Raw genomic sequence first — 144,179 nt, forward strand, 5'->3', positions numbered from 1 at the left:
GAGTGAAACAAACCAACATTCCCTGCCCTATTCAGGGACGTTAAAGATCCTATGGCAAGTTTCAAATAAAACAGGGAGTTTCCCCTATGTCCAGGCCAACAATCCCCCCCTCCCATTCTGAATTCTGTTTTCTTTCTGCTGCGTGATGTTGAACGTATTCACGTGTGATCAAATAACATCGAAACAAACGCAACAGAATCTCGTGTCAATTCATTTAATGGTAAGATATTTTGTAGAGAAATCATATCAGAATTTATTCTTGTGAAGAGTAGTAATTTCAATCTCTTCCTCCCACCAAATAATTTTAGGCAATCTCCCTGAGGATGCCATGCTTGTATATCTAAGGATGTTGCAGTCACTTTTGCCACAGTTGCCTGTTTCACTGATTGGCTCAAATGGCAGAGAGTTGGGCAGCGACACAGAGGATGATGAAGAGGAGGAGCACAAAATGTTTACTAGCAAGGTATCAAATCAAATGTCTCTAATTTAATTGTTGATGCCTTAAGTTTCCTAACCCGTACTTCATTAAGGCTAAAATGGAGTTGTATTTAGTTTGGGATTAAGTTTAACTTGTGATTAATCCTGATGCATTCGGAACTGTGCAAACTTTCAGCACATTATAAAACCATGGGACCCTTGCATTTCAAACTATTCCATGCTTTTTTTTAATACATAAAATATATTTGAACTATTCTTCCACTGAAAAATAGATTCATCAATTGATTGTTCATATAAGAACAAATGGCTGTTGTGTAACTTCAGTAACTTTAAAAACGCATGGAGGAAACATTTTATTCAAAGTTCTTGCCTGAGATAGAGAAGGGGAGGAAAAGTTAAAAGGTACTGTGGCACGGAAAGCAGTTGCCACTGATAATTGATTCTGTAAAAGCAATACTTAAAAATGATTCCTATCATTTTTACATCATTTTTTTCAGCAGTTAGATGGCTTTTCATAATTGCTGGCAGTTTCCCTCAAATTTTAGCTTCTGAATGATTGCCATTACCACTCATAACAACAAGCTTCTTGCAAAAGTTGTGATTTTGTCAGTGTTAATCCCTTTGATAGTTATTATCATCTGTTATTAACAGATGATTAATATTTTATTCTACACTGAAATGGTTAAATATTTAGTTGTGTTTTATATGAAGGCATTTTGTGAAAATGTTTGCATGCATGTTTACATATGTTTAATTCTGTTTTAAGGATGATGGTAGAATTTCAGTGAATTTAATTATTGAGGAGTGTCTGAAGAAGCTGGACACAAAACAACAAACCAATGCCTTGCTGAATCTAGTATGGAAGGACTCAGTGAGTGAAGACGTCTTCACGATGATGGCATCCATCTGTCACACTCTGATGGTACAGCATAGGATGATGGTTCCAAAAATCAGGCAAGTGGTTTGCTGTTGGGTCGACGTATTAAAATATTGAGCTGCAAAATTTTACTTGTGGAGTCCTGTAGCTCAGTGGTTAGACCACTCACCTCACAAGCGAGAGGACCTGGGTTTGATTCCCGGGCAGGTCAGGGCGAAACGTTGGGCAAGTTTCCTTACTCCACACACACGCCTCTGTTTACCAGCAGTCAGTAGAACCCGGTTGTTAGTCGATTGGCGGATCACATTTCTGGGTGAAATAATCCCTTCAAAAAATGTATATATATTTAATAATAGTTTGGTCACTCAATCCACGACTGTTTGTGGGACACTGCTGTGCGCAATTGACTGCTGCCTGACCAAAGCCATTATCTACTTCAATGTAGAACAATCCTGTAACAATCAGCTAGTTGTTCTCCCATAAGAAAATCTGAATAAAATACCGGGTCGTTGCTGTTAATTAGTCAGCCCTGGAACATCTGAATAAGAAAACGACAATATTTTGCTGACCAGGGAAGCACACTTACATTTTTACAAAGAACTGTTTTTATCTGTCCTTTACGTCAAATAATAACAATAAAGCACAAGCTTTAAATGCTTCAGCCTCTATGAGCTGTACTTAAAGCTGTTTAGTGCAAAACAGCAATGTAAATAATGCACTGAAAACCTATTAACTGCTGTCTTAGTTTAGGAGTGTTTATAGCTGTTGGAGGAAGTAAGATGTCAGTGAAACTGTCATTGCTCGATTAAGGTAATTAGCTTCTTGTGGACTAATTGCACAGGGGCAGGATGTGAGGTTTCAAGAACATAGCTGCTGCTGAATTGGGGAGTCTGCATTTATTGCTGCAAATAGCCTACCTTCTTGGTAATGAGTGCTGATTTTAAATGCATCATCACACTGGTTTCGTTTACTGATCAACTGTTTGTAAAGGTGCTCGCTGAAGTGAAGAAAGCAATTCCATGCCTTTAATTGTATGAGCACAGCTGCCATTTCCTGTGTGAAATGCCTGGCTCTAGTGATTTTACTACACATCAGCCCAGGAGAAAGGTCCAAATACATGCTTACTGCGGCTGTTGTAGGCTTTTAGGCATTTGGTGGCTGTTCACTATCATTTTCCGAGTTGGGACTTTTTTTTCCCCTCTCCTTTGTTTCTTTGCCTACATGCATCAAATTAAAGCCTGCAATTTAAAATCTGTGCAATTGTTAGTGTTTGTGGTAGCTTAAAGGTTATGATGGCCTTCGCAAAATAAACCGAGCTAACTCACCATGTGAAGGCTTACAGATCCAGGTTGCGTTGAATAATGGATTTGTGGCTTGGGGTTCAGTGCGTGTGTTTTAGTGTCTGGATTCTAATGACATCATGAACCACAGGATTGAAGTTCAGTAAGGTTCGTAAATTTCAAGAAATCCCCAAATTAATTTGAATTAGATCGTTTGCATCCTTTTGCACCATTTTTTATTGAACACCGTGTGTTTGACAATTTTTACCCTTTTTTGAAGAATTGCAATAAGTTTCGCAATTGTACAGTAACCTATAGTGCAAAAACCGGGGACACAAGATTGTGAACTGTGATTGTCAAACTATATGAAAGGCGCCATACAGATGTAATTTTGTTGTTGGTGTTGTTGCCAACCTGCGCCTAATACTCTCCGGAATTGAATTAGCAGGACGCGTCCCTCCAGGGAGAGAGCACATTCCATTCCAACAATCTATCCGTGCGATTTCCATGTGTAGGTGGGATACATGGAATTCCCAGTTTGGTTTGGAGCAATGTGCTGGGTTTCTGCATGTGTCACACACCCGGCTGACTAAAATATATATGTATTATACAATCTCGTTTTCCTAAAGTAGGCTACTGAGGAATTTGGCACTTGGCATATGTTATAAGCAAATTCTGTATTCATCTGTTAATTGGAGGTTGTTTGATGTATTACACACAGCTCCGTGAAAGTAAAACTGTCTGCTCATTTATTTCCACTTAAGTCCTGATCGCTTATTTGTGTTCTAAGACGAAAGTCATACCAGTGTATTCTGACACTAATGTGTGATGGAGTCAAAGTGCTGATAATGACCATCTCCAATTAACTGCCAATTAAATGTGTGATATTGCTTAGCCATCTGGGAACTGCTTCGTAGATTCAAATCACTTGTAACCTGCTAAATAGTGTACATCATCATCTTGGGTTTTCTTGAAATTTATGAAACCTTACTGAACTTCAATCTTGGGGCTTCTCTTGTCATTAGAATCTAGACACTAAAACCAACTCATTCCATGAATCCATTATTCTACATAATCTGTTATTTGTAAAACTTCACATCTTATATACTGTTTATATCTGAAGTTGCTTAAAAGGGGGAAGCTTTCAGAAGACAGTAAGCAAGAAAGGGAAGGAATTTGGAGGTAAGGCAAGGTAGATTCGAGGCAAAGATTACTTTACATTTTGAAAGTGGAGAGAGTAGAAGCTTAATAGCTTGGGAAGTGAGTAAAGGAGAGCGGTGAGTGCCATGAAGCCTTGGCCTCCAACAGCATTACTTTTGGGGTGTCCCTCGTACATTCTGTCACAAGGCCTTTCTTTATTTCTTTTCTCTCCCTCACCCAAATAAACTCGTACCACTTCTTCTCTTGATTCAACATCAACAACAACAACTTGCATTTGACCAGGTACTCTTCACGCGAGTTAGTGTCGCTGAGTGCTGAATTGGGGATGTGAACATTTTGGTGTATTTCTGTTTTGGGGCGGGGTGGGTGGTTGTAGGTTCAAATTGGGCACACTACAATTCTGTGTTGATTTGATTTCTGTGCATGACTTATTTTTAAAACTTATGAAGTGAATTAACAAAAAAGGCAGTTTTCAGACACTTCTTTATGAGCTTGTGGTTTCTTCCAGACTCCTGTACAGCTTGGCTTTCAACGCAAGATTTCTACGGCACCTTTGGCATTTGATCACATCTGTAACCACGAAAATGATTACAGGGTAAGAAAGTGGATGTCTAATACTTTGCTTCCCTAATACTGTGAATAAATAGGTTAATTTGTGGTCATTTAGTTCTGATGTTCACTTAGATGGGTACCTGCCTGTTTCGGATAACTGAGCACATTTGTTTTATATATAGGGACATAGGAACAGGAGTAGGCCATTCGGCCCCTCGAGCCTGTTCTGCCATTCCATTAGATCATGGCTGATCTGTATCTCAACTCCAATTATTTATTTATCCATTTTTGTTTTTTTTAATGTTGGTTCAGTTAGTGGTTGCTGGCAGAGATGAGTTCAACAAAAAAATCATTTTAGCACCTTTAAGGGGGCCATTTATTGTACATAGTAACAACAGTTGTGTCCCGTACTGTAATTCATTTCAATTTGAATTTAGCTTTTGTGCCATAAATGTTTGTATTCTATGTAACCTGAGCTATTAGCTTTAAACCTCTTACGGGCTTGCAGGATCAATTCTGCACATCCCAAAAAAATAATTAAGGGTTGCAATTTTCCATTTTCCTTAGAGCCTACCACGAAAAGAGCCTGTGTGTTCTATTCTTAGTCCTGGAGCCCGGACCTGTATTTTTTCAACTGGTTGCACCCCCTGTACAGAAAGCTACACCCATGTTTATTTGAAAGAACAACTCGTAAGGATCAGTTTTAGGTATGGTGTGGTCAGTCTCCTTATGGCTTAGGTTGTGAGGGTATCAAAAACAGCAATTTCACTGATATGAAACCATTTAGATGCTGAGAGCAAAACATTTGTCACAAGTGCAATTTAATTAAATTTATACTAGTGTCATTCTTTTAAAGTTGACTCTTCGTTATTGTTCTTTAGTGTATGTTGTTGCTGCTGGAACTCAAAGGCCAAGTTAAAACGCTTTTTGATTTATTTAAACTAGTCTTCACGCAGTCAATCATGACATCTATATTGTGTTTTTAAATAAAAAAGCTGGAAATCTGACGTACAAACTGAAAATGCTGGAAATCCACAGCAGGGCAGTCAGCATATGATAGCAGTCATGGGAATCCCCCTAGAGAATAAAAATAAATTTCAATGAATAATTACATCAAGAAGTAGTATTTATTGAGCCTTTTTTTTAAGGCCATAAAGATGCTTTTAATGGAAAGTGGAGAGAAAAGCAGATGAAATTCCAGTATGACTCAGATTAAATATTTGGAGGAAACGGGAATCGTGGCAAATCTCTTAGAGGATAGAGTGGAAAGTGGAGGAGACACCTGAGATTTTGAAAGATGTTACAAACAACAAGAACAAAATGACATTTGTATAGCGCCTTTCACGTCAGGAGGACGTCTTTACAATATTAAAGACAATATTCAGCTGGAAGGCTGAGAAGTTTGTGCTACTGGTGTTTGCTAGGCTGGTTGGAGCAATAAGAGGTGAGCATTGAGTTGAGGTAATGTTTATGGGATAAACCGTGATGTTGTGAGAGAGCAGTCTTTCCCTTCTTGATTTCACCAATTGAGCGTTGAGTGGCTTCAGCTATCACAGAAGATACGTGAGATTGAAGAATGTCCCGTGTGAATTAGTTGTGTGTGTGGGAGGGGTGTGTGAGGGGGTGTGGGACAGTAGTGAGAAGTAGTGGTGGACTTGAAGCAGAAAATGCTATATTTGCAGGAGAAATTGGCTGGTGAGAAGCAGTTGGTGAGAGGTGGAGGAGTGAATAAGAGAATCATGTAGGGATATCGCCCATCGAATGCTCCCCGATTTCATAACTTTAAAATTTTCTTCCTGTGATTGTTTTTTCTCTCCCTCTCTCTCTCTCTCTCTCTCTCGCTGCTCAATTCCCTGTAACCCTGTATGTGGGTGTCTTCCTGTGCATTGTTTCAATTCTGTTGAAGGGTTATGTTCGCTCTGAGGAATACACTCCTTGTGTGTCCACCGTAACTTGTGTGTCCGTCATAAACTATATCTTAAGCCTGGATCTTGTGAATCTCAACCGACAACTGTTTGCGGGTCGCTTCTGTGCGCAATTGGCTGCCACTTCGCCCACAAGTACGTAGTCAATCCACTTCACTACATATTTCTGTGAAGCACTTTGAGACGTCTCGAAGACTTGATAATGCGCTATATCAAATCCAAGGATTATTATTGTAAATTGACATGCAGGGAAGCCTCGGGAATCTGAAGGATTTTCTCTTAAAAGTGAAATAATGATTTGGAGAGCAAGTTGAAGAAATCTTTGCAAACGTTTCCTGAAAGCACCGACTTCCAAGCGCTCTGAGAAGCTACCCCACGTAAAGGCCCCTATACAAATGCAAGTCTTACGTTGTGTTGTTGTTGACTCTTGCCCTCTGATACTTTCCCACGTACATTCTTCATGAGTGCATATTTCTGCGGGGACATCAGAACCTGGGCTGCTTTTTGTCCTCCTCTGACGTCCACCCGATCATCACTTTGTAGCTAGTGTTGTTGAAGAGCAACCAGAAGAGGGCAGCCTCACTTATTATTTAAATTAGTTATTTCCTCCCTCAGCTGATATAGCAGCATATATTGCGAATCACACCGAGATCTGTCTCTTTCGTTCATTTTCACAGGAACATCATAACCGAGGAACAGGAGAAAGCCATTCAGCCCCTTGAGTCTGTTCTGCCATTCTGGCTGATCTATCTGTACCTCAACTCCTTTGCTCTATTCGTATCCTGATCGAACAAACGTGTACCATTCTCTGTGTATTTCAAAACTGAGCTACTGTGGGGTGGTGGGTGTGGTTAGAAATGTTTCTGAAACCTGAAGCAACCTTCCATATTAAGCCGGTTTGGCAATTTATGGCAAACAGGAAGCACTCTCTAGAGTGAGATCTTGAGGTAAAAACAAGGGTCTATGATGGGCAATGTGCTGTGGGGAGAAGATTGCTATATTTCTTCGCGCTATCCTCAACTCTCAATTTGAGGTCCTTCAGTCTTATTGTCCACTAAGGAATTCTACCTTCATGCAGACTGTGTGTTGGCTTTCTTCCTGGGTCCTTTTTGCATCAACCCATAAAAGTGGGGGCCTAATACTCCACACTTTCCATCTTCTTGACTCCTGTGCGTTCTGTCCATTCGGGCTTTGCTGAATCTTGGTCTCTGATTGCAGCACGCACAAATGTTTGGTGTTCGCAGCGATTGCCACATGTCAGACAAGTGTACAGTTACTCAATGTACAGTTACTCGTGTGACAATGTAACACGGGGTTTAATTACCGCAACTGCTTGTCGCTATCACAAGCTCCAGAGTATAAAGGAAATTTGCTGTGAATCTTGAAAAACAATCTATTTCCCCTCCAGTTATCACTGTCATACCATTCGACACAAATTGTTTCAATAGGATAACTAGCAATATTGCTTGGATGTCCTCTCTTTCCTCTGCCTGAACCTATATATTAAGATTATCAGTGTTATTGTTGAACGTCACCTGCAGGTTCTCTCAAGAGCATAAACTTTTCTACTTCACGACTTCCACATTTGTGAATATTAATAGTTCTGGGTGATGAGAGGCCGCAGTGGGTTAGAACCAAGTCCTTTCACATTTGAAACTTGGTTTTAGATCCAACATTTTTTTAAAAAAAAGTTTGCAGTTTATTCTGCTAATGATTGTGGCGCTTACATGTGCTTTCAACTTTCCTTTAAGTGAAGTGAATGGAGTAACAGTGATGGATGAGTTATTTCAAAGGAACCTTGCAAATGGTCTTTCTAAATAAACCTGTTGCTTTTTGAAGGAGGTGCAATGAGATCTAAAAGTAACGGCTTTGTTTCAGTCGAATCCAGGACTTTGTCTTTTATTTGGTGTAACAGAGATAAGAGTTAATGAGCGCTTTGTATTGTGATTAAAGAGAACCCGTGCTCAACCACTGATTCCAATGCACATTCTATAGCACATTTTTAATAGCACAATTGGATAAAGTAGTCAACGGAATCCGCAAATGCTGGAAAGTTGCAATGCTGAAGCAAGAGTTCAATCAAATCAACATATAAAATCTTTGGGTATATATGTCTGGTCATCCAATCTCCTAATGGTCATAAGTAAAATATTCACCTTTTTTGCATTTCCAGCATTTTCTATAATATGATGAGTGTTCCTTTTAAGGGGCATTGACTGTATTCCTCATTATCACCGAGCATAATTGTGGGGGAAAATAATTGTAACTCTTCTCGTTCACCACAGTACTCTGACAAGGCAGTGTCTCTCTGTGGATTTTTCATGATTATTTGCATGTGATTTATTCCTCTTGTCAATTGTATTTCATATTCAAATAGATAATTCTGTCATATGTGGGATTCTGCAAAGTTGTTTGCAAAGTTTACTGATATTCAACAATTAAGTGTTTCACTTGTGTGCTTCAAGGTCTATGGTACCATTGCTGCAGGTGATTTCACGAGGATCTCCGATGTCCCTTGAAGACTCCAACCGGGTCATTCCTCTCTTTTACCTGTTCAGCTCTCTGTTCAGCCACTCCCTTATTTCAGTCCACGACAAAGAATTTTTTGGGGAACAAGTTGAAGGAGGTAACGTGCAGCTGGACCAATTTTGCTGGAATTTCCATTTCTGAATATGTTATTGTGTTGTGAGTTTCAAAAGTGTGATATAATGTGATTGATCACATTCATTTAGACTGTTTGTATTTGATCAGATTATTAGTGATCTTTGTCCTCTCTTGCATTCTGAAAGGCACTTGTGTGTCCATGTCAGAACAATAGCTCATTATCAAGGTGAACTTCCTGCCTTTCATTTTGAGAACAGGTGTGAAGAAAGGCCAGGTTATCACCAGTGATTCTACACATTGTCATGTTCTCCGTAATTAGAACAATTTCCAGGTGGAGGCGGAAAACAAACACTTGGAAGAGATAAAATGCAATGAATGAGCCCTTTTGAAGAATTGCAACTCCCAAATTGCTTTCCGAGGCCAATTAGTTGTAATCAGTCAGCAAGTTCTTGCTCAGTGATGCAGTTCACACCCAAAACTAATTCTGTTAAGAACAAATAAGCAAGTTAGAATGAACTAAATATTTATCACATTCAATACGGTAGCTCTCAATAGTTCAAAACGTTTCACATGGTTTGTGTTGAAGTGTTGAGATGTGACGGCTAATCTGTGCCAATGACAGACACCCCTCAAACAGAAATGAGATGACAACACTAATTAATCTTGTTTTGGGGTGAGTTTGGATGAGGAAGAAATATTGAGCATTAACTAACCCCGGGAAAATTGCAACTCGCAGCTTACATTCCTACATCACCCTTCACGTGGGGCAGCGTCTCTGAGAGCTCAGCGCCAACCGAAAGTTTGCCTCGCCATTGCATGTTGGCAGTGAGGTGTTGTGTGCTAAATGCTGATGTTGCTTTGATGCTCACTTTAGGTGTGGGCCAGCAGTTGTCAACAATGATGCCGTTCACTTTAAGAGAGCTGGTGACGTTATCCCGTTGCCTGCGGGATGCTTGTCTTGGAATCATTCATTTGGCGTATCCAGAGACAAAGCCAGAAGTGCGGGAGGAGTACATTGTGGCATTTAAGAGCATTGGAGTTCGCACCAATGCAGAAATGCAGCAAAGAATTGAAGCAGAACGCAAAAGATGGATTCAGCTCTTTAAGGTAGGGGGTTGGAGCCTGTGAATAAATACAACTGTAAAATTTGCTTACGTGTACCCGTTCACAATTGTATGGTTTACTTAGCCCCAAGTTCCTCATTCTTAAAAACAAATGTTAAATTGAAAACGCGTAAGGTTTTTAACATTCTCTCATGATTTGATGTCTTTACTGAATCACTACAGTGATGATGCTTGAAGGTCACTAGGTTTAGAGAAGAGCTGCTTCTGTGATGGTTGAAGATGGGAGCCTGAGGGATCGTGGGATAAAAATGGCAAAGTTTCTTACAAGATTCAATGTCCTATTATGTAAAAACTGCAGCAAATTTACATTTATAATGTGTCTTTCATATCGGAAGGATGTCCCGAGGTGCATGGCAGTCCTGGCTTGATAACTGAGCTGGGGGTGGGAGCCAAGGGAGGTGGCAGTTTTTGGGACACTGCTGTTCGCAATTGGCTGCCACATTTCACCCACAAAATAGAGTAAATTCCTGGTGATCAACATCCTTTATAAACAGTGAAATCTTGCTATTCAGTTAGTTTTGCCTTTTATAAGGTTTCCTCGTTGGTGTTTGGGAATTTGGTCATCGGTTTCAAATGACAAGAAACTAGATTGAAAAGTGTCCTGAATTACCCTGATTACTGAGGTTTCCACAAGGTGAGGCTGCAATGTATTTTAATATGTGAAAGTGCCAGAAGTGTCGCAAATGAAGTATGTGAATTTTCATTAGGGAAAACATTGTAAATGGCAAGGGACAAGAACACCAGCAGTCACCTGAAGCCGCTCACTTCAAGTTAGCATAAAATAAACGCATTTTCAAAATTGAATGTTAGATTTATAGGTTTTTTTTATTGACCCATAACTCAGTAATGTTCACTGCAAGTCATCAGCCATCTCTATTTTTTATTGCTTCTTTTGTTAAAGCAGAACAAAGCTATCTATTTAATTGAAAGAAGTTAATTGAATGAAAATGATCAACTAAGCTTGTATTAATATTGCTAATGGAAGATCCTGCATGGCTGTGTTTGGAAAGCAATGTCATGCTGGAGTTTTTGCAGGCACCCATTAATGCCTGCACTTAACCTGATGGGCTAATTAAGGAATGCTTATTCATTCTACAAGTCAGGGATAGCTGCTAGTCAAACCAATCTGCTTATTCTTTATAATGTATGGCACTTAAAGAAAGCTGTTAGTCCTGGCAGGCTTAGTAACTGATGATGATTTGATTGAGATAAATACAGTGTTAATATATTAGTAAAATTAATATAATAATTTGGAAGAATGATGAAGCACTGGCAAAATAAATTTGTGTTTTTGACCGATTTTAGTCAATTTATATGTAGCAATTAAGTCGGAGTTCGATTTGATTTACAAGTGCTTCCTGCCTTGATGTCGCTCTGTGCTCAGAAATGGGTTGTTTTTAAACTTGATAGTTCTCCAAATTAGACTAAAGATAATTTAGACGGTCTCCTGGTGCTTGCTGCAGATGCAGAATTGTGTATGTGTGTTCTTGCAAGAGATGCTGAAGTAAGCAGCCACTTGCTAATTGATATGGTCAGCCATTTACAGACAATTTGAGCCATTTGTCTTTTAAACTATTCAAATGACAGAGTGATAAAGTAATATCCAAATCAGAATTAATTGAAGTATTGATGGATAATGGATAATTATACCTTTCCCTCCAGATTTTAAGCTCTGGTAGCTTGCACAATAGATAGCTGGACTATAACTTGGTATTAGTGATGTGTCAGCATGAAATGCGTTTAAATAATGTCTTATAATTCAAAATAAACAACGAGAAATTTCTGTACATTTCTGAAGGTGATAAAATGTTTACCTTATTCTGGAAAGTACTGGATCCCCAGAGTGTGGTCATTGGGGTAAAGCTGTGGCTTAATCGGCTAAAATAATAACAATCCTTGCATTTGATATAGTGCTTGATCACACCTTAGAGACGTCTCAAAGCGCTTCACAGAATATGCTGTAAACTGAATTGATTGTACATTTTGTTGGTGAAGCTAGTTTAATCAGCTAAAACCATGTAATCTGCCCACGTGAGCACTGCCTGGCAAATATCCTGCTTCTTGTCCCGCTCGCCCAGCCTACCCGTCAGTGCTTTAGGTTGCATGTTAATAGTGGACGAGTGGGAATCATTAGCCCCCAGCGACCAGTAGGTCTTGCTGACGAGCCGGGCTGGCTACTTTGATGATGGAGGTACGCTGGAATCTTGTTGACTTGCCTGGCTCAGGAACCGGATCACCAAAACACTGCTACAGAGGGTTAACATGTGCCATGTTTTAAATAATTGACTAAAGTCAGTCTGCTTATGGTCCTGTCAACAAGCATTTGATGGCATCATCAAACTCTGTACTTTGCAAGATTGTTGACCTTATGACAAGAATAGAACATGCATTGACATTTTATATTTAGCTCATTAGATAGATGGTTCATGTATGTATTGACTGGTGGATGTGTAGCCTGAGCAACTGAGGCTCCTTCAACCTAAGGTCATTGCTTTACTCATTGCGTGTGATCTTCAATGCTTATTTAAGCAAAATATGGAGATCTATATGAATTTATATTCTGTAATCCAGTCATAATAATCCAGTACAAAAAACTCCACAACCTTTAGAATACCGTTTGTCAATCAAAACGTGGATTAGTTTGAGCACAAGAGTGCGTAAATACTCTTTATAAATTGCAAAATCCTAAAAGAATAATCAGAATTGCCACAAACCCAGTATCTTGGTTGAAGTGTCTAATAGTAATAGATACCAATGAGGAACTGTGAGACATTTGGCAACATTCAAGGTTTAGATAATTGTGACTCTTTCAGTTGTCATTATTGCGATGTTGTATTCCACATATAAGGTATTTTTCCCTGAAGGATAGTTTGAAAATTTTGACTTGCCATATATTTGAGGATTATCCAAAACAGTAGAAAGCTTCAGTGCTGCAAGATATCACCTATTTCAGAAATAATACAGAATATAAAAACAATTCTGAAACCCTTTGCTAAGAGGCTTTTGTAACTTGGGCACATCTAAACTGACACTCCAGAGCAATGCTAAGGGTGTTTCTAACATGAAAGGTTCTTTGTCAAATGCAAGGATTATTGAAAAAAAATCTTGCGTTTGATATAGCACCTTTTACGTCTTGAGGGTGTCTTGAAATTGCTCCACAGGAATTAAGTGTAGTGACTGTGTATTCTGTAGGTGAACAGGGCAGCTAATTTGCACGCAGGAATGCCCCACAAACGGCTATGACCAGTTTTATTTGGGGGATTGTTGGCTCGTAATTGAGGAGAAACTTCCTTCTCTTTGCTAATTGTACCATGGAATCTCTAACATCCATTTGAATAGACGGACTAGTCACTCCACTGTGTCAGAAGGTTGGGGGTTTAAGTCCCTTGTTTGGACTTTGAGCTGATAGTCAAGGCTGACTCTCTAATGCATTGTTGGGGTAGCTCTGCATTGTTGGAGGTGCTGTCCTTTGGATCAGACGTTAAACCAGGGTTCTGCCTGCCTGGTCATGTGAATGTTAAAGATCCCTTTGGCACTATTTGAAAAGATAGGGAGCTTTTCCTGACATCCTGGCCAGGAAACGTCCAAATAAAATTGTGGGACATAGCTGTGCGCAAATTGGCTGATATGTTCGCCTACTAATACAGACCCTACACTACAAAGTCAATTCCTCTGAAGTGCTTTGAGATGTTTCAATGCTGTGATAATTTACCAGATGCAACTATTGTTGTTATGATAAAGTATTGTTGCTCATGCCATTTGTTTATGTTATTTTGATGCAGGTAATTCAAATTTAGTGAAAATGCTCAAGTGCAGAGACACAAGAAGACAATTCTGTCCTAATGATCACTGGCTTTCAGATCAAGTTAACATCCGAGCAGATAAGGTTGGTCATTTTTTAGCTAAAGCATTGTTTATTGTATTATAAATTGTAATTTCTCCAGGATAAATTATTTGCTGAATTTTCTTTCCCACTTTGCAGAGTATAATAAGCATTGGTGATATATATTGAACTGCAATAGTGTTTAGTGCAGCAATATAATAACAAAATACCTGGAAATTAATGCTTTACTTACTTTAATTACTTCTATTTTGAAGCTGCTTTGCTTTTCAATACTGAATTGATTATTTGACATCTGTCACTATTTGTCAAAGTAATACTGACCTGTTGATAACCTGACGTTTAAAATAAGACGTAAACCACAGATTTCAACCTTAAATTTTAAAATCCTCAAAGGTTGTTGGACTAATAATCACTGCTTTATTTAACACTAGGTCACACAGCTGTACGTGCCTTCAGCAAGACATGTCTGGAGAATGCGCCGAATGGGAAGAATAGGACCATTGCAGTCAACACTGGATGGTAATTGCATTTTTTAAGATGACATATGTTCATTCCCTATCTTTTGAAGCTAAGTGGTTTATTTCAGAACTCACTGCTCAATCCGTTAATGGTCTGGAAATTTTTTGGAGAAAGTTATGTCTGTTTCACAGACAGGAATGATGGATATTATTAAATACCAGTGACAGGAATACATAGCTTTTATTTTTACACCTTAAAACTCGTCAAAGATGACGAGATTGAATGATGGTGAAAGAAAAAAATGCATATAAGCGCCTTTTTGTCTTTCCTTATAGTTCTGTACACTGAACAATTTAAATTGGGTTAGTTGTGGGTCATAAACAGTATAATAAATAGAACCACTGTTTGTTCTGCTCCATTAATAACCTCTTTGGAAGAGACCATATGTGCATTTGCTTCAAAATTTTATTAGGTTTATTGTGCATTTTATATAGTGACTTAACACGTCATTTTAGTAGTAAGTCTTCAACAAAATGCTTAGTCTATGTATTTGCCTATTAATGCTAACTACCTCTGAGCAGTTTAATTCTTAAAAACATGGAACATTTAATTTAAAGGTGCTGACTTAATAAGCACAGATCGCAGATCAGAATTGTTTTAGAATTTTGCTAAATTCTTCCTTTATTGTGATTAAAATCCGACTAATATAAAGGTGCAATCAGCTTGTAACCTGAAAATAAATCACTGAAATAAAGGGACAATATTATCTTTACGTGGAAATACATTTCACTTTATCAGCACGTTGGTTAGACTTTGGGCAAGGCTTTGAGTGATCCCAGGTTCTAGAATATTTCCATGCTTTCCCAACTTTGCCTTCAGTGTTGAAACAACTTCTTTGAATGTAGTGCAGAGCTAGCAGTGTGGTGTGAAGCAAGCTGATAACAATGTGTGTATGATTTGTTTAATGCCACTTGACTCCATATGGAATAAACCCAATTAGTGTGAAAGTACTATTAAAGCACATATGGCTGTGTTTGTTTGGCCTTTTCATTTACTTAAATGGCAGGCACTAGAATGATAAATAGACAGTGCATTGACCAGTTGAGCACATATTTCTCTTAAAAGATGGAGAAATGCAGATAAACTTGACTAATTGACCAGAATAATTGAGCTTCAGTAGTAGGTTAGTGGTTTAGCTTTGCTGTCCAGGCAGTTTTTTTGCTTTAATTGCCTTTAACCCTTTGTTAACTAAGAACAAACAAACCCTGACTTAATAAAGGATCCACGTGATGACTACATACAGTTTTTGCATTTTTTTTTCAGGCTCCATAGTTGTATTTACTCAGGCATGTACAAGATGCATTTATACAGTGTCTTTCACGTAAGGAGGAAGTCTTAAAGTTCTTGACACTGCTTGGCTGGCAAGTAGGCTAGGCTGGGGTGGATTTGATTAAGGTGAAGCTATATTTTTGTGTGGGCAGTATAATTCCCATTGTCAATGACATGCAGATATTTCCATGATCACTTGTCAACTGATCACATTTTCTGGTGGTGGGAGGAGATAGGACTGGTTTAAGTGTTGGCCTCTCAAGTTCCAGATGTGAATTGCAAAATTGACTTACTTTTGCATTGTCAAAGGAACCTTTATTTTCGTCTCTGCTATCTGGTTTGTACTGCTAAGCTGATTCCATATCGAGGGGTTTGTACTTGAGTTTTGATTTTTTTTCAAGTTTGATTTGTTTTGATAGGTGATGACTATCTTTTGGATGTCTGTGTCGTCAATTGTACTCTTTCTATTAGATTATTATGTTTAGTATTGTTGTTGAAGTGTGTGATTGATGTTTCATTTTCTCAAGTTGTGAATGAAATTTAAATCAAAGTGTGATGTGGGATGTCCTCGTGACGTAAAAGGTGCTACACAAATGCAAGTTGTTGTAATCGTTGTGGGGCCTGACTGCAAGTTCTGGCCCAGGATGTTCTTTTTCATGATTTTAAAATAAGAAATTCTTTAACATGGTATTTAATTATACACAACTCTGTATATTATGTGAATAGTATCGTATCTTCGGTCGTGTCAGTCAGGTTTACCTTCTACATCTGAAACTATAACTTAAAAACAAAGCTAATGTTCCCCCCACCCCTGTTGTGCTTCTTCCAGTTGGTCAAGAACCTGCTCAGTTATCAGTGTCTGAAGAACGTCACCTGGCTATCTTAACTGAATTACCTTTTGTGGTTCCGTTTGAAGAAAGAGTGAAGGTAAGGACAATTCTGCTGCAACCTCTAGATGGTTCGATGAGGAACCCGCTCAACTCCCTCCAGTGACTAGACTGGTACAATTGCTGCCGAAAGCAAAATCGAGCGAAAAGGACTTTGAGAGTGTTGAGTTGATTTGCAGCCTGTAAGAAGATAGATAGCTGATCTCAACTGTTGCAGACTCGGTCTATAATTGCCCCGCTGCCTAGTACATAAGGACCCCTTGACTAAAAATGGGATTAGACTAAACTGTGGTGTACCGGCTTCCGGCAAAAGCGGAATTAGACTTGGAACAATCAATTTTAATGGGCTGAAAAAATAAGAGTAAATATAAGCAATCTGTACATTGCCTAACTTTTGGAGCCTATTGCCTTGTGGATAATGAATGAAACTGGTTGTGTTAGTAAGTCTCAATTTTATAATAAAGGCACTAGAATAGGAAAACTAAGTGACTGACAAAATGGTTGCGTTATTTACTCGCTAGTATGTGAACTAAAATGATGACAGATTCAGAAAGGTATATGCAGAAAATCAGTCTGAGTTTGGCACGGTGTGTGTTTGTCAAAATGTAGCTTCATTTCATTTCATGATTTATTTTTCAGATTTTTCAGAGACTTATCTTCGCTGACAAACAGGAAATTCAAGGGGAGGGGCCATTTTTAGACGGGATAAATGTCACCATTCGGCGAAACTATATCTACGAAGATGCCTATGACAAATTGTCACCAGAAAACGGTAGGTGATTTAACAAGCAAACATTTTCTTTGATTCCTTTTATAATATTTTTCTACATTTAATTGGAGTGCTTTGAGCATAAACAACAAATTTACATTTATATAGCACCTTGCTCATCGGGAGGACATCCAAGGGGCTACACAGCCCAGGGTTTGCATTGGAGCTGGCAGTGGGAGCTGGGAGGTTGGTGGTTGGTGGGGGGGGGGGTTGGAGGAATATGACCAAAGGCGTGGTCAAAAAGGAGGGTTGGAGGATGGAGTTACAGAGAGGGAGGACCAGTTGGCTGAATGTTTCACCACTGATGGTAGGGTGGTTGACGTGAAGTGGATGGAGCGAGCTTGGTATTAAGGTTTGAGAAGATCACAGAGATAAGGTGGTGCAATCCTTTCCAGGGATTTATAATAATAATAATAATCCTTGCTTTTGATATAGTGCTTTTCACGTCTTCTAGACGTCTCAAAGCACTTCACAGAATATGCTGTAAAGTGAATTAAAGGTGAGGCTGAAGATCTTGGCAAAGTATTCCTTCTAAACATTTTCTTCTTCAAGGGCAAAATTGTCCTTTTCTGCCTGTAGGAATAAGCAATTTTAGGCTTGGATCTCAGATTGCAATATGTGGCAACAAAGGCTTGAGGTGTTTTGCTTCCAAGGGGAATTGTTCTACTTCGATGCTGTTCTACCATTGGTGCCTGTATGATGAGCAGCAATGCTGTGGTGTGAGGGGATAATAGTTTTATTGCCTGCTGAGCTCTGGGCAGGGGACTAAAACAACAGCACAGTGCTCTTCTTCATGCTCCACTCAAAATATAATACAAAATTGAATTTGTACAGCGTCGGGAGGACTTCCCAAAGCGCTGGAAATAGAAATGAATGGCAAGGCAAACTGTTACTATTAAGAGAAGCACATTAACTGTTATATAAAATGATAGGTAAGATTACTTTTAAGATTTCTCCTTTACAGAGACTGACCTGAGGAAAAGAATACGTGTCCATTTATTAAATGCTCACGGTTTGGATGAAGCTGGAATTGATGGTGGAGGAATATTCAGAGAGTTCCTTAATGAACTGCTGAAGACGGGGTTTAACCCAAACCAGGGATTTTTCAAAACCACAAATGAGGGTCTTCTATACCCGAACCCAGCAGCAAAGATGTTGGTTGGTGATCACTTCACTAGACACTACTACTTTCTGGGGAGAATGCTGGGAAAGGTGAGTGTCATTTTGTGACTTTCCTGGGGATCTAAGCGTCTCAGTGAAATAAGCGGACCTTTCCATTTGTTTTGGGGTTCACCTCCTTCAAGACCCATCTCAAGACCCTCCTCTTCGAACGTGCCTTTGGTTACCCTCCTAACCCTACCCTCCTCGCTCTCCACCCCTCCTGATCCCAACCACCAGCTCGGATGCATATCCCTGTTTGTCCAGCATCTTGGGATGTCCTCCTGATGTTAATATAATAGTAATAATATTCCTTGCATTTGAAATAGTGTCTTATCACGTCTCGGAAAGCGCTTCACAGAATATACTGTAAGGCACCTATACGAATGTAAGCTGTTTTATAGGGAAGCGATCAAACTGTTCTTTGTTCAAGCCCATTTCAAGAAACCATGTGCAGGCGTAACAGGCAAACCCTTTTTTTCCCCTTTTGGAAAGACTGCTCTCTGTTTGAATATTATCATGTTAAATAGGCTTTTGCACACTATATTTTGTGCGCACAGAATAATTCTATTCTGATTGCAATTGAAGAGGATGTAGATGGTACATGCTATGTGTATGGACTTCATTGCCTGCAGTATTTTAATATTAAACCTATGAGCAAAAATTGCCTTTTAGGAGGAAATTCATTAGCACCCATATTTATTAAATTATCATGAACTCAAATATTCTATAACGCACGTACCACGATTGTTCAGTGTGCTGCAGTCCACTAAGGTCTTTATAGCTTTCAGCCAAAGGGATTACCTCATGTCACTGGCCACTTCTGGATTAAGCTTTCCATTAGGAGATGATTCTTGATTCTGTTTGTATAGTAATTGCATTTTGTTGGCTTTAAATCAGCCAACCAGGAGGAACATAAATAAGCAGTGAAAATATGTGGTAATAGCATGTTTCACAGTTTGGGAAACCTTCAGGTTATCGCCCTTGATTTATCATGTAATAAGGTAAATTCCATTTTGCATGCGACTCGCTTAGTAATGTCTAGTCAGCTCGTTTGAATATAACATAGCTGTCTTGTTTGTTTTCTAAGTGCATTTGTGTTCGATTGACCCATGGCCATTCAGAATTGTTGGCAATTAAGAGAATATTGCTATGATAGGCTGTAAAGTGGAGTGACTAAATTTGTGGGCGAGTGAGAGTAATGGGTATCAGATGTCTCGTGTGAATCAGATTATTGAAGATGGAGGTAGGGAGTTTTGACAAGAGAGCTTTGGAAAACTTTATCCTCACGGTGACCTGATTACTTAAAACAAAAAGCCAAATTTAAAAGCGCTCCCATTTTTAATGGTTCTGATGTAGCTGAATAATTAAATATAGGAATATGTTGAAAGGTTCCACAATGACAACACTTCAGAAGCAGGTTTATCTTATTCTCTTCGACCATGCCTTCGGTCACCCCCCTTCTCCCCTCCCTTCTCCTTCCCTGACTCCAGCTCGGGTCTGAAATGCTGTACACTGTCCAGCACCTTGGGACGTCCTCCCAACGTGAACGGCGCTATACGAATGTAATCTTGTTGTTGTTGGACTGGTTTAAGGTACAATTTGATTTGACCAAACAGTCACAATGGAAGTAAAACGATCCAATTAAAATGTTGACAGTAATCAGCGGTGCCAAGTAATGTACCCACACAAAATGTTAGTTCACTCAAGGGAGAAGAATAACAGATTAATAATAATAATCCTTGCATTTGATACAGCACCTTATCACATCTTTGAGACGTCTTGAAGCGCTTCACAGAACATATTGTAAAGTGAATTGACTGTATTTTGTGGGGGAAAATAGAGAGAAGCTACTTCCATGGGTAGGAGCGTTCCTGATGAGAAGACGTAGATAGAAGAACAAAATGAGAAACTTTTTGCACACAGTTGTTGGTACGTGCAATGTCCGACCAAGTAAGGTGGTAGAAACAGAGTCCATTCCGCATTTCAAGAGGGAAAATCTGAAGCCAGTTGTGTATTACTGCCACTGTCTCACATGTGTATGAAATGCTAAAATTTAGACTTCACTGTCACTAACGTTAACAGTGAGGTCAGTTAGTCATTGGTAAATTATCAATTTAAGTGAAAACGCTTTTAAGCTTCAGTTGGCTTTTTTTCTATTTCATCTGTGCCTGACTCGTCCAGGCCAAAATTAAATATACTGAACCACTAGATTTCTTGCAGATAAGACAAAAGTATTTTATTTGGTAAAAATCAGCGATTATTAGGATGAGTTTCATGAAATTCTATGCAAAATGTGCTCCGACTGATGGCCATTCAAGTTGCTCCAACAAAAAATAGATTTTTTTCTTTATTGATTCTTGATGCTATAAATTACTTAATTGATTTGGCAGCTAACAGATCTTGCTTTTGATATTGTTCACATTTATTTTCCAAATAGCACCACAATTTGCATTAATTGCACAAATGCAGCACTTACTATTATTAAAAAGGTTTCCAGCTAAATGAATCCTTTATTCTCAATCATCTTGGCACAATTTTGGGCAGTAAATACTCATAAAATAGACAGTTGAAATGTACCTTATAGCATTTCTTTATTCTGTTGTTGATGTAGCTTCACAACAGGAACATTAACAGCAAGAGGGCAAAAGAATATAGATGTTCAAAAATAAGGTTGGTTTGCATATTACAGCATGGAAAGGGTCACATTAGAAATTAATCAACAAAACAACCGACATGCAGGGTTACACAGTTAACCTAAAATAGACTTTAATTTATGCATAAGTGTGTATTTAAAACACCATCCATTTTATTGCATACTGAATAGAAATTGCAGGTTGTGTATGGCTTGATCGAAAGTGCAGATATTTACAGTGTGTGTAAAAAAAATGTTAATCCATTTAAAATTGAACTTTGCCTTCTAGGAAATTTGTATATATTTATCACTTACTTTGAATGTCATCATTGTTTTAGGCCAACTTTAAAATCAAAATGTATATGTATTTCACCGATAAAATACAGTCATTTCACTTTATAGTATATTCCGTGAAGCGTTTTGAGACGTCTCAAAGACATGATGAGGCGCTATATCAAATGTAAGGATTATTCTGATTATGTACTCTGATTTAAAGAGCTGCAGGGAATATTCGGTGAGACATGATACGAAAAATGGGTGAATTAGATTTTTAAAATGTTTATGAGAAAAATGAAACCATAGGAAAATCAAGTCCATGGTGGAGTAACCAAATAAGTCTAATTGAATTGTTACAAAAGTAAGAATTATTATCTTAAAAGTGCAAGGATCGAGTAGTGGGGAATGGTGGTTAATAGCAGTATTTATGCGAATAGTCCCTCCAGTTGACAAGTTACCTGAGATTCTGAGGTATACAGATGCTCTTATCAAATACAAGTATTACTATAAATCTATGAAGTCCTAAAGATCAGATAATGACAACTCCAACTTGCCTTTATGGAACCACTCCCTCACATAGGGTAACGTCCCTTTTAAGGAGAGCTAGAAATGTTATGGTGGAACAGGATATAAGGGTGTCAAATTCATCATATCACTTAGAAATCTGCAACGTGTCGAGATCAGTGACTCGATGCCTGTAAGGCACCTGGACTGGATGAGGTGCATCCTGGAATCCATAAGGAAATGAATCCGAAAACAGATGAGGATCTGGTTAATTATCTTCGGAGCTCCATAAATGCTATTGAGGGCGAGAATAGCAAATACCTTTCTGATATTCAAGAGATAGAGTGTGGGGGAGAAGTATACACCAAGTTAGGCAAACTTGATTAGTAGGGAAAATCCTTGAATGTAATAATATTCATCTGTATGGGAAAGTAACTGTGGGAGGAGTGATCATAGATTTGCAAACAGTAGGTCCTGAGCTGTGAAATTCCTGAATTGGTTTTGAAGTTAAACAAAATTAAGGATTGAAGGCTATTGAAGCGCGTACAATTTCAGAAGGAATTTCATAAAAATCTACACAAGACTTGTGATCGTGTTTAAGGTTAATAGCAAATCTGCTGGCTGGCTGGGAAAGCAGGTGACACGGAAATGACTGCCTGGGAATCATGACGAGTGGAGGGCTCTTTTCTAGGTTCCTGCTTTTAGACCACCTGAAGAACACACAGGGTTCTTCACTGTAACTTACAGATGACACCAAGTGAGCCAGACGATTAACATAACAGTTGTTATTTCTTTGGTATTATTATGGTATTCAGCGATCTGTAGTTGTTTAAGTGAATGAAGCAAGGAGTAGTGGCTGAACATTGGGTTATATAATTGTAAATTATACAGTATATTAGAACAGGACATGTGCAGGAAAATCAGAATGAAAGTGGAAGATTTGACCACCATGCTCCATTATTTTATTAGTTTGTGTATTGATTGAATATTGTCTCTAAACAAAAGCGGGAAAGGGTTTGCCAATTTATTTCCATCCCACGTCTGATAAAATAAATCCCATTCATTGTGTTTGTGCTTTTCTGTTTACTGCAGGCGCTGTATGAAAACATGTTGGTAGAGCTGCCGTTCGCGAGCTTCTTTCTCTCCAAGCTACTGGGCACAAGCGCCGATGTTGACATTCATCACCTTGCCTCATTAGATCCTGAAATGTACAAGAACCTGCTTTTCTTAAAGAGCTATGAAGGTGATGTTGAGGAACTTGGACTGAATTTCACAGTGGTCAACAACGAGCTTGGAGAGGCGCAGGTCAGTCTACATCCCCCCATGTTGATAATTAACTCAATTATCTGCTTGTTCAACAGATTAAACAGATAGAGCATGCTTGTGGCAGTGATCTTTGTGCAATTCTTTGACAGAGATAGCATTTTATTGACCATTTCAACAGCATTAGGTGTGAATGAAAGCTTGTAGGGCTGTTCTGGAGCAACTGTGTAGAAAACAGCTGACAAACGATTTCTCAATTATTTTTCTAGTTTTTATTGAATGTTTATGTCCTTTTTCATGATCATAAAAGCCTGATAATTTGAACTGCAGGCATTTTATTTAAGTTCGGGATTAAGTTTCTCATCTTAGTTGTAGCCATTTTATTGCCATGCTGTTCTGTTTGCATAGCTTCTCGTTGTGTTATTAACTTCTCTTTAAATATGTTTTATGAAGTCATTTTATCATATTTGACTTAAATTTTGAATCCTGGGATAATAGTTGTGTGCTAGGTTTCATTGATCTGAAGTCTGTGAATGTGAACTGAGATAAAGCAGATTTCACTAAATGAGAGATTCACAAATGAAGAACAGACAGAAGTATTCAACCTCAGTGTTTAGTATATTATATCGACTGCTTGTATTATAGATAAACATAAAGCTGACTTCTTGCCTCAAGGAGATTTCAAATGTAACCAATTGTCTTTCAGTAAACTTTATTGAACTTTATATTGTATACTTAAATATTTACAAGCTCCCACCTTTAAATAACATTTTTTTAGTGATACACTAAAATTGGTAGTAAAAATGCCTCGATTAACTCCCACAAGTAGTGTGTGGTGTTTACAATACAACTTACATGTGTATTGTGCCTTTCACGTTGAGAGGTTGTCTCAAGGCACTTTACACTGCTGGCTGGGTACCCCAGGTGGGGGGAGTGCGAGGAGATGGGAGGGGAAAGGTGAGGGTCAAAGACTTGTGTCTGGAGACAAACCTTGAACAAGCGGAGGGAGGGCGGGAGGGAGGGAGACAATTAAAACAACAGATTAAGACTTCAGTGTTTGGATAGGTGTGACAGTGACTTTAGTCATTCAGAATTTATAATAATAATAATCCTTGCATTTGATATAGCGCTTTTCATGTCTTCTTGACGTCCCAAAGCGCTTCACTGCATAGACTGTAAAGTGAATTGACTGTATATTTGTGGGCGAAACGCGGCAGCCAATTGCGCACAGCAGCGTCCGCACAAACAGTCGTGGATTGAAGTGACCAATTTATTACTGTTTATTTGAGGGATTATCAGGTGTGTGGAGTAAGGAAACTTGCCCAAGGTTTCGACCTACCGCGAATCGAACTCATGCAAAATGTATTCTTTGACTTGATATTTGTTCATGTTCTGATCATTTATTGACAAAAATAATCATAAGTGACCCTCTTAAAACTATTATCAAGATTTTCAAAAGCCTTTTAAAATTTTCTTCAATTTCAATCACTCTGGGATTGTGTTTTGAATTTGCGTATTTTTGGAAACTTTTTTTGCCTTGGCCAAATCCTGCTTTTACTCATTAATTGTAAGTTGCAAAGGATGATTTTTCCCAAAAAAATCCAATAAAAATATTTTATCAAAAAACACATCTGTCCGGCTCAGGATCTACCTGTTTGACCACGCCTTCGGTCATCTTCTCACCCCCCATGCACAGACTTAACTCCCATCCCCAGCTTGGGGGCCAAGCCAGGATTGTTCAGGGCTTTGGGACATCCTCCCGATGTGAAAGACGCCGTATAAGTATAATTTTTTATTGGATTTTTATTATTATACTCCCAACAATAACATTTATGTAGCCCCCTTCACACGGCACCTAACAGCAGTGTAATTTAATGGTGTGACAGTAGTATAACTGTTTGTGTGTGTGGGGGTATATATATATTATATAGATACACACACACACATTTTGCCCTGCCTGGGAATCGAACCCCTGTCACTCTCTTGCGAGGCGAGTGCTCTAACCACTGAGCTAAAGGACTCTAGGAGTTGAGTTTGCAGGTGACACGAAAAATAGGGAGTGTGGCTAAGATCATTTTATTCTGACTAAAAGCATTTGTGTATGTGTGTGTTTCAGGTGGTGGAATTGAAGGCAGGTGGGAAGGATATTCCTGTCACGAGTGCTAACAGGATAGCATACATTCACCTTGTAGCAGACTACAGGCTCAATAAACAGATCCGACCACATTGCCTCGCCTTCAGGCAGGGGGTGGCAAATGTTGTCAATCTGGAATGGCTGAGGATGTTTGACCAACAGGAATTGCAGGTAAAACAATTTGGGTGAGATTTCTGTGCTGTGTAACTCTTGTTGCCCCTGTGGTTCTCAAATGCCACAATGGAAGATGTTTATCCATCAAAGGAGAAGAGCTTTTCCTTCTCTTCTCACACTCTCCTCCTCCTCCTCCTCCATCTCTCCAACCAAACCGCCCCTCTTCTCCACTGCCTCCCCCTTCTCCTCCCCAGAATGTTGCACTTGTGTTTTTTTTAAACAAAAAAATTCTTAAGGACTCTAAAACTCCACTGTTTCAAATGGCATTTCTTAAAGGACTGACTCCATGTTGAAAATTGGAATCTCTCCCATTAGCCAGAGGTCAGTCACATCAATTTGCTGGAACTCCATTTCAAGAGTAAGTGGTGTCAGAGGAGAATTCCCGACTTGGTTCCAAATGTGTTGCTATTTGATGCTGTCGACAGATGGCAGGTCACAGTCACCACTCCTAGTAACCTGACGAATTTCGAAGCGATATTTATTATAGAGCTGTTAGAAACACCAGTATGTTTTTTTTTAAAACTTGTCTTTAATTCCTTTTCCCTCCTGTCAGGTTTTAATTTCTGGAGCACAGATTCCGATCAATCTCGATGATCTCAAAAACTTCACAAACTACTCAGGTAAGTAAATTAACATGTTAACCTAAGGATGTGAATTTGTTTTAATTGTCATACTGGGTTCATTTCATTTTGTTGTTGTGTTTAAGCAAATCTGTACAGTAAGCACCATCTGAAACATCAATGGTCTTTTATTGAGTGGGATTATTTTTGCCGACTCGGAAAAATGAGCATTGAAAGAAATTCAAATAAATCAACTAGTTTTATTCCCTTTCCTCTCCTGGAGGAGGTGATTTGTGAATCTAACACTGGCAACCCTCTGAGAGCTGATTTTGTATGACCGTCAATGGGGTTTCGCCAGGCAATTTAATAGAGCAGGGAATTAATTGTCTTTACTAAAATCCACGTTACTACTGGGACAGTTTCTGAATAGTACAATCAGGAGCAGAAACCCTGATTGATCTTGGAGTCCAAGGACAGTGATTTTGAATTGGTTTATGCAAGTTTGTGATCTAAATTTTCTCACAAATAAACTCCAGAGTGTGGAAAAAGAATATTTTTATTAGCAATATTATTTGATATAGTCCAATGCCCGAGATCTCAGCAAAGCTTCATCCGCAGATTGTTACCAAGTAAATTAGCCACTCTTTATTTCAGCAGATTGAGGTGTAATAAACACACATGGTTGAGGTACTGTTTAATTAATGTGTATAATATAAGCTTGTGGTTACAGATCAGTTGTCAGGAAGTTACCATAATTCCTGATTAATAAGTAGATCCATTGAGCCAGTGCTGTATCTAGGGTGAGGACTTAATTTGATAGTTGATCTGATTTATTTTTATTTATTTTGGCTTCATAATTGCCTTTGTGTTTGTTCAAGTCATTGTTAAGGAATAAGGGACCTTCAAAGTGATTTATGTTCATGGATTAAGTGTCAGGGTTAAAATAACTATCCTGACCATTTTGAAATGCTTTTTTATGGCACTTTTAAGGAGGTTTTATTCATTGGCTAGCCATGAAGTCTTGATCTTATGTTTGTAGGAGTCTTTTCAGTCTTAAATCTTCATTACGTTACTCTTCTAGAAAGAGGAGAAAACATATTTAAGTGGTAAATTTTGCTGGTTATATTCATATTTAAATTGCAGAAATGATAATCTGAGTGCAGTAACTCGAACAGTATATCCAAGAACTACAAGAACAACACATTACATTTGTATAGTACCTTTTCTTAATAAAGTGTTAATAATAATCCTTGATTTAATATAGCACCTTATAGCATCGTTGAGACATCTCAAAACGATTCGCAGAATATACTGTAAACCGTAGTGACTATATTTTGTGTGAGAAACAAGGCAACCAACTCCGCACAGCAGTGTCCCACAAACAGTCGTGTGACTGGATTGCTCTCGAGGATTGGGGCAGAGATATATACTTAATATATTTAAACTAAAACATTTAACGTTATGTTCCAGCATTTCAGTATTCAAAAATGCTTATTGAAACGTGAAGTTTACTGCATATCAGCCAGTAACAGGCCAATTACCTTCAGTACTTTGTTTTATTATATACGATTCTGAAAAAGATACCGTTACATTTTTTTTGTCCCTGTACTTTAGGAGGCTATTCAGCAGACCATGTCGTCATTAAAATATTCTGGGACGTCGTGGAAAGTTTCACCAGTGATGAAAAGCGCAAGTTACTGAAGTTTGTCACTAGTTGCTCTCGACCTCCACTGCTGGGATTTAAGGTAAAGCTAAATTGAGGGTTGTGTGTTACAGTTTATAATGGACTGTAGGAATCTTCCGCTGTTTTAATATGTGAATGTACAATTTACGTTAGCAGATCCTAGTATTCTTTGGATCTATATATAATATACACACAAACACGCACACACGTAGAAATTTACTCTAATTAGAAAAACAGGAATGCAGCGAATATGTATATGAATAGCAGAGTCCGAGAACTCCCAGCGTGAGCTACGGAGCACATGGTAAGTCTTGAAGGTGATGGTCAGATTACCTTTTCCTCATTCAATGCAGTTGATACCGATCTCATAATTAATTCAGGTTTAGCCATGGTGATCTCGACTGCTTTACACCAGAAGACGTGTATCTGGTTCCCTCTGGTGGCTCAAGAGTATTGCACTGTTTTTGTACTGAGAATTGCAGATCAGAAAGGTCTGTGCTCAATTTGCTGACGTCTTTAGTCACAGCTGTTGGGAGGGACGAGGAGAGAAGGGAAATGCACTAAGTTTACGCACTGCTGTTGGCTTCAGTGTCAAAACATCTCAAAGTGCTTCAGAGTCTCTGAGATGTGTTAGTGACTGTGTATTTGTACTCTTGATGCAGTACGGTGTGGTAGTTATATTTTTCACAGATTTAGAGTATAATTATGAATTATGACCCAAACGACACACATTGGGTTTCGGTGTAATCCGATGATCACACATTTGTACCTTTTTATTAATGTGAAGTGAGAACTTTTGTTTGAGTAGATTTAGCTTCAGGAAATTGTGTGTGATTCAGGAGTCAACAAAATCCTTCCGTTTACCTCAGGGAAATTTGGAGAATGTTGTCTGACTTGTTATCTGAATTTTAATTTTTTTTTGCAATTTGATATTTTGGACACCATTTTAATTTTAATTTCAGTTATCATAAAATTATCACTTCCATAATACAACTTCAAACTGATTCTGTAAATAAAAAAATCTTCCCTGCTGTGACACTGTTAGTATAAGCCTTGCTGTTAATACCTACCGATCAATAAAACTGCCTAGGTTTACGAGTTGGTAATTACTTAATACAAGAATAAATATCACGCATTAGGAATTATTTAACAAATAACACCAGATAAAAGGTGGCAAATTATCCTTATCTAATGTATGTATTCTTCTGGCTGAGTTAGTCTTCCCAAGCCTTTGTAATTCTTCACTATTCACATTATATTGTGATTGAAGGCTTAGGTCATCTTGTCAAGTGTGTTTGCTTGTAATTTAGGTATTTTACATGTTTGACTGTTAGGAATTGATTTTGTGTATCACACATTACACACTAAACACATTGAATGAGTTTGCTCCAGCTGTTGGAATTCAGAAACTTAACTTTGAACGTAGCTTCCAATTTAGACTCCACCATCAGCCTTGGCCTTTGTTTGATGAGGGACTTGTTGATGTAAATGAGTGGCCATATTGTTGACTGCAGAGGGGCCTTATTTCATCCACCTCAGAGCAAAGTGGCTGTTGGATTTGAGTCAATCCTCTGTGACAGTCTTGATAGTCCGGTTGCTGAGATGGGTCTGCAGTACTGCAGGGCATTGATGACAGCACGGCCAGACTGGCTCATCGGCAGAACATGGGAATGACAGACCAGTCACTGGGGGCAGTGATTCTTTCCACTCAGGTCCTTTTAACCCTACAAACCAAAGCTCTAATAGCTAGGGTGTTTTTACCTGGACAAGCAACGGGAAGCTTGTCAGACAATGTTTTTGATGGCAAGTTATGTGGTTTTAGCTGGTTAAACTCCAGAAGTTACCCACTCCGGGTCCTCAAGCTTTGGCTCTGTTCAACCTGCAACTAATACTGGCCAGAACTGGGGAAGCAGGTGTGTCCCTCCAAGGAGAGGGTGCGTGTTCTGCTCCAGAAATGGAAATTTCCATGTGTAGGAGGCATACATGTATTACGCAGTCAGTTTGGATCCTCTTACTCATAGTGATGGTTTCCTGCGTGTTTTTAACCCCCAGCTGAGCATTTCTGAAGGAGACTTAATATCTCCAACGTTCTGAACTTTTATCTAATTTCTCTTTCCCATCTTTGCTTCTGTCATGTTCTTCTTATTGAACCAATTCTCTCTTCCCTTTCTGCTCTTCAAGCCTTCCTCCAACTCTCTTAATAATAATAGTAATAATCCTTGCATTTGATATAGTGCTTTTCATGGCGGGAGGACGTCCCAAAGCGCTTCACAGAACACACTCTTCATTGCTGCACTCACTTTGTATCTTTACTCCAATCTCCTTTACCTTTCTATTCCCCCCCCACAACCCGCCCATCTGCCAGTTCAGGTAGATACTAAGATCTATTGCACTATTAGAAAATAAATGTTTCCGGGTTCTTAGCCAAGAATCCTCCAGTTAAATTGCTCATTCATTTCCTGGCTGTTGGTGGGAACCTTGCTGTTGGTAATGGCTGCCATATTTGCCTAAAACTTAGTCCTTGACAGCAATTCCCTGCTCTTTGAGACATTTTCACATATTAAGTGCTATATCAAATGCAAGACTTGCCTAATCAATGAGACATGACTCGTTGGCAGTAATAATCAGTTGAGTGGGATGGTCCAGAGAATTTGCTTTGCCTTGGTCTATATGCTGCTTCTCTTCTTTTGATCTTTCAGTCTAAGCCAGTGAAATACCGATATATCCAACCATCACAAGAAAATACATCTTTGTTCAAACCTAGCTACTGTTCTGCTGCGTAATACAACCTCTGTCTATCATAATCCTGCTGAAGGAACACAAGCCAACTTTATCTTATCAAAATTCTACTTTTTGAGCTGTTTTTTTTAACCACCTTTTAAGAGATCGTTTAGTTGCTAGCTCTTCAAAAGAGAAAAGGGAACGTTTTGGCTCATTTTTCTCCTCAAACGCTGATCTTAATTATCCTGGCAAAGAGCCTCCCTCGATTGATCCATCCTGTTCTTCCTTGTTTAATTGCTCAAAGGCACTATTTCATCACGTCGCTCGCAAGTCTAACCTTCAATGCTTCCACTTTTAATCCTCCCTCGTTATTGATCTCCTGGTCCCTGCTGTTCCTGTAAATTCAAGTGTGATTCTTAAATCTCCTCGATCGCTGTAGCAGCTTCCAAAATAAATTTTGGCTTGCTCTTGGTGCCAATTGTTTCTCTTTCCTGGCCTTTCTATAAGCCAAAGCCATGGATACTGTTCCCATATCTAGAAAGTTCTTGTTCCAATCTCGGACAAGAGAAAATAAACATCTTGTTGTACGTTTACCTCTGATTTCCATCATTTCTCAATCAGTCACAACCTTTTCTTAAATCAATATTGTCCAGTGCTTTGGGATATCCTCCAGTCTTAAAAGGCACTATACAAAGGTAATTTGTTGTTATGGTCATTGGACTTGTAAACTTTCCTCTCGTTTTTGCAAATCTGCATATTTGTTGATCCACATGTTCTTCCTCCTCACTGGGCTTTTATTTACAATAAAATGTTGGTCATCAGCACTTTGGATAATCTTTGGAGCCTGCACTCAGGTTACCATTTTTTGATCTTAAACCAAGTCGTGTTCATGACTGACTGAGTAATAATAATCCTTATAGTAATCCTTGCATTTGGTGCTTTCCCCTCAAATTGTTCAGTTTGTGCTGGAGCTGATGGCTAATTCTCTGACCATTCTCCATGGTGTGAGGCGAATGGTGTCCACACAATCTAAACAAAGTTGCATCATACGTTGTCCTCGTCACTGGTCGTTGGGGTTCTGTGTGATAGTGGGTAAGAATTAGTCTAAATACCTCTGCACTTTCAATTGCCATTTTCTGGTACATCACTATTTTGGTCATGGCCTTACAATGATATGTGGCCTCTTTCCGTTTAATGCATCATTGATACCAGACTCAATGGGCTCCACATGAACAGCCCGCCCTGTGCTCCCCGTAAAGAGGAACTGCACGGCTAAATTGTAATGTAAATCAAGATGGATCCTGAGGAATGCAATCTGAAGTGAATTAACCCAAGCGTCTTCAAGACGGGTTAAATCGTATAAAGAATAATACTGTACGGGGAAGGCAGAGCTGGATAGACATGTGTAATATAAGTGGACAGATTTATACCTGCACTAAAGAGACTGAAGTGCCCAGAGTAATGTAATGTGAATCCGAACACAATCTGCCAAGCGCATAAAGCTTCTAAGCCCATCCATTTTTAGCTGTTACGACTTTGCATTTATTTTTACCAGCAGTTTCATTGCTTGATAAGCATTCTGCTCAAAGGCTGCTCTTTGACTTTGCCCTGTACTAATGCTGCCTTATCTTTAATTAAGTGCAATAAATGTCCAAAAATTCATTAGAAAAGAAATAGCTCTGTCAACGCTAATCCATTTTAGAAGATGATTGAAATCTTTTCCAGAAAATCATTTGTTCCTGAATACCGCATCCTGCAGGCAATGACGGTTTAATAAGTTAATAGGCAGAAAAATGGGTTGTTGGAGAGAAGGTTCAAGGAGTCACTTCACCAGTCTTAAATTGCTGAATCTCTGTTGTACTTTAAGATTACTGAATGAATTGCTATTACCCTTGCCAACCACAGTTAATGCAAATTTCTGCAAAGTATCATTTAATTTTACGTAAGAATTTTACAAGAATTATTAAGACACCATCAGGGAAAGCAGCTTACCTTGGATTTGAAGGATGGAGAAATTGCAGAATATTGCGGGAATGCCAGTCTCAAATTGATCATCTTTTTAGGGTAACTGTCTTGCACAGTTTCAGATATTTGGGAAAACCTAATAACTTGCATTCAGTACAAAAGCAATGGCAACGGCAACGCTAAGCAGTTTTATGATTGAAATCTTTTCCACAAAATCTTCCCTCGCCTCATTCAAGGTCTGTCTGAAGACCTATCCCCTTGCCCGTACCGTCAGTTATCTTTCTCCAACGTCTTTGAGACGTCTCAAAGCGCTTCATAGAATATACTGTAAAGTGGATTGACTTTATATTTTGTGGGTGAATCCGATGTGAAAGGTGCTATATAAATGTAAACTATAGCTGGTGTTAAACATTCTCACCATCACCTAGCAGCAAGTATTAATTGTTTTTAAGGAACGCTCTCTCTTGAAGAGTTGGTCCCTTGCTGTTTGATCAGCTTTACCACTGTATGAGTGTGCAGCTGCTTCTATGGGTGATTCTGTAAAACCTGATCGCAAAGGCAGGTTAATTGTCTGAATGACATCCATCATTCCATGATATAAAACTGGCAAATCTGTGATAATTTTCAGCGTAAAAAGATTCTGTAAAGACATTCTGTGATCTGTAAAAGGCCTTTGAGGTAATTCAGTCTCCTTTAGTTTCAATTGTCAGATAACGTGTTATTTGACCGTTGAAGGTAAAGATTAGAAAAAAGTAACTTTGATGGGTGATATTTTTTTCCTTTAGACTTTGACTCGCAATGTTCTGATGCTGTTACAAACTGGTACACAATACATTTGCAGATTTCAGTGATTGTCTGCACTGATACTTTTTGGGTCTTTCCAAAGATTAAAAATGCTTTAAGAGTTTTAAGAGACTGGTTTATGAATTAGTATTGACTGGTATTCATTCTCCGAATTCCCCTCGAGAGGTCTCAGATAATCTTTCAGGACTATGAAAGAAAACTGATGGGGGGGCTAAAATATATAATTTTTAAATAGCTTAAACAAGCTAATGTTTGCGAAATGATATGTTAATTAAGGTTAACCATCTGACCGCCTTTTTGATTTGTCTTTAGGAGCTATATCCTGCATTTTGCATACAAAATGGAGGGACTGACTTGGAGCGATTGCCGACAGCTAGTACTTGTATGAACCTACTGAAGCTTCCAGAGTTTTATGATGAAAATCTGATGAGGAGCAAACTACTTTATGCAATTGAGTCAGCAGCAGGCTTTGAGCTAAGCTGAAGTAAAACAGGTTGTTGAACTTGTGAAAATATTGGTGTCCTATACACACACCATCAATCAGAATTCTCAGAATGGCGGTAAATCAAACTGTTGATCTGAAACGTGTCTTGTAATGAAGTGCACTGCAAAGATGAGGCTTTTAATCAACTGTCTGTAGCTCAGAAGAATATAGGATCATATGGATTACAGAGTGGGGGTGTTTTTACTGTGTAGAAATGAATTGGAGACAACACACTGAGCACAAGTCTCAACTGTGACGAACAGACCGATCTGTAATGTTAACAGAAAAATAAGCCCATGCTCTGTGACATTAACCAAAGATGCAGAAAATGTTGAAATGCCGTGTATAAGTTAAAAAAAAAACAAAGGGCAAAAAAGGAAGCCATAATAATGGAAGATATTTGCATTTGAAGTAGGTCCCTTCTCATCTGAAGCCTATTTTAGAAAGGAAATACGTGGCTTATATGGAGTTTTTTTAAAACTTCACGCTGACTTCTTGCATTTGACATGGTTAGGTGGGAGCACATAGACGGTGTATTGCTGTGTTTTTCATTTTTAAAAGTTGCACATTTCTTACCGTCTTGGTTTCTAATCACAATTATGTCACAGTCTGAAACCCACCAAAAACAATTCCAATTTGAAACCCAGCTTGTAAGGTGTGTGACTACATCTTTATCCGGTTAGATGATCCTTCTGCAAAACTAGTGTGAATTTTTGAGGGGGGTGGGTGGGTGGGGGGAGTGAGATGTATGGATGGGAAATAGTCTTCTAATTCTTTCCAGTGGTCCATTGAAAACTGTTCAGCTTGCTCCTAAAATCGTGCTATTTAGGGTAAACATTTTAAGACCAGGATTCGTTTGCGATTTCTGTAAACAGAGATGTGAATACGTATATGTTTTTTTTCCCTGCATCTGTGAATACTATGTTTTTGCTCTGTATCTGTACAGTTTTTTTTCTTGTGTATTAAATTTCTGTGGTACCAGAATGGTCCTTGCTGTTAAATGAGCATTGTAACTTAACAGCTATTAAAACAAAATTTGAATAATGTCACTGTATATCCTGTGTTTGCACAGATCGCCTTGGAGATGTAATGTGAATTGATGCAAAGTGATTAGGGTTTAGGAAAGCAAATGAGCAGCAGTTTAAGTCTTGGATTTATTTTAATATAAAGTAAGAACAAACGGTTGCCTTCAGGGCTTGATGTCAAGACATGGTTGAAGAGGAGGGTCTTGAGGTGAGCCATGAAGGGAGCCAGGTGAAGGGAATGTGGGATGGAGTTCCAGAGGGTGGGGGCAGAGAGGCTGAAGGCGCGATATAGTTTGCGACATGATGTGTGTGTGCGACTGCCAGGATGATGGAAGGCAAACTGGATGGACCTTAGTCGTCTTTCTCCAGTAAATCCTTACATTGCGTCAGCAGTCCATAGGAAGATTTTTCAGGAAAGTAATTAAGTAGCAGAGGGAAGTTTTTATTTCCGGTCAGAATTAGTTTGAGTACATACCTCAATATTTTAGAGTAATATTTGCAGGGTTTCCTTATTTAATGCTGGTGTAACCTACTGTCCACGGATGGCAGGACTCTCTCTTCCAGGTAAGTGATTTCTTCCAGTTCAGCCACTGTTGTTTGCTTTGTTAAATTATTGATGAGTTTTTGTCAGCGGGAGCAGCACCGAAGTTTGGCCCCAGAAGTTGGAGAGTTCCCTGAATGAGGAACAAAATGGGTAAAGTTCATTAGGGTTCCAGTCAGCCCAGTACCAACAGCAGCGGAGTGGTTAAAGTACACTGCCTGCCAGGGTCAGCACTTTGCTGGTATGGATCCTGGTCTGTTCGCTGTTAGTTCGTCTCTGTCAGGGTAACGAGTGCTTTGACTGTCCTCGTCACCAGTTGGGGAAGGTTAAAATCGACTACGATTCCCGTTTCCAACAGCTAATCCAGTTTCCTTTCAACTCCATGATTAATTAATTGGAGTCAAATGTCTGATTTGTGTGTTAAATCCTTTATTGATTTACTGCAAATATATTTTGAATTCCTGTCGTAAGAACAACTAATATCCGACTTCGCTGCTAATCATCTGAATTTGGACGGTTCCCATATTCGAACATAATCTACTTGGCCGCAATAGGACTTTCCAACATCCTTTGACACACTAGTGGAAAAGAAGCCATCTTCAGTAACTTGGCTTTATGGTAATATCTCTTTCCTGCACAAACAGTGGAAGGAAGATAAGCTATGGTTTATATCCTGCTCCAATCAATGGGCCATTGATGAGATGTTTCTTCCTGGCTTACATTCTTAATGCAACTCAGCTACCCTGCCATCCATAAATCCTCAAGGATTACTTCCTCTCTTTGAGTGAGGAGTTGGCGGTTTTCAGGATGCCAGCTTGATGTCAAGTCGCTTGTATTCATTTACTGCTCTAATATAATATATATTAAATATATACATGTATAATAACCCATTAGAAACGGGAGTAGTGCCAGAGGAACAGAGACAGATCAAGCCCAGGGAACTACAGACCTGTCGGCTTAACATCGAAGGTAGGAAAGGTAATGGAATCCTTACTGAATGAGGTAATAGAAAAACATCTAGAAACGGAAAACATAATAAAGAATAGTCAGCACGGGTTTCAAACAGGAAGGTCAGACTTGAATTCTTTGAAGGGGAAACAGAGAGTAGACGAGGGGAATGTGGTAAATGTAATATATTTAGATTTCCAAAAGGCGTTTGATAAGGTACCGCATAATAGATTAATTAATAAGGTGTGGAGTCGGGGGAAATAGAATGGATAGCAAGTTGGGTACAAAACAGCAAACAGAGTAGGGGTAAAGGGCAGCTTCTCAGACTGGCGCGGGGGGGGGGGGGGGGGGCAGTGGTGTTCCACAAGGATCGTTATTGGGACCCACTGTTGTTCACAATATACATTAATGATTTGGACTCGGGAATCAGCGGGACAATTTCAAAATTTGTGGATGACACCAAATTGGGGGGAGTAGTTATTACAGAGGAGGACGGCAACACATTACAGCAAGACATTAATAAACTTGCTGAGTGGGCATTCAAATGGCAAATGTATTCCAATGTAGAAAAGTGTGAGGTGGTACATTTTGGTAGAAGGAATAAGGAGGTCACATACATCCTGGAAAATAAAACCTAAATGGGGTAAAGGGATATCAGGGTACACATACACAATTCACTAACAGTAACAACGCAGGTTAATAAGGCCATAAAAAATGGCAAACCAGGCATTGGGGTTCATTTCTAGAGGGATAGAAATGAAAAGCAGGAAGTTATGGTAAACTGTTATACAGCCTTGGTTAGACCACACTTACACTGCAGTTCTGGTCCCCACATTATAAAAGGGATGTAGATACACCGGAGAAAGTGCAAAAGAGATTCACAAGGATGGCCCCAGAACTGAGAGGTTATACCTATCAGGAAAGGCTGAACATACTTGGACTCTTCTCTTGAAAAGAGGAGGGTAAGGGGGTGACCTGATAAAGGTCTTTAAAATGTTGAAAGGTTTAGATAGGTTCGACATAGGGAAGATGTTTCCACTTGTGGGGGAGACCAAAACCAGGGGCCATCAATATAAAATAGTCACAAATAGATCAAATAGGGAAGTTAGAAGACATTTCTTCACACAGAGAGTAGTGGGAATGTGAAACAGGCTCTCGCTCTCTCTATTCACACACTCCCTCCCTCCATCTCTCTATATCTGGGAATATGGAACATCCTCCCACAAGGGAGTTGTGGAGGCAAATAACACAGATGTATTTAATAATAATAATCCTTGCATTTGATATAGCGCTTTTCACGTCGGGAGGACGTCCCAAAGCGCTTCACAGAACACACTGTAAAGTGAATTGACTGTATATTTGTGGGCGAACGCGGCAGCCAATTGCGCACAGCAATGTCCCACAAACAGTCATAGATTGAAAATGACCAATTTATTATTATTTTTGGTTTTGGAGGGATTATTATTAGGCTCTGTGTGGAGTAAGGAAACTTGCCCGAGGTTTCGCCCTCTGCCGGGAATTGAACTCAGGTCTCTCACTTGCAAAGCGAGTGCTCTAACCACTGAGCTACAGGACTCCACTATTTAAGGGGAAGCTGGAGAGATAATTGAGGGAGAAAGGAATAGGCTTTGCTTGAAGGCTTAGTTGAGGAAGGGCAGGAGGGGCTCATGTGGAGCATAAACAGCAGCACAGACCAGTTGGGCCGAATGGACGGTTTCTGTGCTGTATATTCTAATGGATTCTAATGTATTCCTCTAATTCCGTTCCATTTTAAATAAAACTTAAGACCATGAGTTGTGCTTTTTTTTTGCTTTATGATACATCAGGAACCCAATTGTTAGTCGATTGGCAAATCGCTTTTCTGGGGGTAATAATTCCTTCAAAATAAATATTAAAATATAAATTATTTGATCACTCAATCCACGACTGTTTGCCCAATTGGCTGCTGTGTTTCACCCACAAAATATACAGTCAATTCACTTTACAGTGCATCCTGTGAAGCACTTTGAGACGTCTCGAAGACGTGCTGTATGAAATGTAAGGATTATTATATTATTATATGATATTATGATTAAATATTATTATATATTATTTTGCCTGCAGTTTCCACGGATCCTATTGAGAAAGTCCTCTGGGTGCTTTGGGAGCGCAAACTGAGCTCTGTCTGCCCTCTATTGGACTCGACTTGTACAACAATATAAATAGGAGAAGTCTCTATTCTGGATTATATTCACAATATGATTTTAAGATTAAACTCAATATAAATGTGTAAAAATATCCCACAATAAAATCCCTTTTCACTTGACAATTATTTAGCATTTGTACCCTATTGGCAGCTTAACCTCGAATACAATGTGCACAACAACTTAATTACACTGTGTAACGCCTTCATGTCAGCAGGACATCCCAAAGAAAATATAGGAACTACAGAATTTGGGATTAGCAATTTTACAAAGCAAGTTTGGAAGAGGCCGGTCAGCCCATTTGATCTCATCCTAAAAGATTAGAGGGGTTAAGCAGAAGAATAAGAATATTTAATTTGGAGCAAAATAAATGAACAGCTTGTTTCTGTGCTACAATATTCTATGGTTCTAGCAGGGCTGTGATTTATATTGTATTGTAAAGTGAATTGACTGTATATTTGTGGGTAAAAATTAATAATTAATAAGAAATAACAAATCATCCAAATCCTTCATTCAGTTTACTACCTAGTAATGCCCGGGATTTATTCAGTTAACCTTACATTTAAGCCAAAATAACTACACAACTAGGACTGGTTGATTAATGAAAGATAACAGGTGTTTGTTCCAAACTAAATGCCAACAATAAATACAGTATACAGGATGTTCTATTAAATATAAGTTATCTTATGAAAAAACACTCTGGGGATTTCTGTTAATCGCTGTACAAACAATTGTTATTGAAACACATTTATTAAACAGCCAGAAAGTTTGGCAAAAAAAATTAATTAGTGCAGCAACATATCGACATCGTGAAAAGTAATTAGAGGGAAATAAATCCCCTGAGTAAGACAGAGATAGCAAGCTAAGCTGTGGAACTTCCTGCCTCTCTCCCTCCACCTCCCTGTTTCAATCTTGCTCTTAAATCCCACCATAAATCTTCTCTCATCAACTGTGCCTTTGGTCAACCCCCCCAACCCCCTCTCCCTTACTCAGCATCCAATAGCATCACTGTACAGCGCTCTGAGACACTGCTCAAACACAGTGTACGTCACACTGCCATGATCAGCTCAGTGCTTATCCAACAGTGAGATACCTTTAAGCAAGACTTTCATCTGTACGTTAGCTTGGCTTAGATGGTAGCACTCTCACATTCTGGCTTCTGAGGCAGAAGGTTGTGGGTTCGAACCCCGCGTCAAACGTCCACACTGACACTGTGATACAGAGCTGGGAGCACACTGTATTGTTGGAGGTCCAATCAAATGTTAAACCAAGATAAACCCCCTCCACTCCTCCATCAGTGGCTGTGCCTTCAGCCACTAAACCCCAAACCTCTGAAACTTCCTGCCTTAGTCCTTGCTCTCTCTTTGCCCATCTTCGGATCGTACCCGAAGACTTTCCTTTTCGACCGTGCTTCGTGTTAGTCCCCTCTCCCGGCTCAGCGTCAAACTAAACCATCGTTCAGTTGCTTGTTTGGGTGGAGATAAAGATCCCAAGGAACTATGTGAAGAGAAGGGAGTTTCTCCTGGTGTCTGGGAGCAGGGTTTGAGGCCTGGTTGGTGCAGCTCAGTATCTGCAGATAATGCACCTAACTTTGAGACATCTGGAAGACGTGATAAGGCGCTATATCAAATACAAGGATTATTATTGTATCCACAGTGTTTCTGAAGGCGATCCAGGAAACGTGCTCTTCTGGTAAATCTACTGGTGATAATAGTGGAATTATTGGCAATTAGTAGCTATATTAATGACAACCTGTCATATTTTATTACCCAAGTTATTATTTTCCAATTAATTAAGTCAATATTGAACTAATTTGCCGGTGCTTTTGAGTGCCCAGTACATTTCAATTAACGAAAGAACTTGCTATTTATAGTGCCTTGTAACTTGCAATGTCTCCAAAGTGCTTTTCAACAATACAATACAAATTTAACATTAATATGTCGCCTTTCGTGTCGAGAGGACATTTTCAGTACCTTTTGTGAGTTTTTTTTTAATTAGACAAACGCAGCTGGGTTTTGTGCACAAGCAGCGAAAACCAATTTAATCCGGAAGATTTTTTTAGCCAGAATCTTGAAAAAAACTTTCTTAGCTTGCCATTGAGAGAGCTGTCTGGTACGTTTCCTGCTGCTTGTCCAGCTGGGACCACCTGCCCAATAGGGCTTTGCTTACAGGGAGCTGAGGGGGAAGGCTCCTTGCCCACTGTGATCTGCCCCTCCATGTCCTGCCACTCAGCCAGAGCCAGGCTGGCTTTTCTGTTAATCACTGGTTATTTTAAGACCAATTTGAAGCCGAGACCCTCAACATATTAACAATGTAAATCGTTTCCTCGACAATTGTTCTGTGAGCAGGGTCGATACTGCCCTGGCTGGCAGGAGCATGACACAGAATTTATTGGGCGAGAAATAATTATTGACGTGTCCGACACAAATTTAACTCAGCAGCAAGTTTTCTGATTTGTCAATGCCAGGAAACACCGGATGAGAACTATCTCAGTCTCTAATGACCAACGTGTCATCAGCAGTAGCCGCGATGGTCACAGCTGAGATTAATTCTATGCCCCAATTTCTCCCAAACACCTTCAAGGATTAATCTACAATCAGGTTATCTGTGTCACGTTGCTTACCTTAATTTGAGGAGATGCATCCGTTCCACAAACCTAACCAGGAATAAAAGGATATAGTCCTGTAACTCAGTGGTTAGAGCACTCGCCTTGCAAGCGAGACACTTGGGTTCAATCCCCGGCAGGTCAGGGCGAAACCTCGGGCAAGTTTCCTTACTCCACACAGAGCCTAATAATAATCCCTCCAAAACAAAACAATAATAAATTGGTCATTTTCAATCCACGGCTGTTTGTGGGACGCTGCTGTGCGCAATTGGCTGCCGCGTTTCACCGACAAATATACAGTCAATTCACTTTACAGTGTGTTCTGTGAAGTGCTTTGAGACATCTCGAAGACGTGAAAAGCGTTATATCAAATGCAAGGATTATTATTATTATTATTTATTAGAGAACATGATTAGGCTCCTTCACACAGTACAGTGTAAAGGAACCTAAATATATTCTATAATAATAACAATCTTTGCATTTGATACAGTGCCTTATCACATCATTGAGACTTTTCAAAGCATTTCACAGAATATACTGTTAAGTGAATTGACTGTGTACTTTGTGGGCGAAACAGGGAAGCCAATTGGGCACAGCAATGTATCACAAACAGTCGTGGATTGAGTGACCTTTGTTTTAGGGTTTATTACTCGCTTAAAGCAACCAGGTTCCTGCTCACTTGCTAAGTAAACAGAGAAGTGTGGAGTAAGGAAACTTGCCCTGCCCGAGAATCTATTCTAAGTGTTCCCGAGGTGGTGAGCTTCAGCCATACAGCGCATCACACTGACTGGGGCCATGGAACAAATGTACTATATTCAAGTATTCTACACTAACAATTGGACTATCATTTGTTAAATACATCTGAGAAATTAGACTCCTAATTTATCATTAAGTATTTGTACTGTGTGCATGGTTGCAGACAGACTTTATTTGGCTTTGTCCTGCAATTATTTGAATTAAAAATCTTTAATTTAATTCATCAGCCTCGCAAGAGAATTAGCAGCACAGATGGAATGTGCGAGTGTCAGTCCGGCTCATCCGGTCGCATTCTCGTCTCTAAGTTCAGACGGTTGTGGGTTTAAGCCCCTCCCACTCCCCACCCAGGACTTTATATAATAATAATTCTTGCATTTGATGTAGTGCCTTATCACGTCTTCGAGACGTCTCAAAGAGCTTCACAGAATTAAAGTGGGTTGACTGTATTTTCTGGGCGAAACTCAGCAGCCCGGTGTGCACAGCAGCGTCCCACAAACAATCGACTGACAACCGGGTTCCTATTTACCGCGAGGTGAACAGATGTGTGTGGAGTCGAGGAAATTTGCCGAAGGTTTTACCCCACCTTTGACTTTGAATTTACAGCCTAAGATGACAGTCCAATGCAGTATTGGGGGAGTTGCCGTCCTTCAGGTGGGAAGTTAAACACTTTGGGATGTCCTCCCAACGTGAAAGGCGCTTTATAAATGTAATTTTGTTGTTGTTGTTGAGGTCTGCCTGTTCAGGTGTCAATTCGAAAAGAAAAGGGAGCAAATTGTCAGCAGAATACAAAATACACAGTCACTACGCTTTATGTTAAAATCCCATGAGATGCTTAGAGACATGATGTGAATGCCCCTATATCAAATGGAAGGATTTTTTTAAAGATAATATTCCAAGGACATGGTAAACGTGAGTTTAATTGGTCCATGATTTTCTATTGCTCTGTAAAAAGTTATTGTGTGAAATTGCACTGACACCCAGTGGTTAAAGGTCTGTATTTTTGTTGCTTTGAGCACGTTTTCTGGTTGTGGTCAAATGATGGCAAATGTCAAATTATATCAACAGTTAAGACAGTTTACAATAAAACCACTAAAGATTTGGCAATTTCTTACAAGAGATTCACATGATAGTCAATCAGATGATTGAGAGACAGACAGTAGATCACAGTAACCATTTAAGGGGTGAATTGTTGGGCAAGTTTCCTTACTCCACACGTCTCTGTTTACCAGCAGTCAGCAGAAACCCAATTGTTAGTCGAATGGCGGATCACTTTTCCGGAGGGTAATAATCCCTCAAAAAAAAATTGGTCACTGAATCCACGACTGTTTGTGGGGACGCTGCTGTGTGCAATTGGCTGCCGCGTTTCCCCCACAAAATATACAGTCAATTCACTTTATAATATATTCTTTGAAGCACTTTGAGATGTCTCAACGACATGATAAGGCACTGCATCATATACAAGGATTATTATTATTATTATTATCTCCACCAATGTTCCAAGGCAACCCAAAGACACGCAAAGATTAATCAGGCAAATGCACAAAGTTGAATGTCACTGAACAGCAATGTGAAGCTTAAAATTTCTCATGGTTTTAGCCCTGACGCCATTGTCTTTAAGACTTACAAAGCAGTAAATGTACAAAATAATTCTCAAATTGCGCCTGATGTATTCCTGGTGTCAGGAATGGGAACATTTTGCTTTTTGACGCCTTCCCTTTCTAGCCTAGAGACACCGAGTCTATTGTCGCTGAGATTAGCTGCTGGGGTACAGAGTGGAGACTGCTGAATGCAGAGTTGCACCATCAGCAAAAGAGTGAACAGTGCATCAACAAAAGGGTGGAAAAGAGAACTGGTTTAGTTCGGAGAAAGAAAGAACAAAATGAGAGAGAAAACGCAGGATAAACCCGATTTGGTACAAAAGAAAGTCGAGAGAGTTTGGTGATTTTCTGTTGGTTGTGTTGGATTGTCAATACCTGTCAGAGGAGGCCTTGGGGATGTCTGAGACAACTGTGTCTCATCATGATTCATAACAGGAGTCGCACATAACTTCCGTCAGTGAGCAAAGTGCCCCAGGGACTCGCTTCCAGTTACTGGAGTTCTCATTCTTCCCAATCGTTTCAAAGAGAATACTTTTTTAGTGACAAAGTGAACCCAAACGCATTTCAAAGAAGCAAATGAGCAGTGGGGTGAGCAGAGGCTTGAGCCATGGAAAAGCATGTTTAGTGTTAACAACAACAACAAGATTCCATTTATAAAGCGCCTTTCACGTCAGGAGGACGTCCCAAGGCGCTGCACAGTTGGGTCAGAACCCGAGCAGGGGGAAATGGTCAGGGTGAGGGGAGGGAAGGGAGGGAGCGAGGAGGGGGGAAATGGTCAGGGTGAGGGGAGGGAAGGGAGGGAGCGAGGAGGGGGGAAATGGTCAGGGTGAGGGGAGGGAGGGAGCGAGGAGGGGGGAAATGGTCAGGGTGAGGGGAGGGAAGGGAGGGAGCGAGGAGGTGGAAGAGAGTCGAGAGGGGAGCTGAAGGCTCGGTCAAAGAGAAAGGTTTTGAGACCGGCCTTGAAGGAGGAAAGGGAGGAAGCGGCGAAGGCACTGGGGATGGAGTTCCAGAGCCAATTAAAGAAACAATAGGAGGGAATACGAGATTCAGAGCCTTAGAGGATGGAGGAACAAAGGAGGGGATAAAATGTCAGGCTAGTCACAGTGGTACAATACAATAGAAAATTATATTTGTGTAACGCCTTTCACATCAGGAGGACGTCCCAAGGCGCTGTAGTAGAATTACAATTGAGGTCCTATTGGTAGTATTTTTACTCACAAAGCGAATTTAAGCTGTTTAATAATCACTTAAGAAGTGATTGATCCACACCAATAAAATACATTTTATAAAATATAAAATAAAGATTGCGGTGAGATTTTTGTTTCAACAAAGCAATAATATTTTAAACTATCACCAGAGGGCAGAGGGAAAAACAGCACTGATAATAACGCAGTTGCATAACTTCCAGGAAATCATTCGTGAGTCACAAATATTTAGAGCACTTGCCTCGCAAGTGAAAGACCTGGGTTCCATTCCCGGCAGGTTAGGGTGAAACCTTGGGCAAGTTTCCTTACTCCACACGCCTGATAATAATCCCTCAAGAAAAAAAAGCAATAATAATTTGGTCACTTCAATCCCCGGCTGTTTGTGGGGACGCTGCTGTGCGCAATTGGTTGTCGCTTTTCCCCCACAAAATGTACGGTCAATTCACTTTAACGTCTACCCTGTGAAGTGCTTTGAGACGTCTAAAAGACGTGATGAGGTGCTGTAGCAGATGCAAGGATTATTATTTATTATTATTATATTTGAGTAATCGTTTAAATACATGTTTGTTAAATTAGATTCTTGTTCCTTTTAAATTGTAAATTTTCAGATAATGCAGCAAATTCTTCTCTGGCTTTAATGTCTCATTTAAAGGATGGAATCTCGGATTAAAATCCACACAAGTACCTATTCCTAGATCCCAACCTGAAGCCATCAGCGCTCTGGAGAGTCAGCCTAGGTTTGAAGCTCAAAATCCTGATGTGAGGCTTGAACCTACAACCTCTGACTCAAAGGTAAGAGTATTACCATCTCCGGCTTCCACACCCACATCTGAGTCAGGGCTTATGGGTTAAGCAATGGTTCCACCAGTAGGGAGTGTGTCAGCTGCAGGTAATTCCCAGTCTCTTGGTCATTCCTTTCAGCAGCTTTCATCCCAAGCCTCAGTCTCATCATCACCAATGTTTCGCCCACAAAATACACAGTCAATTCACTTTACAGTGTATCTTATGAAACGCTTTGAGACGTCTCGAAGACGTGATGAGGCACTGTATCAAACGCCAGGATTATTATTGTGATATGAAGGATGTTGAGGGAACCTGTACAGGGCAATCACAATGTCAGTCACCTTGATGTTCTGGACTGCTGCAAATAAACATGTCCTCCATTAAGCCAATTCTGCCTCAATTTGAGCTGCTAAATTAATGCTGTATTTATCCTGAATGAGGTATCTGGTGTTGTCTCAGTAAGGTTACCATGGTGTCGTAATTGCAGTAAATTACTTCCCAAAGCGAAAGGTCTTAATAATACTAATAATCCTTGCATTTGATATAGCGCTTTTCACATCTTCTCGACGTCCCAAAGCGCTTCACGGAATAATAATAATCCTTGCATTTGATATAGCGCTTTTCACGTCGGGAGGACGTCCCAAAGCGCTTCACAGAACACACTGTAAAGTGAATTGACTGTATATTTGTGGGCGAACGCGGCAGCCAATTGCGCACAGCAATGTCCCACAAGCAGTCGTAGATTGAAAATGGCCAAATTATTATTGTTTTTGGTTTTGGAGGGATTATTATTAAGCGTGTGGAATCCTGTATCTCAGTGGTTAGAGCACTCGCTTTGCAAGCGAGAGACCTGGGTTCAATCCCAGGCAGAGGGCGAAACCTTGGGCAAGTTTCCTTACTCCACACACCAATAATCCTCCAAAACCCAAAACAATAATAAATTGGTCATTTTCAATCTACGACTGTTTGTGGGACATTGCTGTGCGCAATTGGCTGCCGCGTTCGCCCACAAATATACAGTCAATTCACGTTAGTGTGTTCTGTGAAGCACTTTGGGACATCCTCCCGATGTGAAAAGCGCTATATCAAATGCAAGGATTATTATTATTATTAAGGAAACTTGCCCAAGGTTTCGCCCTCCCTGGAATTGAACTCAGGTCTCTCACTTGCAAAGAGAGTGCTCTAACCTTCAGCAGAGACCTGAAACTGAGAAGGGAGGGAGCGAGACGAAGAGAGTGAGGAAGGCAGTTCCAGAGCCTCGGGGCGTAGTGGCTGAAGGCACGGCCGCTGAGGGTGGAGCGGAGGACTCGGGGGACGAGAAGGATGCCAGACCCGGAGGAACGAAGGCAACGGGGGCTGGTTTGAGGAGAGAGGAGGTCAGAGAGGTTGGGGGGTACAGAGGAGTGGAGGGATTTGAATACGAGGGTGAGGGTAGGCAGCTAGTGCAGTCTGGCAAGGACTGGGGTGATCGGGGAGCGGAGTCTCGTGCGGGAGAGAATGTGGGCGGCAGAGTTCTGAATGAGTTGGATTTTATGGATGGCAGTGGATGGGAGACCGGCGACGAGGTCTCACCTATTGTTTGATCCCTAATTCATCCTTAAAGCTCAATGCAATCAATCAATGTTTCCAGACCCTATCCCAGGACTAGCTTCCTCTTCCCCAGTGCCAGCCCATCACATTCTCTAGTGCCAGCCACACTACCTTCCCCACTACCTCGATCTCTCCCATGGTAGCAGGATTTCTTCCAGTCTTGCTCAGTCCCGACCCCCTCAGTGTTTGAATGTGCATGAGCTAACTGATCGGTGAGTTACAGTTTGAGTGTGCTGCGGAGGAAGCAAGATGTACCAGGATTCATGCTGGGAGACGAGGCAGGAGACGTTGAGATAGAGTGGGATAAGCAGGAGATGGGGTGAGGGCAGGGTGAGGGGTTGGTGTTCTGATCTGAAGTGAGTTGTTTCAAATGTTGTTTCAGTTAAGCTGGGAAAACTTCTGCATGTTGGCTAGTGTCACCCTGACCTGAACAAGGACAATCTTGATTATAAATATTTTGATTAGGCGACGGTTGCTTATGCTTGTGAGTCAGTCTGGAAAAGACTTGCAGAACTGCAATTGAGTTGAGTTGAAGAATTTCTGTTACCTATGTTGGGATGTCCTCCCGACGAGAAAGGCACTATACAAGTGTAATTTTGTTGTTGTTGTTGTTATGTGGCACTTTGTCAAATGCCTTTTGAAAGTCCATATAAACCACATCAACTGCACTACCTTTATCCACCCTCTCCGTCACCTCATCGGAAAATTCTATTAGATTTGTTAGACATTTCCTTTAACAAATCCGTGTTGGCTGTCCCTAATTAACCCATATTCTTTTAAGTGAAAATTTATTCTGTCCCGGATTATAGTCTCCAGGAGCTTCCCCACTACTGATGTTAGGCTGACTGGCCTGGAGGTCCCAGGTTTGTCCTTCTGTCCCTTTTTGTACAGGGGAGTCACATTGGCAAAATACTCATTCAGCACATCAGCCATGACCTCTGCCTCCACAATATGATTTCCCCCTTGGACCTTATTTGGCCCCACCCTACCTTTGACTAGCCTTTTTTTCTTGATTTGCTTGTAAAATATTTTAGAATTCCCTTTAATGTTACCCACTAACCTTTTTTCGTATAATCTTTTTGCCCCTCTTATTTCCTTTTTCAAACCTCTTCTGCACTTCCTATATTCTATTTGGTTGTCTTCTGTATCTTGGGTTTGACATTTGTCATACGCCTCCTTTTTCTGCTTCATTCCAGATACAATTACCTTTGTCATCCAGGGAGGTTTGGAAGCCCTACTTTTCCGTTGTGGGAATGTATTTATTCTGTCCCTGTGCTATCTCATCCTTGAAGACTTCCCACTGCTCTTTAGTTGTTTTACCTGCCAATCTTTCTTTCCAGTCCACCTTGTCTCGGTCCCTTTTTAACTCACTGAAATTTGCACTCTTCCAGTTGAGTATCTTCACCTTAGATGGTTCCTTGTCTCTTTCCATATGTACTCTGAATCTAATGATGTTATGATCACTATTGCCCAGATGCTCTCCCACTGAAACCTGCTCCATTTTACCCTACTTCATTCCCCAGAACTAGATCCAGCACTGCTTCCTTCCTTGTTGGGCTGGAAACCTACTGATCAAGAAAGGTGTCCTGTATGCATTTTAGGAATATTCCCCCTCCTTGCCCTTTGCGCTGTTGTTTTGCCAGTCAATGTTGGGATAATTAAAGTCCCCCATTATCACGACTCTATTGGCCTTGCATCTGTCTGAGATCTGCTTGCAGATCTGCTCATCTATTTCCTTCCCACTATTTGGTGGTCTATAGTATACCCCTACCAGCGTAACAGCTCCTTTTTTGTTCCTGAACTCTAACCAGATAATTCCGTTTTGGGGCCCTTCAGCACCTCGACCCTTCCCACGGCTATAACCGTATCTTTGACTAACATTGCCACACCCTTCCTTTTTTTCCTTCCCTATCCCTCCTGAATACATTATAGACAGGAATATTCAGCTCCCATTCCTGTCCTTGCTTGAGCCAAGTCTCTGTTACTGCTACAACATCGTATCCTCTTATGACCACTTGAGCCTGCATTGCTCCTGTTACCTATGTCCCCCTGTTCCACCACTCGGTTTATACTGTCCTGCCTGGAGATATCCATACAGTGCCTTATCACGTCTCCGAGATGTCTCAAAGCGCTTCACAGGGTAGACTGTGAAGTGAATTGACTGTATATTTTGTGGGCGAAATGCGGCAGCCGATCGCGCCCAGCAGGGTCCCCACGAACAGCAGCGTCCCCACAAACAGCCGCGGGTTGAGTGACCAGCGATCATGTTATATGCGTTTTGCCTGTAAAGCAAATGAGCTGTTAACCTTAACGCGAAACACTGCAGATGCTGGAAATCCGGGAACGCTCAGCAGGTCAGGCAGCATCTACGGAAAAAGTGTGTCAGCATCTAACGGAGAGAATGACTCACTTTCTCCATAGATGCTGCCTGACCTGCTGAGTGGCCCCAGCGACGTCGGCTTTTGTTTGAGCTTTTATTCTTCAATGTACAAATAACTTTGTTCCCCCGTTATTGGGTAACATGACTATTATTTGGAGCTAAACGGAATAAGATGGTCTTTTCTGGCGACACCTTTTGTCCCAGTCTTCAACAAACTGATTAGATCGACTCCCTCACTGGCTGATAGCGGATGGCGGGGGGGCTGTGGGGTGTCAGGGTGCGGGGCAGCGGCGGCCATGGGGCTTGGCGTGGGGAGCGAGGGGGGGGGGGGTTGATGGCAGTGTGGTGAGGGGATGGCGCTGGTCCTTCTTAAGCTATCTCTCCCATCTCCCTGTCCCCCCTCTCCCCCACTCTCTCTCTCCCCCCTCCAGGTCCCCCCCTCTCCCCCATCCCCCACTCCCTCTCTCCCCCCTCTGTCCCCCCCCCCATCCCCCATTCCCTCTGTTCCACCCTCTCCCCCATCCCCCCCTCTCCCCACCCCTCTGCCCCCCCATCCCCTCTGCCCCCCATTCCCTCTGTCCCCCACTCACTGTCCCCCCCTCTCCCCCACTCTCTCTCTCCCCCCTCCAGGTCCCCCCCTCTCCCCACCCTCTGTCCCCCCCATCCCCCATTCCCTCTGTCCCCCACTCCCTGTCCCCCACTCCCCCCCCCCCACTCTTTGCCCCCCCCACTCCCTGTCCCCCACTCCCCCCCCACTCTTGCCCCCCCCCACTCCCTGTCCCCCACTCCCCCCCCACTCTCTGCCCCCCCCACTCTCCCTGTCCCCACTCCCCTCCCCCCACCTCTCTCCTCCCCCTCTCTCCCCCCCACTCCCTCTGTCTCACCATCTGAAAGATCGCGGCGCCGCGTCACGGCGACGTCACAAAAGGGGGGGGAGGAGGAAGCGGAAGTGACGCGCGGGCGGGCGGGGCGGGGCGCGGGTTTGTGCGGTGCGTGTGTCCCGGATGTGTCCAGACGGTTTCAGTCGGAGCAAAAACAACAACAACAACAGCGGCGGCGGCGGCGGCGCGAGAGACCAACTGCCACAGCCTCAGGGACAGCCTCAGCCTCGGCCACAGCCACAGCGGCAGGTGAGAGCCCGCGGCCCCCCCCACCCCCCCCACCCCGACACCCCCCACACCCCACCCTCACACTCCAATGGCGGCGCCACCACCGCCACCTTTCATCATCATCATCATCATCAGATAATAATAATGTTATTAATAATAACGATCGCGTTCGCTCACACAGCGCCTCACAGGGTTTATACCCTCCCGCCCGCCCGCCCGGCCGGTCTGTCTGTCTGTCTGTCTGTCTGTCCCGCTATAAATATATATATATATATATCCCCCCCCCCGCGCCCCCTCCCCCACACACCCACCACAATAATAACTTACTATTACCCGACGGTAATAGCGAATACCGATAAGGAAAAGGGAGAGGGGGAGAGAAGTGGGGGCAGAGCCGCCATCAGTTGCTCTCCATTATATGGGGCCACTCGGGATGTAGGCCGCGCCGAGCCCGGGCCGCCTGCTCTTTTGTCTCTTCTCCAATCCCTCCCCCCCCTCTCCCTCTCTACCACAGCCCCCCCCTCCCTCCCTCTCTACCCCCCCCTCTCTCTCTACCCCCCCCCTCCCCCCCCTCTCCCTCCCCCTCTCTCCCTCCCTCCCTCCCCCCTTCCCTCTCTCCCCCCCCTTCCCTCTCTACCCCCCCTTCCCTCTCTCCCCCTCCCTCTCCCCCTCCCTCTCTCTCTCCCCCTCCCTCTCTCTCTCCCCCCCTCCCTCTCTCCTCCCCCCCTTCCCTCTCTCCCTCCCCCCCTTCCCTCTCTCCCCCCCCCCCCTTCCTCCATTCCCTCTCTCCGTTTGTACAGAGGGAGGAGGGAGAAAAGAGAGGGATTTGTGGACGAGGAGAGTGGTCTCTCTCTCTCTCTCTCGACAATGTGAGGGGTACACCCATTCATATTATTTTTGGGGTGGGGGGGGGGAAGGAAAGAAAAATATAATAATACTAATCCTAATAATCCTTGCATTTTGATATAGCGCTTTTCACCTCTTCGAGACGTCTCAAAGCGCTTCACAGAATAGACTGTAAAGTGAATTGACTGTATATTTGTGGGCGAATAAATGATCCGTGTCGGTTTAGCCTGAAAGGGAAGAGTACTCCCCAGGGATTAGAGGTGGCTTTAGATGAGGAAAATTATTCTGCAGAGGTGGGGGTGGGGGGGAGAGTGATCCTGAAATTGGTTTGAAAAGACTGTTATGTAAGTTTCACTGCACTTGAAGTGTAGGAGAGTAGTTTCTGAATTTGTGGGAGGAGGTGGAGAGAGATCTCAGCTGATAATGTGGCTGAATAACCAGAAAGCTTGGTTATTTTGCATTTTTGTTTCAGCTGACTTCCTCCCACATCGCTCGCTCGCGCACACATACCACTGTCATCTCCTTAAGTATAACGGGTCATTGAAGCACGTTTGATGATGGCATCTCAGCCCCATTTTTTTTCTCTAGTTTTGTCCACGTGTTCAAATCAATTCCTCATAAAGCAGTTATTTTATGCTGTGAATTGTACAGTTTTGATTGCAAACTTATGCTGGACCGAAAAAAAATTACCGAGTCCTGCAGAGATGCCAAATGTGTTACAAATATTGCAGTATCAGATTTTAACAACAAATTGCATTTATTTAGTGTCAGGAGGGCGTTTAAATCAGAAGATCATCAGCAGCTTGCATTTAAGTAGCGCCCTTCAACATAGCATTGTGTCTCAGAGCGCTGCAGCTTCAGACAAAGAAGGCCTTTTGGCGTTTTGATCTCATCCACTAGAATACTAACCCATTATAACATTAAAGCCTCCTTGGCTTCACCAACCTTCCTAGTAACCAATTCAATTGTTAGTTATCCTCTGTGTAAACACAATGTTTTATTTTTTGTTTATTGGTGTTGGGTTTTAATAACATAAAGAATAGAATAATACTGCATTGGTACCAATCTTCCATGATGTATATTTCTCAAAGACCAAGTACCTGCTACTCTACATTTTACTCAGTACATTTAGTGAATTCAAATGTCCCAATGTACATTATGTCCCATATTTTATAAACTAAATAACCATGAAAGCTGAGACTCAGCTCCAATCTATACTAATAAAGGCAAAGTGTCTGTATGTCTGTCTGTGTATCCACCAATAACGCAATAACTGATTGATGTAGAGACATGATTTATAACTCATCGAAAAGGTCTTGCATGTGTGTGTCATGGGCATTTTTTTGGGGGGGAATCTCCTATCATTGATGAGCTATATTTAAAAAAATGCTTTAATTAAACCCCAAAATATGAGGTATGCATGGTTTCTGCAACAAAGTAGTCACAGAGGAAAGCACACGCCTTTCCAGAGAGATAAATCTATACTAATATATTCTGTAACAAATGTATGGCAGTTTTTTTTGCCTTGCAATAACTTGAGGACCTGCCGGATCACACAGCGAACCCCTTTGGTTAGTGTAGCTTTGATAGGAGTCCTCCCAAAGTGAGTCCTCCCAAAGGGAGTCTTCCCAAAGGGAGTCTTCCCAAAGGGAGTCTTCCCAAAGGGAGTCTTCCCAAAGGGAGTCCTCCCAAAGGGAGTCCTCCCAAAGGGAGTCCTCCCAAAGGGAGTCCTCCCAGCTGAGTATAGATAAAGACAAAATATCTATTTAGGTGTCAATCTACATTCCATATTGGATCCTTTGCTTGCAAGTGAAGCTGCAATGGGTATTTCTCTCTAGTAACCTAATAAAAGACCTTAGACCTTAAGGTCTTCTTTCACTGAGCAAATTCTCAAGTTCTTATTCTGTTATGAAATAATATCTCGGGATACAATATATAGTTTGGGACACGACGTGTCTTGCGACTGCCAGGATGGTGGATGGCGAACTGGATGGACCTTGTTCTTCTTTCACCCAGCAAATTCTTACGTTCTTATCAAACTCCAACGTTACTCCCTTTTGGTGTATTTCAAAATTTGAGTTAAACCGATCAATCAGAAAAATAAATACTGTTATCTCTCCTAAATGCTGTTATCTGCTTCTAGTGCAGTCTTTGCCACTTCTGTCAACATATGCAGCTGCAAAGTGAGAGACGGTTATTCCCTTTAGATTATCTGGCTCATTCCTTGGTATGTAGCAGTAACATGGCTGACAAGGACCTTGTAATATATACATTGTTTTTTTGTGTCCTGTACATATTTAAATAATCAAGAAAGGAACTCAAACAGTGTAATTAAAAGTATCCAACCGGTATAATAATCCTTGCATTTGATATAGCGCCATATCGCTGCATCTCAAAGCGCTTCATAGAATATAGGGTAAAGTGAATTGATGCGGCAGCCAATTGTGCACAGCAGTGTCCCACAAACAGTCGTGGATTGAGTGACAATATTTTTTTAAGTGATTATTACCCCTGGAAAAGTAATCCGCCAATCGACTAACAACCAAGATCCCTACTTACTGCTAGGTAACCAGAGGTTCGAGGAGTAAGGAAACTTTCCTAAGGTTTCACCCTATTAGGGAATCGAACCTGGGTTCTCTCGATTGTGAGGTGAGTGTGCTAACCAATACACTACAGGACTCCACAAATTGCTCAGTGTACTCAGGTGTAATGTTTTGCGATCTTTGATTTAAATTATGCATTTTTTAAAATATTAGTCAGGCATTCTTGGCAATTCAGTGGATTACTGTAATGTGATTTTTGTCAGTCAAGTCATGATCCACAAAAGCTTTGAAAGTGTAGGAGGACAGCACTTCCTGAAGCCCATAAAGGTTACAACCGCAACCAAAATCAAAGTTGACTATTGGGCAGACATTTATGTTCTGGTGCTGCAAATACATGTTAAGTATTAGTTAAGGAGCTTGAATCAGCATGGCAGAGTGCAATGAGATTACATACTGGGCACATTTTTTCAAAATTGCAGCAAAATTCTTTTGGTGATTATTCACTGGCAGAGTTGTTAAGTTTAAGAGAGGTAGGTTAAAAAGTCCTGTAACTTAGCGGTTAGAGCACTCGCCTTGCAAAGTGAGATGATTTGGGTAAGCAATTGGCTGACGCGTTTCGCCCACAAAATATACAGACAATTCACTTTACAGTCTCTTCTGTGAAGCGCATTGAGACATCTCAACAATGTGTTAAGGTGCTTTATCCTGACCCAACTGTCCAGTGCCTTGAGAACTTCCTCCCGACGTGAAAGGCACTCTATAAATGAAATCTTGTTGTTGTTGTATATGTAAAGATTGTTATAGCCTGATCTCCATTTTTGTATGCGTTTTCATAGTTTTGACCCGTGTTTGATAGTGAATATTAAAGTTTTGAGCTTACATAATGCTTATAAAAACGTTCAAAGATTGTATGTGGTAGCCACAGTTTCATGATATTGGGATTTAGAAGATCTTCAAAATGCCTCTTGTGATGCATGATGTGGATGAACGTGTGCATCATTTGGTTTGAGATGTAATATCAATCGTACTTGTAAGAAGTTTAACAGCTGCAGGTAATCCACCAAGATAACTTTGCAAGGATGTCTTACATCAGCTCAGATCTGTTGACATGCCCTAGTGTATATCTGAGGTACTGATGCATGCCATCCCAGGCTTTTAAGAGCAACTCCAACATGATTTGATTCTGTTTGAAGAAGACTGTGATATTGTTATGAGTGTTGTCACATGGCCTGTTCATACTGACTCAAGACAGCTGAGATGATTTGGCTTGGACCTGAAGCCAGGTGTCTCAGTCAGCATGAGTAAATGACTGGCATCTAATAGTTCTGAATCTCTCAATGGGATGAGTTCCACTTTAGTACCACTGTGACTGGCAACAAGGGATCCATCTGGATTTTATTGGTTGAGATTGGTCCCATAAATAACAGCATCTTCAATATGTTATTGAAAGGGTTCAAGTACCAGTTACAGCTTTGGGTTTTCCTTTATTTTGACACACGGGGTCAGATAAATGCACATTCAATTGCCTCTATCTGCCTGGACAGCAAGACTTCCAAGCATGTTGTAATGATTTGCATCACAACAGAAAAGACACAGATGTACAGAGACCTTGTCGGCTCCTTACAGTTAAAGTCTGCTTCATTCTGATCAACAGAGGCTCATATCTTAACTGGTAATTCTGGCAGAAGAGAGTGACCAACAAGATTCCTGAGTCCGATCTTTCGTGTTTGTGATTTGTTTTGTTGGACTGGTTATAGAGTCCTTAACCAGATTAGATTTATCAGAATATTCTTCACATCATTCTCAGCACTTCAGCGGGTGGGTAGCCTAACCCAGATCTTTCATGTGCTTCCTTTCACATTGAAGTTTAAAATGCGATCTTCTCCCTCTGGGTTGGTGCAGCGTTCCTGCAGTTTGCTGTGACTTGCTTGCAAGGTATTTTTGCGATTCAGAGTTCTATTTTATCAACAAATTCTGCCTTTTTTAATTGGTTATTTGTGGGACATTGCTGTAGGCAAATTAGATGCCGAGTCCAGAAACTACAAAAGAGTCACTACGTTCAATTGTAAATCCTGTGAAGTGCTTTGAGACACCCTCTTGAAATGAAAGGCACTATATTTAATATAACGATTGTTATTCTTCGTGTGTATTTTTTTCCCATTGGCATATATGCCTTTGCTCCTGGTCATTGCAACAGTGGCACACACCGCCAGCATTGCACTGGAGTGCTAGAGTAGACTGTAAGATCAAAGTCTTGATGTGATGGATTTGGAAATGAGTGTATGAGGCTAACACTACTATGTCCAATCCTTTGGATGAAACGTTAAGCCTATCTGCTTGCTCAGGTTGATGTTAAAGATCATATGGCATTATTCAAAAAGAGAAGTGAGTCTCTCCTGGTGTCCAAGCTTACAGTCCCTCAAATAAAATTGGTTCACTCACTCCGTCTGTTTGTGACACATAGCTAGCTGTCTGCCGTGTTTCGCCCCCAATATACGGTCAATCTACTTTACAATATATTCTGTGAAGCACGTTGAGATGTCTCAACGACATGATAAGGCACTATATCAAATGCAAGGATTGTTATTCAGTTTGTTCCTATTTATACCAACTGCTCTGCTGAAGTAAAGCACTCTTTGAGTTATTCCAGTGTAAATCATGGATCAATATTCAGTGTTCATCTCTTGGTTCTTAGTACTGAGAACGTCTCTATGTCCAAGTTTACATACTCAGGGATATATTGACATCTTTACATTCAAATGTTTTTAGAATGCTTTTGATATACTTATTGTCTGAGCTGGTAACTAACTCTGTTTCTATGTTGTTAGTGATGTCTATTTATAGCAACTGTTTCCCAGTTGTGCGAACACTTTAGCTGGGCAATCTATTCAAATGTCTTGTATACATCACTAACCTCAGTGAATTGAAGCATTGCAGCCTAAATTTGACAGGTCCTTGGTCAAACATTTTATTGAGCCAATAATATCTTTTTGACCACTTCCTTACCATCCATTCACTTTTTTTAGGTCAGGCAATGTCTGTTCTCTCCATTCTACATCGTGAAAACTGTAGTAACCTTGTAGATTAGTCCTTAAGACCATGGGATGGGAGTTTCTTTTATCTTTTCCAGCAAGAGAAGAAGGGGGACTGGGAACTGGAAGAGCTGAGGTTTGGCATAGTTGCTAACGCTCCTCTGAGTCGAAGGGTTTATTTTGATAGGCTCCAATCCCATGTTAGGACTTTACATGCCATGAGTTTGGATATTCTTAGCCACTGTAATGGGTTTCCCCATTTGTTAGATACCTGGATGACCAAAAAGAAAGAGAAAATTCTGCTCTCTTTTCAAAACAATTCCCCAGATAAAAAAAATTGGTTGTTCCCTTCATTTTTGTTCCTTTTTGTGCTGTGTTGTCTAAACTTGGCTGCTGCGTTTAACAAAAAAAGTCACTATACTTTACAGAGAAGTGCTTTGAGATGTTTCATTGTGTTGCGTGCAAATACATTAATTGGATGCTGGATTAGTATTCTGCAAACTACTCACAGAACGGGTGATGTAAGAACTTTGTAACTAACTAAATTAATATCGACTTCAGAACAATGAGAGCACAGATGCAGTCTTATGAGCTACATTATATGTTGGATTTATGTACTTAGATGTAAAAATGTGATTACTTGTTAGTTTAGTTTGTTATTTTTCTAAGTTTGACCTGACTTTATAGTAAAGGGCATCTTACGATTATAGCTATCTTTGTCATAAAATGAACATTCAGATATAACCGATAAACTTATTTGGATGTTAGTTCAGGATTATTTGATGACTATCAAAGTGATGATGGATATAGTATGATTTTTTTCTTTACTTTGTGCCAAGATTTTAATTGCTTTGTGGGTTCTTAATGTTGCAGGGATCCCAGCCTCCAAAAGAGCGCAAGGATTTTTTTTTTATCATGGGTGGTGAGCCAACGTTTAAACCGTGAATAGGAGTCTTTTGAAAGCTCGTTTACCTAAGCTTTGTGCTTTTGTGAAAGCTTGCTGAAACCTAAGCAGAAGTGGAACAGGGGATCTACCCATATTAAAGCTGTTACACTGAAAGTTGCTCTGCGTGTAATCTTTTTGTGCGTAGAATGCAGCAAAGACACATATTTTGTTCATTTTGAAGCAATAAGCAATTTACATCCATGGATGTATTGTCGCACAAAATACAGGCAAATCTGTGACATTTGAAGCTATGTGTATATGGCAATTGGTTTCAGCTTTTCAGAGCTTTTTAAAAGTAAATCTATTTCATTAATAATAACAAGCCCTAATTTTTTTTTAAAAAAGGATGCTGGAGCGAATTTAGTTAATTACAAGACCGTACCTAAATATTGTTTGTGGGAAAGGTATTGGAATCCATAATAAAAACTTAAGTAACTAGTCATCTGGAGGAGAATATAATTGGGAGCAGCCAACATGGATATACAAACGGTCATGCTTGACCAACTGTATCAAATTCTTTGAAGAAGAAACAAAAAATAGACAAAGGCGATGCATGCTGTGTATTTGGATTTTCAGAAAACCTTTGATTAAGTGCCACATGAGAGAGTCTTGACTAAAATCAGGGCATGCGTAGTCGTAAGAGAGGTAGCAGAATGGATAAAAGAATGGTTAGAAAAACAAAAGCAAAGCGGAGGACTTAAGAGCATCTTCTCAGGCTGGCAAGAGGTAGTAAGTAGTGTTCGGCAGGGATCTGTATTAGGACTACAACTGTACAGGCTAGCAGAATGGACAGACAGATGACAAATGAATGGTTGCTGTGGAAGGAAACTGAGTAAATCTTATGGTTGGATTTTTTTTATGGTCGGACGGATGTCTGATATGTGGAAATCCTTTATTCAAATCAGGTAGTGTTTGGAATTTAATCTTCAATTGCACCTGGACTGTACTCTTGACTTGAACTATTGCGACATAATAAACATGCATTTACTTCAGACACAACTGAAAGTATTTATTTCCAAATAGAAATTTGGTATCTTACAGTACCTCATTTCGTCCCTAATTTAATTTAAGAAGTGTTACTTGGCTTGAAAGCACTCTGGCCTCTGAGTCAGCAGGTTCTGGTTTCAAGCGCCACGTTAGGACATGGAATCACATAGTCTAAGCTGACACTCCAGTGTGGTGCTGGAGGTGTGTTGCTTTGTTAGAGAGTCCATCTGTCTGCTGATATGTTAAATCGAGGTCCCGTTTCCCTGTTCAGGTGGACATTAAGGATTGCATGCTACTATTCGAAAACAGAATGGCGTTTCTCCCATGGGATATTGATGTGCGCAATTGTGCTTCTGTGTTTTGCCCACAAAATACACTGTCAATCCACTTTCAGTATAACCTGTGAAGCACTTTGAGACATCACGATGACCTAATAAGATGCTATCAAATAAATGCAAGGATTATTATAATCATGTACATGAAAGAACAGTGAACAATGTTCATTTTACAACAATGGAGCAGCTGCAGAACTAGATTCTTCTTTCCAGTGTTTTTTTAAATAAAGCTTTGTAACCTCCACAAAACTTGATCTTATTGCTAGGCAAAAAATCCATTCCGTTGGTTGCTAAAATATTGTTTTTTGTGAGGCAGAGTGATTCAACATGTGAAAAATTGGAATTGCGTAGACTAACTGTGTAGATTTCTTAAGAACAGTTATTAAACTTTGGACTGATGCATGTGAGCAGGCATCACACAATTATATGACTGTTATATGATTATGTGATATTATAAGGTGTGTACTCGGACTGTTTGGACTTGTGTTGAATTATTTGAGCAAAATTTAAGTTGTGTAACTTTTACCATTGCAGGGTTTTCCATTTTGAACTAAATTGGAAAGATGGTGGATTATTACCAAGTGTTAGGAGTATCAAAGAATTCATCTCCAGAAGAAATCAAAAAAGCGTAAGTACTTTGGACAGTTGTGTGAACCAACGTAATTTAAGCAGTACAATAGACTTGGAGTTGCTATGACCAATTTAGTACATGTGGAAGTTAACCCCATGGCTGCAGATGATATCACCGAGTGGGAGCATGTAGATATTAAAGTGTAGAGAGAGGACCAATGACTGGCCCCTGAGGAACACGATGGTGCGAGGGGCTGGAGGAGGAAGCTGTTAGCAAATAACAAAGTGGAGATGGTGGGAAAGGTAAGAGTGAAACCAGGCAAAGACAAAACCATGAAGGTGGAGCTGAGAGGAGAGACAGTGGAGAAGAGTGCTTGAGTCTGTTTGCCATTAAATTTTACAACATTAAATTGAAGTGTAAAACAAATGTCTTCATTTTATTTAAATTTGGGAAGTTGTTGCCTTTTTAAGTAGAACCAATGACTCTGCTAAATCCCCTCGCAGCGAACTGGGTAAGTGCTTTAAGGCACATTCCTGGCAGGAAAGGCACCGCTGTATTTAATGTAAATTGTCTAGCGATCTTCAACATGGACTGGGTGGGTCAGGTATCTTCCTACACTGCAAGTTCTATAATTTAGTACTTCATACTTTGAAATTATAAAATGTTGTGACATCTAGTGATGAGATGATGCTACTGCTCATCTTGCCTGCTTTTTTAATCCAGCTAGGCCAGTTTCTGCTCCTGAGTTTGATCTTTAATGTTTTCCGCTACCTCAAACACTTAAAATGAAGCATTTCCTTTCAATTACTTAATTTGGAATTGTGTGTTCTTTGCAAATGGATTATTGAGGCCAAGTCATTTTGCTGTTACATAAAACTAGATGAATCCTGTATTGACAAATTCTGTTAAAATAATCCTCCAGTATCTGTTATTTTTCATCAAAAAGGTGCAAAGTGTAAAATGTTTTCCTTGCTCCTGAAAATAGTGATGCGTGCCTAAGTAAAATTGCCAGTCAGTTTCTGGCAATTCACCAAACTGGTTATAAGTCAGTAAGTGTCAGGAGGGCATCCTATGTTCACCAAAAATAAGTTGAAGCTCATTCTTGTGCAGGAAGGTTTATCTGCAAGGCACCACTCTCTTGAGTTATTAACCTACTGTCATTAAGTCATATTACCTTGACCTGGCACTTTGAGATAATGAATGATTTGGCATAACTGTGCTTCAAGCAGGTCTGAGCATGTATGGCTCTCCCTACCAGTTCTGTTCTGTTTGTATGTTGTCGACGGAATGAAGAATATGAAATATGCATAGTTCCATCAGTTTCCTAAATCTGCATGTGTCTTATAATAATGCTGTAACTTGTATTGCTTAGATTTACTTGTAAGCGATTTGCTTAGTCTCTTTGTTTCTCTGAGGAATTCATATTTGCTGTTGGTTTGTTATAAATATAGTTAGGAACCAATGTTAATAGAACTTTGAGTCATTGTATGTGCCATATAATTGCATGGCATCTGTCTGGTCCCAACTCCATGCAATTGTATGGAATGCATTGTACTTTGGAGCTATTCCTTGAAAATCTGGGTCAGTAAAGTATCAGGAATCCTGACATGCAGATTTCTTGTGCAATAATTAATACAAGGAAAGATACTGATTTACCCTCACAATCATCAGGTACTATGTTTAAATTCTCTTTGTTTGCATTGTTCAACTATTTGCTGCAAATGAGAATAATCCTTGCATTTGATTATAGCTCCTTTCACGTCGGGTTGGTGTTCCCAAAGTACTTCACAGGATACACTGTAAAGTGACTGTTTTATGTGAACGAACAATCATTACTTTATATGCTATCATTAAATGTAATTTGATTTGGCGCATTTTCACTTAGCCTTGGCTTGGCAAATATGTTTTATTGCATGCTGTGGAACCACAATTATCGAACATAAAGCAGATAATGCATCCTATTTCTATCACTAGCTGCTTTCCCTTAGGTGCACTTTGTAGTGAACTTTAATTTATCTATGATGCTGCTGTGAACAATAGCATTTTCACTGCACTAACGTTTGGCCTTTGAGTGGCTGTCTTTATGGTCGTTCAGAGGTGGTTCAAGAATCCTTTTAAGAGGTGAAAATCAAAAATCCTTATAAAGAAATGAACTCAAAGCTATTTTTTGTTAAGATGTGTCTTGCCCAGCAGATTGCACTTGCCATTGAATCTTTTATATATCCGAGCTGTCTTGAATAGCAGAGTGTTTGTTAATGAAGTGTTATTCGATGAGAAAGAGTAGCTGTCAAATGGTTATTTTCCGAGTAGGGAAATTGTGATTTAATGTAAAATGAATTGCAGAGAAGACAGTGTACAGAAGCACCAAGTTTACCATGAATCAACTATCTAAATGAGGATTAAAGAGAAATGTTATTATGCTTCCCAACTCTTTCCTCCACAAGATGCAGATTTGTGTCATCCCCCAACTAAGCTCTGAGAGCAGATTACCCCAACCTTGGCTCCCCATCCACCTAGATCTGGGTGGGCCAAATGGTGGCCCGTGCGCCCACTTCGTCTATCTCTCCCCCCAATCCATTTCATGTGGCTCAAATGCTTTCTCCGTAGGTAGAAATGTTACGTTTCTGGAAGGGAAACACAAAAATATTGTTTATGCGGCCCACAGATGGTTCTCAAATAGGGCATCCGGCCCTCAGCAGCCAAAAGATTGGACCACCCACCCTGCCCCAGAGGATCAAGTTCCTTATCCTCACTTTTAAATCCCTCCATGGTCTTGCTCCTCCCCTGCGATCAACTCCAACACTACCAAGGATCCACTCCCTGTGTTCGGCAGGTACTGGCCTGTTCCATGTCCCCGCCCTCTTTTGAGGCTTGTCTCAAGAACTTTCTCTTTGGATGACCTTTGGTCATCCTCCCAACTCCAATCACCTTGCCATCCATCCCTCAAGACTCCAACCCCCAACTCTGGTGCAAATCCTTGACTGAGCAGGGCCTTGGGACATCCTCTTGACTTGAAAAGCACTGGGTGATTGCAATCTGTTGAGTTTTGCCCTCAAGATCTATAGGTGGATTGTTTTAGACAATGGAACGAACGTAGGTTCACTGATGTGAATCGGTTGACCCTTGTCACTATACATGCATGCAGTCGGCCAGTGCCAGCTGGCTACCAGGCTAAGCAATGGCTGACTCCCAGGTCATCAGATTGCTGTCAGCAACATCCTGTGTACAACTGATGTTCTAAAATTGGGAGTGAGATTGCCAGCTGTGTAGATGCACTGTGAATGCAGTAGTGCTCACCACGTATTGTAGCCCTGTTTTAATGTGGGCTGGAATTTTATGCACTGCTGTCTTATAACTGGAATCCACTGTACCCGGATTGTCACTGACTTGTAGTGTATTCTTCACACAAGGTATCGCAAATCAGCGCTGAAATGGCACCCAGATAAGAATCCCGACAACAAGGACGAGGCAGAGTCAAAGTTCAAGCAAATTTCAGAAGCATATGAAGTTCTTTCAGATGGTAAGTGATACTATTTGCAAATGTTTTGCCTTAACATTTAAACTAAGGGCAATCCAACTTCTGATGGATAACAAGGATATCATCTCAATTAATGCTCATATTTCTGTTTATTACTGTTGATCATGACTCTTACCGTTGATTCATCTCAATTTCCACTTCCATTACCTGACTTGTAAAAAAACAAGACTATTGATTGAAATCTACTGTAGTTGATACTGAAGATTGCATTGAAGTGTCTTAATACATCTGCAAATCGGGCGTACAATATAATTGTAATCCTATAGTGTAATACATGCAAATGCAACTGGACTTCTGAGTGCTTCAGGAAATGCTGCAGTTCACTGAAATGTACTTTGGTTTAGTTCAAGTGACTATTATATTGTTACAAAACTAGGCTTGTCAAGGGTTCTCCTTTTTAATATTTTAAAGTCTTAAACCATTCAAGTGGGTCTAAAAGAAGCAGATAAATCATTTATTTTGTATATCCTTCAGTAATCTGTGTGAACATTATTAGTAGTCATTGCAACTGCTCTTTGGGCTGTGAAAGTGGTTGGGTAAATCAAATGGGAAATGAAAATGAGGAAACTCCGTTGCAGGGAATTATTTGAAAGATTAATCTTCCTGAAATGAAGGATTAAACTAGATGAGAAAGTTCCTGGCTGAAAAAATCACTTTTCTAGGATGCAACACTGAGCTCTCTAATTATAGTCGTAAAATATACATATTTTACTTAAGAATAGCTTTACACATAGAACTCAGTTGAGGTGATGTTTCTGGGTAACTGGGCGCGACACAGTGTTTCCATATGTTCAGTTGCTCCTATAGTAACCTGCGATGTTTATCTTGGTTTAAAATGTGGGCACTTTTGCCAACTGGTAGGTTCAGAAGTGTGGAATGGTAGACCTGGGGTTTAAGCCTTGCCAAAATTTGATGTGAATCCAAAACATGATCATTTAGCAGTACAGCTTTGCCATTGTTATTTATAATTACCTTAAAGCCAGTTATTGTTAAAATAAATCTATTACTTTCAAACCGCTACAGCAATACAATGAAGAAAAGAAAAAGAAACTTAATGTTGGAGATTCTAAATGTTTATATGACACAAGTGGCTCCACACATACATTGTATTGTCTAATGAGCCATTCGTGATTTAATTTTACATATTTCTCTAAAATTGTCCTTCCTCTCTAGTCATTGTAATTATAAGTTGCTTTCTTTGAATGTTTACCTGATATCTAATACTGAATATGGCTTATAGAATCGATGCAGACTTGAATTTCTTTGATACTAAATATGTTTTATATATAGTCTCCAAACGTGATGTCTATGATCGTTATGGAAAAGATGGCTTAACAAATATCGGTGGAGGTAAGTAAGCAGTCCAATTCTGTGAGGTACAGGTTTTTAACTTTTAACTCCTAGGTTAAATACTTGGTGTAGTGTTTGATTAGTTAACATTGCTTCAATTGAAACAACATTATTACACTGTGTTGGCAGGGATCCCCTGCTGAGCGGGAATGGTATTTTGGTTACCCCCAAATACCTCTTTAAGCCAGACCAAACGTCCGTCCTTGATGTCTCCGACTTATCTGGCTGCCACTGTATTTGGCTTTGAAACTAAAGAAAAATTGTTATTGAACAGAAAAAAACTAACTACAAATTCTGGAGATTATGTACTTGTTGTTCCTTTTAATTAATGGCTGCAAATGGTGGTATGTGCGGTGTGAAATCATGATGATTTATGGACTTTCTTTCCCCTCTAGGTGGCCAATATAACAGTGGCTATAACTTTGGCTTCACATTCCGTAACCCTGAAGACGTTTTCAGGGAGTTCTTTGGAGGCCGGGATCCTTTTGCAGACTTTTTCAGTGAGTAACACTTTCTCTCAGACTACATCTTGAGTCCGTTATGCATTATCTAAATGTTTCTGTTTTTCTGCCTTTTTTTTGGGTGCTCAAAGCATTCATGAGCTGGAATCTTAGCACTATATGAAGAAACTGAAATAAGCAATTATCATCCTTTCGGACAGTGCTCTGTATTCTATCAAATACAATGCCCCTACCCAAACAATCCCATTTGCCTTTATGGGGGGACCCATTTTACATGTATGCCTCATGTACTACTAGAACTTGAACTATGTTGCATTCCACGTAATAGGTAGCGTCTTGGAATGCTGAACAATAGCACAGATTAATGGAGAGCTGGGGAGAAGGAGGGGTAATGGTAGGCACAGTCGAAGAGGAAAGTCTTCAGGTACAATGTGACAGAGAGGGGGCGAGATGGAGGAATTGAGGTAGGAAGTTCCAGAGGTCTGGACCAGTGTCCTCCAAAGGTCGGTGGGTGAAGGAGTGGGGTACGAGTTGGTTGGAGAGGTAGGAAGGTGCTAAAACATGAAGTGATTTGCAGGTGAGGGTAAGCATCTTGAAATCGATCTATTAGAAAGATGTAGAAAGTTCATATAATTGCTTTCTGCCCAATCAATCAATCGCAAGCGAGAGACCTGGGTTTGATTCCCGACAGGGAGAAATGTTGGGCAAGTTTGCTTACTCCACACACCTCTGTTTACCTAGCAATAAGTAGGAACCCGGTTGTTAGACGATTGGTGGATTGCATTTTTGGGGCTAATAATCCTTCAAAAAAATAATAAGTTGGTCACTTCAATCCACGACTGTTTTTGGGACACTGCTGTGTGCAATTGGCAGCTGTTTCTCCAACAAAATATACAGTCAGTGCACTTTACAATATACTCTGTGAAGCCCTTTGAGACGTCTCAAAGACGTGATTATTATTTATTATTATAAGGCGTTATATCAAATGCAAGGAATATTATTATTATAATCTGGTTCCAGGTAAATTGGGGGTGTACTGGGCCAATTCCTGACAATTTCTCTTGAGGGATAGGGGGACACTTCTGCCCCTTTTCTACATGTGGCAACATGTTAGAATATAAGAATTCAGTAATTTAATAATAATCCTTACATTTTGATATCACTACTTTCATGTCAGGATGACGTTTCAAAGAGCTTTACAGTGTACATTGTAAAGTGTATGACAGTATTTTCTGGGGGAAATATCTGCCAAGCTCAATTAAGAGCTCCATTACAGCACTAAAGCTTCTTTGAGGTGGCTTGGACTCCCTTGATGTCAGTTTTGTATTGTGAGGCTAACCTAATTTGTAAATCTACATTACAGTGGATGATCCCTTCGATGACTTTTTTGGACATAGGCGAGGTCGGCATGGGGTTGAAAGAAGCCGGGGAGGTGGGGGATCATTCTTCCCTGGATTTGGTGGCTTCCCTGCGTTTGACCCTGGTAAGAATAAAAAAANCTTTTGTAAATGTTTACAAGCAAAACAGTACAATCAATCAACTTCACGGTGACGCACATTTTAAAATGAGATGCAGTAACCAATCAAGTCAACATTTCTCCAAGCCTCGGGCCACAGGTCATCATTTTCTAGGCATAATGGGAATGAAGGCTTTGTGCTGTACTTTCACTTGATTTTAGGGTTGTGTGAGTGACTTCTGAATTCTCTAGAATTTCAGTTTTTCCTTCTTCCAGCTTATTCAGACTCTTGCCAACTGTGCTTCAGCTTTTTCTCTAGTTTTAAACTGTGTTGATTGCTAGGAATAGCTGCTTATTACTAAGCATAAAACCACAGAAGCTGAAGCATTGCTGGGTTAATGACTACTCAACACCGAGGAGATGTCAAGTTAGCAGTTTGCCAAGTCAGTATCCTGGTGTCAGCAGCTATCAAACAATGTGAACCAGCTATCAAACAACATTGAGTGATCTTTTGTTTCAAGTACTGATGATGACAATAACTATTTACATTTTTTGCCTTAAAACCTCCCTTTTTAATAAAGTGTCAGCTTGGCTCAGTTGGTTGCAATCAGAAGGCTGTTGGTTCAAGCCCCATGTTGAGACTTTGGAGTCACATTCTGGGCTTTGGTCAGTGCTCTCAAATTCCTTTGCTTCCTGGTCATTGATGTTCCTCTTGGTATAGCACTTTGAAGTGATTCAGTTTGCCGGTGGTTTTACATTTCTACTGCAATCTGAAGATTTTTTTTAAAGAGGTATAGTTAAATTTCCGTACCGTGATTTCTCCCAGCATATCCTCGTAAACCCACCACATGCACTGACTGCTCTGATTTACCATGACTGCTCTGTGAGCATTTTGGACAAAAAAAATGCCGTGTCAAATCTGCAGCCCTAGTTACAAGGAAGCCAGTGTTGTAAGAAGTGCTGTGTAATGGGGTTCCAGTGTCATAAGCCAAATAAATACTGTTTGAAATGATATCCATTTTATTAGTAAGTCATGTAAGCTTATTGAATATTTCTTGTTTTTCCAGGCTTTACTTCATTCAGTTCTTTTGGTAATCTTGGAACTGCTTCATTCAGCTCCTCTTCATTTGGAAATGGAGGCATGGGGAATTTTCGATCAGTATCAACATCTACCAAGTTTGTTAATGGAAGGAAAATCTCCACTAAGAGGTATTATAAACATTGACTTACTATATTGACTTAATAGTCAGTGCAGGAATTCATTTGATTTCCCATAAAAATATAAGAACTTGTTCAAACAACTTTTTCTAACAACATCAAACTAGATTTTTAGTATTTCGCTTGCAAATGTAGAGTTGCATTTTCTAAGTCTCAAACAGTGAACAATCTTTGGCTCGCATTTGTTCATGTGCAACCTTCTTGCAGATTGATTGCTGGCACAATATCTGCTGTTACTGAGAAGTCAGATCAGAGTATGTTTGGCATCCAGTGGTGGGCAAAGTGACAAGTGCAGTTCGGCCCCCTCAACGAGCATTGGCTCTTGTGACAACTACGCTAGTGATCCTCTCTCCCTGTGTGGTGAATTACCAAGACATGCAGCCCATGGACTATATGACAAGGGGCGGGTAGAAGTCAAAATATCCTTTTGATGTATGGCACATGAAGAAATACAAACCTTACAGTATATTTTTGTCAAAGAGTTTTTCATTAAATCCTTCCAGACTGTTGGGCAGAAGGAAAAAAAGGAAGCTTGGAAGAGTTGGTTGTTAGGATAGGTGTCATTCTGGCTCATTCGGTATCGCTCTTGGAAGCTCATGGGCTCATGACCCATATGAGGACTTTAGACTCTACCTAGGCCAGGGTTGTCAAACTCATTTTATATGGTAGGCCTGATTCCAAATCCTGGCACTCAATCGCCGTCAGCAAAGGTTACTAACATTGAAATGGATAAAGATAAACTATTATTGGTACTTACTTACGTTTGGAGCAAACGACTGGGCTGAGGTGATGTGGAGTATCTTGCCGTCACTCTCCACACTGCCTCGTGACTGAGCGGAAGAGAGGTGCAGCTAAGAGGGTGTCGAGGAGCCGCATAGACCCTGGGGCACTAAGGCATACGATACCTGTTTTATTGGTTAATCCAACCCTGAGTAGGGGAGCTAACCCTGCCCGTACAGACACCATCATTCTAACATTTAATGACCTTCCCATTCTGCATGGTTCAGTTTCACACGCCAGAGGCTCGAGCCATAAAATTTCTTAAAGAGGTAATATTGTAGTTTTATTCTCGTCAGATTGTACTATTTCATTTCTGTGCAGCTTGAGCTTCTTGTTGAGAATTTAGGAAGCTGTTAATTGGAAGCAGTGTTGGATGTTTTCCCACAATTGTTTATCCTGAAAGATGATCCGTTAAAGGTCAGATTGTGCCTTTTCCTCGGGTGTCTTACACAGTCCGCTCAAGTTGGAATGGTTTACTCTTCAGACACAGTAATAGGCAGATTATCAGCAAATTCAGCTGTTTGATAAAAAAAATCCATTCAGGAGTTTGGGTCACGAGTCTTGTAGAATTTTTAAAAGAATAAATTAGTTTGACCCAAATGGACTACAATTTTACTTCGCCTTGTACATTCCTGTGCAAATTAGCTTGTGTTTGGTTAGCTTGCCCACACTCGCTGTGGAAGCTCACACATGATTAATGATGACTTGAGCAACGTACTGGAGGGTTACTGGCACACACCCTAGTGGAAGGAAAATGAGTCAAATGCCTTCAGGATACGAGGTGAAAATAATGGCAGGAATAAAAAANCAAAACCATGTTTTATCAATTTTCAATACTTGTATTCTGGCAGATTCCGCATGTCCTTTTAAGTCAAATCCCTCACTGTCCAGAGCCTTAGGACGTCCTCCCAGTGTGAAATGCGGTGTACAAATGTCATTTGTTGTTGTAATCATGACTGATTTTTTTTAATTTACAGAATTATAGAAAATGGCCAAGAAAGAGTGGAAGTAGAAGAAGATGGTCAATTGAGATCTTTAACAATAAATGGTAAGGAGCAGCTACTGCGATTGGATAACAAGTAAATCTTCCCTCGTATTTAATGAAAATGGATCAGCTTTCATGGGGAAGCAAAAGATTTTTGAGAATATCCTTGAAGGAACTTTGCTGCATACGTTGTTTTGTTTAATAGTTTGCTGCTTCTTATGGCATCTATACTGTTTATGCCATATGTGGAGTTTACTTTCATGGGACCACAGTACAGGACCTTCTGACTTTTGTTTTGGAGTTTTGTTTGTATTACAAATCTATTAATGCACTTTTCTGTAACATTTTGCTTTGTGCATATTTACTTTTGAATCTTAAGTAGAGATTGCCCTACTTACTCTAGGCAGAAATGTTCTGTTTAAACGAATGCTATTTAGTGGCTTCTAACTTCATGGAGTATTAACCTGTTAAAAATTTTCTAACTCCTATTTTGTACTTAGCATTGAATATAAGTAAGAATATTTAATGATCTAGTTTGCATTTTTGCTTGAAATTCCATCTTTTTGTGGTGGTTTTTGATTTTGCATGTATGCTACTTCAGTGATGTGTTTTGGGAACTGTTAATTGTTTGTCGTTATGATCTGACCAAAGTCAACAGCATAACATGTTGATGCTGGCAGAATGAAGCTTAAAACATTTGTTAACAAATGACGTAAACAAAATAAAATGCTTGTGGCACAACCATTAAAATGGCATGAAAAATATATTGTGTCTATGTGGTGATTTGGAGTTTAATTGTAACCTTGTACAATTGCATCTGTGCCAGTCTACCAGCATTGAATGCTTGCTTACTTTCACTTAGAAAACTTGCTGGGTGTTTTGCTGAACACAAATGCTAACAGCACTTAATATCATGCACTAAACTGCATGAAACTCATGGTGATGGGCACGTTCAAGAATAAACGTTGGTGACGGGCATGTTGAAGTATTAAGGAAGGCACTAGTTTTTTTTTAAAAGATACAATTTCTAACTGTTGAGGGCTATTTAAATTTGACATTAGTTTGCCGTGTGTTTGTCTGATATTGAATTGCTGTTGAGCACTATGTTGATTTGAAGTGAACATTTTAAATTATTCCTAATCTCCTTGTATCTGGTTTCATAATCAAAATACACAAGGTACAGAGTCATGCTCCAGTTACGCAGTGTTAGTTTACAAACCGCAAATCTCAAGGAGTAGGTGACCTTAATGCAGATCATTCAGAACTATGCAGGTCGTGTCCTCTTCTGCGCCAGGCTCCGTGACTCCATCACACCCATCCTCACCTGGCTCCACTGGCTCCCCAGCCCCCAGAGGATCATACAATTATACAGCACAGAAGGAGGCCATTCGGCCCATCATGTCTGTGCCAGCTCTTTGAAAAGAGCTTCCAATTCAATCCCACTCCCCCGCGCTCTCCCCATAGCCCTGCAAACTTGTCCTCTCCAAATAATTATCTACTCTCTTAAACGCTATTATTGATTTGGCTCCACCAGCCTTTCAGGCAATGCATTCCAGATCCCAACAACTCACTGTGTGAAAACATATCTCCTCACCTCCCTCTGTTTTAACAACTATTTTAAATCGGTGTCCTCGGGTTACCCACCCACCCGCCAGTGGGAATAGTTTCTCCTTGTTCATCCTATCGAATCTCTTCATAATTTTGAAAACTACTATTAAGTCTCTTCTTAACCTTCTCTGCTCCAAGGAGAATATCCTCGCTTCTCCAGCCTCTCCTGATAACTAAAGTCCGTCATTCCTGGAACCATTCTGATAAATCTCCTTTGCACCCTCTCCAATGCCTTGACATCCTTCCTAAACTGGTGCCCAGAACTGAACACAGTCTCTCGCTGAGGTCTAACCAGTGTTTTATAAAGGTTCATCCTAACTTCCTGACTTGTGTATTCTATGCCCTATTTATAAACCCTAGTATCCCGGATGCTTTTTTAACAGCTTTATCTGCCTGTCCGGCCACCTTCAAAGATTTACGTATATGACCCCCAGGTCTCTCTGTTCCTTCACCCCTTTAAGATTGTACCATCAGCGTATATTGCCTCTCCTCATTCTTCCTCTCAAAATGCATCACTTTGCATTTCTCCACATTAAACTTCATCTGCCACGTGTCTGCCCACGTTACCAGTCTGTCTATGTCCATTTGCCGTCTGCTACTATCCTCCTCACTGTTTACTACTCTTCCTAGCTTTGTATTATCTGCAAACTTGGAAATTGTCCTCCCTATACGCAAGCCCAGGACATTTATATAGATCACAAACAGCAGTGGCCCCAATACCGACCCCTGGGGGACACCACTGCACACCTCCCTCCAGTCAGAAAAACAACCGTTCACTACCACTCTCTGCTCTCTGTCTCCCAGACAGTTCTGTATCCGCTGCCACTGTCCCTTTAATACTGTGGGCTTCTATTTTGCTTATAAGTCTCTTATGTGGCACTTTATCAAACGCCTTTTGAAAATCCATATAAACTCCTTGATCCACCCTCTCCGTTACTTCATCAAAAAACTCTTTATCAAGTTTCTAAGACATGATTTGCCTTTAACAAACCCACGTTCGCTGTCCTTTATTAACCCATATTTTTCAAAGTGAAAATTTATTTTGTCCTGGATTACAGTCTGTAGAAGTTTCCCCACTACTGACGTTAGGATGACTGGCCTGTAGATCCCGGGTTTATCCTTCTCCCCCTTTTTGTACAGTAGAGTAACATTTGCAACCTTGCAGTCCTCTGGCACCACCCCGGTGTCCAAGGAGGATTGAAAGATTATGGCCAGAGCCTATTTCCACCCTTACTAACCTAGGATGCATCCTGTCCGGACCGGGTGACTTATCTACTTTGAGCACCGTCAACCTTTTTAGTACCTCCTCTCTTTTTAGTACCTTATTCTTATCTTTATCCTATCCAATTCTCTCCTCTGACACTGTGGCATTGGCTGCATCCTCTTCTTTTGTGAAGACAGATACAAAGTCCTCATTCATTACGTCAGCCGTGCCCTCTGCCTCCACAAGAAGATTTCCTCTTTGGTCCCTAATTGGATCCACCCATCCTTTGACTAATCTTTTATTCTTTACATGCTTATAAAATACCTTAGGGTTACCTTTTATGTTTCCTGCTAATCTTTTCTCATACAATCTCTTTGCCCCTCTTATTTCCTTTTTCAGTTCTCTGTACTTTCTATATTCTATTTGATTATCTTTTGATAGAGTTCAAAATCCTGGTCCTTGTCTTCAAAGCTCTCCACAGCCTACTTCTGCGACATGCTAACCCCAAATAAATCTGACTGCCCCCTCCGCTCAGCAGCCCCCACCCTTTGGAATCTATCCCAAAGTCCACCTTGCTTCCTCCCTTGCGTCATTGAAGGCCCATTTTCGATCTCACCTTTGATCACCCTCCTACCCTCACCCTCCCTGCCCTCAACCCCTCCTGATCCCAACCCCGACCTCAGGTCTAAATTTCTGACTGTCCAGCAACTTGGGATGTCATCCTGACATGTGGAGTCTTGTAGCTCAGTGGTTAGAGCACTCGCTTTGCAAGTGAGAGACCTGAGTTCAATTCCAGGCAGAGGGCGAAACCTTGGGCAAGTTTCCTTACTCCACACAGAGCCTAATAATAATCCCTCCAAAAACAATAATAAATTGGTCATTTTCAATCCATGACTGTTTGTGGGACATTGCTGTGCGCAATTGGCTGCCGTGTTCGCCCACAAATATACAGTCAATTCACTTTACAGTATATTCTGTGAAGCGCTTTGGGACGTCCTCCCGACGTGAAAAGCGCTATATCAAATGCAAGGATTATTATTATTAAGGGTGCTGTGCAAATGTAATTTGTTGTTGTTGGGTAATGATGCTTTTTGTATAAATGGAAATCTAAAATGTAATAGTGTTAATGGCCTATTTGTGCCATTGTGTCGTTATTTGGGCAGGGTGAATATTACATGTAAAAGTCTGTTCTCAATTGAATCAGCAGATAATGGAAAGTTGACTTATGCCACTTAGTACGTTTTTCTAGAATATGTAATTTAGTGAGCAATTAACTGTTAGATTATGTAATTTTATTGGAGGTGAACTTTCAAACATTTTCAGTAATCTTTCTCTTGGATATCAGCGTTACCTCAGCTGAAACTTGCTCAAATTCAGTATTGGACTCGCATAAGCGGATAAAAGTTAGCTCTGTTTTCTGACCTTTTGTTTTCTTGACATCTGATTCCCGGGAGCTGATGCCATAACTTGCTTTCATTATAAAATATGAAATGTACTTCACTCAATCCAAGGTCTTGAGATCTGACCACTGAAGACGACCTTACTTAAGAAGATTCTTGCAGAGTGTTAACACTGCGCTGCTATCAATATTCTGTGCTGGCCAGACAGAAAGTGCCAATTCAATCACACTTGGTTTTGAGTGGCTGATCGAGATGGAGCTTTAAACTGGGTGGTCAGATTAGGTTCACAGAAGTTAATTTGTGCCCCGAAAGGATTACAAGGAATGGTATTTGAGGTCAGGGTCTGGCACTCACTCATGTAAGAAACCACTTTGTTGTATTGAGAAGACAATCGGGTGGGTGTTCTGAAAGGTAGAGATGAAATGCACTGAATGATTCATCTGTACCTTGCTTTTAATCTTCTCAGGCCTTGTTTCCTCCCCCCCCAACCAACTCAACCCGTCTGCTTCTCAAAATAGGATGATGTCGCTGAGCATTATATCCATCTCAGAGTTTGACATGCTATGTTGATTATCAAAAGTCAGAATCTGAGCAGGTTCAGCAAACTCATGACTTGGGAAATAAGATGTTTCTTCTGGCAGCTAGGAACCTTTTGTCTAGTTTTCATTGGGATTCCACAAATTTTTAGGAAAATTATAGGATACCTGTGGCTTTGGATCGTGATGATTCAACTCCAGTATCTAGATTAGTACAATCTCGTGTACCCTATTGATTGCTGAGGCATTAAACATAATAATAATCCTTGCATTTGATATAACACTTAATCACGTCTTCGAGATTTCTCAAAGCGCTTCACAGAATATACTGTAAAGTGTAGTGACTGTATATTTTGTGAGCGAAACGTGGCAGCCAATTGCGCACAGCAGCATCCCCACAAACAGCTGTGGATTTGAGTGACTAAATTATTATTATTTTTAGTTTGAAGGGATTATTACCCCTGAAAAAGCGATTCCCCCCAATCGGCTGACAACCGGGTTCCTACTTACTGCTGGGTAAACAGAGGTGTGTGGAGTAGAAAACTTGACCAATGTTTCGCCCTGCTGGGAATCGAACCCTGGTCCTCTCGCTTGCGAGGCGTGTACTCTTAACCACTGAGCTACAGGACTGCAAGTGATTCCTAGGGTCTAACTGCAATGTTATATATTACTAACGGACATAGTACTGATTACAATGCTTTCCACGAGGTAGATTGGTAGAACAGACTCAGACTTCAGGCAGTCAAAGTTGGTGAATGTATGAACAGACAGCACTACTTCTAAAATAAATGAGCATTGCAACTGCTTGGAAATGTGTACTGGTGCCCATGTAGGTCTGGACATGTATGTTAATACAGAGTTTCAATGCCACCTGAATAGGTACACGTTCTCGTCTTGAGTGGAATATTATTGCTAAGCCATTTGTACTTATTTTTGAGGAATTGTATAAACAGTAATGCCTCATTGTGATCCTTTAGAACCATTCTGAGTATTCCTTTATACAGGTGGCAATCTCATGTTGGTTATCTTTTTGAAGAAAGCAACCAAACTAGACCAACCCACTAGTTGGTCATTAAACCAACATTGAGGCAACCTCCCCCAAAATATCTAGCAGGTCCTGTGATTGTGATCCTGCTTAACACTATTCATCTGCTGTTTACCATTGTATACACTAATCCTGAGCAGCACTGCCACCTAGATCTAGTTTGTGGTTTAGATAAGATGTGAATCGGTTTGCTAAGGCATCTTTCCTCAAAGCACAAGTAACAAGTGGTGAGTACAGTCCAATATTTTGTGCATAAATGCTTAACTTTGTGTCTTAACTTTTTGAGATGAAGAAAGCAAATAATGTTTGTCCTGGGGAATACATCACTGTTTTGTTTCAGACCATCATTCCCGTCTCAAGTTACATCATAGCTAGATGCAGAGTAAACCTACCCTCTTCTCTGCTCTTGTTTGAAGAACATATTCTCTTCAGCTCTCTCACTGTTTAATGTCTCAGCAATCAATAGGGTACACAAGATTGTACTAATCTAGATACTGGAGTTGAATCATCACGATCCAAAGCCACAGGTATCCTATAACTTTCCTAAAAATTTGTGGAATCCCAATGAAAACTAGACATATTTTCTATTTCGCACTTCTCACATAGCCTTCTGTGGCCTTTTGAGATTCAGTTTGGCACTTTTACGATGCGATTGCTTACCCAGTGTGGGAGCTTCACAACACATAGAATAAATTTAAGGTGGATTTGAATCCTTTTTTGTTTGCCTACAAATACAGTCACTGCACTTTACAGTAAATCCTGTGACATGCTTGTTGACATTTTGACGTGATAAGGCCCTATATCAAATAAAGGCACAGTGTACCACCCAGTCCATTAAAACAAACTAGGTTGTAAAAGTCTTCTGAGACTTAATGTCGCAAGTTTGAAGCTAATGGATTTTCTGACTTGTGTTAATGATTGTGGGAGATTGTGTGCAAATTGCATGCCCTCTTCGCCTACAAAATGCAGTCACCACCCTGTACAGTAAAATCCCTTTTAGAGTTTTGAGACCTCCAGACGTGAAAGGGACATTCAAGGACTGGTATGTAGTGTTATACATTGCGTTGGTGTCTCTGTGTCTAAATGTTATATTTTTGGAGAATTTTTGTGTGTAATTCTGTTGCACACAAGTAGCTGGTTAGAACTTTTTTTCCCAAGCAAATCATTCCAAGTCAAGGTTAGTCTATATCTAGCAAATGAAAAGGTTGACTTTCAGACGTTTCACACACCAACTCGCTATGAAAGAATTCTCTTCTATGTAAATAATAAAGCATAGACTATTTAAGTTGTCAACAGGAATATTGAAACTACAAAATAGTTTATCTGAATGTTCTGAAGAGCCCTCAAGACAGACGCATTTGTTCCATATGAATTTATTCTTTGAATTTGATTTATCAGTAGTTTATCTTTAACTTTTTTTTCCTCTTCCCTGACTACTGGGTGGAAACGTTAGGCAAGTTTCCTTACTCCACACGCCTTTGTTTACCCAGCAGTAAGTAGCAATCCGGTTATTAGTCAATTGGCGGATCACTTTCTGGGGTTAATACTTGCTTCAAAATAAATGAAAATAATTTTTACTCAATCCATGACTGTTTGTGGGACACTGCAGTGTAACAATTGGCTGCTGCTTTTTGCCCACAAAATCCACTTTACAGGATATTCTGTGAAGTGCTTTGAGACGTTTCAACGACATGTACCAAATGCAAGTATTATTGCCTTCTGGAAGCAGCTAACCCATGATGGGGTGAAATCCCGATGACCACTTAGCAAGATTCCTACTGACATGTTACCAAGGGGACATTAAGCTTCATAGCCTATCATTCTTCTCCATGTTCTGATAGTGATCAGAAGCAGTACACTAACTGACCAGATTTATAGACTAATCTACTGTCTTTACACCTGTTAAATATTTTATTGCGCTGATAATATTAGGCTATACAATAGTATGATACAATGATCCTGCCTTTCTATACCAATCATTCTAAAGTATTCTGCTGTGTACAAAAATCAAGGATTCATAGCTTTAAAATCAGGACAAAATGGCAGTACCAATGTACCAATGCAGGAATTTTTTAGGATGTTGTATAAATTGCCGACATGGTGCTGAAAAAATATTGCTGCTTACTGTAATTTAGCAATAGATTAACATGCTTACCTAACAGAAATAACACCACTCAATTCATATATTATTTTTATAAATCTATCCACAAGAGTACCTAGAACGTCAAGATGAAAGCTTTATTCAGCTGCATGTTTTAACACATTTTGAGATCAAATTTTAATGCTTGTTAAATGCCAATCATGATGGATTAAGGAAAGGATTTGATGTTGAGTAAATCTGCAGTGATTTTTTTGAATATATGACTAGTAGGGTAGATCAGAGAATAGAGTTGGTATATTATACAACTTGGTTTTTAGAAAACTTTTAACAATGTAAGTCAGCAGTTAATTGCAAAACCACAGTATAGTGACGTGTGTTAGATAGAAGATTGGCTTAATAACTAGGAGCAAATGAAAACCATCAACAGGAACATTTTCAACCCGGTTATGAGCAGAATATGTACATTAGTGTTGATCTTGGAATTCGGGCTTTATTATATAGTATATTACTTGTGTCAGGGTAAACCTAGCAATCTACTGTGTAGAGAAGGAGGCCATTCAGCTCATGCTCACTGAGCAAGAAGATCAATTCAATCCCACCACCCTGCCTTATCCCTAATACCCTTTCAAGCCCTTTGGGTTCATGTGGAGTCACTGTAGCTCAGTGGTTAGAGCACTCGTCTCACAAGGGAGTGACCTGGGTTTGATTCCCAGGCAGGGTGAAATGTTGGGCAAGTTTCCTTACTCTGCACGCCTCTGTTTACCCAGCAGTAAGTAGGAACCTGGTTGTTAGTCGATTGGAGGATCATTTTTCTGGCAGTAATAATTCCTTCAAAAAAATTGGTCACTTCAATCCACGACTGTTTGTGGGACACTTATGTGCGCAATTGGCTGTTGCGTTTCGCCCACAAAATATGGTCAATTCACTTTACAGTATATTCTGTAACTCTTTGAGACGTCTCGAAGAAGTGATAAGGCCAAATTTCGAATGCAAGGATTATTTTTATTATATGCCTGGCGACTTCTCTCATGAAACTACAGGTAGGTAACTGCACTGACAGGTGGCACATGTGATTCAATATTGGATTTATACAATAAGTAGTGTGGGAGCAAGGAACCAAAGAGGGAAGTCTACTTGTTAAATGGAGCAGTCATTCAGCATGCTGATCAGGGAAGAAATTTAGGGAATATTGTGGTTAAACTAGTGAAACACTCTGGTGGTTTGTGGCTGTAAGAAAGGGCAAATCAACCTATCAGGTTACAACAGCAGAGCAATAGAATACAAATTGGAGGTTTTATTGTTATTTCGGGTCAAGTATCATCTGGAATACTGAATTGCAGTTCTGTTCACGTAATCTTCGCAAGAATATTGGATTGTAATTTACAGTACCTGCTTAACCCACAGGCAAAGTTTGCGTGGTTGGTCATGCCACTTGCTAACAGTTTTGTACAGACAGCATTATAGTTGTTCTTGATAGTGTAATTAATCAATATGGTTTACATGTGGTTCTGGAGTCCTTTGCATTTACAAATGACATAAGGGAACCTGCTCAACCCACAAGTTACACCCACTTTTGCTCTTGTTAAGTTACAGTCGCCCACAGTCACTACACTTTACAGTATATTCTGTGAAGCGCTTTGAGATGTCTCAAAGATGTTATGTGGCGCTATATCAAATGCAAGGATTATTATTGGGATTATTACAGAGGCCTCTTCCCCAACCCCTGAAAAGAATAACAGCAGCAGAAATCAACAGAGAAAAGGGAAGTTAGAACTATTTTAATCTCAAAGTGTTGAGTACATTACTAGTATAATAAGGATCAAGAGGCAACTTGATGTATTTTTGGACAGTTAAGAGATTGCAAATAAGAAAATAAGAAAGGAGGTGTTGTATTTGAGTTGGAGACCAAAAGGAATAGGTTTATTGGGCCTAGAAGTTCTAAATTCTTCAGGCTATTAAATTGCCTAGCAATCATTTTACTATTAATGTTTCTACAATTCCTAATATAGAAATTGCATAATTCATGCTTAATGTAGAAATGGGTTACAAAGCTATTCTGACCTCCCAGATGTATTGCTCAGTTTTCCATGTTGTGCCTAATTTGAAATTGATTCTCAAAGAAATAATAACCTTTATACTCAGGCTAGGATGATGCTAAATAAAATTAGCAGGTGTGAGGGGCGCTGTATAAATTGTTCACCATTCTGATAAAACTGGATAAATGCGAAAACAATCAATAACGAATGGTGGAAAATGCAAAAAATAATTTCTTGTGAATAAGCCGCCAACCTGTGTAGACAACCCGTGAGCCTCGTCCCCAGTGTGTTATCTCCTAAACTTTCCAAACTTATATAGCTGATGGTTTGAGATCACTCAACCTTAGTATCACTGGCAGGTTGCAAATGAACTCCCTTCAAAGCAATCTGTGAGGTACCAGATGGATTGTGTACAGCATTTAGTTATCTTGATTGCTTATTTGTGTTCATGCTCAAGAGTGCAAATGGATCCTCCCGGTATTAATAGGAATGAAATGAGTAGTGTTCCCTGGAATTATTCAGGTGCACAATCTATCCTACTCTGTTGATGGAAGTGTTGCATATAATCATGAAGTTCTGTTCTGTTCAGGTGCTTCACTGATCTGGCAGTGCACAACAAGGAAAGGTTACAAAGAAATAATAGTGCTTGAGCAAGGAAAGCTTAGGTTGTGGCCCAGCGTGTCACTTCAACAAGCTGGAGAAGGTCAAGCAATGTCGTATATTAATGACAAAATTAATTATGTAAAAGGTTAAAAGAAAATTGAAAGCAAAGATGATTCATCAGATGAGCTTTGCTGCTGTGCCAGTCAGGACAATAATAAGCTGAAAAGGAAATTATCAAAATGATCAAATTGCGTTACCACAATTTACTCTGAACCATTGACCGCAGTAACTTCAAGATTCCCAAGAACCTGTGAAACAATTTGCTAGCGATTGGGAGACACATTGTCTGTGGATATAGATGGTACTTTAAATTCATGCTCATTCAACCTAAGTAGCTGGTTGTAATGGTATACAATGTTAATAATCCTTGCATTTGATATAGCGTCCTATCACGTCATTGAGACATCTCAAAACAATTCACAGGATACACTGTAAAGTGGAGTGACTGTAGTTTGTGGGAGAAAGGCGGCAGCCAATTGCGCACAGCAGTGTACCACAAACAGTCATGAAATGAATGACCAAATAATTTTTTTTTGAATATTAGGTTCAATACATTTTATTCGGGGTTGACAAATGCCAACAAAGGCAAAAGAAAAGAATGTACTTGTGCTGCTACCATTGACCTTTAGGAAATAAACTAAATGGGAGCACTATCTAGTGATGAGCACTATATCAAATGCAAGGATTATTATTGTAACTTAAATAGTGTTGGTAGACGCTGTGAAAGAGATGGAATTGTACTTTTTTCCCTCCCACAAAGTACTCATAAGTGGTACAGTTAACAAAAATGTATAGTGGAAAAAATGGTGGGTTGTGGAGAATTTTGCCTTGCTATATTGAATTAATCAGGAAATGCCAACGTGTCTTTTATCCAGTAAAGTTTAGGTGATGGCCCAGTGGTGACAGAAATCCTCTGTAGCTTGCCTTCCCTGCTTTCTGTAGCATTTTAGGTCCATTATGTTTAATAAGCAAAAGTTCTAGAAATGCAGAAGTAATAGAGTATTCTGTTGTCAAATAGAATGGTGGTATTAGGATTTGCCAAGAAATTTTGCCTTTCCCAGATATTCTGCAGAATTTTTTTGTATTGTTTACCCTTTATTCGGGTTAAAACAGCAAGAAACGATAGCTCGAACTCACTTCATGGTGTCACAATGATAGATAGTGGGAATAGCCATGTCATTTTTTTTCCTGTGAAGAAATGTTGATGTATTTTTCAATTAATAATCACAATAAAGATTCAACAAAATGAGGTGGCAATCTGGTCAGTTAATTAATACCACTCTCGTCTCGGAGTCAGAAGGTTGTGGGATCCGCCTATTTATGTGGACAATAAAGATCCCATGTCACGACTTGAAAAGAGAGGTTTTAACCGGAATCAGCAATCCATGCAGATAAAATCGGTCATTCACTTTCTGGCTGTTTGTGAGACATTGCTATGTGCAAATTGGCTGTTGCGTTTGTCTATGAATACACAGTCATACATTTTACAGTAAATCTATCAAGCTCTAGATGACATGATAAGACACTATATCAAGTGCAACGATTATTTTTATTATTCTATCAAGCCTGCATGTTTTTGAGATTCGTTAACTCCAGCGTTAATGAGTTGAAAACCCAGCTCCCTATCAGGAATGTGTAGCTGATGACCTTCGAAATCTGTTTGGTATCAGGCCAACAAATACAGTAGCACAATCTTTCTGCATTGATAATCATCTCATTCGCAGTAGATTGTCATCGACCAGTACGTGGAATCCAATTAAAATGTGGGTTTGCTTATTGGACGAGATGCTGTCCGGCGTGAAGGGCGCTATACACATACAAGTTGATGTTGTTGTTGAATGGCTTGAGGGCTCCATTCACTCCACGTGCAAACCACCAGTCCGTTCACCTCTTACCCAAATCGGCTGACTTGCGGGTCAATAGATCGCTGCCCACATCATTTTCTGCGTGCTGTACATGGGCAACACACAGCAAGTGACACTCGCTGCAACCCTCATGATCTGGAAGTCGACCATTATTATAACCCGTGGGAATGGACTGCTGGCTGTGGAACAACAACACATTACATTTGTTTAGTGCCTTTCAATAACCAGCTGGCTATGTGTGTGGGCAGTGAAACAAATTCATGATGGACAGTCGTAACACAAGTTGGGATGCATTTAAACACCATACACAGGTTATAATAGCACTGTGCTTTACTAATGTTGCACACCTGAAGACCATCCTGGGGAGTCCTGTAGCTCAGTGGTTAGAGCACTTGCTTTGCAAGCGAGAGACCTGAGTTCAATTCCAGGCAGAGGGCGAAACCTTGGGCAAGTTTCCTTACTCTACACGCCTAATAATAATCCCTCCAAAACCAAAAAAAAAAAAAAAAATTGGTCATTTTCAATCTGCAACTGTTTGTAGGACATTGCTGTGTGCAATTGGCTGCCGCGTTCGCCCACAAATATACAGTCAATTCACTTTACAGTGTGTTCTGTGAAGCGCTTTGGGACGTCCTCCCGACGTGAAAAGTGCTATATCAAATGCAAGGATTATTATTATTATTATCCTCTTCGACCGAGCAGATGGTCACCTGCCGGTCATCTCTCACTGGCCTGATGTTAAGCACTCCCAAGATGTTATCCCACATAAAGGGCACTTGTATCAATGCAAGCTGTTGTTGTTAAGCTCCTGATGTATAATCACTTAGGAACATTTTCAAGGTAGCAGCTAATAATTTTGTGAGTGAGGAGTGCTTAACAGCATTTGCTTTAATCCCCCATTAACATTTAAGATCTATGTTTAATACTTTGAGTACCAAAATAATTTTCAAACCTCACTCCATTTCTTATACTTACTTGTAATTATTTTTCCAGGTATCCGTTGAGAGTGTGTGATCTCTCTGCAGCCAAAGAAAAGTAATTCTCACGTTTGGAAGTAACTCTAATTTGTGTACCAGATTAAGACCTCTGCTACAGTCCTTTAAGTGCTAGATGAGTTGTTACCCTTTTTTGGTATAAATACATGACCGAGAACTGTTGTATGTGTGTTTTTCCTAGTGTGTCTTTTTCAAGCTTGCATAGTGACTTTAGAAAATTATATGTTGTTTTAACCACTCCTACCCTGGCCAACAATCCTCCAGGTGAATTTATGAGGATCTAGGTTTGATACCCAGACAGGGTGAAATATTAGACAAGTTGCCTTACTCCACAGGCCTCTGTTTATCTAATAGTAAGTAGGAACCTGGTTGTTAGTTGATTGGTGGATCGTTTTCTGGGGGGTAATAATCCCTTTCTTAAAAAAACATTTTGGTCACTGAATCCCCGAATGTTTGTGAGACACTGTTGTGTGAATTGGTTGCCGCATTTCAGCCAAGTGCCTTTAGGTTATTCAACCAAAGAAAGGGGAAAAAGGATCACAATTGAACCCAATCCTATACCACCCAACATTCCCTTGGACAAACCCTCAGTAGCGGCTTGTTGGATAGCAATTAGGAGCATGATCCAGTTGGATGTTTTTCCCCTTTCCCTGGTCCAGTAATGCAGAGGTACTCCCCTACTCCAGCCCGAGCTGAGAGCAAGTGCAGATGTGGGATCAAACCCTTCCCTCCATTTGTCTCCTTGGATCATTTACGTCTCAGATAAATGCATCCAGCCATCCAGGGAGCAGATGCATTTCTGAATGTTTTTTCTAAGTACTTGATTCCTTTTAAAAGCGGCACAATGCGAACTTTGTCCATTTCTGTAACCCGGAATTTTAAAAAAAAGTAAAATGAAATGCCTGTAAAATTTCAAAAATTCAAACAAGCTGACGGGACATGGTAAAAAGAGTCAGTTGCTGGCATATAGGGAAAGGGCGAAACAAATGGGAGCCAGCCAGCACAGACACGATGAGCCCGATGGCCTCTTGTCTCATGTGGTGCCAGGTGGTTTGAGTTCTGTTTCTAGGTTACAATTTTTTTTAAAAAAAGCTAAGGTCATCTTTGAGTAGCAATCTCTCCTAATCAGAGTGGAACCAGTTGTGCAGAACAGATCCTTTCAAGTGACTGACTCATCTAACGCTTGTTTTCTCAATGTTTTCATTGCTCGAAGCTTTGCACCGTGAGACCACCAGCAGTGCTCTGAGTGGCTTCTTTGTCACTGACTCGTTCGGTGGTTGGCTTGCCTAGTGAGGAATTTTGGGTGGATTCCCAGTTGCAGGAGAAACACTCCACTTCCAGGTCAGACAATGAAATGTGCTTGGGCATGGAGCGTTCCTAACATTCCTGCAAAGATAAACTGCTCAAGCTTTGTTCTGTATCTGATCAAACGGTTGAACAGGGCTGTAAGCGGATGGGGGAGAAAGAGAGAGAGAGAGTTGTGGCTCCTGCACAGTCATGTCCACAAATAGCTTGGATTTGAAGTTGACCTTCGACATTTTGAATTAGACAGACCTGTGCAGGGCAAGGATATTACAGGGAGAGAGCAGGGAATTAGGACGGACAGTTTCTCGGAAGAGCAATCACTGCCGGGGAAAAAAAGGGCCAATTGGCCTTCTACTGTATTATAAATCGTACTCGTCTCCCAGGCAATGGCCAAAGTTGTGCTTGCTCATGAACCACTTCCAATCTAAGTCATCTCTGCACCAGTCCATTGTATGGACCAGCCAGCAGAACTGACTTATTAATACCAGCAATCAAATGTTTGAGCTCTTCCTGGTATATAATTGTAGCATTTGAATTACTCTAATTGCAACGAAATAGAGACAAGTGCTTGTCCCAAACTTGCCCTTCACCATTTTGAAGCTTCATCTTCTCGTGCGACCACAGTTCATCATATCAGAAAGCAGTGTTCCAAGTTCCCTTTCTCTCTCTCTGTTAAGCATCCTATATAACCTTGGTAGCCAACCAAGCACATTTTTCTTTACTGAATTTTTCATCATTTATGACTGCGCCATGGATAGTAATAATAATAATCCTTGTATTTGATATAACGCCTTATCACATCTTTGAGACGTCTCAAAGCGCTTCCCACAATAATAATAATAATAATCCTTGCATTTGATATAGCGCTTTTCACGTCGGGAGGACGTCCCAAAGCGCTTCACAGAATATACTGTAAAGTGAATTGACTCTGTATTTTGAGGGAGAAATGCAGCAGCCTATTGCACACAGCAGCGTCTCATGGATAAGTCAAACAGTCATGGATCGAGTGACCAAATTTTATTTTTTAAAAAGGGATTATTACTTTGGAAAAGTAATCCGCCAATCATCCAACAACCGGGTTTTTACTTAATGCTAGTTAAACAGAGGCGAGATTGTGGAGTAAGGAAAGTTGCCCAACGTTTCACCCTGCCCGGGATGAATATGAGGAATGACTTGATACGTTAGGGCTCTACAGCTTGGAAAGACATTTCAGAGGCAACCTTATAGAGATATAAAACGCTTTGAGATGTTCTAAGTTAAAAGTACTATACAAGTGCAAGTTGTTATATAATAAGGGTCTCCAACTGTTTGATCGTCTTCTTGGAGAGTCAAGAGATGGCCTGCCAAACACCTGCACCCACCCCAGTCCAGGCAAATCAATACCTTGTTTCCAGTAGCTACTGAACCACATTAGCTCAGTGGTTAGAGCACTCGCCTCACAAGCGAGAGGACCCGAGTTTGATTCCTGGGCAGGACGAAACCTTGAGCAATGTTAATCAATTGGCGGATCGCTTTACCGGAGGTAATAATTCCTTCAGAATATAATAATGATAATAATTTGGTCACTTAATCCACGGCTGTTTGTGGGGACGCTGCTGTGCGCAATTGGCTGCCGCATTTCACCCACAAAATACATAGTCAATTCACTTTACAGTATATTCTGTGAAGCGCTTTGAGACGTCTTGAATACGTGGTAAGGCGCTATATCAAATGCCAGCTTATTATTATCGACTTATTCCCTCTTTACGCCTTCTAAACACTGGGCATCAGCCTCATTTTGCTCCTGTGAACTCTGGGGTCTGAATGACCTACTTATGTCACAGTGAGCAGAAGTGTTAGCAGTCACTGCATTGGGCTCAGGTGCAGCCTGACCAGACAACTCTACAGCCTGAGCTTCACCTCTGGGGATCTGAAATAGACTAATCTGGCAATTAGTCAACTCTGTAAATACGGTTATGTTTATCGCCAGCATTTTAAGCTTTTCCTGGATCTTTGCCAAACTAAGGTAAGTGTTTTTTTCACTTTAGCATCTGGGTCCCTTTCAGAAAGAGACACGTGTGGATCTATTGGCTATCCTGTTGTCAACAGTCCACCTTGGATAATGCACCTTTCCTTTCAGGGTAGGCTGAACAAATGTTTAGCCAAAACATTTTACTCGTTACAATAACAGAATACGTTAGGAAAGCACAAAGATATAGACAAAACATTTTCTTTTTTCTGTTAATGTTTTTTATCTCTACTCCTTCCCTGAAGGATTATTATTATCGAGTCATTCCTCTCTTGACGCCTTCTAAACACTGGGCATCAGCCTCATTTTGCTCCTGTGAACTCTGGGGTCTGAATGACCTACTTATATCTTTGACTTGGGTTCTGAGGGTAGAAAAATGGCCAACATGTCTGGAGGATTGATGGCTAGGACACTGGGAGAAACGTCCTTCTCTTTTCAATACAGTATTACATAAGAACATAAGAATTAGGAGCAGGAGTAGGCCATTCGGCCCCTCGAGCCTGTGCCCCGCCATTCGATAAGATCATGGCTGATCTTCAGACCTAACTCTAATTACCTGCCCTATCCCCATATCTCCTAATCCCTCTGTATTGAGGTCTTTAACGTTGAACGATCTGCCGACAGGTTCTCGGTTTAACATCTCATCCAAAAACTGAAACTGGCAATTGCTCTCCCCTGGTACTGCACTGGAACCATAGCCTATTCTATGAGTACAATTCCCGACAGCCTTCTAACCCAGAGGTGAAGATGCTATCAACTGAGCCAGGCTGCCGCCTAGTCTACCCTAGGTATAGAATCATAGAATCTTACACAAAGAAGGAGGCCTTTCGGCCCATTGTACCTGTACCGGCTCTTTCGGAAAAACTACCAACTAGTCCTGCTCCCCCACTCTTTCCCCATATTCCTTGCATGTTTCAGATGGTTTTATTTCTCTAAACTGTAAATCTCTCTGCAATGGTTCCCTGAAAATGTTTGAGAATTCACCTTCTCCTTAGTTGAAAGCTGTTGTTTTGGGCTGCAATTGGTGCCAATTGCTAATTATCCTCCCCAGTGAAGGTTTAGGGGGAGAATAGAGGCACTTGTTTTTATTTGTCGTTCGTGTGCGAGATTTATAAACTTGAAAACTACTCCACAGTTAGCAAGAGAATTTAGCAAAACCGTCTCTGTCACTGGCAGTGTAGCCTTAGCAGGAATAAATCCCTGACTGTCCAGCACCTTGGGACGTCCTTCTGATGTGGAAAGGCACCATACAAATGTAATTTGTAATAACCTCAATTCTGGTTATATCAAGAAGTACATCTCTGTTCGAACAGGGCAACATGCAGATAGAGAGTATGATAGCTGTGGGACGCTGCTGTCCGCAATTGGCTGCCACGTTTTGCCCACAAAGTACACAGTCAATTCACTTTACAGTGTATCCTATGAAGCGCTTTAAGACGTTTCAATGACCTGATAAGGCGCTGTATCAGATGTAAGTATTGTTATTCTTTCAATAAAGAGCTTTCCGATCAATTCACCAGTTAAGCAGCATTCCTTTCCATGCTATGCCCATAAACCCGGGGCCAAGGCTTGAGGGCTGTGGGGCTCAGGTCCTACATCCTCCTATGTCAGTCAGGTTTTCTGGGCATTCCAATTCTCCTGCTATTCCCTGACGCATGTCGAAGCCATTCATGTGAAATGGGTTGAGCCCATTTGGAGCAATCGCCTTAATGCTTGGCACTGGTTACAATCCCAATCAGCACTGATGCACTCACTGCAGGAAGCAGCCAATCAACTGCCAAAGGGAATGCTGCTCTTCCCAGTGAATTTAAGGTGTTGTCTCAACATCTGCTCAGATTTTGTGAAATCCTGTGTTTTTTTTGTCTCTTGTTACTAATAGCAATAATCCCTACACTTGCTGTAATGCCTTTCATGTCATGAGGACATCTCATAAAATTTGTGTCTATGACAATCCACTATGTCACCAGTCGGGGCCAAAGCCTTAGGCAAGTTTCCTAACACACGCCTCTGTTTATCCAGCGGTGAGTAGGGACTCTGTTGTTAAGTTGATTGGCGGATCTCTTTTCCGTGGATAATAATCCTAACAGAATCAACACTTTCTCCTTCCACCGTCTCCCTAGGGGGCCTGTTCTTCACATTGATACTCGCTATTTGAAGTAGTGTTTCTGGAATTATTATTTCTCCGGACGTGTCTTGCAACAAGTAGCGATTGACCTCGCCAATAGGAACGAGCGTGGTGACCACGCACAGGAACGGCTGCCCACTGTGCTGAACTCTCTAGGATTATATTCCTGCTCCTGAGCATGGAGCTGTGCCCCCACCCCCACATGTCGGAGAGATTGACTTGTTGAATTTATTATTAGAGTTCGCTGTATGTTCCCCCTTTAGAGCTCTTGAGTGAAAATCAAGAACAGGTGGTAACTTGACTGCCAAGAGATGGTGATGGGCGTTCTGTTCACAGGAGGTATTGGCAACCTCAGATACCCTACCCGAGCTCTCAGCTGTGATTTGTTGTGCAATACTGGATTCAGTCAGAGATTCAGTCAGAGTTTGAGATGAGCCTGGGTCGGGTATGTAAATAGCGTTGGCTGACAACCAAGAACAGGTCTCATTTCCTCACAAGATGTTGAATTTGTGGGACACTGCTGTGCGCAATTGTCTCAAAGCGCCTCACAGGATAGACTGACTGTATAAGTGAACTGACTGTATATTGTGAAAACCCACAATTGGTTACTGTTAACCACGCCAGACTTTCTGCTCACAATTTTCTGCTTCAGGAAATGTACTGAACATGTCCTTGGTATTGAAATGTCTCAAAGCGCTTCACAGCTTTTACTGTAGTGATTGCCTATTTGATATGGGTTTTTGCAAGTGACCAAAAAACCCTTCCCAATATTGCTTTTGTTCGCTGTTGTCCATTTGCACTTTTAACCTTTCAAACAAAGCCTCTTCGTTGCCAACCCCACCTTCTCCCACAATAAGCTTCAAGTCCTCCTGACGTGAAAAACGCTATACAAATATAATTTCTTGTTGTTATTGTGTGTTCACAAGCTGCCAAAAGGTCAACACGGTTGAACTTTGCAGTCCGAATCTCACAACCGAAGCATGCAGACGAAGAATAAAATTACATTCTGAATTTGACATGGAATGTTTCTCAAGACTACGATTACAGAGCAAACAAAAGTCATGCTTCTGTGATTCTGAAATTCCAAGGTTTTGACCTTGATAACTGCAGGCGGAGGGAGAGCCAAACCTTTTCTGACGTCCTTGATTTCCAGTAATGGAAAAACAACTTGGGAAGCTATTGCCCCTCTGTGGGAAATGGCATGAATCATCCTGCAGCTACAATTGGAATTTTAAACGGTTCCATTACTTATAAGCAAAATTGCATCAATACTCTGAGTTCATATAGAATCACAGAATCTTACAGCACAGAAGGCCATTGAATCTGCTTCACCAGCCTTTCAGGCCTTGCATTCCAGACCGTAACAATTCTCTAGGTACAAAAATATCTCCTCGTCTCCCCTCTGCTTTTTTTTGCCAATTATCTTGAATCTGTGTTCTCTGTTCACTCACCCACCCGCCAGAGGAAACGGTTCCTCCCTATCTACGCTTTTTAAAAAAAAACTCATAATTGTGAAGACCTCTATTAAATCTCCCCTTAACCTTCTCTGCTCTAAGGAGAACAATTCTAGTCTCTCCACATAATTGTAGTCCCTCATCACTGGTATAATTCTGGTAAATATCCTTCCAACCCTCTCCAAGGTCTGGACATCCTTAAAGTGTGGTGCCCGGAATTGAACACAATTGAATAGTTAGGCTGAGCCATTTGTAAATAGTTTTGTTCTTGATCGGTTTGAGATTTCGAAATGGGGTTAATCTCCACCAACTTGTCCACACGCCTGCGGTGAATTTACAGATGGTTTTTACAACTGTCTGCTTGCTGCGTGCTGTAACATCTTTGAATTTACTAAGACGAATTCGTAACTCGCTATTTTAAAAAAAAAACATTTATGCCCTTAGGCAGTAACACTTTCAAGCAGTGAATTTTTGAGTCCATTTTCCTCGCAATGTTTTTTTTAAAGTCAGCCTAACCTCTGAGCAAGATGATTGCTAGAATTGTTTGAGCAACTGCTATACTGCTCAACCTCATTTAAACATAAGACATCAGTCAGGAAAAGCACTGGAGGGATTCACAGAAAATACTGTAAAGTGAATTGACGGTACATTTTGTGCGATTCACTTTACGGTATACACTGTGAAATGCTTGAGGACATCTCGAAGACGTGATAAGGCGCTATATCAAATGCAAGGAGACAGTGAGACTATACAATGAGACTGAAAGACCCTGTTGCAGGCGCAGGAGCAAAGAAATCACAAGTTGGTGACTGCAGATGTCTTTGGACTAAACTATGTCAATGTAGTAGGGCCATCGACTCGCAAACGCTTCTGCAATGGCGATAATCATGACATCCTCCCTGATATGTGGTACCTTGAATTATTTTCAGTGAATTATTGATCAATTGTTTTCATGCAACATACAAATAATCTGTTGAAGGGCATTAAAAATATCGTTGGCTGAATTACCACGTTTTTGCAACGGCCCAGTTTAATGTGAGCTGAACCAGGGCGGGCGTATGTGTCAGTGGGGACCAGGGAGTAATTAAATTCCAATGTCAAATCCTAATTTTACTGCAAATTTGTAGTGTACTTGTGTGGCCCTCCCCTCGCTTGAAATTTCACCAGAACAGCAATAAAGTCATTCATAGAAATGTGACCATAACAGTCTCTCAACTCTTTTTAAAGATAATAGTATATGCTACAATCTGCTTCCGTCCCTGTATTTTGACTTAAATACAATGTGGAACAAGTTGGTTGGATTTCGATTTGCAATTTGGTTTAAATAGGCAGCAGATTTAATATTCAACTTGCGTTTCAAAAATAGCTTTGCACAGTGTCTCATCAGTCTGCTGCTTTTAATGCAGAAATGAGGGCTGCAAGGTTAATCAGTGGTACATTGCTATGCAAAGGTTGTGTGGATTTGAATTCATAATGTAGTAAATCCTTCTTAATTGTGTACCCCATAATTCCATATCTTATTTGCATACATTTTCAATCCACCAGAGCAATACGAACGAGGTCATTGTTAATGTAGGATTCTTCTGATGCACTTTCAAAATAGTTGTACAGTAACAATTCCTTTCATTTGGATATAACACCTCATTCCCGTCTTCGAGACGTCTCAATGCGCTTCACAGAATACACTGTCCAGCGAATTGACTGTGTATTTTGTGGACAAAACGTGGCGGCCGAACGCACACAGCAGCGTCCCCACAAACAGCCGTGGATTGAGTGACTGCATTTTTTCTCTCTCCCTCTCTCTCTCTCTCTCTCTCTCTTTCTCTCTTTCGGGATATTATCACCGGTGATACTATTATTATCATGTATCGCATTTTTTTCTCGACGGCCCCTCCCCCCCCTTTTACGTTTCCTCAAGGCCCGGGTGCACCAACACAACCCCAAGGTAACGACGCACAACTGACCTTTTTTTATTCTGAACAACAACTTGCGTTTATATTGCTTCGTGTCCTCTTCACGTGTGACAGCGCGTCGAGGCGCTTCGAGGGCTTCAGGGCAGCTTTTGCGAGCGTCACGTGGGCCAAAAATGTGAGCTAAATGTCCACTGTGTGGGGTCTTTGCTCTTGTTCCAGGTGTGGAGGATGTGCAGGCCTTGGCCATCGAGCAGAGACGCCGTGGGCACCAAGCCTCGCCGGCCAGCGTATCCCACACCCACTCCTCCGGGTACCAGGACTTCACCACCCCCTCCAGACTGACCTACCGCATGGACGAGCGGGAGGGCCGGGGCTCCGTGGCAATGACCAGCGGCTCCCGCGACGAGGCAGCAGATCCCCATCCAACAGGTGTGATTCCGAGGCACGCAAACAGACAAGGAATTGGATTGGAAAATCCCGATCGAAATAAGCACAGCAACCGCCCCTCACACGAGGTGTGTCACTGCTGCTCAGTGTGTTAGCCCCTAACTGCCCCAGCTGGGCGCCTTCGCTAGTTGGCTTGGCTCGGTTTGCGATGTCGGGTTGGGGTTCCTGCTGGACCAGGCTTTATGTTCTGGGGACAAGGGGTGGATTTATACTCAAAGGGATTGTGTGAGGCGATAGTTCTCGGCCAAGCAGAACGTTGATGAGCAAGTAAGTGGTCTCTGGCTCTAGTCAGTTTAATATACAGGGGATTCCACCCCGACTCTCACTCAGGTACAGTGCTCCTCGCTGTCGCTGGCAGTCACTAACCCCAACTCCGGCTCTGACCAGCTGCTTGACTCGCTGTTCGCTGCTCTAAACAATAACTCGCTTCGGACATCCGGCTGCTGTTGATGTTAATTCCTTCACGTGCGTGTACGTGCGCTTCCATCACTTCCTGTACACACTACGCGCAGGAAGCGCAGCTGACACCACGTCCTGTACACACTATGCGCAGGAAGCGCAGCCGACACCACTTCCTGTACACACTATGCGCAGGAAGCGCAGCCGACATAATTTCCTGTACACACGCTGACATCACCTGGTTATCGTTGGTCACTCAGAATGTGCAGACACTGAGACACTGGACACAGATTGTATTTAAAACAAACGAAGCCATTGAGTTAAGTTGCACTTACAGTTCAGTATAAAGATGACCAGAAGTGCGGTATTGATCAGGTGAAGAGGAGAGCGGTTAAAACCAGAAACACATCTCCTTTTGAAGTATACTGAGAGGAAATGGCTTTATTGGGTGATTCAGGAATCTCCAATCGTCCTGGTGCAGCTCAACACCTGAAACACGGATCATAAACAAAGGGCTTATTCTCTTAAAGAAAACCACCACAGGTCCTGAGTAGCTTTGCCTCATCTCCTGCCGTGACGCTGTAAAGTTGTGGCTTTTTGGCCATTCTCTCTCACTCTCTCCCGTGATCAGTAGCCTTGTGCTGTGCTGGTGTGTCTCTGGAGGGTAATTAGTGAAGCCTATTAGTGTAAAGTGCCACCAGGAGTGCGTTGGGGCCCACCATTGGAAGCAAGTGCGGTGAGCCTGAGGGAGGCACAGGGCGGGTTGTGGAGGTTCACAACTTGTCAACAGTGGAGAGCGGAACAAATCTAAGCAAGGAGCTGTTTGCAGACCAGGCCTAGCCCCTGGGGAGGACCCACTGGATGACAGTAACGATGCTTTAGCTACACAGTTTGTTTCCAGCAAGCCTCCTCCACATGCAATGGCCCCTGTGTCCCAGTATGCCCTGCGTTACTATCTCTAGTCCCAGGGTGGTTATGAACAGAGAATGGATTTCAGGTCATTCAGGTGGAGTCCTGTAGCTCAGTGGTCAGAGGCCTCACAAGCGAGAGGACCCGGCTTCGATTCCCGGGCAGGTCAGGGCAAAACATTGGGAGAGTTTCCTTTCTCCACACACACACACACACATGCCTCTGTTTACCAGCAGTCAGTAGGAACCCGGTTGTTAGTCGATTGGCTAACTCGATTATTCAAATCGAGTCGATTCGAATAATCCCTTCAAAAAAAATAATATTTGTCACTCAATCCACGACTGTTTATGGGACACTGAATCGTGGCAACCAATTGCACACGGCAGTGTCCCACAAACAGTCATGAATTGACTGACCAAATCTTTTTTAAAGGGATTATTACATTGTGTTGATTGTTCATTTAAATGGCTTCAGTGGTAACGTTCCTCCCCATAGCCCATATAAGGTGCACTGACCTGCAGTAAGGCAGTGACATAATCTCTGCTCTAGATTTTCACGAGATGAATATAATCTTATTTTAGGATTTTTGTGACTGCGGCTGAGCAGAGCTGTGCAGCCAGTTAGAGCCTTATCCACTTGTGCGATAGACACTGAGGGAAAGCAGTGAGCAGTGGACATTGTGATAATTAATTAGAAGCAGAAATATCCTTCGAAGGTGTGTCAAATCTTCTCTATCTGGATGATTGGCAGTTTGGCCATTTGTTTTTTGAACCTTTTCCTCCTCGACTGCCCCAGCGCAGGGCTGGGGAAGTGCTGGATTGTCAGAGGAGCCATTGCTGGCGTCCTGTGATGGGTAAGTGTCTGTCTGAGGCACACACGCACTTTACAGAGGAATCTGGTCGATTTCCATGGCTCTGAACCCAAGCCTGCATTCTCTTAAGCGTAGACAATCAGGGCTGACTAAATAAAGGAGACTCATTAACTGTAGCAGTAGTGAAGCCTGCATGTGATGTGTGTTATGATGGTGATGAGTTTTACGCAAACGCCAATGTTTTCTCAGGCCAGAAAGGAGGAGGCAAGTGGAAGAAGCACCGACACAAAGAAGAGCAAAAGAAGAAAACGACAGCAAAAATGAAGCCTTAGTGGTGAGGTGCAGTGGCTGACCTATGACCTGGAGCAGAATGCAGTTATTTTTAACGATACTTGGCGCGACCTATTGGAATTTGAATTAAAAACAAAGTACAACATTAGAGTGTTTTTTGTGTGTGTGTGCGTGGGTGTGTGTGACATTTTTGCGCCCAAATTTTTAGTCTCCTAAACTGACGTGGCTTCAGTTAAGAGTTTGGCACAAAACTCCTTTTTTCTGTTACTCAGGATCGAATTTCGAGATAATAGCTATGGGGCAAAAGTATATTCAATGTCCTGATTGTCACTCATGTTAATCTGTCGGGTTTTTTTATATTAAAAAAGTATAGAATTTGAAACTTATTTGAAAAAAAAGTGAACATAAAAGGATAATGATAATAATAATAATAATAATAAAATACAATGTGGGGAAGGTCACAGTTGGAAACTAAATAAGATTCAGAAACCCGGCACATGCACGAAAGGCCAAATGGCCTCTTTCTCTGATTCTAGCACTTGAGTGTGGGTTGTATGGTGGGGTGATGTGATAATTGTCACTGGTGATGATCATGACTCGGATTAGAATGTAGCATTTTTCACTCACAACTTTTGATCCCCTTTTAGCCATTTTCCTTCTTTATAACACACTTCAGTTCTCCCAGCTGGGAGTGTAGGCCACAGATCTCGATGGGTTTCATTCCTGTAAGCAGATTAACATGAAATCAGGAAGATTGACATTGGAGCGTTAGCCTAGACTGTGAGCTCAAAGCCCTGAGGTTGGGCTTCGATCTACCACCTTCTGCCTTGGTAACGAGGTACCATTGGTGTCTTTGAAGTGGTATCCAGCGCCTTGGGACGTCGTCCCAACGTGAAGGGCGCAATACAAATGTAATCTTGTATTGTACCAATCTCAACGTGAGCCATTGCATTCAGGAGAGAGACGAGGAGAAAGAATTGAAGATCACAAGATCGGTCTGGATGAAGAAGGCTCTTCCTTTAGTCCAACCGATCTCATCCCCCCACCCACCAACCCTACCTACTGCCCCCCCGTGAGGAACAGATTTAAAAAGCAGCTTTAGACCCAATGTTGTTCTGTAGATCCCAGGACAGAATGAATGATTTTAGCAAATTGCAAATGTCACCTGGTGATAGCCTGTAGGATGTTTTATATCCAATTTAAGATGATGCAGAAATGTGGCATATTTGAAAGTCTGCTTTCTTAAGAATTAAGAACAGGCTTCCGAATTAAAGAATTTTGCACAATTCTGCACAATCTAATATTTGGAGACAAAATTGTCGCTCAGGCTGAGAAGGACTAGATCCAATTTACATAAGAACATAAGAATTACTGGATGAAAGAAGACCAAGGTCCATCCAGTTCACCTTCCAGCATCCTGGTAGTCACTTAAACGTCGTGTCCCAAACTCTCCCTAACAGAAATCGATCTAATTTCAGGCTTATTATATGTTTTCCCCACGATACCTGTCACAACCTGTGCAGTGAGGAAGCTGGAATGTTTAGCTATAAATCCCCAACACTATACAAAGGGCTCAGAAAGTTCTTGGAAGAAATTGCTGTACAATGGACGTTATCTTAATGTTTTTCTGAAGTGGTTGAAATGAACTTCACCCACAAAACATAATCAATTCACTGTATCCTGTGAAGCGCTTTGAGACGTCTCGAAGACATGATAAGGCGCTGTATCAAATGCCAGGATTATTATTATTGTATTGTTGCCTTGAAGGGAAGACACTAAGGCCTGAATATAAAACAGTCGCAAAAAAACATTTTGTTGCTTTTAAGTGTTTCGCCCACAAAGTATACAGTCAATTTGGTTTACTGTGTATCCTGTGAAGCGCTTTGAGACGTCTTGAAGACGTGATCAGGCGCTGTATTGAATGCCGGGATTATTATAACTTCAAAAGGGGGAGCAATGAAAGCACAAAATGACTGTTGTACTTCTCAGTTCAGTCGATATCTTTGTTGGTTTGTAACCGCTTTTTGCCGAAGCTGCGTTTCTGTTCTTGTCTCTGGGGCTCGGGCTGAATTAGGTAGTGACAATGTCACTGTCACTAAACCGGCTCCCCTCCCGGCCTCGAGGCTGTGCACTCCGTGGCTACCTCGATGTGAGTGTCCCCACGGTCTCCACCACGTGCCGATTTGGCTGTGACTCACCATCCAGACCGACATTGCAGTGTCGCTGAACTCACTCCCACGACAGCCGGGCGGTCGGAGGTGCTGTTCTTCAGATGAGACGTTAAACTGAGGCCGCGTGTGGCCATCTTGATTATAAGGAAGCTTTTCCAAGGAGAGCAGGAAGCTTTGCCCAACGTCCTGATCAATATTCTAATTCATCCAATTGCTCGTTTGCCCTTCGTTGCTCTTGGAGAGCCGTTGCCTGCGGGAGTGAATGAGCTGCCGCCTTTACAATGTAATGAAATAAATTTCAGTGTGACTTGTGCAAAGCGCTACGAAACATTGCAACGGAATGAGACTCGGTATCAAATTGTAAACGTGTCGGAAGCTTTGAATAAAGGTGTTCAGAGAGTGTTGCACTGTCATAAGAGACGGAAACTGTTGAAATCGAACCGTGCACCAGAACTCAGTGGATGGTTTTTTCGAATCAATATCACAACCGCTTTATTGTCAAGCTCCTCTCCTGACTATTTATAGCACAAAACGTGGGAGAACAGCACTCAACTCACTCTCACTGATTCAAACACTGAGCCTAGATTACAGCAGGTCTTATGACAACGCCACAAGCAAAACATTATCAGCACTTGTCAGTCACTCTGTGACAAAGCTTAACGTCCCCGTTAACAAATTAGCATGTGAATAATGCTAACCTTTGCGCTAATGCCGCCTCTCTTTGCTTTGTGCCGTATGTTTAGCAAATCTAAACTTAGCATCTTTTGTCTATTTTTTTGATGCGTATTTGTCTGTTCTCAGCCATTTTAATTTGCCTAACAAGCCCTCATTTTGTATCACGAACGTTTGGTATGTTTAAATATTTGTTAAAATATAAGGCGCAAAGAGGGAGAAATTCCACCAAGGCCTAGACTTTCCAGTGACTGTGACACATTGTCAGAGGCTCCGCCCTTCAGATGGGACCACAGCAACAACAAATTGCATTTATATAGAGCCTTTCATGTCAGGAGGTGTTAACTCCCACCCCCCCCCCCCCAAATAAAATTGGTCACTGACTCACTCACTCCACGACTGTTCGTGGGACATTGCTGTGTGCAAATTGGCTACCATCTTCGCCCACAACATACACAGTCACTCCACTTTACAGTGAAGCACTTTGAGACGTCCTCCCTTTATGAAAGGCGCTACATTGAACTCCCAGCTGAATGGCCGCCTTCTGCTCTAAATTTCTGCTGTTCTGTGGAGAGATAACTCGACTGCTGACAGATGGTTGGCAGAGAAGTAAGTGAATAATTCTAGGGTTTGGTGCATGTAGTTAATGCTGAGCCCCAGGGTTCTGTGCTGGTATTGTTTTCCATCTACAATATCGAGTTGGAAATCTCCACAGAGGAAACGATTTATATAATTTGCTGATGATGCTAAATGAAGGTGTATGTATGTCAAATCACGAGGATTAAAAGCAGAGGGAACCATAGCAGAGAATAGTGTGGGCAGACAGGTGGCAGATGCAGTTTAACGTTGAGAAATGTGAAGTGGCGTATTTAGGGGAAAAGAACGAAGAGAGGAAGTACACCCTGAACTGAACATTATCTGACTCAATGTTATTAAGGAACCGAGTGATCTGGGAGTGTGGACACGCAGATTGTTAGAGCAGAGAACGCAGCCGGAAAAAGGTCATTCATGACACACTGGTTCCACATTGGCGCAAATGTGTAGATGGTGACGGTGGCTTTGTGGGAAAATTGCTGTATTTGGTTTCATTAAAAAAAAGCTTCTTTTGTGTCGATGTTTAATGTTTGTAAGTCAACAATTAAAGAATTTTGAGAAAATAGACAGGAGCCATTATTTTTGTGGGTAACGGCTGCTGGTATATTCAGGCACTGAACAACAAAAGCAAATTACATTTGTATAGCGCCTTTCACATCAGAGGTGGAACCTAAAGGTGTGGAAGTGGCGTTAAGCTTTTACCAGATGTCAGTTGGACGATAGTTGATTTGGTTCACACAGGTTTGGTTGCCTCTGTGTCACATCAGCGTATATTCATAATCAAAACTACAAATTACCGAAATAAAACTATATTAGATCCCTTTGTCAGCTATTCCCAAAGTCAATGGCAGTGAAGGGTCACAGCAGGAAGCTTGACTTGCAGCATTTGTTCCTCACCACCCTCTGATAGGCTTTATTATTATTATTATTATTATTGATTATCACTGAATACTGCAACACAGCCAAGTGTGAGCTGTGGAGTTTGATTACTATCTTCTCAAAGCAAATACGCACAAGCTTGATATATTTAGTGACATAAAGAGCTTTGTGTGGAAAGACAACCCTTCTGGTCGAGGGACTCGAGGGCAAATAGTGGCCATGAATCTTCCCAGAAAGACATTCACGCCCTTGATGAACAAATAAAATGTTAGAAAATAATTTAACAGTAAAACGCTGACACATCGAGGTTTAAATCTCAGTTGAAGCCCATAGTTCTTTGTCAATCTCCATACATGACCTTTCCAATATCCTGATCTCCACCCTCTCCAAGCTCCAGACATCCAGAACTCCGCAGCCCACACTCCCAACCACACCAGACTCTGTGAGCCCATTGCCTTTATCCTTGCCCAACTCCGCTGCCTTTGGTGCCTTTGACATAAGTCCCCCAACTACTCTGCCCCACCATCGGAAGGTGAACATTTAGTCATTTTGTCCCTCGGCCTCACTGAAATCCTGATACACCTTTTGCTGCATATTAGATCCTGTGATCACAAAGCAGTGAAAAACACTGGACAGTCATCAAAGACTGACAAAAAATGCATCTCGTTAACTTTAAGCAAAACATTCCAAGCACAAAGACTTGGATTCTTCTCTCTGACACTGACTGATAGAAAGTTTAAGGCGCCTGGTGTTATGTCAGCCATGTGACATGTGCAGAAGGCAATTGGGACTTTGGGGTGAGTTGGGGCTAATCCACGGTTATCAAACAGAAACCCGCTGACAAACTGTGAGGGAGGCTGGAGCTTGGAGAGGTTGAATCAGATGCAATGTGAAGTGAACGACACACAGGCAGCAGCTTGGGGAAAGGGCAGGTAATGTAAATCAAGCTCCTGTTTCATGACAGTCAATATCCTGTGTTTGCTTTGAGACTTTGCTGTATTTAGCCGTGCGTATTATTGAGACGGTTGGAGTCGTGTGGGGAGACCAAACTGAGCTAAAGCCATGTGAGGCCGGTGTATGAACATCAGTGAGTGCGCTCTGAACCTCAGGACGCTTCATTAACCTGGTTATTTTCAGCTTGTGTGTGTGTGTCTTACTCAGCACGCCCACACCCCATATGACTCAGAAACAAATCCCACACAATCCTTTCAGTGGTGTAGATTTAACTCTTACGTCAGTCACCCAACACAACACTATCTTTAGCCCAGCAACACACTCTGTTCTGATTACCCTGAATTATTTTTGGTGAAAATGCTCCTCTTAAGTGTTACAATTTACATTTATCTGACGACTTTCACATCTCAGAAGCCTGCCTCTCCCTATTAAAGAGACTCAAGCGGACAGAGAGTTGACAGGAAGTGGGGTTCATGAATAGACGATGGTTAACAACTAACCTGGGGGAGGGGGGCTATTTTGGTGCAGACAGACGTCAGGAAGCATTTCCTGACACAGAGGGAATTAGTGCCTGGAACGGCTGACCAGGAAGGACAGACCAATTCTCGATTCATTAAAGAAACGGCTCGATGCTGTATTGGCTCTTCAGGTATCATGATAACAATATAATAATCCTTACATTTCATAGAGTGCCTTTCAAGTCAGGAGGATGTCTCAAAACTCTTTACAGGATATAATAATAATAATATAATAATAATAATAATCGCATTTGATATAGTGGCTTATCACATCTTCGAGATGTCTCAAAGCACATCACTAAAGTGAATGAAACATATTTTGTGGGCGAAACACGGCAACCAAATGCGCACAGCAGCGTCCCACAAACAGTTGTGGATTGAGTGTCCAAATTATTATTATTTTTAAGGGATTATTACCCCCAGAAAAGTGATAGAATGCAAAGTGCAGTGACTGTATTTTGTGGGCAAATACAGCTGGCAATTTGCACACAGCAATATCCGACATACAGCCATGAAGTGAATTACCAATTTGATTTGGGGGATTGTCGGTCAGGAAACCTGGGAGAGAGAAACTCCGTCTCTTGTTGAATAGAGGCATGAGATCTTTAATATCTACCTGAAGGCAGGTGGGACCTTGTTAATGTCTCATCCGAAGGACGGCACCTCTGACAATGCAGCACATCCCCACCTCAGCATTTGTGTGAGCTCCGAGTCCCGATGTGAGGCTTGAATCCTTCTGACTCGCAGGTGAGAGTGCTGTCGACTGAACCATGCTGACATTCTGAAAGATGAGATCAAATGGCTCAAAGGATTTGCTTCCTCCACCCCTCGCCTCTTGCGATTCTGTGAGCTGAACAGATCGTGGAATGTTACAGAGAGAAACAAGCCGTTAAATCCGCACGGATGGGATTTTTTCTCTTCCTGGTTTATCACCCACATCCCCCGCAGTCACTGTGAAGCGCTCCAGGGCGCTATCCCGGTGAGGAACTCCATATAAACACACATTGTTGTGATCGGACTGTCATGGAATGCCAGGCCTGAAGTTCCTATTAGTGACCGCCAGGGAGCGGCGTGCACTATCCAGACAAACCTGACGGAGACCTGAAGTGACCGACTACGATTTGTCAGGTTAGGGATCACAATCCCAATTAGAAAAACCTCTTAACTCTGATTACAAATTGGTTGCAATGGGGAAAAAGTTTATACAAAAGCTTTCACGTCTCTAGTTTTTTTTTTGATGTTTGTTTAGGTCAAACGTGGATCTGACAACACGATTAACGGTACCCAAATTAGTCTGACATTTGTGTATCATTTACGCACGTAACTCTCCCTATGTCTGCAATGGGATACGTACTCTCTCCCCAGAGGGACACACCCTGTTTACCTAATTCTGGAGAGTATTAGGCACAGGTTGGCAAGATCTCAGAGTGTGTGTTGGGGTAACTGCTGGAGTCTAACCACCTAAAAACACACATAACTTGTCATTGAGAGAGAGAGAGAGAGAGAGAGAAAGAGGACGCCATCATTCGCGTTTCCTCCCTCACGCAGGACACTGATCATTCAAAACACTGAAGTATTGATATTCTATTAATGTCGTATAAACTTCAATGCAGTACATAATTTAGATTTATATGGAGTGGAGACCTGTAGCTCAGGGGTTAGAGCCCTCACCTCCCAAGCGAGAGGACCTGGGTTTGATTCCCGGGCAGGACAGGGGGAAACGTTGGGTAAGTTTCTTTACTCCACACTGACGCCCTTGTTTACCAGCAGTAAATAGGAACCCGTTTGTTAATCGATTGGTGGATCACTTTTCTGGGATAATAATTCCTTAAAATAAATATATAAAAAATTGGTCACTCAATCCACGGCGGTTTGTGGGTGCTGTGTTTCGCCCACAAAAAATATACAGTCAATTCACTTTACAGCGTATTCCGTGAAGTGCTTTGTGACGTCTCGAAGACATATAAGGTGCTGTATCAAATACAAAGATTATTATTATTATTTAAAGGGGGAAGAGCAAACAAAGACGAGAAGCAAGATGGACCCAAGGGTAGAAACTGCACCTGGGTCTCGTTTCATTATATTTTTCCAGAATTTGGCAAATTCTGAAATAACTTATAAAAAAAGCTTCAAAGTTTAGACTAAATTTAACATTATTCCAAGAAAATAGAGTAAATCTAGAGCCAAGTAGAAGTTCCCCACAGTGTCTGAGCCAACAAGCCCCAGATATAATTGGACCTTCACTTGATGGCTGTTTACGAGACATTGCTGTGTGCAAATTGGCTGTTGCATTTGTCTACAAATTACCACCGTCCTTAACATCACAGTGAAACTCTGAGATATGTTGACAACGTAATCAGGAGCTGTTTCAAAAGCAAGGATCATTAATATTATACGCCACCTTAAAGCTTTAAAAATCTGGATTAAAACACTTAATTCACGTCACATGGTTTGAGGGGTAGACTGCAAAGTTTGTAGATGTACACGGTTTAAATCCAGCACAGGCTAATTGTGTTGAATTGTAGAGGGAAAGACAGTGAGATGACAGTGAGGTGACTAACAGGCTGTGTGCGATTATCCAGAATTTGTATTCTTGTTGCAAGCTCAGTCTTCACATAGTGTTGAAAGTAATTGAAAGTGCGCAACAGTGAATGTTTCCAACCACATCAGCTTTAAACCCACTCACTGATCAGCCATTACCTGGAGCCACCTTTCATCTGGACACAACGTTGAATAGAATCTTGTTTTTTTATTATAGATCAAGGAGAGGGAGGCTAATAAATGCGTCACGTACCGGTTAGAATAAAAATAATCCTCGCAATTGATAAAAATCCCTATAAATCCCAGCTTATCCCGTGTCTGCGGATGACATCCCCAAGAGGGAAGATAAAGAGGAAGAGGAGGGGGCCAAGGATGGAGCCCTGGGGTACACCACAGATGACCGGGCGGTGGTAGGAGGAGAAACCGTTTGAAGAGATAAAGTGAAGGTGTTTGTTCGGTTGGACTCAAACAATTTGGTCACTCAATCCACGACTGTTTGTGGGACTCTGCTCTGTCCAATTGGCTGCCAAGTTTCACCCACAAAACATACAGTCAATCCTGTGAAGTGCTGTGAGATGTGATAATGCCCTATGTCAAATACAAGGATTACAATTATTATTGTTCTTGTTGTTGTTCAGCTTGATCAAGACTTGAATGCAATACAAATAAAACTGCTCAAATTCACTGTCTGTTTGAGCACACGTTGGCTGATGTTTCGTGTAAGATCCTGTGAAGCTCTTTGAGACATCCACTCGACGTGAAAATATAAAACGTAAGGATTATTATTATTATTGTTATATTATTATTATTAATAATAATGGTGACCGAAAGATTGTTTGAAAAGCTAGGTCTTAATTGGACTTTAAAGGTGTGGAGCAAAATATATGTTTCTTTGGAGGAAAATTATCAATTCAACATTTAGGAATTCTTATTCAGTGATCCATGGCAATAAAACTGTTTATCTTGTGTTAAAATTGAAGTGGGCACATGCTGCTAGGCACACTTGAGAAAGTAATTCACAAGTTTAATTTAATTTAATTTTCATTACAGAGGCACAACATGACCTTACACACCGTGAATGGAAATGAAAAGAGCAATTATAATCTTTTGTTTCTTTATAATCTCTCTGATCGCTGGACTGCGCAGCTCTTCCTCATCCACAACTCTGCAATCCCTGTCCTCCCCATCACCTCAACAACAACAACAACAACAACAACCTCCATCCTCACTCACTCCCACTGGCTCCCCATTTCTGTCCTCACCCAAATCAACCTGTCCACTCTCTCCACTCAGTGGGCTCCGGTCTGCTCCATGTCCCCGCCTGGCCCGCCCCACCCCACCATCGGCGCTCCAACCTTCAGTCTCTCCGCCCCCACCCTTTGGAACTCCATCCCACATTCCCTTCACCTCGCTCCCTCCCCGGCCTCCTTCAAGGCACGTATCAAGACCCTCCTCTTCGACCCCACCTTCGGCCGCCCTCCTACACCGCCCCTCACCCTCCTCGCCCTCCAACATCCCTTAACCCCAATGCCCCCCACTCCAGCTCAGGTCCACATCCCTGCCTGTCCAGCGCCTTGGGACGTTCTCCCGACATGAAAGGTGCCGTGTAAATGTCATTTGGTATTGTATCTCCACTGGCTACTCATCCCCAGCAAATCAAATTCAAGATCCTCCTCCTCACGTTCAAACTCCTCATCCTATCCTGTTCCACCCTCACCATCACCCACAAGGTCTCAATTTAATGTCTCATTTAATGCGGATGGCTCACCAAGGGAGAAGCTGGAAGAGCTGGAGTAGAGTTAGTTAGTTAACCCATCGCTCACTAGGCCAAATCAGTGTGAGGTGCAATATTCTTTACGCAGTGAGGAATATTTCCTTTGTTCCCTACAAACCCACCTCCTTACCAGCGTGTGCTGTCTCAGGGCTGGATGTGATGGAGAGTGGAGGCAACATTATGTTATCAGAATCTCTCTAACTTCCTGTTCAAAATGCTCCCCCATAGAATTGCCGTCTCTGTCAAACATACCGGGCGTGACTTCCAGCGCTGTGTAACTGCTTGGTGGCTGGGAATCGTGCTTGGCTGCGGATGAGAACTTGTTACAGCCAAACTAAGGTCGTGTGGGAGGGGCTTTTATTACAATCGTGGCTAAAATTGGTGATGCCTCAATAATGTGAAATCCCCTCTCTTTTTTCCTTATATAATAATAATAATAATAATCCTTATCACCACTTCAAGACGTCTCAAAGCGCTTCACAGGAAATACTATAAAGTGTAGGTACTGTATATTTTGTGGGTGAAACACGGCAGCCAATTGCGCACAGCAGCGTCCCACAAACAGCCGTGGATTGAGCGACCAAATTTATTTATTTTTGAAGGGATTATTACCCCTGGAATCAATCCCCAACCAGGTTCCTACTTACTAGGTAAACAGAGGTGTGTGGAGTAAGGAAACTTGTCTACGGTTGCGTTCTGACCGAGATTCGAACCCGGGTCCTCCCGCTCGCGAGGCGAGTACCGAGAATAAGGCAGGTTAGGTTTTGCCTGAGTTTCTTAACAAAGGCAAATTAATAAATAGGGCAGTCATTTCCGAGCCGGGCTTCAAACTGATGCAAGTAAATTAGCACATTAATTTGCCGGTGACATTTGAAAATGGAGGCTGTAATTTCAGAATATGAATGAGGGCAGAATTGTGCTGACATGAAAGCAACTCGGGAGGAAGATCATCTTCTCTCCGTGACAATCTTTCTTTTTAATAAAGATAAGGTCCTTCCTCGTTGGCTATTGACCTTGTTGAGAGAAACTGATGAAATTTATAATCATTGAAGTTAAAAAGGTTAATACTGGAACTTACTGTGTGACCCAACCTAAGGTCAAACTCTGATTAGAGCAAAAATCTAATTTTTTACAAAATAAATTTAAATGTATGGATTTTTATTATTTTTTTCGAAGGGATTATTCCCTCCGGAAAAGCGATCCGCCAATCGACTAACAACCGGGTTCCTACTGACTGCCGGTAAACAGAGCCGTGTGTGTGTGTGCGTGGAATGAGGAAACTTGCCCAACCTTTCGCCCTGACCTGCCCGGGAATCGAACCCGGGTCCTCTCGCTTGCGAGGCGAGGGCTCTAACCACTGAGTGGCCTTATGACATGTGCGAGAGATAGTGTGAGTCTACCAATTGATCAATTTATCATTAAACAATCCACGGCTGTTTGTGGGGACGCTGCTGTGAACAATCGGCTGCCGGGTTTTGCCCATAAAATATACAGTCAATTCACTTTACAGCGTATCCTGTGAAGCGCTTTGAGACGTCTCGAAGACGTGATAAGGCGCTGTGTCAAATGCCGGGGTTATTATATTATGTTTTATTGTTATATTTATATTATTATATTGTTGTTATTATATTGTTATTATTATTGTATTGTTAGTATGGGGAAACAAACCTGGTCACAAGTCCAGCCTGTGGATGGCTCCAAGCTCCACTTTGTCAATCAGATGGTGTTGCTATGATGCTGTTGCTAGGATCACCGAATCTCTAGACTCACGAGGAAACGTCTGATGAATTATAGATGGTTGCTCTGTGCTGCCTGATCTGTAATGCAGATAAGCTAAAATTCCAACCCATCCCATCTCCCCCACCCCCACCCCCACCATCCTCCCAACCCACTCCTCTCCTCCTCCACCTCCTCCCGTCAATACTCCTGGGTTCATGATAAAAAAATTCCCGAGTATTAAATCAGAATGTGCCAATTGTGTTGTCCCTGGTGTCACAACTGCAATACCAGCCTCTCAGGCCAATTGTTATTCAAGAAGATGAAATAAGGCTTTCTGTCTGCCTCTCGCTCAGACGCCTCTGAGGATTGTTAATGAACTCCCTGACCTTTAAGACTTAAGACAGAAAGGGCATAAATATTGAGAATATCCAGCTAAAGATTCAGTTAATTCATTCTCCTCTGTGTCTGTCTGTGTGTGAGAGGGTGTATGTGTGTGTATGTGGGTGAGTGTGTGTGTGTTTGTGAGTGTGTGTGAGTGCATGTGTGTGTGTATGTGTTTGTGAGTGTGTGAGAGTGTGTGTATGTTAGTGTATTTTTGTGAGTGTGTGTGAGAGTGTGTGTATGTTAGTGTATGTTTATGAGTGTGTGTGAGCGTGTGTGCGTGTGAGTAAGTGGGTTATGTGTTTTGTGAAGTGATGGGTACATTATTGAGCCTAATTCAGATTCCCTCCTCCACTGATTCACCCTTTCAGACTACGAGTCCCTTCAATATGGCCTTGTAGCATGTGCGAGAGACAGTGTGAGACTCTCTCTCCCAGTTACTCAGAGCTCTGAATCCAGGGATTCAGGTTGTTAAGTAGGAATCTAAAAGTCAAGTTTATGTATTAAATTATTCCAGCCTAAAAGATCTTATGCAGAAGGTGTTTGTTTGAAATTTTTTTTAAAAAAAAGGTCAGTCTTTCCAGCGAAGCGAGGTGGAGTCCTGTAGCTCAGTGGTTAGAGCACTCACTTTGCAAGCGAGAGACCTGAGTTCAATTCCAGGCAGAGGGCGAAACCTTGGGCAAGTTTCCTTACTCCACACAGAGCCTAATAATAATCCCTCCAAAACCAAAAACAATAATAAATTGGTCATTTTCAATCTACGACTGTTTGTGGGACATTGCTGTGCGCAATTGGCTGCCGCGTTCGCCCACAAATATACAGTCAATTCACTTTACAGTGTGTTCCGTGAAGTGCTTTGGGACGTCCTCCTGACGTGAAAAGCGCTATATCAAATGCAAGGATTATTATTATTATTATTATTATTATTATTATTATTATTATTATTATAATCGCGCTTCGCAAAACACAAACCTGCTTTTCATCAATTACTTAATCCTTAAACCGATACTTGTTAAAAACCCGGAATTCCCAGGTTCCTAAAGGTTGGATGTGTTGAAGGTAAAATCGTCCACACAATCGCCAGGAACACCGGGTGAAGAAGCGACAAATAACCCGAACTGCTGCCCTGCATGACGTCCTTACACACTGTTTGTACGGGAACCCGGTTGTTAGTCGATTGACGGATCACTTTTCCGGGGATAGTAATCCCACGACTGTTTGTCGGGACGCTGCTGTGCGCAATTGGCTGCAGAATTTCGCCCACAAAATACACAGTCACTACACTTTACAGAGCGCTTTGTGACGTGATAAGGAGTGTTATCAAATTATTATTTATTATCTGCTTTAAAACAGGCAGTGGCTTCTATTGAAGAGGGCTACAGTGGTTTATAATTGGCAGGGGACAGAATTCCCGTTAGGGGACACAAGTTGTCCAGATTCTGCGAGTCTAGCTGTCTCCGGAACAAAAAAAAATCAGTGATACATATTTATGACATTCAAGAAGCCGCAGAGCTTTGTAAATAGAATGATTTTCTCGCAGGACCTAATGGCTGTTTTTTAGGGACATTGCTGCGTGCAAATTGGTTGCCCCGTTTCTCCTACAAAATAGGCCGTCACTACAGATTACTGCAAATACTGGGAAGTGCTTTGAGATGCCACCGTGACATGAAAGGCAGAATATCAATCGCACGATTATTATTTTTTTATTTATTTAGTTATTTGTCTATTTATTATTTATTTAGTTAGTTATTTGTTTATTTATTATTAACTTTACTGTGTGCTTTTTTTAGATCGTGTGAGATTTCATCATCATCATCATCACATAATAATCCTTGCATTTTATGTAGCATCAAACACCTCCAAGTGCTTCACTGGAAGGGCCAACCAGTCATTGTGGGGGCAGGTAATCCTCCCCCTCAGCTCATGTTAACCCTAGAGCCAAAGCCCTAACCAACGGGGAGGGTGGTCCTCGCTGGACAAGCAGCGGGAAAGCTTGGCCAGACAGTGATATCAATGGCAAACTACGTGGTTTTAGCTGGTTAGACTCCAGCAGTTACCCCAACACACACTCTGGGCTCCCCCCAAGCCTTGCTCTTGACCTGTGTCTAATACTCTCTGGAAGAATTAGGTTAGCGGGAAGCGTCCCTCCAGAGAGAGAGACAGAGAGAGAGAGAGAGAGAGAGAACGCATTCCATTTCAACAATCTATCTCTGGGATTTCCATGTGTAGGTGGGAGGCGGGAATTCTCAGCTTGGTCTGGAGACTGTGAAGCAATGGTGATGGATTTCCACCCGTGTCAGACACCCGGACGACCAAAAAAAACTCTTACAATAAAATCCTGTGTAGAGCTTTGAGGCATTTCAATAACAAGATAAGATCAGGTGCTATAACCAAAGCCAAGGACGGTTGCTGTTATCAGCTTGATCAGGTCTGAAACAAACTCGTGCTGTAATGAGTCAGAGCACAGCGTAACCTTTCAGTACAGGCTCAGGTCTCCTCGGGGCTGACTTGTCCTTTAGAGGAGTTTCCTCACTGACTCTCAGACAGGAAGCTCACAGCAGCAGCTTGCAGGGCAGTGTTGATCAGCCCTGAGATGGCCATCAGGAATATGGCTTTGAAGTTCTGCTTCATTTCATGCGGAAACCAGGTACCAATCACTTAGATTTACAGGAATAAATCTACTGTATATTCAGGAGGTGGATCAGATCAGATCAGATCAGGGGACGGAACGACTTAATCGATACCTTGGGGCTCACCTAGACTGTACACATCACCCCTGGTGCTGATGTCCAATTGAGACACAAATGCCACACAGATCAACATCAGCATTTTACTCACATTGCTCGCTCCTGGCTCTTACTCAATGCCACGTTTCATTTAATCTTTTAAGATCTAAAGGTATTGGATGAAACACAACTTAACCAACTGGTCACAGATAAAACAAAAACACATGACATTTACACACAAGCCTTTCACATCAGAAGGACGTCCCAAGGCCCTGGACAGTCAGGGATTTTGACCCGAGCTGGTGGTTGGTAGCAGGAGGGGATGGAGAGCGGGGAGGCTAGGGGCCTGACCATGTGCAAATGTGGTGTGTGTGTGTTTGTGTATGTGTGTGATGTCTGTATGTGTGTGATGTCTGTATGTGTGGTGTGTGTGTATGTGTGAGTGTATGTGTGGTGTGTGTGTGTATGTGTGGTGCGTGTGTATGGGTGTGTGTATGTGTGGTGTGTGTTTGTGTGTATGTGTGGTGTGCGTGTGTGTGTATGTGTGGTGCGTGTGTATGGGTGTGTGTATGTGTGGTGTGTGTGTGTGTGTATGTGTGGTGTGTGTGTATGTGTAGTGTGTGTGTGTGTGTATGTGTGGTGTGTGTTTGTGTGTATGTGTGGTGCGTGTGTATGGGTGTGTATGTGTAGTGTGTGTGTATGGGTGTGTGTATGTGTGGTGTGTGTGTGTGTGTGTGTATGTGTGGTGTGTGTGTGTGTATGTGTGGTGTGTATTTGTGGTGTGTGTGCGCGCGTGCGCATGATGTCATGTAAAATGCAGGCTACAGTTTCCTTGCCAACCGATGCCCCAGACACCATCATCTGTGCACTACTTTAATCTGCCACTGACTGTGGAGTTAATAACCTGCTCAGTGAAGCCCTTTTACTGTCATTGTTAATTAACCAGAAAATAATGACAGTGAAAGGAAACTGGCAATGGGTAAAGCTGCACCTCTGGATCACACCACATTCCTCACAGAAACATTCCCATCGCTTCAACATCCAGGCCTCGGGAGGGACTTCTTCAGTAACACGAATGGAGAGGAACTTTAAACCTTATTAATAATAATAATCCTTGCCTGTGATACAGCACCTTATCACGTCTTCAAGAAGTCTCAAAGCACTTCACAGGATACACTGTAAAGTGAATTGACTGTGTATTTTGTGGGCGAAACGCAGCAGCCGATCGCGCACAGCAGCGTCCCCCACAAGCAGCCGTGGGTTGAGTGACTGAATTATTATTTAAAATTTATTTCGAAGAAATTATTACCCACGGAAAAGCGATCCACCAATCGATTAACAGCGGAAACACATCACCGTTGCTCCCCAGTCTCCAAACAAAGCTGAGAATTCCAGGCCTCCCATCTCCACATAACAACCCCAGAGAGAGATTGTTGGAATGGAATGTGCTCTCTCTCTCTCTCTCTCTCTTTCCCTGGAGGGATGCTTCCTGCTTACCTAATTCCGGAGATTATTAGGTGCACACTCTGCGCCTTTGGGGGCCCCCAAACCTTGGCTCTTGCCCACTGCAGGTTGTCTAACCAGCTAAAACCACATATTTTCCCCAGAAAGTAATCCGCCAATTAACTAACAACCGGGTTCCCACTCACTCACTCACTCGCCGTTAGGGTTAAACACAGGTGTGTGGGTAAGGAAACTTGGCTCACACAGGAAACAAACCCAGGTCCACTCACGTGCGAGGCGAGCAGGCTGACCACTACACTATAGGATCTGCAACTCATCGACGCCGGCTAAAACACCCTCAAAATATACCCCAAATTTGAATCGGGGGGGGGGGGGGGGAGAGGGGGAACGGGTAAGGGTTGGTGGGGAGCGAAGCGAAGAAGGGGAGGGGAGGAGGGAACGAGAGAGTGAAGCTGTGATGAAAATGATCAACTAAATGCCACAAACGTCCTGGTTTTGTTGTCACTGAGACAGTGTAAGATGTCAGTGTCTCGCTGCTCTATATTAATAACTAAACCAGACTGACTGCATGTAACAAAGGCAATATTCCTGATGATTGACGTGAGGCTGTCATTGATTGTCCAGATGTTCCTCCCGGCCTCCAACTCTGGCTTTGTCTCCTCTTGCAAACTGAACATATCTGACCTTTCCTCTCTCTGTCTCTCTTTCTGTCTCTGGCTCTCTATCTATCTCTGTCCGTCTCTCTCTCTCTCTGTCTGTCTCTCTGTCTCTGTCTGTCTCTCTCTGTGGCTCTCTATCTGTCTCTATTTGTCTCTCTACGTGTCTCTGTCTGTCACTCTCTGTCTCTCTCTATCTCTCTATGTGTCTCTGTCTGTCTCTCTCTATCTCTCTATGTGTCTCTGTCTGTCTCTCTCTGTCTCTCTATGTGTCTCTGTCTCTCTCTGTCTCTCTATGTGTCTCTGTCTGTCTCTCTCTATCTTGCTGTCTGTCTCTGTCTCTCGGTCTCTGTCTCTATGTCTCTCCACCATCAGACCTGCCACACCAGAGCAAGAGGGTTTGCTCGTTTATGAAACATTGACTTTTTTTTCTTCAAACGGAGTCTCAATGTGGAATCTGATTTTAATTATTATTGTATTTTGCTCAGATCCTCACGACAAACCTGGAGGTGAGATTGTGGGTTAGTAAATTTGTTTCTGGATTCCCTCTCCCCCCACCACTTCCTCCTTCTCCTCTCCCCCCTCACCCTCATGTAATTAAAATGACATTCCTTCTGACCTTTCACTTTCCTCTGTTTCGTTCATTGTGTCATTTGATAACAAGCTTTTAAAAACTATGAGCATAAAAATGACTTGATTTTGCTTTGCGCTCATTCCCAGCCTTAGTCTAAGTTCCACCGTAGATCTTTTTAAGCAGAAATACTGTATCTATTTTCCTACTCGCTCCCGTTGAGCCGGTGAATAAAACTTCAAGGTAGAATTTGGAGCGTTGCAATTTAGCATTGCCTTTAATTGACGCTGACTTCGGTTTAAGGAATATAACTGGAATTGGGAGAAGGAATCGTTGTTAGTTGATTAGCGGATCGCTTTTCCCGGAGTAATAATGCCTTCAAAAAGATCCCCTCAAAATATTTGGTCACTCAATCCATGATTGTTTGTGGGACATTCACTGCTGTGTGCAATTGGCTGCCGAGTTTCGCCCACAAAATGAACAGTCAATTGACTTTACAGTATATTCTGTGAAGCGCTTTGAGACGTCTGGAAGGTCCAGGGATAGAAGTCAACCTCTGCAAGTCTGTTGTGTTTTGTGCGGCTGATTGTACACATTGCGCTAATTGAGATCCTGCAGTTCAGGTGAATGTCGCCGGCAACAGGACAAGGAGACTGGCTGGCTGTGTGTCTTTGAAGACACCGCCCAGAGAGATCTTCATAAGCTACACAGCACATCAGATCCCACAATCTGCCACCGACACATGGTCAGAGACTAATGACTATTTAGCAAGTGACCTGCCATTCCAATTGATCCACAATTCCAATCGTGGAAATGTTACGTCTGTCACAGACTCAGATTCTGCCTCAAATTACAGCTGATTGAAATGCGAGTTCCTTGGCCTCTCCGGAGACAGGGCTCAGTATCAATCCTAGATTATTCATAGAATCTACAATCATAGATTATTCAACCGGGGTATGTTGCCCAGGGACCTGTAACCTGCTGCTCTTCACATCCACACACAATTCTCCTCCCCCCATCTTGCCTCCTTCATACAAATTTACAGCACAGGAGGAGGCCACTCAGTCCATTGAGTCTGCACTAGCGCTCAGAGCAAGATGCTCAGTGGGCTCCTTCCTGCTCCATGTTCCTGGCCCACCCCCACCCCCCCCACCACTCAACCCACGACTGTTGGACTTGTTGTGCACGATTGGCTGCTGCGTTTTCCCCACAAAACAGTCACTACACTTCACAGTATATTCTGTGAAGCGCTTTGAGACGTCTCAGCAACATGATAAGACCCTGTATCTAATGCGAGGATTATTATTGTTATTATTATTATTGTTGTTATTATTGTTATTATTATTGAGGCCGGGGGCAGTGCTTCCGATCAGAATGACAGAGGGGATGAGCTCTGTATGAACTCTCAGCTTATCTCTCACCAGCAGGTTTAAAGCTTGAAGTGCAGCAATAAAAGCAAAGCTCAGGGACACAAGGAGAAGTGTAGATATCTCCCCCGATAACATTTAGGATTTTGTGGTGATTCACAATGAAGGCCACGATCCTGTTGAATTACCCTCAGGCAAACACAATGTCTCACTGAGCCACGTGGAGAGGTTTCATGATTAGATGACAGTCTGACAGCACTGGGCGAAGAGCCTGAGAAATGAGACTTTTATTAATTTACAGCACTTTGTTTTCACAAACTCCCCTTCAGTTTTCCCTCCTCTTCTTGTAGATCTTTTGAGACCATTCTGTCGTTTGACCCAAGGTGCCATTATTCACATCACAGCCAGTCATCCCTACCAGTCAGTCTCAGCAGTTTATTGGAAATAGGGCTGGAGGGGAATCAGCAGCGACTGATAATGTCCACACCTGATATTGTTGGATCTCCCTCCCACAGTCCCTCTGCCTCTCTCTCTCTCTCCTTTTGCCTTCAAGCCCATCTCAAAATCCTCCTCTTCATTCTCGCCTTTGGTCACCCTCCTACCCCTACCCTCTCCGCCCTCCACCCCTCCTGATCACAACGTCCTCCTGACATGAAAGGCACCGTGTGTAAATGTCATGTGTTGCTGTTGTTCTCATTCATGCACATTAATTGTCTGATCTAACAATGTGGAACAATGTGGTTCTGTCACTGGTATAAAAGCTCCTCCTGTGAGTTGGCTGTTTGTTAGTCTATTTATTTTGATTCACTCATATTCCAAATGTAGAAAATATAGAAAATGGTGTCACTTAAAAAATAATATATCATAAGCTCAGGGGAACACACACGCTCAGCAAATGCAAACTGCAGAGTCTTTTATTGTTACACACACACATTCCTGGTAAATAATTCACAAGCATTGGCCCGTTTGAACTCGATCATCATTCCAGAATGTCTAATCAGAGCCAAAGCTTGTCTTTAAACAGTGAACTGGTGCATTGACAGAGGCTAAATGAGTATCATATACAGCCTCTAATGTGCACTTGATAATAGGGGACTTGATTTAAGACACATTAAGGTTAGTGTATTTCAGCATAAACCCAGTGGAACAGTCCCGGTTTATGCAAAGAGGATGAATTGCATGTGCACAGAAGTTCAATAGGGTCGATGCCCATGAGTTGATTTGATGTACGGATAAAGGTTGCAATGGGTGTAAGTTGCAAAGATAAGAGTTGATACGTGGGGAAGGATGAAATTGGCTCGGTGTTTGTCCACCGGTTTGAGTTGTGGTCTGTACAGAGGCAGATGCACAAACGGCTAAACGTTAAGCTGATGTGCAGGGTAACACGTGCAGAGATCGCAGTGCAGGAGAAGGGGGGGGGGAGCTGAGGCTGATCGAGGAAGGTTCTCTGAGAGTCCACACCTCCTGTGCCTGTGCCTCAGGTCTGGTCAGCAACTACCACCCTCACCCCCAGTCCCCCCACCAGAGAACTGGCTCTGTTACTGGGGAGCAATAATACCCGTCTTTTTTGGACAGTGCCATGAGTTCTCACACACGTGTGCCCACCAAATACACAGTCACTACACTTTACAGTACATTCTGTGAAGCGCTTTGAGACGTCTTGAAGAGACGTGATAAGGCGCTGTATCAAATGCAAGGATTATGATTAAAGAGGGAATGTCTCAGTGTTTTGCAGGCTACAGTGTAACGTGTAGTGACTGTGTATTTTGTAGGCCAACTTGTGCAAAACAGTTGAATAATCGAAAGCTTGTCTCTTGCATTATCCACAATACTCCACAAACAATACAGCTTTATTCGTAAGTAATTTTTACAGAGGTAGAACAAAATACTTTGTATATTTTATTGATATATACAGAGAGAGAGAAATAACCATAAATTAACACGAGAGAAAGTGAGAGGAACAGTGGTTTAAGAATGACCAGCATTATGCCTTAAATCCAAAAAAAAACCCAACACAGATGAAAATCCCTCACATAGGTTCTTGAGATAGGTGGAGGAGCTTTTGCTGGTATAAAACATCCAAGTACGTTAGGGGGAGACACGATATGAGAATAATATAGATCAGATCCTCCCGAGATTTCCTTCAGTGACACCTGGGCTCTGACTTCAATTCAAGTTGAAAATCACAGCTGCAGGTTTCTACAAAGTTAAACACAGCCGAGACCTGAAATTCCACCTGGTCTGAGGCAGTGAGTCCCATGGCTTGTCCTGTTCTGACATATTAGGGGTATTAGGGGAACAACAACAACTTGCATTTATATAGCACTCCTCATGCAGGGTAGCGTCTCAGAGCGCTTCTGAGAGCCGGCGGGAGTGAGGTGTGGGGGAGAAAGATGACAAAAAGCACCATCGACTATAAAGATGAGGCCTTAAAGGTGGGGAAATAGGGGTTAACACAGACGTGGCGGCGGGGGGGGGAATGATTGACAGCTTGTTCGCGCTGTTGGGCAGGTTGGTGGGTGGGGGGGTGGCGCAGGTGTGTAGGAATTCACAGCCCATATTTGCTGGCTGTAGGGAGGGGGGGGGGGTTAAGGGATTGCAGGAGGCACAGAGCTAGGGATGGGGGGGAATTTGAACACTTGGAATTCGACACGTAGCATCTCTGCAGAGTTGTGGAGTATTCTTTGGAGTTGGGGGTGTGCGTGGATGTGTGTGGGGTGTGGATATGTGGTGGGACTGTGTGAGGGTGTGTGTGTGTGTGGGTGGGTGGGGGGGGGGTGCATTTTTGTGTGAAACACATTAACAAGGAATATTTCACTGCAATATCTGGAAATTCCCAGGTGCCAATTGCTAATTATCACACTGTTGACAAATGTGGTGGGCAAAACCTGGACCTGCTGGGAGTGTTAATTCCCCCACTCGCCCACCCCTTGAGGAAGGTGATATTGGGGCGCGAGTCAGAGGGAGATCACAGTTACTGGGTTTATTGTTGAGTTAGTTAACCCAGTGTCTCGCTGACTGGTACTCCAATGCTGTGAGGCAGCGAACACTAATAGCCCACATTGAGATGGAGTCTTGGGGTGACAGTGGGTACACAGAGAACAGGTCTCAGCTGCAGTCAAACATCTTACAGTGTTATTAACACATCACCCATCGGAATTTGCTCCCCGTTTACTTTTTTCTTTTTATTCCCCCCCCCCCCCACCCCCCACTTCCTCCCCTTCACACAAAAAAAACCTTCACTAAGTAGAAGTTCGAGTGTTGAAATTCTTCCCTTTTCAATTAAAAAAAAGCTCTGAAACGTTTCATTATGACGGGTGTTCCTGAATTATTTTGAGTTAAGGACGGAGGTGGGGGGGGGGGGGGGGAGTGTGGATAAGTTTGGTTCGGGGAGTGGGGGAAGAGAATGAGAGCGAGAGTATGTATATGTGAGAGAGAGAGAAAATATCTATAGACATCAATGGGTTAACTGAAGTCCCAGGAGGAAAAAGAAATCTACTTTTTTAAAAATAAAATCACACTAAAAGAAGCACGTTGTGAAAGTGTTAAGTGTTGATAGCCACACAGTTAGCCGCATTATTTTGGTCACTCGTATATAAATAGCCAACACATACCACAAAATCCATCACCGTGAAGCGAACACAAAGAAATCTAACAGAACCAAATCCCCCAAAACAGCTCGTTATCAAGAAAATAACCAGGAGATTAAAGTAAATTAACAACACAAGTGGTCAGAGAGCACAGACACTCGGCTACTTTGACGACTTAAAAGTTTTCGTGAAAAGCTGAAACATTTAAAATATTTTTCGTTTAAAAGATGTATATATTGAGATCAGTCGTACGTAACCAGCACTATTTACAGACAAAGAACTATCATAATAACTTTACTGTGTGTGTGTGTGGTGTGCGTGTGTGTGTGGTGGTGTGCGCGTGTGTATATGAACATGGTGTATGTGGTGTGCGTGTGTGATGTGTGTGTGTATGTATGTGGTGTGAGTGTGTGTATATGTACGTGGTGTGTGTGTATGTGCGTGTGTCAACATCAAGTTCAACCACAGACATTTTAGTAGTTTTACAGAATTCAAAGAAATCGAACATTTAGGATTTCTATCTAATGCTTTGCAACTTGACTTGAATTGAGAGTCCCTCTGTTTGTGTGTGTGCGGGGGGGGGGGGGTTTGGTTGGTTGTAAGTTTTGCTGAGCGGTGGAAAGGGAGTGGGGGCGGGAGACACAGAAGCAATTTTTTTAAAAAAATGATTGCAAAAGCTGGAATAAAAAGTGTGTAGTCAGCGTCTAAAAGTGAGAACTGGAATTCCATCTCGTCTTAACCGAAAAGACTATTTTGTCTTGAAATTTAACAACTTTAAGAAGGAGGCCCTTTGGCCCATCCATTCAGAACACCCACCCTACGATCCTCCCATCAAGCTGATTATTAAGTGAGTCCAATGTCCTGGCCTCTACAACTTTCCTTGTGGACATTTCAGTCCTATATTTGGATACTTTTTTTTTATTCACCATGGAAAACTGGCTTCTCAATTCAGATTGAAATTGAAGGGATTTTTGCCAATTTTGAATCAAGTTAAATTTTAAGGTTAAAGAAAACAGGTCTTTATCATGTGTCATCCAAGGGGGTGGAATGCCAGGTTTTATATCGGGGCTGTTTATCTCCTGAGAGAAAGTGTCTTCTAACTCGCTAACCTTTGAGATGTAAACTTCGCAGTATTTCAGAACGGATTTCATTCTCAAATTTCTAAAGCACTGAACCCTCCGAGGAAACATGTTTGACGGCACATTTGGGTTTCATTCATTTGACTATTTTGTATCCAGTACGATTTACATTTATAAATCTCCTTTCGTGTCGGGAGGACATCGCAAAGCACCTGACATTGTTTGATGGGCAGCCCAGCTGGGGGTTGGGGACTGAGGGGAGTGCGGGGGGGGTTAGGGGAAAAGTGACCGAAAGCTCAGAGAGTGAAAGAGGTTCTTCTTGTGATGGGACTTGAATGAGGGGAGGGAGAGCGAGTGAGTGAGTCAGAGGGACTCCGTGATGAGGCGAATTAGAAAATACCTCAAGTTAGACCGGTTCAGCTCTGCCTGTAGAGAGGAGTTAACCTTGTTTTTAAAAAGGTTCTAACCTCAGACCCCGTCGGTTACAGGTGTTGAAGAGACACGGTTTCTAAGCTGTTACAACAGTCAAGGTTAGATCACATTTTCTACGACATTCATGTCAGGATTATAAACACCTCTGTGTGTGTGGGGGGGTGTGTGAGTGGAGGGGGGGTGTGGTGGTGTTGGGGGAGAGGGAGAGCGACGCTCACTGTGGCAGGGCTTTGAGAATCGCATTCACTTCCTCGGCCACCGCTGTCAACGCAAACTCAAACTGCTCCTGTGGAGATCAACGGAAAAGCCGTCAGCAAACAGGTACCCAGTTACTCACACGCACACCGACCGACTGACTGACATGGTGCAAACGGATCTGTTCTCTGCAATGGTTTGGGGGGAATCCAGCATTTAAACCAGAGAGAGTTTGCCAGCTGCACACGGACATTTCCCCTGGGTCTGGAATGGAATGCAGGCCGGCAGGAGCCAAGGCTTGAGGACCCCACAGTGTGTGTTGGGGATAACTGCTGGAGTCTAACAGCTAAAACTATACAGTTTGCCATTGAGAGCGAATGCTGTCTGGCCAAGCTTTCCTGCTGCTTGTCCAGCTGGGACCGGCCTCCCCGTTAGTTAGTCAGGGCTTTGGCTGCGGGGTTAACATGAGCCGAGGGGGAGGATTCCTCTGCCCTCAGTGACTGGTTGGCCCTTCCAGGTCCTGCCGATGAGCCAGGCCGGGCTGTGCTGCCATCAGCAGTGAGTGCCCTGGAATACTGCGGCCCCTCCTGGCTCGGGAGCTGGACTAGAGACCACCACGAGAGAGGGGGCTCCATTCCCACATTCCATTGCCAGGCATGTCACCTTGGGGCCAGTTCAGCTCCAAGGAGACCCCGCTTCCCCCCACCCCCCCCCCACCACATCCCCCAGGAGCATTGTATATAACATAAAGGAAATGAGGAAAAGAAATGTGGTGATGGAGAAAGGATATTTTTTACTGATGCTGTTTCCAACTCTCTCCAAAAAAACCTTCTGTGGCCAATAAGCATAAAGTGAGGTCCTCCATGTCGGGAGGTATTAGTAACTGTGTGATATCTCTCCAGACAGCTATTGCTCACATCAATGACATTTCAAATCTGACTATTATTGAATCCATGGATTCCGATGGCTTTGAAGACAATGTTTTTTTTATTCCTTATTTGTGTGCAGCCCTGGGAGCGCGAGGCTTGTTTAGATCGGTCACGGCCCAGATTCTCCCCAGACTTGCCCCTTAGGCTGTGTAATTAAGAGATGTATAATTTGCCACACTTCGGAATAAATGAATGTGTGGCTGTTAAGGAGGCGATGTGACCCAGTCTGCACTAGTTCCTAGTTACGATTGAGACCCATAGGAATTGCTAGACAACACATGAGCTCGACGGGCTGAATGGCTGGTCTCCTTCTGTGCTGCAGGTTTCTCTGACTGGACCTGCGAGCTCCTGGGCTGCGAGCCACAGCTCTCTGCTACACACTACACCTTCGGGGCTGGTAACTTGCCTCTCGTTGATCTGAGCGCCCGGCAAGGCTCAGCTCAGCTTACCTTGGTCTGAACCATCTGCGGTCTCTGGTCTCTCAAGTGTTCCAGAGTGGCTGCTATGTCAATCTCCTTAGCACCTGTAAAGATACCATTCACACACCCTGGTTACTGTACAATCTCACGCACTCACTCGGGCAGCTGGCAATGTCAGGGGATGGTGAGAGACCGATTCAGCACTTTCACTCGGGCATTAACAAGCTGCCCACACACACGTTGGTAATCTAGGGTGAAAATTACCCCCACTTTTTATAACAATAATCCTGGCATTTGATACAGCGCCTCATCACGTCTTCGAGACGTCTCAAATCGCTTCATAGGATTCACTGTAAAGTGAATTGACTGTATATTTTGTGGGCAAAACATGGCAGCGAATTACGCACAGCAGCGTTCCCACAAACAGTGGTGGGTTGAGTGACTATTTATGGCTGGATCCACTCATTCCTGATAACAGCCATGGCCCTGACGCACTCCCATGTTCCTTCTCCATCAAGACACGTTTGAAAACACAGCTCATTGATCGTGCTTTGGGTCACCTTCCCTCACCCCACCTCCTCCTCTCCCCTCCCCTTCTCTCCCCTCCTCTCCTCCTCTCCCCTCTAGCTTCAGGGATCACTGGTAGCAGAAACACATTGGAGGAGTTTGATGCGTTTAGTTTTTGGTTTGAGTTTTTGAACGCATGGCCACTGTTCCTGACTGAGGGGCAAAGCAAAAAAAACAATTTTGCTCATAACTAAAGGATGTCCCGATCGATTTGAAACCAAGTTTGCTCTCACTGCTCCAGAGCCCTGGGTGACTACAAGCCACACAGCGTCTGAGCTCTCCAGGCCATGGCTGGCTCCACCAGGGACACGATGAACACTTAACCCAATCGTCGCTGTTTTGTGTCCTGCTCACTGATAATTAGCCCGCAAAATGTACAAAAGCACTGAACTTCTGCTTTCTATCCCTAAGTGAAAATTGAAGCATGTCTCACGTCCAGTGGTGCTACAGTGGGTTTAGTTACAAATTCCTAGCTAAAGCTTTATGCCTTTTAAAGGAAACTACAATAATACATAAGAATGTTAAGACAATAATAATTGAATATTCCTTGCATTTGTTGATAACACTTTATCACGTCATCAAAACTTCTCAAAGCATTTCCCAGGATTCATTATAAAGTGTAGTAACTGTGTACTTTGTAGGTGAAAATGGGAGCCAATTTATGCATTATATAATAATAATTCTTGCATTTGATATAGCGCCTTATCATGTCGTTGAGGCGACTCAGGAGCTTCACAGAACCTACTGTAAAGTGTGTGTCTTGTGAGCGAGTGCTCCACAAACATCCATGAATGACCATTTATATTTGGGGGAGAAAATCTCTTCTCTATTCGAATTGTGCCACGTGATGTTTAACGTGCACTTGAACAGACAAGACGGGACCTCGGGCTTTAACCTCTCGTCTGAAGGAGGGGAAGTAAAGGACATTCTGTGGAGCTCAAAAGACACGGTGAGAGGAGATTTTCGAGGTCTGTGATTCTGTGCTTTGATCAGTTGATGAACACTGGATCTTTTCTTGGGCGCTCACAGACTTCTCAGCCCAGACAATGAGAGCTCTGGCCCCAGAAGCCAAGCTAAATATCTCTCAGAACAAAGTCTTTGGCTGCTTCTCAGTGTGATGGCCTGGGAAAGCCCCAGCTCAGCAGGAGGCTGCGCCCCACTCTGCCCTTTGATCTCCCCCTTCAACAGGAGGCGGACTGTCAGGTCAGGGCATTTCACATTAACACGTACTATAGGCAAAGATAGGGGGAGGGGAGGGCGAGGGAGGGTGGGGGGTGAAGAGTGGGGGCGGGGGAGGAGGGAGGGCTGAAGAGGGGGTGAGGGGAGGCGGAGTAAAGACCATGGGAGAGGGAGGGATGGTCAGAATGCAGGAACCTCCCTCCCCTGCTACTCAGCAGGTTTCACTTGACTTCCTCCGCATTATACACCAGACTAAACCCCAGGCTTGCAATGCAATCTGACATTGTGTTTGGTACAATGGGATTTGAAAGTAAATGGCATTTCTTGTCCAGTCTTCACAGCCAGGACCAGCACCTCCTTCAACTCAGTTTATACCCAAAAGAGAGAGGCCCATCTTCCTTCTTCCCATTCCTCACAACCCCAAGTTCTCTATAGCAGCCTTCAGGGTCTTGGGAAGCCATATAAATGTACATTTGGTGCTGTTGTTCCCTGTTGTTCCCTTCCACTCTATCAATACGTTATCAATCAGACATCCAGACAATAATCCCTGGGTTTGATACAGTGGCTACAACATCAAAACAGGCCTCAAAGATAATTGATCTCAACTGTATTTTGCAGGTGAACATTGCAGCTAATTTGTGCATTGCAATTCCCCGCAGCCATGAACTGAATGACTAATTTTATCTGCGGGATTGTTGACCAAGAACACAGAGAAAAACCCCTTCTCTTTTCAAATCATCTTATAATAATAATAATAATCCTTGTATTTGATATAGGGTCTCACCATGTCAAGATGTCACAAAGAGTTTCACAGAATATACTGTCTTAAGTAGTGATTATTTGTAGGAAAACACGGCAGATAATTTGCACACAGTAATGTCCCACAAACAGTCGTGAAATAAATGAACCCTTTTTTTTAATCTGGGGATTTTTGGCCAGGAAATATGGAACAACTTGCTTCTCTTTAGGAATAGGCTGCGGGAACTTTAACATCCACCTGAAAAGGCAGACGGGGAGTGAGGTTTAATGTCATCCCCAGAACTGCTGTCGGCATAGACAGGGTCCGTGCGTTTAAATGCCACAACTTTCTGACTCTGAGGCAAGGATTCTACCGACTGAGCCAGGAGATAGTGAGAGAGAAAGTCCTGCATGTTTCTGAGGCTGACAAGGTGACAAGGTGCCTGTAGATGATACAAGCCACGTGACATCCTGCAATCAATGTCAGGCCACTGACTCCCTTAAGCATCTCTCACGTTCCCAGTGCAAACAGGACCTTGTGTTATATCAGGAAGGACCTTTGCTGTTAATTGCTTTCGCACCTCGGTGACAACCCACAAGATGCTTTTCTTTCTCTTTTTTTTGAATGAACGAAGGCCCTCGACAGCCTCTGTGTCGAGCGCAAATAAAGGAGAGCGAGAGAAAACGAGAGACAGCAAGAGAGAACGAGAGAGAGTGAGGCCCCATTCACCATCAGGTTATAATCTATCTCCAACCCATTCGCAGGCCAACTCTTGAATTGTGAGTGTCTGCGGTCACCCATGGCAACTGAACAACCAGACACTCACTCACACACTCACTCGTACACACACACTCACATACACACATTCACTCACACACTCACATTCACACACACACACATACTCACTCACACAGACACACTCACACACACACACACACTCTCACACTCACACAGCCTGACACTCACTCACAAACTCACACACACACTCACACGAAAGCTGGAGAAGGTGCGCTCTCACCTTTTGCCATCCTATTCAGCACCATGTCAATCAGAACGTAGGTCCCACTGCGTCCAGCTCCATCACTGTCAATAACAAGGGGGGGGTGGGGGGAAACAATAGCTATTAATCCCTTCTTGTTCAGTGCCCTCCATCACACCCCCGGTTCTCTCTCTCGCTCTCTCTCTCGTTCTCTCTCTTGCTCTCTTTCTCCTTTATTGCACTTGTTGAGCAGCCGTCACTGGCTTCTCAAGCTCCTGCGGAGGTGACCCCGGCCCCCAATGGCACTGTGCAGACAGGAGTCACGTATTGTTCCTCATGTAGGGTAGGTCTGCCTTGTTTCTCTTCACCTCCCTTCCTGCACACACACACTCACACGTACTCACACACACACATACACACTCACACTTGCACACTCACTCACACACTCCCATAAGCACGCACTCACACACACACACACAATCACCCGCGCACACTCCCTCACACACTCACATGCACACACTCACATCACACATACACACATATATGCACACACACTCCCTCACACACTCACATCACACATACACACATATATGCGCACACACATATATGCGCGCACACTCACTCACACACTCCCTCACATGTACATAAACACACACTCACACACACACCGCATACACACACTCACATCGCACATACACACATATGCTTACACATATACGTTCACACACACTGCACACACACACAGATACACATACAAATGCATACACTCACACACATGCACACATTCATTCACAAACAAACACACACTCACACAAATATCGCACACGCACACACGCGCTTTTACAAAATGAAACACAGCCCCACAGAGCTGGACTTGCCTGCAGTGGACAATTATAGGACAGGAGCGGCCCCTGTAGCACTTGTTTACTTTTCTGAAACAGAAAGAGAAAGACTTGACGGCTTTACACACCGGGTTTAACTCCCTGCCTGTGAGAGTCACCCAAAATCCACAGTGTTAGCTCGAGACAGCGGAACAACACAAGCCTCTGAGCATCTCTGTGTCGCGTTCTTGTAGATTTCTTTGTGTCCGTTTGTATAATAATAATAAGGAGGAGCCTTGCGTTTGATGCACCGCCTCACAGGATTGTACCCTGTTAGTGTAGTGACTGTGTATCTCTAAGTGAATACGTAACTACAGATATGTGTGGATATAAACACGTGCAGCAGCATTTGTTTGGTTCTCGCCCTGGCAAAGTCATGGGGAAAATAGCAATTAGTGATACAAACCAGCCTCCGGCTCAGAGGGGGAGGGGATATCGAGGGGGTTGGGGGGGTGGGGAGAAGTGGGGGAGGAGTGTGGGAAGGGGCAAGGGAGTCGGGGAGGAAGCAAGTGGGGGGAAAAGGGAAAGGGGTTGAGTGGTGGGGAAGGGGAAGGAGTAGTGGAGGAGAGGAGGAAGGAGTGGGGTAGGGGGTAGGGGGAAAAAAATCATGCAAACTGTTAGCAAGCAAAGGTGGTAAGAGACCTTTTCCACACTGTCTGTCCCTGCTGCAGACACAGTTTCCAATAATCACTTTTGTGACTATGCAACTGAGATCATATTACTAGCTGCAACATCACAAAAATGACACTGGCAACTGTTAGTTTAGCTGGCAACATAGCAAGAGTTTGTTCATTTAAAAAGCGGTTAGTCAGTAAGTTCCGTGGCACACAGTAAGAAGGAACGTCAAGCTCAGGTGTAAGGTTTTAGCACAAATGTTCAAATTTAAGAGGACTCGACACAACAATAGTATTGTTTTTGCTCACAAACTCCTTTTAAAGTGTAAATTTTGCTTCCTACAGGACTCAACATTAATGAGTGACTGAGTGAGTTAATGAATGAATGAGTGAGTGATTGAGTGAGTGAGTGAGTTAGTCAGTGACTGAGTCAGTGACTGAATGAGTGAGTCAGTGAGTGACTGAGTTAGTGACTGAGTGAGTGACAGTGAGTGTGTGAGTGACTGAGTCAGTGACTGAGTGAGTGGGTGAGCAAGTGAATCAGTGACTGAGTGAGTTAATGAATGAATGAATGAACGAGTGACTGAGTGTGTGACTTGACTGAGCGAGTGAGTGAGTAAGTGAGTCAGTTAGTCAGTGACTGAGTCAGTGACTGAATGAGTGAGTCAGTGAGTGACTGAGTTAGTGACTGAGTGAGTGACAGTGAGTGTGTGAGTGACTGAGTGAGTGAGTCAGTGACGGAGTGAGTGAGTCAGTGACTGAGTCAGTGACTGAGTGAGTGGGTGAGCAAGTGAATCAGTGACTGAGTGAGTCAGCGAGCGAGTGAGCGAGTGAGTGAGCGAGTGAGCGAGTCAGCGAGCGAGTGAGTGTGTAAGCCAGTGAGTGAGTGAGTCAGTGAGTGAGTGAGCGAGTGAGAGAGTCAGTGACTGAGTGAGTGAGCGAGTGAGTCAGTGACTGAGTGAGTGAGTGAGCGAGCGAATCAGTGAATGAGTGAGCGAGTGAGTGAGTGACTGAGTGAGCGAGTGAGCGAGTGAGCGAGTGAGTCAGTGACTGAGTGAGTCAGTGAGCGAGTGAGTCAGTGAGTGAGTGAACGAGTGAGCGAGTGACTGAGTGAGTGAGTGAGTGAATAAAGATATCTAGCTCACTGCACGTTGCCAAGTTTCTGCAGCTATAAGGAAATTCAGCTCCGTTCTTGCTGTCCATCAATTTCCTTCAACCCCCACCCCCTCATTCCCCTCCCCACCCACGTGCCCCCTCTCCCCACCGACAGCTTATATTCCCTCGCACCGTCGCAGACACACTGCTCAGTCAGGCCAGTGATGTTGCGTTCAGTGCTGAGCTCTGGGGATCACAGGAGGGACGTGTCTGTGGGTCGAGTCTCACGGTGTTACTGGGGCCCAGGTCACCCTCTAATTAGCTGAGAGCAACACGGATACACCAGAGAAACCAGGGCGTGAAGGTGGGAATGTCCCCATCCTCACGCTCCCCCCTCATCCCCACCCCAACCCCACCCCTGGTCTCCATTCCCGTCTCCCCTCAAATCAACAACAATTTTTCTCTTAAATCCATTCAAGCTTTTTGTTTCAACCAATCTGTCCTCCTCACTAAACAACTCCCCCAACGCACCCCCTCACCCCCCCCGCCCCATCCCCCCAACACGTCCCATCCCTCGGCCCCATTCCCCCATCCGATCGCCCCAGCCCATAAGCCCCGCCCCATCCCCCCGCAAGAAATACACAGCACAGAGTAACAACAACAATAAAATTACATTTGTATAGCGCCTTTCACATCAGGAGGATGGGGTGGAGGGAGGGTGTGGGTGGGGAGGGGGAGGGCGGGTGTGGTGGGAAGGGGGAGGCCGGGGGTGGTGGGGATGGGGAGGCCGGGGGTGGTGGGGAGGGGGAGGCCGGGGGTGGTGGGGAGGGTGTGGTGGGGGAGGGCGGGTGTGGTGGGGGAGGGGGAGGGAGGGTGTGGTGGGGAGGGGGAGGGAGGGTAGTGCCCACTGAGCAGCTGCTGTACCTGCGGAAATCCAACAAGGATCTGGTGGACGCCGGGACCTTCTGGTTCAGCCAACTGAGGAAGTGGAACTGTGTCACCGTGCGAGTCTCATTGGTCTGAAGGTTTTTAAGATAGAAACTCCGCACCAGGAAATCTTCACACCAGATGTGCTCGGAGACTAAATTCACCTTGAGGGAGGGAGGGTGGGAGGGGAGAGACAGAACAAAACAACATTAAAAAAGGCAAGTTCAGTGACTATAAGCACGAGCAGTGTAACAGGGTATTAGCGTGTGACAAAGTATTAGGGTGTATTAGGGTATAACAGGGTTAGGGTGTATTAGGGTGTAACAAGCTATTAGGGTGTAACACGGTATTAGGGTGTAACAGGGTGTTACGCTTGAAAACACACAAGATCAAAGATTGGTTTGGATAAAGAATCTGATCCCATCTGATCTCATCTTCCAAACTAGTGTAGAGAGTGATCTGTAGCCAGTGATCTGTAGCCAGTGATTTGTAGAGAGTGATCTGTAGAGAATGATCTGTAGAGAGTGATCTGTATCCAGTGATCTGTAGCCAGTGATTTGTAGAGAGTGATCTGTAGAGAATGATCTGTACAGAGTGATCTGTAGAGAGTGATCTGTAGACAGGGATCTGTAGAGAATGATCTGTATCCAGTGATCTGTAGAGAATGATCTGTAGAGAGTGATCTGTAGAGAATGATCTGTAGAGAGTAATCTTTACAGAATGATCTGTAGAGAATGATCTGTAGAGTGTGATCTGTAGAGAATGATCTGTAGAGAGTGATCTGTAGTCAGTGATCTGAAGAGAGTGATCTGTAGCCAATGATCTGTAGAGAGTGATCTGTAGAGAGTGATCTGTAGCCAGTGATCTGTAGAGAGTGATCTGTAGAGAGTGATCTGTAGAGAATGATCTGTAGCCAGTGATCTGCAGAGAATAATCTGTAGCCAGTGATCTGTAGAGAGCGATCTGTAGAGTGATCTGTTGAGGATGATCTGTAGCCAGTAATCTGTAGAGTGATCTGTAGAGGATGATCTGTAGCCAGTGATCTGTAGAGAGTGATCTGTAGAGAGTGATCTGTAGAGAGTGATCTGTAGAGAGTGATCTGTAGAGGATGATCTGTAGAGAATGATCTGTAGAGGATGATCTGTAGAGGATGATCTGTAGAGGATGATCTGTAGCTAGTGATCTGGAGAGAATGATCGGTAGTCAGTGATCTGTGAGAATGATCTTTGGCAAATGATCTGCAGCCAATGATCTGTAGAGAGTGATCTGTAGAGAGTGATCTGTAGAGAGTGATCTGTAGAGAGTGATCTGTAGCCAACAATCTGTAGAGAATGACCTGTAAAGAGTGATCTGTAGAGAATGTTCTGTAGAGAGTGATCCATAGCCAGTGGTCTGTAGAGAGTGATCTGTAGAGAGTGATCTGTAGACAATGCTGACCCAGAGCCACAGGTAATCAGATTTTTTTAAAGAGGGTTTTAAACACTATTGGAGCTGTAGTGATTGAGGAAGAAGGTCCCAAAGATCTGGGGAGGAGCAGGTGGCTGAAGGTGTTCACTGTCGAGCTGATCAATAATTATCCAATGGTTTGAGCACAATTATGTCCTAATTTCACTGCTTGTGTCTATCACATCTCATTTCTTCCCCCCCGGAAAAAAAGGCAAGAACAATAACTTGCATTTACACGGTGCCCTCATGCAGGATAGCGCTTCACAGAGATTCACTGTAAAGTGTAGTGGTGGTGGTTTGGGGAAGGGGTGGTGGGGGGAGGTGTGAGAGGAAAAATGTACCATTGCCTCCCCCCAAAATATCGTTCAGCAAACAAGCCGCTATGACAGTACCTCGTAGATGTGATAGAGCTGAGAACCCTCATCCGGCCAGTAGTGATGACACTGTTGGTCTCCGTTCTCCATCAGGGGTGTGAGCATCACAATAACAACACAGCCGTTCTCCCAAACCATCTGCGGGGAGAGGTGGAGGGGTTGGGGGAGGGGGGCGGAGATGGGGGAGAGAGGGGGAGTGGACAGAGAGGGGGAGCAGAGCAGAACTCAGTCACAACCTCACAGTAACATTCACCACGCAAAATACTCTCACCTCAGCTCATCTCGTCTCAACTCACCAAACTCGCACTTTGATGTATTTAGGACAACAAAATACTTTTTGGGGGGGGTCGGCCGGGTGTCTGACACACGTGGAAAACCATCACTGTTGCTTAAGAGTCTCCAAACCCAAGCTGAAAATTCCAGACCTCCCACCTACACATGGAAATCCCAGAGATAGATTGTTGGGATAGAATGGTCTCTCTCTCTCTCTCTCTCCCTCCGTTAACTCTGGAACCTTCTGCAACCTTATTCCCCCTCGACTGCTTCCTCCGATCGGCAAACGCTGCCCACCCCCCCCCCTCCGACCCCCGTCCCCAATTGATGGGCGAGCTTACAGCCACTGTACGCCTTGCTCTCTGCCACTCCCTCCTGGGGTCACTCCCCCTCACCCACTCCCTCCACATTTTCAACATCCTTTCTCTCCAAACATGCTTTTCGTCTCCTATTTCCCTTCACTCCCTCCCCCCCCCACCCACCCAGTTGCCCAACTCCCCAGCTCGGAGTCCCGGACGGTTTTATGTAGCGTTTTGAAACACCGGCGTAAATGTAAGATTGTTGTTTTTGTTGAGTCAGAAGGTGGTGGGTTGGAGCCTCACATCAGGACTTTAATCCGCTCCATGCTCTATGGCGGTGCTGGGGTGGGTCTCGCTGTCGGAGGTGCCGGGCTTTTGTTGGTAAAATAAATTGGTTTTCCTGCTTAAATAAAACAAAAAAAACATGTTTGGTCAGATTGGATCTCTCACCTGCCAGAAATCTGCCACGGTGGCAGGAAGGGGACCTTGGGTTGCGATGTAAGCTGGGTTCCTGGGGTCGTGGTCCATCTGTAGACACAGAAACAAGAAACATGGAGTTATCATCAGGGTCTGGATTGGGAACCCAAACATTCATCTCTTTATGTCAGCCTGATTCAGTTGGTAGTACTCTCTCTTCTGAGTCAGAATACACAGTCACTCCACTTTACAGTGTATCCTGTGACGTGCTTTGAGACGGTCTCGAAGACGTGATGAGGCACTGGATCAGATGCAAGGATTATTATTAATTATTGTTATTATTATTATTATTATGTGACTACTAGGAAGGTAGAAGGAGAACAAGATGGACCTTGGTCTTTTTTCACTCTAGCAATTCCTATGTTTCTACATTGTGGGTTCGACATCAGGAGCATGAACTCACATGGTCTCGGCTGACACCTCAGTGCTCTGCTGGGTTGCACTGCATTGTTGGAGGTGCCGTCATTCTGATGAGACATTAAACTGAGCTCCCACCCGTTCAGGTAGACATTAAACATCCTGTGGGAGGCAATGCTATGTGCAAATTGCATTCGCTTACAAATACAGCTACTGTAAGCTTTGTGAAGCTCGTTGAGACATTTTGACCACCTTCTAAGGCGCTATGTAAAATACAAGGATTATTATTTAACAGCCTGGCAACTCTCCCTCTGATACAATACGTTTCCTGTAAGGCACGGAGACCAGAACTGCAATTTACATCTCTGCAATTTGCAGATAGCAATAAAAGGCTCCTCACGCAACCCCTTTCCCTTTTGAATGCCACGTAGCTAGCAATTAGGATGTTTTCAAGGAAGGGAAGAGTACAAAAGGGGGAAGTGCACATTCTCACAGAACGTTTGTGAATAAGCTCATTGTCCAAACCTATAATTTCTTGCTGCGTAATTAAAGTGAGTCTTTTTATACATTTTTCCATTCTTGCTGTTCCACACATTGAAAGGATTGATTGAAAGGATAATAATTCTTACAATAATAATAATAATCCTCACATTTAATTTAACACCTTTCACGTTGGGATAATAATAATCCTTGCATTTGATATAGTGCTTTTCACGTCTTCTAGACGTCCCAAAGCGCTTCACAGAATATACTGTAAAGTGAATTGACTGTATATTTGTGGGCGAACACGACAGCCAATTGCACACAGCAATGTCCCACAAACAGTCGTGGATTGAAAATGACCAATTTATTATTTTATTTTTTTGAGGGATTATTATTAGGCGTGTGGAGTAAGGAAACTTGCCCAGATCTTGTTTCAAAGCGCTACACAGAATATACTCTAAAGTGTAGTGACTGTACTTTTCGAGGTGACGTAGCAGTTAATGTACGCACAGCAATGTCCCACAAACAGCCACAAAGTGATTAACCAAATTAATCTGGAGGATTGTCAGCCAAGACACTGGGAGAGAGAGAGAAAAACTCCCTTCTCTTTTCAAATAGTACTTGGAGGTAGAGGAGAGGATGGGGGAAGCATGGAGAGCTGGGAGTAGGAGCTGGTGTGGGCTGAGGTGCGGGCGGAGTGGTAGGTTTTGATGTGGTCCAAGCAGATCTGACGGTGAGCCATTAGGTTGGATTTGTGCCAGGTGTGTCCAGCTGTGACTTGAGGGAGCAGAGGTGGCTGGTGTACTCGGGGGAGCTGTGGCAGGAGACAGTGCGGGAGGTGACGGGTATCGACGGTGGCGGGGAGGGAGTTGTGGGGGAGAATGAGCAAGGAGGTAAGGTCATTACAGGAAGAAGCCCAGATGGTCAGGAGTTCAGATGACTCTAATGCGAGGGAGAGGGAGTGGGGGCAAAGTTATTCCAGGGGTGGTAAGAGATAGATAGTGGGTTGGGAGTCAGGGAGTGGGATGGAGGAGTTAAGGGAGATGAAATAACGGTGCATGATGGATTTATCAGTGATGGTGAGGCCCCAAGTGATCAGCAGGTCAAGGGGGTGAGTGTCGGAGTTAATGTGGAGGGAGCGATTATGAGAGGAGAGAAGGGAGAAGTCAACAGAGGTGAAGCAAGAATAAACATGAATAAATGCAATACATAATAATAATATTCCTTGCATTTGATACAGTGCCCTATCACATCTTCTAGACGTCTCAAAGCGCTTCAGAGAATACACTGTAAAGTGAATTGACTGTGTATTTTGTGGGTGAAACGCGGCAGCCAATTGCGCACAGCAGCGTCCCCACAAACAGCCGTGGATTAAGTGACCAATTTTTTTTAAATAAATTATTACCCCCGGAAAAGAGATCCACCGATCGACTAACAACTGGGTTCCTACTGACTGCTGGTAAACAGAGGCGTGTGTGTGTGTGTGTGTGGAGTGAGGAAACTGGCCCAATGTTTCGCCCTGACCTGCCCGGGAATCGAACCCCGGTCCTCTCGCTTGCGAGGTGAGAGCTCTGACCACTGAGCTACAGGGACTCCACAGATCTCCTGTTCAGCCGATCATCAGAACAAGCGAGAAACGGAGGAAACTGCTGTCACGTTCCCTGTTTAAGGACACTGAGAAAGGCAACCAGTTTGTTTTCTTGATGGGTTAAGTCACAGACATAACGTATGTCTCCTGTTGTAGGCTTTGCTCTGAAAGCTTGGCAAACGCTGCCGGATTAGCAGAGACGATTGGATTAATGAGTCAAATTGTGTAGAAAATGAAATAAATGTGGCGTAAAATTGCATTTCATTAGCGAGGCTTTTCGGATTAACAAGCGACTGAGACACAGCTGCAGATACTGTCACTTCCTGGTTAGGCAGCCTGTTTAACACTGCTGGATAGACACCACGTTTCACATTTCACACTCGCAAGTTTCATACATGTTTCACACACACACACGTTTCACACACACCCTTCACAGCACACTGACTGGCCGACCGACCAACCGACTGATGTCAATTTGTTGGCCAGGACACGGGTGAGATGCCCCTCACTCCGAGATACTGTCCTGCCCAAAGGTGCTAAATAATAAAGTAATAATAACCTTTGCATTTGTTACAGAGCCTTATCACGTCGCTGAGAGGTCTCAAAGCGCTTCACAGGTTATATTGTGAAAGTGGAGTGACTGTGTTATTTTGGGGGACAAACGCAAGTTGTATATAAAGAACAAAAACTTGCATTTTCACAGCGCCTCAGAGCTGGACAGTGGAGCGCGGGGCCGAGAGCGCTACATAAATACAAGTTGTTGTTGAAATTATTTGAGTTGCAATCCAATCCGATTCCTGGATTTGACACAGTGGCAGATAGCTTTTCTCTTCTCTTTGGTTGCAACATCAGGCATTAGCCTGCAAAATACACAGTCACTACACCTCACAGTGTATCCTGTGACCTGCTCTGAGATGTTCACCTGACGTGAAAGGCGCGATATCAAATGTAAAGCTTATTAATGCTTTACTCGCCGGCTACCTACACTCGCAAGAACAATTTCTACTTAAAAACAGACTGCAGCATGTTAATATTGCCCTACAAGCCATGCCAGGGGCTGGAAAAGCAGGACAAGCCTTTATAGCACTTGACATTCCCTTGCTGTCACTCTCTCTCTCTGTCTCGCTCTCTCTTCCCCCTCCCCCCAGTGAGAGACTGCAGATCCCAGCATTTTCACTGATGACCTGACTATTCAGCAAAGCACACGGCATATCATTCATTGCTGCTTGGATTCGCTGCGCTGCAATAATGAGCCAGCAGAAATGTGACAGATGCAATTATCGCAACTGTGTCCCTTGCTGTTAGCCTGTCTCGTGTTATAATTAAAGCCTTTCTTTCCCTCACTCGCTTCTGGCTGAATAAACAGCGCATTTTTTTTTCCATTTTTGCTTTTAAACAAAAACCAGGAAATAATAATCTTTCTCTCGATTGTCACCTCCTGTATCTGTTCAAATTGTTAAAAAAACATAAAAGGACTTAACATCGGGTGAAAACCCTACCTTGTGACGTCTTTCAACCACACCGAACCTTCACTCAGTAGCTGCTTCATGTAGCTTTGCTCATAACTGCCCCACCATTGAGAGCCATTCTACCCCTTCTCTCTGGAACTCTGTCCCTCCGACTTTTGGTCACCTGCCCCCTACCCCCACCCACCTCGGCCCCCACCCCAGGACGGGTACCCGACCAGCAATGTCAAGTGCTTTGAGACATCCTCCTGACATGAAAAGTGTTGTGATAATCATAATAATAATAGCAATAACTCTTGCATTTGATGTAGCGCTTTATCAGTTCTCCCCCCTGAGCTCCCGTTAACACTGGAAGCCAAAATGCTTCTGGGTCGGGTGATGCTGGGTGGTCCCAGCTGGACAGGCAGCAGCAAGCTTGCCAAGCAATAGTTGTCGTCACAAGCTGTGCTGATTTAGCTGGTTACATTCCAGCAGCGCACCCAAACCACACTGCGGACTGACTCCCCAAGCTTTGGCTCCTGCCAACCTGCGCCTGTGTGCAAAATTATATTCTTCCTAAATCCCCCTTCTTTTTCCTGGTGATAATCCTCTGTTTATAGTCCTCTTGTTACTGACTCGAAGCTCAGTATAAATATAATGCCTCGTAATCGCTGTTTAACCTTCTCTGCTCCAGGGAGAACAATCCCAACATTTCGATCCTCTCCTCTCCGGTGGGGGAGTTGGCACCAACCCAGACACAATGGGGACAAATGGGCTGCGTGTGTCTGTACTGTTTGTCAGCCTGGCTCAGTGGTCGCACTCTCTCTCTCTGTCGCTTGAGTCAGAAGATTGTGGGTTCAAGCCCCATGTTCGACATTGTGCTCACAGTCTAGGCTGGCCACTCCAGTGCTGTGCTAGGGGTGCACTGCAATATCGGGGGAGAGGGGCATCTTGTGGATGGAGTTAAATCGAGGTCCAGTTTCGTCTGCCTATTCAAGTGGATGTTAAAGATCCCTTTGAAAAGAGACTGGAGTTTATTCTGGTCTCAATGCCCCCAGATAAAATGGGTCATTCACCTCACGGCTGTTTTGGGGTCACTGTTGTGCGCAAATTGACTGCCATGGTTGCCTACAAAATACACAGTCACTACACTTCACAGTAAAATCCTCCGAAATGCTTTGAAATGTCCTCCCGAAGTGAATCTGCGATATCAAATGTAGGTGCTCAGTGAGTGGTCAGTCACGGTGCAATATCCAAAGGTTCAGCAATGCTGTTGGGAGTCACTGTAGATACCTGGAGTCCCTCTGTGTGGACAAGCAGCAGCCAGATGCCACTTAGACCAACACAATCCACTGGCTGCTTATACACAAAAGGTGTCTTGGATCGACAGTTACACCACGTGGTTTCAGGCCAAGTTGGCAGCAGCCTGGCACAGCGACAACGGCAATCTGGCAGCACATCATCCCTGAAGTTCTGCAAACGTACTTTTTGTCTTTGGCAATTGCTGCAAAGCTGAAGCTCGTCAGCAGGTTGTGGGTTCGAGCCCCACATTATCCGATGCTCCAGCGCAGTGCCTGGGGTGTGGGGGTCACATTGTTGGAGATACCTTTAGATGAGACGTTAAACCGAGGTCCCGTCTGCATGTTCAGGTGGGTGTTAAAGATCCCGCTGCGAAAAAAGAAGGGGGTTTCTCTCTCTCTCTCTCTCCTGGTGTCCTGGCCAACACGTAGTCACTCGCTCAATCCATGACTGTTTGTGGGACGCTGTTGTGCGCAATTGGCTGCCGCGTTTCACCCACAGAATATACAGTCACTACACTTTACAGTATATCATGTGAAGCGCTTTGAGAGGTTTATATTTAAGTGAAAATTAGATCCAAGAATGAGCCGATGAACTACTAAAGACAAAGGTGTCAGCAGTCTGGTTGCTGAGCCAGGTAGGTCCACAGTACTCCATGATGACAAGACTATTGACAGCACAGTGCAGCCTGGCTCATCGGCAGGACCTGGAAGGTTAGACCAGTCACTGGGGGGGGGTGGCAAAGAATCCTCTCACTCGGCTCCTGTAACCCTGCAGCCAAAGCCCTAACTAACGGGAATTGTGGTCCTAGCTGGACAAGCAGCAGGAAGCATGCCAACCAGTGCTTCATACTCTCCAGAATTTGTTAAGCAGGATGTTTCCCTCTCAGAGAAAGTGATTCCATTCCAATATGTGTGAATGGCATATGCCAAATTTTCAGCTTGGTTTGGATATTCCTAAACATGGTGATGGTTTTCACACGCGTCCCATACCCGGCTAACCCCCAAAAAAGTCTTAATATGGGCTGGGAACCCATAACCTGCCAACTCAGCAATGAGAGTGCTGTCAAGTGCTCCAGACTGACCCCAGGCATACAGTGAAGGGTCCAGTCACAAACACAAACACCCGAGAAGGTACTTACAATGGGGCTGGCATTGACGTAATCTGAGTTTGAAAGACTTGACTCTGCTTTCAATGTGACTCTGGAGTTATCATCTGTGGGAAGGAAGCATTTGAAGACATCAGTTTCCCAGCACAAACTTCCTACCTTTATTCACTTTATCCCTCTTTTCTTTACCTACCCCCCCCCCCACTCCCACCCTCTCGCCCCCTCAGACCCTGAGACCCTTGACCTTCCAGCGCCTTTGGACGTTTTCCTGTCATATCAATATAAATTTGTTGTTGCTGTTCTTTCTCCTGGAAGCTTGGATTCAACAATAAAAAGGAGCATTTATATAGCAACCTTCAAGCTGGAAGCTTAACTCAGGGGCAAGAGCTCGACCAACTGATCCAGGCTGACAGCTGCACATTAGGAAATATTCTGAATATATTGTCATTTAGAGGCTACAATCTCACCGAGAGAGACACTTACACGGCAGGACCTGGTGAGACCTATTCTTGTGTGTGTTGTCCTCCCTCTCAGCCACGCTGCTGTTGTTGGGCTCCGCTTGATATGCGTCCAGTGCCTCCCATTCCTTCACCAGACGATTTTTGTTCTTCAAATGATCCTCCATGTAAGACTGGAACATACAGAGAAACATTTAACCAGGTCTCTCCGAGACTAACAGCTGCCATAATAATAATATTATTAATAATAACAATAATCATAATAATCCTTGCATTTGATATAGCGTCTTATCCACATCATTGGGACGTCTCAAAGGGCTTCATAAGCGGAGGTTATGAACCCATAACCTGCCAACTCAGCAATGAGAGTGCTGTCAAGTGCTCCGACTCTTGGCTCTGGGTCAGTAGGGAAGTGGGTTCAATCCCCAGAGTAGGTCCTGAACTCCCAGTGTGGGCTCAAACCCCAGTGTGGTGCTGAGGAACCGGGCGTTGTTAGATGTGACGTGCCTTGGTGGCTCAGGTAGATTGTGCGAGACTCAAGTGGAGTATAAACAGGCTGGTTGGACGAGTGGCCTGTTTCCACGCTGTAAATTCACTGTAAAATCTTTGTAAATATTCTGCCCTCTTCCGAATCCAGCAACCAGGCACAGCTTCAGCTGCTATATTTGCTGAATTAATGAGCACAAATATTAACAGATCGTGTGAAACGCTTTGAAATGTGGGAAGGCTACACATCTCAGATGCCAGGATTATTACTAAGCAGTTTCCCTGCAGTTAGGAAACCTGGTGTTAAACCTCGCTTCATTTCAATAATAATAATAATAATCCTTGCATTTAATTTTAGTGCCTTATCACCTCACTGAGATGTCTCAAAACGCTTCACAGAATATAATGTAGAGCGCAGTGACTGTGTGTTTTGTGGGCTAAACGTGGAAGCCAGTTCTGCATGGCAGCAGCCCACAGACAGTCTTGGAATGAGTGACCGATTTTATTTGGCGGCCAGGACAGATACAGTTAAAATGCCAGCTACGTCAGGGGCCAGACAGTGCTAGCACCACAGAGAGGCTCTCGGTCGGTGCCAGCGACACAATTAGTAACGCCAACGGTGCTCCATTTTCATGAGAAGCCAAATCAAATTGATCAGGAATGGCTAATGTGTGACGGAGTAGATATAAATTAGCGTTTGGGTGGTCTGACTAACGAAGGCACTGCCTTTGACAACAGCACCACCGCTTCATGAATTCACTCGAGGTCCAGACTCACAAGTACAGTCTTCTGCCTGGTTATTGTTTGCAAACTGTAACTTACAGATAGTGGATTCTAGCTGAGACACCCCCAACCCCATCACCGCCTGCCCCTCCCCCCCACCCCGCCCTTACCCCCTCCGCTCCCGTGCCCACCACCCCTAACCCCCCACTCTAAATGTTCCTTTCTCTTTTCTCGTTGCCCACTCATTGTTGGAATTGAGGACTAGCCTTCTTGGGGGAGGTAAGTGGGGGTCTCCTTGGAGCTAAACTGGCTCCAAGGTGACATGTATGCCAACCCTCTGTGATGGTCTCTAGTCCGGTTTCTGAGCCAGGCGGTACCCCAGGGCACTGCCAATGTACCCCCTGCCCAGCCTGGCTCATCAGCAGTTCTTTGAAGAGCCGACCAGTCACTGGGGGCAGGGAATCCTTCCACTCATTTCCTGTTAACCCTGCAGCCAAAGCCCTAATGGGAGGGTGGTCCAAGCTGAACAAGCAGCAGGAAAGCTTGCCAGACAGCGCCATCGATGGAAAGTTATATGGTTTTAGCTGGTGAGACTCCAGCAGTTACCCTAACACAAACTCTGCGGACCCCAAGCCTTGGCTCTAATACTTTCCAATTAGGTAAACAGGATGTGTCCCTCTAGGAAGAGAGAGAGAGAGAGAGAGAGAGAGAGAGAATGAGCATTGCATTCCAACAAACATCTCTGGAATATCCATATAAAGGTGGGATGCATGGAACCTTCAGCGTGGTTTGGATATCTTTAAGCATGGTGATGGGTTTCCGTGTGTGTCAGACACTCGGCTGAACAAAAAATAGATAGTAATCTCTCAAGAGGGGTTAATGCATGAACCAACCAATGAAAAAATGAATTAAGGAACCAAGGCATGAATGGGGGAATCGCATTGTGATTACAGACCAGCTTCCCACTTTGTGATGTAAGCTGAGCCTCCTCAACACTGGCCTCTCCTCATGTGCTTCCAACTCACATTGATAAACCCATCTTGTTCTGAATTATAAGTAAATTCCATGTACGAATGTCTGCAATAAATTCCCACCTACATTATTGTAATAATAATATCCTTGTGTTTGACAGAGTGCCTGATGAGGTTCTGGAATGGTCTCAAAGTGCTTCACAGGATTTACTGAAAAGTAAATCACCGAGTACTTTGTAGGATGAACGTGGCAGCCAATTTGTGCACAGCAATGTCTGACAAACAGTCCCCCCCAAAATAATGCGACATTTCTCCTCTCTCCGTCTCATTTTTCTCAATTGAATTCCTTGCCAAATAGCTCTCTAATTCCCTCTTGAATTCGTCAACACAATCTGCTTCCAGCTCCTCCTCAGAGAGGCTAATTGCACATATTCACCGCTCTCTGTGTAAAATAATTACTTCTGAACTGTCTGCTCATCTTCCCTCTCCTGGGCTTGAGGCTACCGCCCCTTGTTCTGGTGTCAGGCCGGCTCATTTGGTAGCACTCACACCTCCAGTCAGATATTGAGTGATTTCCAGCCCCAAGTCACGACTTAGAACTCTAGGCTAGTAGGGGTGTGTTGCCTTGTCGGAAATGTCGTTGTTTAAAACCGAGGTCCCGCCTGTTCTGGTGGACATTAAAAGATCTCTTTTGGCACAATTCGAAAAATAAAGGGAGTGCCTCCCAGTGTCTTGGCCAACAGTCCCCCCAGATAAAACGAAAATTGGTTGTTCTTTTCATGGCTGTTTGTTTGACGTCGCTGTAAGCAAAATTGGTGGCCGTGTTCGCTTGCAAAACACGCAGTCACCACACTTTACAGTAAATCCTGTGAAACTGTTTGAGATGTCCTCCCGACGTGACAGGCATCATACTAAATGCAAGGATTATTAGTTTTTGACCATTATTATAATAATAAACAATCCTTGTATTTGATACATTGCCTTATCACATCGTTCAGATGTCTCAAAGCGCTTCACAGGATATATTGAAAAATGTAGTGACTGTGTATTTTTTGGGGTGAAACACAGCAGCCAATTGAGCGCAGTAGTGTCCCACAAACATGGATTGGGTGACCCATTTTTTTTTAGGGATTATTACCCTCGGAAAGTTATCTGCCAATTGACTAACAATCAGGTTCCTGGTTACTGCGAGGTAAACAGAGGCGTGTGGAGTAAGGATAACTTGCCTAAGGTCTCTCCCTGCTCGGGAATCAAACCTGGATCCTCTTGTTTGCGAGGCGAGTGCTCTAACCAATAAACCACCCCCTCTCCTTTCTTTGCCACAAATTGTCAAACAATGATACACAATAGTCATTAAATGTAAATGGCTGTTTCATTCCTCAACGCAGTGCTTTTTTTAGAAAAACTATGACGAATGGAATGAAAAATGACATTAATTTCGCCTGAGATGAGCTCACTGACATTTTTTTATTATTCTTTTTATTAAAAAATGTCACTTCGATTTTTTGTCAGATTGTTAACAAATAACTGCGGCCAAATAATCTTCACGGTGCAAGAAAACCCCCAAAATGATCAGGCGCAGGTACTTTAGGAGCAATGGGTGAACCCTGGTCATTCCAAGACTCTGGACAAACTAATAATACAACTTATTATTATTATTATTATATTAATAATAAAATCACCCAGAAAATACACAGTCAATCCACTGTACGGTATATCCTTTGAAACAATTTGAGACGTCCCAACAACGTGATAAGGAACTATATCAAATGCAAGGATTATTATTATTATTCACACTCACCGTTTCTTTTGGTGTTTCGGTGGGCGCCAATAATAATAATCTTATTCGATACAGCGCCTTATCAGGGTGTCGAAACGTCTCAAAGAGCTTCACAGGATACACTATAAAGTGTAGTGACTGTGTGTTTTGTGGGTGAAACATGCAGTAAGTGTAAGGGAGATAGAGGGTCATTACCAGGATCATGTGGCCGGTGGAGATGTCCATGTTGGACTGGACGGGCTCCTCACACCAGGAGGATGTGCTGCTGCGTGTGGAGGGGCTGGGCTGGGGCCCGTCACTGAACTGTGAGGAGACGCTGCTGACACGAGAGGCTCCGTGCACCGGCTCCGGTCGCTCCGAGGACTTGACGGACATTCTCTGGCGGCACAACTCCTGGAGCACAAACAGGACAGAGATCAATCAGGGTCCTTGTCAGGACGGCAGTGGTCAGAGCCAGCCCTGCCCGCAGCTCCAACACCAACAGCAACACCAACAGCAACAGCAACACCAACAGCAACACCAACAGCAGCAACAAAAACACCAACAGCAACACCAACAGCACCAACAGCAACACCAACAGTAACACCAACAGTAACACCAACACCAACAGCAACACCAACACCAACAGCAACACCAACAGCAACACCAACAGCAACACCACCACCAACAACAAAACCAACAGCAACAACAAAACCAACAGCAACAACAACACCAACAGCAACACCAACAACAGCAACACCAACAGCCCTGAACAACTCAAACATCGAACTTTAAGCCACCGTTTAACAACAGACAGATTACAACACATTCACTGATTGTGGAGTCCTGTAGCTCAGTGGTTAGAGAACTCGCCTCATAAGCTGGGTTGGATTCCCAGGCGGGATGAAACCTTAGGCAAGTTTCCTCACGCCGTATTTTTGAGGTTCAACCAGGTGGAAATCCATCACCATGTTTAAGGTTATCCAAACCAAAATGAGATTTCCATGGGTTTACGCAGCAGTGAGTATGAACCTGGTTGGTAAAGAAGGGAGAAGCCCCTTCTCTTTTGGAATAGTGCAACGAGATCTTTAACAGCAATACTTGCAGTTACACAGCGCCCCCTCACACAGGGCAGCGTCCCAAAGCGCTTGACAGTGGCGGAGCACGATGCTGAGCCGGGAGGAGGGGGAGGTGACTGTCGGCACTGGTCAAAGAGGAAGGTCTTAAGGCTTGACCTGAAGATGGGGAAGGAGGGGAAAAAAATGGAGGGATAGAGGGAGAGAGTTCCAGAGTTTCGGGCGTAGAGGCTGAAAGTGCAGACAACAATGGTGGAACGGAGGATGTGAGGGACAATCAGGAGGCTGGAGCCAGTTGAGCAGAGGCAGCGAGTATGGAATTGGGGGGTAAGCAGGTCGGAGAGGAAGGGAGGTGCCAGGGCATGAAGGGATTTGAAAGCGACCTGTCTGCCTGTTGAAGTTGATTTTTATCAAGCAGACGGGCCTCAGTTTAATATCTGATGTGAAGGACGGCATCTCCAACAATACAGCGAGGGGAGGCACCGTCCTTTGGATGATACATTGAACTGAGGTCACTCCTGGCTGTTCAGGTGGACGTTAAAGATCCCGATGAAACATTTCGAAGGTAGTTAGTTTCTTCCGGTGTCCGAGCTTACAGGAATCCTACAGCTCAGTGGTTAGAGCCCTCGCCTGGCAAGCTAGAGACCTGGGTTTGATTCCTGGGCAGGGTGAAACATTGGGCAAGTTTCCTTACACCACACACCTCTATTTAACAGCAGAAGTAGTCTGTTAGTCAATTGGCGGATCGTTTTTCTGGGGTCAATAATCCCTTAAAAAAACAATAATTTGGTCACTTAATCCACGAATGTTTGTGGGACGTTGCTGTGCGCAATTGTCTGCCGTGTTTTGCCCACAAAATATATAGTCACTACACTTAGCAGTATATTCTCAAGAATGTGAAAAGGCTCTATATCAAACACAAGGATTATTATTATTACATTATTGTATTATATTATTGTTATATCATTATTATATTATTATTGTTATATTATAATATTATTATTATAACGCCGTAAAGGGGTTTGAGACATTCCCCCCGACATGATAGGCACAAGGATTATCACTGTTATGAATCAAGTCCCCTTCAATGTCACTCCTTTTTAAACGCCGATGTCTCAGGCCTCTACACTTCTCCCAGCCCAGCCAGCCGTTTCCTTTCCCCTGTAGCTGTCATTCACCCTGTAAATATAAGCCCTGCTTCCTTATTAACTCAACTTCAGCTCATTATAAAATCAATATGGACTTAACCGCCAGACCCTCAGGAGGAATAGCAAAAAGGTCGTCGACAGAAACGTCAACAATTGTACCGGTGGTGAAAAGAAAAAGACGGTTAATTACTAGGACAAATCATTAACACTGTCATAAGACAACAATGCTGGTCAGGATAATCCCAGCTTCCACAGGAGTGTGTGTGCGGCTGCACAAACCACAGTAAAGCATCTGTCTCGTCTCAACTACATTTACATTTATATAACATCGGGAGGACGTCTGAAAGGGATTCACACGACTGGCTGCGAGCCCGAGATTGGGGGGGCTGTGGGTGGGTGGGTGGGTGGGTGGTGGGTGGGCGAGGGGGCGATGGGGTCAGGTATCTGAAACTACAGCAGTAAAGATAGTCTTGAGGGACCTCAGAAGTCGTAAAAGTAAAATTTATGATGTGCGAATCATGGTTTTATCTCGTTAGCCTTAAGAACGTGGCCTCAATATGTCAGACGATGTGGAATTTCTTGGAATCAGTCTTCACGTAGAATCCTCTCCATTTATTGATTTAAAAATAAACAAAAATAATAAATAAATAATAGAGAAAGAGAGAGTGTGAGAGCGACAGAGCGAGGGAGAGGAAGACAGAATCAGAGAGAGGGGGGAGAGTGAGAGAGACAGAGAGAGACAGAGAGGGAGAAAGAGACAGAGAGAGTGACAGAAACAGAGAGAGAGTGAAAGAGAGTGAGCACAACCACAAAAAAAAAGCTGAGACCTTTTTTGGACTCGTTATTGCACTTCCATTCGCAATTCTGGTGCCTCTGAGCAATAATAATCAGCAGCACCTTGAGAAATAATTAGCATCTCCACGTGTAGGTGGGAATCAAACTCAGGTCTCTCGCTTGCGAGGCGAGTGCTCTAACCACTGAGAGCTACAGGACACCACGTAAGGACGATTATTATTAGCAATTTGATATCGTACCCTCTCCCCCTCCCCCCCATTCCATGTTGTTTATTCTCTGGTGCAGGTTATAAACGTCCTCTCCCTCCTGTATAAAGTAATCCCAGTGAGGAGGTCACTGTACCTGATAGGCTGTAGTGGCATCTGAGCTGGTGTTGGGCTCAGCTCCCAGTGAGCTCAGCTTGTGTTTCAGGCTGTGGTGGGGGCTGTGCCTCACACAGTAGACGATGCCTGATGCCACCAGGACCCCAATGATGCACAGGATTGAGATGATGGTTAAGACAATA

At 42.5% G+C, this 144,179-nt stretch overlaps 3 protein-coding genes across 5 annotated transcripts in view; 2 read left to right on the top strand and 1 right to left on the bottom strand.

Moving 5' to 3' along the window:
• ube3c (ubiquitin protein ligase E3C) overlaps nucleotides 1–34,660 on the top strand; it is a 48,512-nt gene extending 13,852 nt beyond the window's left edge. Inside the window, exons 10-24 of the mRNA XM_042331913.1 lie at nucleotides 309–463; nucleotides 1,205–1,392; nucleotides 4,265–4,351; nucleotides 8,699–8,859; nucleotides 9,712–9,951; nucleotides 13,744–13,847; nucleotides 14,237–14,324; nucleotides 16,423–16,520; nucleotides 17,120–17,252; nucleotides 18,214–18,461; nucleotides 22,915–23,127; nucleotides 25,202–25,390; nucleotides 25,947–26,013; nucleotides 27,568–27,698; nucleotides 33,440–34,660. Coding sequence (XP_042187847.1) covers nucleotides 309–463; nucleotides 1,205–1,392; nucleotides 4,265–4,351; nucleotides 8,699–8,859; nucleotides 9,712–9,951; nucleotides 13,744–13,847; nucleotides 14,237–14,324; nucleotides 16,423–16,520; nucleotides 17,120–17,252; nucleotides 18,214–18,461; nucleotides 22,915–23,127; nucleotides 25,202–25,390; nucleotides 25,947–26,013; nucleotides 27,568–27,698; nucleotides 33,440–33,610 — 2,273 coding nt within the window. The 3' untranslated portion in view covers nucleotides 33,611–34,660. The remainder of the gene's footprint in view (nucleotides 1–308; nucleotides 464–1,204; nucleotides 1,393–4,264; nucleotides 4,352–8,698; nucleotides 8,860–9,711; nucleotides 9,952–13,743; nucleotides 13,848–14,236; nucleotides 14,325–16,422; nucleotides 16,521–17,119; nucleotides 17,253–18,213; nucleotides 18,462–22,914; nucleotides 23,128–25,201; nucleotides 25,391–25,946; nucleotides 26,014–27,567; nucleotides 27,699–33,439) is intronic.
• A 15,500-nt stretch (nucleotides 34,661–50,160) lies between these two features.
• dnajb6b (DnaJ heat shock protein family (Hsp40) member B6b) lies at nucleotides 50,161–94,645 on the top strand. Of its 3 annotated transcripts, none has more exons than XM_007908315.2 (10): nucleotides 50,161–50,355; nucleotides 59,558–59,651; nucleotides 63,005–63,114; nucleotides 64,423–64,482; nucleotides 64,878–64,982; nucleotides 66,307–66,426; nucleotides 67,467–67,608; nucleotides 69,375–69,445; nucleotides 91,860–92,155; nucleotides 94,456–94,645. In XM_007908315.2, the coding sequence occupies exons 2-10, from the start codon at nucleotides 59,587–59,589 to the stop codon at nucleotides 94,528–94,530; spliced, it is 1,044 nt and encodes a 347-aa protein (XP_007906506.1). In that variant the 5' UTR covers nucleotides 50,161–50,355; nucleotides 59,558–59,586; the 3' UTR covers nucleotides 94,531–94,645. The 3 variants fall into 3 exon arrangements, with proteins under 3 accessions (XP_007906506.1, XP_007906507.1, XP_007906508.1); XM_007908316.2 differs by having other exon boundaries at nucleotides 91,860–92,069; XM_007908317.2 differs by lacking the exons at nucleotides 91,860–92,155; nucleotides 94,456–94,645 and having other exon boundaries at nucleotides 69,375–70,146.
• Nucleotides 94,646–117,843: 23,198 nt separating this feature from the next.
• The window catches only part of ptprn2 (protein tyrosine phosphatase receptor type N2), a 168,644-nt gene continuing 142,308 nt past the window's right edge, over nucleotides 117,844–144,179 (bottom strand). The window contains 11 exon segments of the mRNA XM_042332553.1: nucleotides 117,844–118,871; nucleotides 120,159–120,232; nucleotides 123,632–123,696; nucleotides 124,471–124,524; nucleotides 127,107–127,273; nucleotides 128,948–129,067; nucleotides 129,952–130,029; nucleotides 136,292–136,365; nucleotides 136,742–136,889; nucleotides 140,872–141,069; nucleotides 144,017–144,179. The exon segment at nucleotides 144,017–144,179 is cut by the window's right edge and continues 56 nt beyond it. Of these exon segments, the coding sequence (XP_042188487.1) occupies nucleotides 118,800–118,871; nucleotides 120,159–120,232; nucleotides 123,632–123,696; nucleotides 124,471–124,524; nucleotides 127,107–127,273; nucleotides 128,948–129,067; nucleotides 129,952–130,029; nucleotides 136,292–136,365; nucleotides 136,742–136,889; nucleotides 140,872–141,069; nucleotides 144,017–144,179 (1,213 nt within the window). The 3' untranslated portion in view covers nucleotides 117,844–118,799.

The sequence above is a fragment of the Callorhinchus milii genome, unplaced genomic scaffold (assembly GCF_018977255.1).
Source record: "Callorhinchus milii isolate IMCB2004 unplaced genomic scaffold, IMCB_Cmil_1.0 Scaffold2, whole genome shotgun sequence".
NCBI lineage: Eukaryota > Metazoa > Chordata > Chondrichthyes > Chimaeriformes > Callorhinchidae > Callorhinchus > Callorhinchus milii.

Coding starts and splice junctions, on each gene's coding strand:
- dnajb6b (XM_007908315.2), top strand. CDS start 59,587: ATGGTGGATTATTACCAAGTGTTAGGAGTATCAAAGAATTCATCTCCA. Junction 67,609..69,374: donor AGGAAAATCTCCACTAAGAG/GTATTATAAACA, acceptor TTTAATTTACAG/AATTATAGAAAATGGCCAAG. Junction 92,156..94,455: donor GCAACCGCCCCTCACACGAG/GTGTGTCACTGC, acceptor ATGTTTTCTCAG/GCCAGAAAGGAGGAGGCAAG.